The 143,266-nt window shown below is 38.0% G+C and overlaps 11 protein-coding genes and 2 long non-coding RNA genes across 19 annotated transcripts in view; 9 read left to right on the top strand and 4 right to left on the bottom strand.

Moving 5' to 3' along the window:
* The window catches only part of LOC144633819 (ADP-ribosylation factor-binding protein GGA1-like), a 105,855-nt gene extending 96,343 nt beyond the window's left edge, over positions 1–9,512 (top strand). The window contains exon 18 of the mRNA XM_078492702.1: positions 9,254–9,512. The gene's annotated coding sequence lies outside the window, so the exon portion shown is untranslated. The remainder of the gene's footprint in view (positions 1–9,253) is intronic.
* On the top strand, positions 2,257–5,718 carry LOC144632022 (uncharacterized). Its single transcript, XR_013566848.1, has 3 exons — positions 2,257–3,024; positions 3,788–3,908; positions 5,356–5,718. It is a non-coding gene; the product is annotated as an uncharacterized LOC144632022 (long non-coding RNA).
* A 1,363-nt stretch (positions 9,513–10,875) lies between the features above and the next one.
* On the top strand, positions 10,876–11,712 carry LOC144633595 (uncharacterized). The gene has a single exon (XM_078492439.1). The coding sequence runs from the start codon at positions 10,909–10,911 to the stop codon at positions 11,710–11,712; it is 804 nt and encodes a 267-aa protein (XP_078348565.1). The 5' UTR covers positions 10,876–10,908.
* Positions 11,713–12,428: 716 nt separating this feature from the next.
* LOC144633614 (uncharacterized) lies at positions 12,429–14,212 on the bottom strand. The gene has a single exon (XM_078492457.1). The coding sequence runs from the start codon at positions 14,114–14,116 to the stop codon at positions 12,917–12,919; it is 1,200 nt and encodes a 399-aa protein (XP_078348583.1). The 5' UTR covers positions 14,117–14,212; the 3' UTR covers positions 12,429–12,916.
* Positions 14,213–17,635: 3,423 nt separating this feature from the next.
* LOC144633515 (uncharacterized) lies at positions 17,636–22,779 on the top strand. Its single transcript, XM_078492366.1, has 5 exons — positions 17,636–17,644; positions 18,154–18,471; positions 20,431–20,545; positions 20,878–21,030; positions 22,223–22,779. The coding sequence occupies exons 1-5, from the start codon at positions 17,636–17,638 to the stop codon at positions 22,777–22,779; spliced, it is 1,152 nt and encodes a 383-aa protein (XP_078348492.1).
* A 16,556-nt stretch (positions 22,780–39,335) lies between these two features.
* LOC144633818 (uncharacterized) lies at positions 39,336–68,779 on the bottom strand. The gene is made up of 10 exons (XM_078492700.1): positions 67,968–68,779; positions 66,048–66,191; positions 63,477–63,680; positions 61,956–62,108; positions 60,605–60,757; positions 59,108–59,545; positions 41,266–41,516; positions 40,855–40,969; positions 40,494–40,646; positions 39,336–40,394 (listed from the first exon to the last, which is right to left on the bottom strand). The coding sequence occupies exons 1-10, from the start codon at positions 68,032–68,034 to the stop codon at positions 39,847–39,849; spliced, it is 2,226 nt and encodes a 741-aa protein (XP_078348826.1). The 5' UTR covers positions 68,035–68,779; the 3' UTR covers positions 39,336–39,846.
* On the bottom strand, positions 41,538–47,556 carry LOC144633837 (uncharacterized). Its single transcript, XM_078492721.1, has 5 exons — positions 47,405–47,556; positions 46,368–46,618; positions 44,858–44,972; positions 44,426–44,578; positions 41,538–44,322 (listed from the first exon to the last, which is right to left on the bottom strand). Exons 1-5 carry the CDS (start codon positions 47,496–47,498, stop codon positions 43,775–43,777), a joined length of 1,161 nt encoding a protein of 386 aa, XP_078348847.1. The 5' UTR covers positions 47,499–47,556; the 3' UTR covers positions 41,538–43,774.
* A 165-nt stretch (positions 68,780–68,944) lies between the features above and the next one.
* On the bottom strand, positions 68,945–74,321 carry LOC144633850 (enoyl-CoA hydratase, mitochondrial-like). The gene is made up of 8 exons (XM_078492737.1): positions 74,211–74,321; positions 73,093–73,293; positions 72,165–72,292; positions 71,589–71,688; positions 71,090–71,194; positions 70,348–70,467; positions 69,623–69,690; positions 68,945–69,214 (listed from the first exon to the last, which is right to left on the bottom strand). Exons 1-8 carry the CDS (start codon positions 74,308–74,310, stop codon positions 69,149–69,151), a joined length of 888 nt encoding a protein of 295 aa, XP_078348863.1. The 5' UTR covers positions 74,311–74,321; the 3' UTR covers positions 68,945–69,148.
* Positions 74,322–74,588: 267 nt separating this feature from the next.
* Positions 74,589–77,541, top strand: LOC144632350 (nitric oxide synthase-interacting protein-like). 2 transcript variants are annotated; one of them, XM_078490978.1, is made up of 2 exons: positions 74,589–75,125; positions 76,428–77,541. In XM_078490978.1, the coding sequence occupies exons 1-2, from the start codon at positions 74,666–74,668 to the stop codon at positions 76,880–76,882; spliced, it is 915 nt and encodes a 304-aa protein (XP_078347104.1). In that variant the 5' UTR covers positions 74,589–74,665; the 3' UTR covers positions 76,883–77,541. The 2 variants fall into 2 exon arrangements, with proteins under 2 accessions (XP_078347104.1, XP_078347103.1); XM_078490977.1 differs by having other exon boundaries at positions 76,422–77,539.
* A 1,964-nt stretch (positions 77,542–79,505) lies between these two features.
* LOC144633817 (transient receptor potential cation channel subfamily A member 1-like) lies at positions 79,506–117,193 on the top strand. 4 transcript variants are annotated; one of them, XM_078492697.1, is made up of 31 exons: positions 79,506–79,646; positions 82,630–82,849; positions 86,310–86,466; positions 87,353–87,537; positions 88,090–88,197; positions 88,409–88,517; positions 88,723–88,820; positions 89,543–89,587; positions 90,085–90,212; positions 98,044–98,092; positions 99,232–99,429; positions 99,948–100,031; positions 100,172–100,254; positions 100,487–100,648; positions 101,022–101,133; positions 101,675–101,844; positions 102,635–102,719; positions 103,006–103,065; positions 103,379–103,459; positions 103,701–103,771; positions 104,620–104,758; positions 108,635–108,733; positions 109,449–109,618; positions 110,015–110,075; positions 110,619–110,693; positions 111,169–111,207; positions 112,711–112,881; positions 113,936–114,004; positions 114,280–114,396; positions 115,363–115,481; positions 116,360–117,193. In XM_078492697.1, exons 2-31 carry the CDS (start codon positions 82,634–82,636, stop codon positions 116,487–116,489), a joined length of 3,390 nt encoding a protein of 1,129 aa, XP_078348823.1. In that variant the 5' UTR covers positions 79,506–79,646; positions 82,630–82,633; the 3' UTR covers positions 116,490–117,193. The 4 variants fall into 4 exon arrangements, with proteins under 4 accessions (XP_078348823.1, XP_078348825.1, XP_078348824.1 ...); XM_078492699.1 differs by lacking the exon at positions 79,506–79,646 and adding an exon at positions 81,339–81,358; XM_078492698.1 differs by lacking the exon at positions 79,506–79,646 and adding an exon at positions 82,378–82,397.
* Positions 117,194–120,446: 3,253 nt separating this feature from the next.
* On the top strand, positions 120,447–130,429 carry LOC144633865 (uncharacterized). Of its 3 annotated transcripts, XM_078492764.1 has the most exons (3): positions 120,447–120,558; positions 121,544–121,636; positions 129,962–130,429. In XM_078492764.1, exon 3 carries the CDS (start codon positions 129,969–129,971, stop codon positions 130,374–130,376), a length of 408 nt encoding a protein of 135 aa, XP_078348890.1. In that variant the 5' UTR covers positions 120,447–120,558; positions 121,544–121,636; positions 129,962–129,968; the 3' UTR covers positions 130,377–130,429. The 3 variants fall into 3 exon arrangements, with proteins under 3 accessions (XP_078348890.1, XP_078348892.1, XP_078348891.1); XM_078492766.1 differs by lacking the exon at positions 120,447–120,558 and having other exon boundaries at positions 121,320–121,636; positions 129,969–130,429; XM_078492765.1 differs by lacking the exon at positions 120,447–120,558 and having other exon boundaries at positions 121,370–121,636.
* Positions 123,243–125,109, top strand: LOC144632549 (uncharacterized). Its single transcript, XR_013566917.1, has 3 exons — positions 123,243–123,352; positions 123,687–123,812; positions 125,036–125,109. It is a non-coding gene; the product is annotated as an uncharacterized LOC144632549 (long non-coding RNA).
* A 1,265-nt stretch (positions 130,430–131,694) lies between the features above and the next one.
* LOC144631982 (hemagglutinin/amebocyte aggregation factor-like) lies at positions 131,695–136,387 on the top strand. Its single transcript, XM_078490570.1, has 5 exons — positions 131,695–131,853; positions 133,754–133,978; positions 134,581–134,763; positions 135,178–135,373; positions 136,065–136,387. The coding sequence occupies exons 2-5, from the start codon at positions 133,768–133,770 to the stop codon at positions 136,111–136,113; spliced, it is 639 nt and encodes a 212-aa protein (XP_078346696.1). The 5' UTR covers positions 131,695–131,853; positions 133,754–133,767; the 3' UTR covers positions 136,114–136,387.
* The last annotated feature ends 6,879 nt before the right edge of the window (positions 136,388–143,266 follow it).

The following is a 143,266-nucleotide window of genomic DNA, read 5'->3' as shown; positions in this document are numbered from 1 at the left end:
TAACGAGAAATGAATCTAATGGATAAAATTCTGATTATAATTCACCTTACATGGTTTTGAAAAGAAAAACTTTGTGATATATATATATTACTTTCATTTCTTTTTACTATAAAAACTAGCGAAGTTAGACCACGAGGAGTTAAGACGAATTCGAAGCGTCGTAGCCTAATTTCGCTCGAAGTGTTTTCTTATATGTTTCTTTTATTTGTTAAAATCGTAACAGTACTAGACGACTTGAACGACTTGAATTATTCACGACTTCAGGCCAGGCAGTTGTATCCGGCATTAATAATAAATGAACAGATATTGAAACTCATACGGAGCAAAAAGCAGGCTGTTGCTTTTTCAGTTTCAGGTTTTGTACAAATTTACTGTTCCCGATATGAGGTTTTACAGCATCATTGGTTTTTTGCTTTACCTTCTTGCCTTGGGAAGCTGTTCACAAAATAACGGTAAGATTTTGGCTTAATGTATTGCCGCAACTTAAGTTTAACCTCCATATCAATAAAACAAATCAAATGCCCTGTACCAGATCGGTATTGTAATAGTTTTTTTTTTGTCTCATACTGACAAACGGGGAAAAGATCGGCATAAACAAAAACCAAACGAGGACACATTGGCCTCTACGCTGTGTGTATCTGAACTGTGACCAGCCAGTACGGCCGGGATTGGTTTACAGTTCCGTTTAGACCAAACAAAATAACACAAATATTTTTCGTCCCCATCCGCATTATTTTTGGGACCGCCTCTCTCTTTGTATTATTTGTTGTTTGAAAAGAGGGGACGAACAAAAACCAACATGATTTACCATTACTTTTGTACGTAGTTTAAAATTCTCTAACACATGACTTTTTCCCGCGTTTAATATAATACGACATCAGTTCAAAATTTTTAGGTTCGTACTGGATAGGTCAATAACCTTGCAGGATTTATTTTGCAAGTTCACTTGTGGAGGATTTGACGATGCGGGAAAAACATCGATATTGAAACACATGGAAGGAATGCAACAAAATAATAATTATTTTTACTTGGCCTTAGAAACACGCTAGGGTATAATTGAAACTTCGAAAACGAAATTCGAAACCACGACTAATACCCGAAATATACCATCTAAAAAGACCGTAAAAGTAACGTCAACATTTTCTCCAACAGCCGCGCGCAGCGCTAATGGAAAACAAATACATCTTGGTTTCATGGTAATTTGATTCCACGGGTGACAAACCCCTTACTGAAGCAATAAAAATGATCACACGACAGGGTCAGGGGTGATAATTTCACATTGAAGGACAAGCAAAATTACCTGATCGCGTTATACCAAGTCTGTTTAGGTGGGTCACGAGAAAGAATAACAAAGATATTTAAAGATGAAATTCATGTAGATGCCAGCATTGCATATTTATTATTACGCTAAACGGCATTTTATTTGTCTTAGCCTCCGTTTTTGTTTTCATATCGTCGGTATCATGAAAACACTTAGCACCTTCACTTCCAAGAATGGTTAATTTTTAATTTCGCATTGTAATATCAAGCGATATCAAGCAGGCCTCGAAAAAAAAAAAACACAAACTAAGGGATATTAGTATTTTATTCTCAGATTTCAAATTAACTTTAAAAGACATCTACATAAAAATTGCAATCAGGGATTTTTGTACTAAAACTGGCAATAATAAACGTTAAGATTAGCGTCGAGATTAGCCAATCGTGTGTGATTAACGTTATGTAATATATAGATTTAGGCACGCCTAAAAGCGGAGCTCCCCATTTATTTAATTTTCACTGGAGCTTACAATGTTTTCATTCTAGTGAATAAGCGGCCAAAGTACTAATGTTTATGGCGGTTTATAGGTTCAAGACAAATTTAAATAGCTCACGGTTAAACCGAATGTCAGCAGTACGACAAAAATAATAATCTTAAAGCGGGGCAAAATCATTACTCATGGCACGAAAAATTACTTTAGAGTACAGTAAATTATCTGCTTTCTAGCAATAGAAAATAGTTTCGCGATCCTGTTATAGTTTCGCAGCAGTTTAGTAGACTCCACAATATCTATTACATTGATAGCGGAGCTCCTCAGCGCGCGCCAGCGCGCGGAGCGGAGCACCATGGGTAATGCGGGTACGAGAGAATTTTTGTAAACCCAGGAGGCCGAAAAAATTTGGTGCGTACGCCCGATCGACCGCGCGCGCGTACAGACTCTCGGGGAGGGGGAGGGGAGTCCCAAGGCAACCCAAGCAGAGGGGGGAGGGGGAGACAATCTTCTGCCTCCTTCGTTAACCAGAAATGAGTGAGGTAATCGACTAAGATCTTTGATATTGGACATCCATTTTATGGTCAATTGACAGCTGTCAAAACAACGTATCCGCTGACCAGTATCACATGACCATATCGCGGGCTCAGGTTTAGAACTAGTCAAGGACGCGTGTTTTTTTGAAGTTGACCGCTGACCAAGTGATAGCATTGCTATTGGTCCGCGGGCGCAAGTACTTTTCCATGGTCAGTCCATTTAGATTTACATGAAGGACAAAGTGAACAACCCGGTCAGTTTGAAAGCTGAACGAAGCACAAGGAGAAACCGAGCAGGAAAAAGAAATGTCTACGTAAATATTTCTCGGTCTACCCCGTCTAAAGGCTTTACACATCATGGAAGTTATGGCAAACGATAAGGGCTTACGGGGAGATCCGAAAAAATGGCACAGGTGGAGAGCGAGCGAGTTTCTACCGTTTCGGCGGCTGACCAGCTCTAGTAATTGAGCTAAACGCAATTAACTGAAGTGAAGGAAAAAAGAAGTGTCAATAGCTACACGGATGGAAAAGGCTGAAATAGACCTTCGCAGATAATTCAAAGGTCGGTGGTGCTGGAGTAAGTTATAATTTATAGCTTACACATATCATGTACTACGCGGTTGGATAATAATACGAAAAACTGCGGCCGCTTCGCCTCCGATTAATTCATGAGCTGGTTGAAAGCTTTGCCCTGCTGAATTGCTGTGAATTGACAAGCATTCTCCGACTTCAAATATGAGGTAACAAACTTTGACTTTACTGAATACACTAAGTCCATGTTTTTTGTGAAAATCTGTAATTATATGCTTACACATGTACTACGCGGTTGGATAATACGAAAAACTGCGGCCGCTTCGCCTCCGATTAATTCATGAGCTGTTAATGACTTAATGTTTTTATTTAAACTCCCAGCTAAACTTAGTGTTTTAGTTTTTTTAATTCATCTATTTATTCTTATTTACTCGCTGTTGGAATTCGTTTGAACGAACTATTTTAGGGTCGTGGACGAATACGCTAAGAGATCGTTACGTTGCGAATTTCTTGCGTTGACACGTTTTTACCACACCTTAGCAGAAACAAAAAAAAAACTCAGTTTATTTCCACATAAAACTATCTTAGTTAATTATTTTGAGTAATTTTATAAAACACAATTGTTCGCTCTACTTGTAATTTATGCCATTTTAGACACTGTATGCAGCTGTGTATGCAAACTTACATTGACTATCACCATGACAGTGTTGAATGTGTATCTTTGCAATGGCAATGTTTTTTCTATACAAGTAAGTTAACAAGAAATCTCCAAGTAGAAAAGCTAAATATCCCATTGTAGGAAGGAAGGGTCACTACACTGAGTGTATAAACGAAAGAGGCTAATATTATTATATTTGATGAGATCCATTAAATAAGACAGAATTTTTTTATAAATTCTTTTTATAAACAGGGCCATTAATTAGAGCTAGTGTGGTGGTTTTTAATAGATTATTATGTCAATCCTTCTTTTAGGTAGTGTTATATTCTGCCATTAAGCCACAATGAATGAACAATACCTACTGGCTACAGTCAAGTTTTGTTGAACTTGGTATAGAATGCTCTGTGCAAAGTGGACAACAGCAAAGTAAATCAGGTATCTAGTTTATATTAGTTATAATTGAAATATGTTTTTATTCAGTTTCGTTCTTTTTTTACCCAGCTGCTTTAATCTGCATTTGGTTGCTGCTGATCTTCTTACTTTGTGAAATATTTGCATTCATTATTCAACTCCTCAATGGAGGTTGCCTATTCACCGAGTTAGGATTTCAAATTGGATTTCGAGTAAGGATTTTGAGTTGGATTTACAAGTTCGATTTTCCAGTTGGATTTCTAGTTGGATTTCGAGTTAAGATTTCGAGTTGGATTTCAAGTTAGGATTTCGAGTTGGATTTTCGAGTTGGATTTTGGAGTTGGATTTCGAGTTAGATTTCGAGTTGGGATTTCGAGTTGGATTTTCAAGTTGCTTACCGTACTAAGCACTCCGGTTAGCCTACTATACACGCCAGTTAGCTTACTATGCACTCCGGTTAGCCTACTACACACTCCTGTTAGCCTACTATTCACTTTGGTTAGCCTACTATGCACTCCAGTTAGCCTGTTTATGGTTAGCTTTCAATAATTGTAATGGGTTTTGCTTTGTCAAAAAAAATCCAACTCGAAATCCTAACTCGAAAATCCAACTCGAAATCCTAACTTGAAAATCCAACTCGAAAATCCAACTCGAAATCCTTACTCGAAATCCAACTCGAAAATCCAACTAGTAATCCTAACTCAAAAATCCAACTCGAAAATCCAACTCGAAAATCCAACTTATAATCCTAACTCGAAATCCTAACTCGGGAGTTAGTTTGTCTCTCTTCAATGACATTCAAAACAACTACAATGTATTAGTAGACAATTTAAATAATTAATATTTCACTAAAAGTATGTTTTCATGAAATGCCTAGATCTTGTACCAGAAAATATCTATACCCTATCCTCACTGTGGAAGGTTAAATGGTTTGAATGTCACCTCCCCTCACAAACTCCTCACAAATTCCAATGTGTGGTTATGGCAGAAATCCATGGCCAGCTCATCCTCAGTGTATGAACCAGTGAAACAAGGCATCAAAGAGCCTCAAAACAACATGGAGCAGGAAAACAATAGCTTCAAAACAGACATTTTTCACAGGTTCTTATACCAAGGAAAACCCAAATATTCAGATCCATCCCATGTAAGGTCAATGGAAGTTCCAAAAGGGCTAGCGGGAGGGGGAGGGGGGTTGATTAAAGGCCAAACCTTTTAATTACCGGTAAGAGGGGGTGTTAGGGTTTGCAGTGATGCTTTGAGTTTATTAAAATATTTAGTTGACTTTGCAGTTATCAGTAAAAAAAATAGTCTGTGCTGATCCATCTCTGTTAAATATCTAATGGATCCTTTTGCATCCAGTGGTTTGGCTTCAGTTAAACAAGCTCAAGTTAAGTGTTTTGTTTTATAAATTATTGATATTGATGACAATTAATCAATTTTAATTTAATATGTGGCATTTGACTTTTTTCAGGGTTAGCATGAGTTGCAGAGTTTGCAGTGCCACAGACACAAAAACAGACAAGGACAAGGACATAAATAGAAAACAGGAAAGATTAAATCCAGCTCGATGTTTGGGTGTCGTCATGATGCTATTTTTAAGAGACTAGTAAATTACATGTAAATTAAAATCAAGAAAAGCTGCAAATAAGCAAAATTTAGATTTTAAATGTTAACCTATTTACAGTGTACTTCAGAAAACGACTTCTTGATTGACCTGTCACTTTCACATCTTGTTAGATGTAACAAGGGCATTATGAAGTGATCTTTTCAAAAATATGCAGCGAAAACAGTAACAGCAGAAATGGTGGTAGTTTAAAATTGCTATTTTCAATGTTTTGACTAGTAAGAAACCACATGTGACCAAGCTAAAATCTGTTTGGCAAGTTAACATGACCTGCAAGTGTCCAAATGTTTTGAGCCCTCAACTACACAGGACTTACATGTAGTTGTCTAATTATATGATAAGATCTTTGGTTGACTTTGGGGGAGGTAGTGGAGTTACAAAGCAATGTAATTATTTGAATTTGGATTAGTTATGCTGAAACTGGTGGTACTGTAATTCTAAAGTATAGGTGAGTTTAAAACCGTTATTGCAAGCAATATACATTACCAATTTCATTCTTATGTATTGTATGCTGTGTACAATTTATAAGAACAGCTATATTTTTAAAATAAGTGAAATATTCTAAAGCCAGATAAAATTTGCAGTATCCATAAGGTACCATGTAGCAACCAAATTGTGACTCACTTGCTTACTTTGTGAACTCCATGACAAATGGGCAACATGACTCCATAAAGATGTGGACAATAATACAAACAAATTTTTAAAAGAGTAGTCAAAGTATTGATGTTATATTTTTTCTTGCATAGTTTTATACACAAGCAGACATGATTCTATTTTTTTTCTGGGTAATCAAATAACAAAACTGAGTTTGAGACTCACAAACAATATTCTAGCTTCCCAGAATTTTTGCTTTTTTTCTGTAAGTGAAGTGAAACCCCTTAAGAGGAAGGGGAGTCAAAAGACATGTAAAAGTGAACAAGGTGCTATCTTCTTCTTTTCTTTTCTTTTTTTTTTTTTTTGGGGGGGGGGGGGGTTGGGGATGGGGTGACCCTGTTCGGTGGAATGACAGAATGTCACTTCTTTGTTTCCGGAGTTAGGTTCACCCCTGTTTGCTCGCAGTTAGCTTTATTCATCTGGTTTGCTTGCGGTTAGCTTTCACTCTAGTTTGCTTGTGGTTAGCTTTCACTCCGGTTTGCTTGGAGTTAGCTTGGTTTGGGCAACATGCTGTAAACCATTAGCTATAACCTCTGCCATTTCCATTCAAAATTAAAATATAGGCAAATAGTGAAAATGAAAATGAATAAATGAGTGAATGAAAAAAATTAAAATCAACCTTATTATAAATGTAGATGTTTGTTATTTCCTTTATACTCTAAATGTAAAGTGATTTTTTCTTTCTTTTAAAGCTGGTAAAGCAACAACAAAAATGCCTAATTTGCCATGTGATATGCCTATCTACCCCGACATGCAGCCCTACTCCTCCCTCCTTTTTTCTACATGAAGGTAACATAATTGCCCGTTTTGCAACATAATTTCCCATCCAGACTTCTTTATGATAATGCTTTCGGTGGAATTATAACATTTTGATTGATTTTGTTTGTTCTCTTATTTGGTGTTGCTGTACACGGTACCCGGAGGGGGGGATGGTACTCCCATATAAGAGCTATACGGGTATGTGCCGCTCAACATGGTATGCTTTTTGTCTCTCTGACTCTGAAACAGGGTATACAAATCACCCTTTTGACTCTGGAACAGGGTTGATTGTTTTCCCAGAATCCTGATTAAACACTATCAAGTATATAGCTATGAAACTCCGCTTCTTTCATCGCTTTATCTCCAAGCCACAGACGAAGTCAAGTGAGAGCTTTGTGATGTACGGTAGTGTTTTTATATCTATCTTCATATATTTCCATTGTGGATATTGCTGGAACAGGGTACCTACTTTGCAGTGTTTGTCTGGAACAGGGTCGCAAATTGAACCTTTTGTCTCTGGAACAGGTCCAGAGTCTCAGCAACGCAACGGCACACCCCCATAGTAAATTTTAGGGAGTACCCCCCCCCCCCCACCCCGGACACGGTAAAAAAGAAATAACTGAAAAATATTAATTACCGTATTTTCTCGATTAAACGCCCCCGGCGTTTATTTCAAACTTGGCCCGATAGGGCCGGCGTTTATTTGAATTTAGGAGTTTTGTTAAGCCCTATGTTTCTAAGAAATGATTTTTATTCATTCTTTTTGACAGCTATATAATTAGACATTATTTTTAAAGCATATTAAACCGTTAATAATTGTGTAAGGGGTTTATTTTCAAATACAACTTGGAGACCCGGCGTTTATTCGGGGCCCGGCGTTTAATCGAGAAAATACGGTATTATTTATTAAAAAAATAAAACGAATATAAAATTCTTAGCCTTAAAGTTTTACAATGGCCAGAATTCAGAGTTCAATAAAGTGCAAAATAATTAACTGGGGAGCTCCGCTTTTAGGCTTGCCTAAATTTATATATTATAGGATATATAGGTGCCAGTCTGCGAATCGGAAGGTCGTGAGTTCAAATCCCAGAGGGTCAAGTTTTTTTTTTCTTTATTTTTTCCTTTTTTTTTTACCCCGTAGCAATAAAATGGTTTGTTTACAATATGAACCCGATTTAGCTTTCGAATGCTCCTTCATGTACGATGCTGGCTTTACAGATAGACACGAAAGTCATCGATCGATTATGGCTCTCAATGTCCACTTTTTTGGCGGTCGATTACTTTCTACACGTAATTTTCAGCCACATTTTGTTTCATTGCTTCTTGTTTTTCTTTTCAAACCTCTTTAAATTTTAAAGGCCGCCTTTATACGGCCGCCTTTATAGCGGAGCTCCCACGGCGCCGAAAGCGCCGTGTGCGGAGCCCCATAGGCAGGCAAATGGTATCCTATCGAACCGAGAAATTTTGGTTGTCGCGTACGTCCGTCCGTCCGTCCGTACGCACGGATTAGGCCTGGGTACGAGCTAGGCTCCGGTGGCAACCCGCGTCTTTTGGCGGGAAAAATCACTACTAAGTTTTAAAACGATTTCTACTCAGCTTTATAGTAGGAATTTTTAAACGCGAGGAAAAAAATTCATTCTTAGCTCTTGTTGATAATGCCGACAAACGAGAGCGTTGTAAATTCTACTTCGAGGAGACAGGGCTTATGCGAACTACGACAGGAAAGAGAGCGTGAACGAGCCCGAGGCGAAGGAGTAGCCAAGAGCAGCGCCAAAAAGAGCATCAAAGAGCCCGTTAAAACAGACAGAAAAGCAGCGAAGAACAGCGAGAAACACAGCGAGAGAGGGCCCGGCAAAACCGCCAGAGAAGAAGCGAAGAGCAACTCGAAAAAGGGCGGGAGAGCAAAAGAGGCAACGAAGTAACGAGGAGCAACGCGAGAGAGAAAAACAAAGAGAGTTCAGAAACAAAACGAACGACGTTTTGGAGAATGTAAGTATTAAAAGTTAAGTTATAAAATAATAGGCTTATTCATTTCGGGAAAATTTGACGTTCTTACTTCGGACTGAGAATTTTCAAAGTTAATGATTAATCAGCGCCATATGCTAGCATTTTTCAACTGACCAGTAGGCATTCGCTTCTCAAATGTCGAGGATTTTGCCTGGTTACTTTCCCTTAGCTTACTGAACTGTGAAGTTTGTAGTTTGGTAAGAGTAAATTATCGAGAAACAGGTCTCTTCTCCAATTTGGTGTTTCCGGAAAGCGCTACTAGAGGCCCAGATTACCTACTCCAGACAAGAGAGTTTGTTGGAAGTAGAAATACAGTATTACTCGTAGCCTGCGAGCAGGCTCACGTAGGGGCACGCGCGAATATACCTTGGGGCACACGTGAGTGGCGAGCGTAGCGTGATAACTGCGGGGAGTGGCGCCAATAAAGTGAGCCTGCTTTGATCTCTGTATATTTTTCATTTCTGCTTTGCCTGAGCAAAGTGAAATACCATTGGCCGAAAGGCGAGAAAGGTGAGAAAACTGTCAATCTGTTTTGTTTGATGAGGTGCGATCAGATCCCCATGGAGTCGTTCAGTTTGCCGCGGGTTGTCTAGCCTGTTCCAGGCGCATTTTTTTGCTCGCCGTTTCTTGCGCCGCTTCCCAACTAACCGAACGCCTGGAACAGGCTACGGGTTGTCGCAAATCAGTCGTCAACAATCAGTAATATTATAGAGAGAGAGTCGAGTGCGTGTATTTCTAATGTTTCAGCGAAGTTCTAGTCTGTTTCTGCTATTCTAAAAAAGGAACAGCATACGCTGTTGAAAGTTTGTTGATGAACCGAGATGTACTCGCCGTTTTGCTTGAATCGGTCTTCGCTTTCTTCGCATTCGATTTCCCTTTCCGCAGCGCTTTAGCTACAAACGAATTCAGCTCGTGCATATTTCTTATTTTCCGTGTACAAGACTGGCAAACTCTATCGGACTTATTCGCGGAGGCTATCACTTGTAAACCAACATATTAGCACAGTTAAGCAAGGATAACACCGACGAAACCTTTCTGCTTTGACGCTTGAAAGAAATTTTCTGTTGCGATCACACAAGCCGACTCTCCATATTGGACTTTTAACGAACACGCACACAGTCGGCAGAAATCTCTAACCGAAGGAAGAAGAGGTTTTTTTCAACGCTTGCTTTATTTCTTCGGTGTAAAATTCACAACCGACATTATGAAAAGTTTGCATTGAAAATTTTCCCGATAGATCTGAAACTATCGGGCTTATTCTCTGTCAACGTTCCTGTCAAACTTCTATTTCCGGTGAAACTTAATTGACTTATCAGTGTTCCTGCGGTTTCCGGGGTGGAAGTGAAAAATTAGCAGAGATCGATGCAGGCTCACTCGCGGCTGACGCCGCTCGCTGTCGCGGCTTCGCCGCTCTTCTGTAGCTCTCATGTGTGCCCCAAGGTGAGCCTGCTCGCAGGCTATATTACTCGTCGATATGCTGTCCATTTAAAGAGCTCGTGATCGGTTACATTAAAAATGTGGTAACCGGTGCCCCGGTGGAGAATGATGAATCATCTTCCAAGCTAAATATTTGGAGAAGTAAAACCATTTTTACGAATGTGCTAATATTCGACGCTCTTCAACAAAAGAGGTAGATTGATTTGCGTTTCAAAATGTAAATAGTTAACTTAGGCCTAGTTCAGACATCGTGCTACTGCCGTGCCGAACTAAATTCAGGAATTAAGTTCGACAAAAGCACGGCAGAAGCACGGTGTCTGAATCAAACTTTTCAATTGAGTTCGGCAAAGCAATTTAGTTCGACACGGCATGTCGTGCCGCACGACTCTGGCACGGCAGCGGTTCAAACATCGTGCTTTTGCCGCACCAAACCAAATTCATAAATTATATTAATATATTTTGGCGCGATTACGTTCCCGCGAGGAGTAACGAGGACACGCGAGGAAAATTCCAGCTTGTTCCCAGGGTCTACTCGCTTTTAAGATGGCGGCTGGACAAGCCGCCATTTTGAAAACTCGTCGCCGAGAAGACCCTGGGGAGAGTTTGTCAGAAATCTTCTTTGCGGAGTATGCGCGTAGAATGTTGTTATTGCAAGAATACAACATGGCGGCCTGGCGTCGAAGTAATGCAAACGTACTTGTCTCCACTGAAGAGCATGGCGAAGATAGCTCATTAAACGAAGATGACAGGGAGTTGGTCGAGGAAGACATTAGCGACGCGGAATTTGAAACTAGCCCGGCAAAGAAGAAGAAAGTGGGAAGAAAATCGTTTTGGCAAGAGGAAGAGGTTACCGATATGGTCGATATCGTTTGCAATTCTGATTATTATAAGAGGAAGATTATCTTTACGAATTCAAAAAATTCCAAAAACATCGATGTCTACAAGAAGTTGTTAGAAGAAATGCAGGAAAGGTTTGAAGCCCGTGGTCATGATGTTGTGTTTACCGCCGAACAAGTACGAAACAAGTTCAAGAAGCTGATAGGCGAATGCAAAAAAGTGGCTCTAACCGTGAAAACCGCCACAGGTGTTGATCGCTTCCAAGAGAAAAAGAATTATGGCCCGTGGTTCCCCAGGCTATTTGCTCTCGTCAAAACTCGTGATTCCTGTCAGCCTGAAAGAGCAGTGGAACCAACTTGTGGCAGCAATGAAGATGTAAACGAACAGTCAAGAGCAAGTCCAGCAAGTGTAGAGGCCAGTGATGAAGGTGTGAGCAACGGATCACCAGAGGATAGGAAGCTTTTTGTACCAGTCAAAAAGCGAGGGAAAAAAAGAAAAGACGTTGCCTGAAGTGTTGTTGAATGCATGGAGAAGTTGTTAGAAAGAGACCCAACCAAAGATCTCCTTGAGTTTTATCGCGAAGAGAACGAGAAGGCCAGAAGACACGAGCTTCAACTCATGCAGATGATTATGTCAGCTCAACCACCAGCTCATCCTGTTCAGCGTTCGAGTCAAGGAAGCTTCCAGCCTTATGGTTACATGTCTGTCCCTCCACAGCATGCTTATGGATATATGGAGAGGGAGGGTATGCATCAGGTACAAGGTGGAACTGCATCCAGTGTGGCAAATAATTCACAAACTTTCTTCGAGCTATGAATTTAATTGTTGACTGAACAGTTTTTTTTTTTTCCGGAACATTGGCATGTTGTATTCAGAAAACATTTCCACTAAAAATTGTGTTCTTTAAATCCTGAGGGGGTGGGGGGGGGGGGGGGGGGGGAAATAAACATGGTATGCTTTCCCAGAAATAACAAGTGGAGAAAATTTAATATATAATTGGTATTTTGTGGGTTGGCCTAAGTTCTGAGCCACTTTACCTTACTTTATATGCATTTACATGCATTGAACAAATATGAAGAGAGCCGTAAAAGGATGCTTTATCCTATTGTAATAGCCATTGATTTCATGAGGGTCTTTTGTCAAGATATCCATTGACAGTGATTATGTACACAGTAAACAAACAATTTCAGTTTAATAGAAAATCATGTTCACATATTTAGCAGGAAATAACCTCCTCATGGAGGATAAAGATACAATAGTTTTTCAGTTTTCAAACTATTTGCAATAAAAAACTTGCTGTTGAGATACAGAAATCTGTTTCATTTGTTTTGCATTATTAATAACCACTTCAATAAGCACATACATGTACAATAGAATCATTTTTATTCCTAACAAGCCCACCAATAGTCTCTGTCTTGAATGTTTTGCCTTTTTGCTTCTGTGAAACACATTTATGATTTGCAATTTATATTTTTAATCACTTCTGACTAAACCCTTTCACTCCTAATTCAAGATGTAAATGTTACTTCTCCTTACTGACTGCCATACATTTCATGAAATGTCAGTTTTGAGAATTTGGCCCTAAAGACAAGATTTGATAGGTGATTTATTTCTTCATTCTCATCACCTGTCTGCTTAACAGTGCAGTGATCTAGTAAGGAGAAAATAAATATCAATCACTCTGGAGTGAAAGTGTTAAATATGGATTGAGTCTTCACAAAACACCAAGTTCTTCTTTTTCTCTCCACAACTCCTGTGTGAGCACATCTCTGATCCTACTTGCTTGGCGACAGTTATCCCGTATTGGATGACAGTTGGTCATTTTCAAGAGACGCCTGATAACGTCTCTGGGCCTTCTCTGGTTTGTTGCTGGGTCGATAGCTGGATCCAGCTGTCTGCACAAAGTCTCACCCCGTTCGATGCAAATATTATGTAAGACAATACATGCAAGTGTATTGTCTCGGACCTCTTCCTGAGCGCTCTCGCATTTCCTGAGAAGGACTCGCCACCTGCCTTTGAGACCACCATAGGCATCCTCACTGATCATTCTTGCTCTGCTGAGTCGGTAATTAAAGTATTGTTGTGACGGGGTCAAAACAGCACTAGAATGGGGCTTCATGAGCCAGCTTTGAAAAGGGAAGGCAGAGTCACCCAAAATTAGAGGGGGTACCCTTATACCTTCAACGTCTTTACCAATATCAGGTATAGTTTGTCCAGCTGTTATTTTACTCCAAATGTTGGTTGATTGCAAAATAATTGAATCATGGGAATTCCCAGGAAATCCACAGCTCGCCCAAATAAATCTACGCTTAGCATCTACCATGGCCATAAGGATGATGGAATAAAAGTTTTTAAAGTTATGGTATTCTTTGTTTGCTTGTAATCCGCCTGCAGGACATTTTAATGGGATGTGACATCCGTCAACGGCAGCCCAACTGCATGGGAATTGCCATACCTCCTCCATATCTAAAATTTTGTCTCGGAATTCCTGTTCGTTCTTCGGAAAGTGTTTGCAAACCTGTTCATTCCACAGGTTGTTGATAATTGCCTTTGTAACGTCACTTACTATCTCACAAACTGTTGAGGTACCAAGGCCAGTCATCTCTGCAATGGTGTAAAAGTAGTCTCCTCTTGCTAAGCGGTAAAGGCACACTGCCAACCTAAATGCTGGTGAAATTGGATGTTCTGCGACAGTGTCGCGTTGCAAGTCGTGTTCAATATGGCTGAGAATAAAATTGAAGGTTGCCTTGGACACGCGAAATGTCTTCTTGAACCTAGCATCACTGTATGTACTCCACAGATGTTCGAACCATCCCCGATTGTGTCGTGGAAGACGACGACAGGTTCGAACAGCTGTGGAGTTCTCGGAAGTGAGCAGAAGGGTAGCCAGGATACAAGCTTGTAAGATTAACATTCGTCGTGCTTGCAATAAGTAAAGTATGTTTTGTTGAGTTTGTTTGCGTCTTTCTCTTGAGGCTTGCAGTGATTTGAGTAAGAGGTTTCGCTGAAATTTCGAAAACGGCGCCATTTTTGTTGGATCACCGCTGATAAATTACCTTTTTGGATCACATAATATAGCAAATAATACACAACAGACAAGTTTATATTTACTCTACATTACAAAACCAGGTAAAAACGCATGTTGAAAATGCAATGCTTATTTTCGTGAAATTGTGCATTTGTACTGAAGCTTACTGAAGCTTATGAAGTAATTCAAGCTGATGTCAAGGGTTAGATTGCCATGGTTAAATACTGAAAGCGGCAGGAGTATTAGTATTGTTTCTCGACCAATCAGAAGAAATACCAGAATTCGGTTTTTTTACATACGATCCGACAAGTAAATGTATCATGCCCTCCTTCCCCGGAGTGACAATTAGGGAGGAAGGGCATGATCTCAGGTTATGTTTTCAGGAGAAAAATTACATGCACCATATGTGTTTATTTGGTGCGATTAGCCAACAGGTGTAATGTTTATATGAGTTGAAAGGGAGGCGAAAGGGGGGGGGGGGGGGGAGGGGGGCGTAATAGTATATTAAGGCTTTTTTTTATCCTTGCAATTTTTTTAAAAACTCATACAATTTGCACAATAGCCTGTGGCATGGCTCGGATGTACCATTATGATAGCTACATGCTGTCGTTTTAAATAATGTAATGTATTGTATTGTGACTTTTTTAGATATAAAACATGACTTTATTTGTTGACAACAAGCTACTTAAAATAAACTACATACATTATGCTACTTAGAACAGAAGAAGAGAATTACATTTCCTTTATAAGAATAAGTTAACAGTAAAAATTATTGTTTCCTTGAAATTCTGCCCCTATTGAGGAATTTAGTACACAATTTACATGTAAAAGCAAATGTAAATATACTGTTACCATTGCTCAAGAAAAGAAGGGGAAGGGGAGAGGTTTGAGGGCAAAAACCCAACAAGATCTGCTACCTGACCCGACAAATTACCGGTACCGGAATACTTGTAATGATTTTGTGGAAGAAGTGCAAATGGACCTGTTTATCTTGCTGTGGTATTAGGAAAATGTAGAAAGAAAACTTGAATTTAGCTGAAATTTCACATAAAAGCATAGACTTTCTAAAGTTTTAGAGAAGACAGCTGGGCTTGTTGATGTGCCGGCGTAGTGTCTTATAGCTACATCCCTGATAAAAGTTTTGGGGAGAATATGCAAGCCTTTATGAAGTTAACCAGACAGTGCTTTCAGCAGCACCTGTCAGAGAGTAACATAAGAGTCTTAAGATACCTCATTTTGTAGGAAACTCATGAATTTGAGCCAGTGGCTCACCCCAAAACACTCACCAAAGCTCTGGCATGTGCCGGGTCTTATTAATAGCACTAATAATGTTTTCAGTAGGTTGAAAACAGTTATGCTGATATACTCACTGTGAAAAGATTTGTTTGGGTTCTGAACATATCCCTTCAACACAGTCCCTAGCCCAGCCAAAAATTGGAAAAATATTTCCCTATACATTGTATCTGTAGATCAGTGTTTTGAATAACTTTGGAATTATCAATATTAATGCCAATGATAATGAACAAAATTTTATCTGTCTTTTTTTTGACTTTTTCAGGGTTAACACAAGTACCAGGATTTCCTCAGAGAGCTGCAGGCACAGGGAGAGATGAATGAAAAATCAGATTATTATATTATCTCTTTATTGCATGTACATACAACTAATACTTATTGTACTTATATGGACAGGTGTAATTTTAAAGTTAATGAAAAAAAGCCAGTTGTGGTACAATCATGTACATATTTCTTAAAGGATCTCTGATAGCACAACACAAAATTTATCCTTACATGTAATTATCAGTGCTCACACTGTGAAGAACAGTAATAAATGAGAAACACAGTTCATCAATCTCAAAATTCAGTAACATCGTATGTTGCAATACAGTAATTAACTGATGAAGTATTTGTTGTTCCTAGGCAAATTTTGACTTAACCAAAACCAAACTAAGTCTTCAAATGATACAACATTGAACACAGCTATAGATTGTATTACGTGTAAATAAGTGAAAGGACGTGAGAAAGGAACTCATAATTATAAAGGGAAAAAGGTACTATGGTTTTGGGGGACCCTACATGTATTTGTCAGAATAACAGAATGTCACTATTTTGGCTTGCAGCTAGCTTTTACTCTGGTGTGCTAGCAGAAAGCTGTTATTTTTGGTACTGGGCAATAATTAACAATTATTCACCAAAGTGGAGTTGAATATTGGTGGATATTTACCGAGCCGCGAAGCGTTAAGGTAAATATCCACCACATTCACCAACGCAGAGGTAAATAATTGTTTTAATATGTACCACACAAGTTGAATAATTAGCGGACTAAAACATCACTCTTGGTAAACAACGCGATGCGCGAAGGCAGTTTGTTTCTCTTTAGCTACAATGAGGTGAAAAGTACTTTGCTAATCACCTCCGAGTTAACCAATCAGCGTGCGCGAAAAGCACTACATTGTATTCACTTGTGTGGTATATACTTATAATATTGTCACCGTTCTATAACATAGGGTGCCCATTTGGGGGGGGGAGGGAAGCTGCGTGTAAAACTTTCCAGTTGTATGCTATGTGTACAGCTGTAACATACCAGCCAGAACTAGAACAACACTTTCTTTGTTCTATCTCCTCTTTGCGAGTTAAACCTCGGACGTACATGGGGGTGGGGGGGGGGGAGTGGATCCACCTCCCTCCAAACTTTTTTTCAAAATTTTGAAACAAGGATTTAACGTATTTATTCGATTAAACGCGCAGGCAAGGCCGGCTCTTATATGAGGGTGGCGTTTATTTCATATTCCATTTTATTCTTGCTAACAATAGTATGGTAACTGAACATTTGAATTTTAAAAACAGAAAAATGTTTTTTGTGCTCGTCTGAAAAGGCATTAATCAAGGAAAATATTTCTTTTGAGGCTTGGTTCAGACTTGATTACTACTGCATCTGCTTTTTTACTCTATTATTGGAAAAATCGTATCTATAACAAAATTGATTGGTTCTGCGTGCGCCTATTTGTCGCGTAAATGGCGCGCGATCACGTGGGTGTCCAATTACAGGTATCCAATTACACCTTCTTGTAATTGGATACCTGTAATTGGACACCTACGCCATTCGCGCGTCAATCAGCGCATATAAATGGGTTCTTTTTTGCTGTTTTCCCACTGTTTGCACAACCAGTTGAATTTACCTGTGACTTTTACACTAAAAAAGATTCTCAATGGCTTTCTAACCTCGAATTTTGTTATTGATACGATTAGTAATTGGACCTCTTGTCGTACAATTCAGAGAGTAATCGTGCTCGTAATTTCAAATCGTCCTCGCATTGCGCACTCGGCCGATTTTGAAATTACTCGCCCGATTACTCCCTGAATTGTACTCCACTCAGTCCAATTACTATTACTAAACACCACATCATAATGCAGCGTGTATTTGAGGGCGGCGTTTATTAACATTTGTGCCCTTATCTGCAGCGTTTATTCGAGGGAGGCGTTTAATCGAAGAAATATGGTACTCTACAATGCTGAATTTTTCCTTAATAGGAGGAAAACTCTAAGGAGGGTTACCGAACGTTCGATTGGATACGCCGGGAATTGTACATCCTATGGTTAAGAAAAGTTACTGCTAATTGATAATCCTTTTTTGATTGATCAATAATATTGTTTTTGCTCTTATTTGGTGCTGTTGTTCATGGTGAAAAATGATGCATATAATATATAAAGATAATAACATGAATAAAAAAATCGGTCTAAAAAAAGTATAAAAGGCAAATAACCGGGGAGCTCCGCTTTTAGGCTTGCCTAAATCTATATATTACGCTTCACTCTTTCTACCATCAAACTATATGGCCGCCATGTTGCGCGACTCCGTACGCCGTACGTACGCGCCCGCGAACCATGCCGCTATCCATGTTGACCATGACAACTCATTTCGATAGTGTTCCTTCTTTCATGGTTATGGTGCTACGCTTAGGAGCTCCGCTAATATCAAACAAATTATCATAGGTGACTGCCGTACATTGGAGTTCAGAACAACAGTTGAAGGCCGTGCTCTGATTGGTCACTTGGTCACAAGTTACCTGTTAAACTCGCAAGATGATTGTGAGTTGAAATGCTACATGGAGGACGATTGCATGTCAATCAACTTTGGGCCTGGGGATAGCGGAGCATATTTATGTGAACTGAGTGATTCAGATCATGATTTACATCCTGACGATCTCAGACAACGAGATGGGTTTATTTACAAACCAACTAAGGTAAGACGCAATAGTAGAGCCTATCTTCCATAAGATTGTTTATTCTTCTGAGAGAAACTCGAAATGAGGTCTGGGGTTAAGACCCAATACACTCTCAGCGATCGTTGCACCATATTAATGGTGCCTGTACTGAAATTAACTTAAGTCGGTAATTCTAGCTGCTCGATCTTCGGTAGAGATGCTTGTATGACGTCTTCGTGACTTAAGGCGATCTTGTGCAGGAGACGATTGGCGGTGGCTACTGTCGTTTGGGTGAGGCTAAACAGATTGGCGGCATTTTCAGGCCAGGAGCAGAATGCAGTTTGGTATTCACGTGGAAATAGTTTTTGAGAAAGGCTCTTACACCTGAGATCAAGAGCTCGGTCTCTCCCGCCTTGGCTGTCCGTGTTGGTTGTGGTTTGTAGGCCATGGCAACGGGGTGTTCCCGAAGATATGAACTTTCATCATGTACATCTTTATTTCTTCGTCTTGTATGTTGCTGTTGTACCATAGGAATCTCAAGAAATCTGGTATAAATGTCATATAAGGGTTTCTCACGCGCAAAAGAAAATATATTAACCTTATCCAGACCGGAAGGGGATGGAATGCGCGCGCTGACTTTAAACGCTTTTAACGTTTTCAAGATTCAACCAAACGCTGTCAAACTCCGCGAGTTTATCTTAATTATATCTGGAAATAATTTGTTAGGATAGGTTGTTGTGTCAGAAACTTGACGTTACCATGGCAACGACATTTTGACAAGCATGTTTTCCCAAACTTGTAACTTTCGTGTTTCTATTAATTAGCAACAATTATTTTCACCTTTTTACGGTTTTTAAAGGGACCGTGTCACGGATTTTAGCCAAAATTAGGCACAGGAAATGACCATCAATTTTGTTTAAATTTATAAAATAACCCTTAAAATAGTGAAGGAATATTTAAATAACACACCAAATTCAAAATAAGGTGCGGATGGCCAAATGTGTCGAAGATTGAAAAGGATTGCGATGTGGGCTTTTGAAATATGGTCCGGCGGAACAGTTTTCAAAGTTAATCTTGTCTGCTTGTAACTTTAATTTATGACGCCCGGGAGACACATTTGGCTGTCATGAAGCTATGGTTTTGTTATTTAGTATCAAAGAATTAATCTCTTTGCAAACATTTAGTTTCATACCGAATATTTGGCAAAATTTAATAACATAAGATTAACTTAGCCGTGACACAGCCCTTTAAAACACAGTTTAAATGATTTTAAGTGCCTTGGAATGATGTAATTGTCACGTGATGTGACACCATCCCACATGACATATACCAAAAGATAGATTTTTGGATATTCTATATATCCTCTAAGTTTCATTGTGTTTGCTTAAATTTTCTGGAAGTAACGGCAGGGGGGCAGAATCGCCTCCCCCCCCCCCCCCCGGTCTGAAAAAGATCCAAAAACGCCCGGTCTGCATAGGGTTGAATAAATTTGAAGTTCATGTTTAAATCCATTGGGGCAAGTGTTCCGAGCCTGAAAGTCAGCCGTCTTTCCTCGCGCTGTCTTCTTGTCGTGTCGCCGTTAATCTGGCTCGCCACAGACACTCGCATATACTGATCTTGTTGTGATCCGGGAAGTTAAAGTGTTCAGCGACGGGAAATCCGCCTCCTTGGTAGCGGGGCTTGCTTGCAGTTGTCCCACTTCTTACATCTTTGCCTACCTTGATTCAGTCATGGCCGCTCTTGTAAAACAACTTCCGACTTAAGTCAAAGACACAAGCAATGTACTTCAAATGCTGGACTCGCAATCGCAATGCGCATAACCGTTTATCGACATTGTTTCAGATTTTACTTGGTCAATTTGACTGTTTCTTTTCGCCGTGCTCATGAGGGTACCAGTTATTAACAACCCAAATAATAAAGAAACGCAGAGTGAATTGAAGTAGTTGTAGTCAAAAAACGGCATCATACAAGTGTGTTTTTGCTTTATTTTCTGAACAGAACTTTTGTGTCATCGATCCGTGTTCATTAAACGGCCGCTGTCAAACAGGATTCACTGACAAAGGTTACCGTTGTGTGTGTTCTGCAGGATTTACAGGAGAGAATTGTTCGATAGGTAACAAATGCATGCATGCTTTAGCAATAATAGTTACATGTCTTCAACTAAAAACTTCCACTTACCTACCCACCTCCTTCCTTCCTTCCTTCCTTCCTTCTTTCCTCGATTCTATTCTATTTGTTGTGCCGGTAAACCTAAGCTGAACACAATTTTCTCGCGCAGAGTATCTCACTATTCAAGTGGGTTACCGGCAAATACATGGGCAGTCTGATGCACGTTTCTAGGTGGAGGTAGTAAATCTGTTACATTCGGTATGACGTTTTTATTAACTCGGGTCCTCCTCCCGTTTGATGAGACTTCATAACAGTTTCATCATTGTTACATTTTAGACATTTCGTTGGGTCACGATCAAGTGAAGCCAGGAGATTCTTGCAAACATATTTTGGAAAGTGGGTCATCTACAGGAGATGGGGGGTACTGGATCGACCCTGGACGCAAAGGAAACCCTTTGAAAGTTTACTGTGACATGACAACCGATGGAGGTAAACAAAAATATTGTAGCTGACATGATCACCTCTTTTTTTGTATTCAGTCCCTTTTTAGCTTCAACGATCAGTTACAGTCACCTGAAGTAAGAAAAATTCCAAATTGTACTAAACCCACATGAAAGTCCACTTAAGAAATAGTTAAGATCTGACAGGCATGTCTCAAAACTTTTATTTTAGTTTAACATGTAATGTCACACAATGGCGTTTCATTTATTGACATGGAAGCTAGAATCAGCTATTCCGAAGTTCCCCACAGTCCCGTCATACTGAAGAAATTTTCAAGTGAGCCACCTAATTTGCAATTGCAAAGGATTTTCATGGCCTTGATTTCCATGATTCTCTCCGTAGCTCAAATGGATAGGACGCTCGCGCCGTGTTTGAGAGGCCACTGGTTCGATTCCCATCTGGAACTTAAAATTTTTGTTTGAACCACGCTCATGACGTCATGATGAACATTACATTTTTCTCAATTTACTACCGAGTTCATAATTTACCACAAATTTGCCTTCATTTATCATAATAGACAACCAGAAACCCATAAGGGTTGAAACGTGTAACGCGCGCGCACAGAGTTTGAATAATGATATTTGGAAACACGAAGAATTTGTACGCGAATGCTTTATACACGTAATGACACACGCAACATAATTTTTGGTTTTGCAGTAAGTTGCTTGAATTTCGACCTAAACGCCGTAAATTTCTTACAGAAACTAAAGAAATACATTAAGTGTATCGAAGCGAAGTTCTCCAGACTACTTCAAGAAGATGAAACAGGAGAATTTAACCAAATTTTACTTTATTCAACCAAGCTTTTTTAAAAACAAGATTACCCCCATCGAGCGTTAGCTAGCGCGCGCTGTGAATTTAATTCAAATATAGTAATTTTGATTGGTTAAATGGTTCTCGTAATTTTCCAAATATGGTGCTTAGTGTAAACGAATGTGCAAACGCTTTGTACAATGCGAATCATAGGGAGTTACACGTTTCAACCCTTATGGGTTTCTGAGACAACTTAATGAAAGCTTTTGCCTTATAGCTGTCATAAAATGGTCACAGTATGGGTTTATTACCCAATCGCTTTCTAAGGTTTCAGTCATAGACAACCCCGAGGTACATGCCAGCAACCACCCTACGAAACTAGTAGGTTATGTTCGACATTTAGCATTCGTTTTATTTTCGATTTCAGGGGGCTGGGTACTTGTGGCCAAAGTTGTAACAAACAGCTCGACTCCTCCCTCTGATTGGATCGAAAGGACCGATGCATCCAATTCATACCGCGCAATCAGCAACTATAGTCAGAACGTAATGCGCATCTTGAAAAAAGCCATGAATCAGCTGAGAGCAGACTTGCCTTTCACTCAACTGAGATTTCACTGCAGTAAACAGCAGGGACGTACGTTCCACGTGACCACAGCCTTCAACCCCGCTGGTGAAGCTGTGGTACAGTACTTCAGCGGTCAGACGGACATACTTCCCTTTTCCTGCAATTCGTTTCAGAGAATGGACGATGATAACTCTCGCTTAGCCTTACAGTGTGATAAGTGGGGGGAAGACGGGTTGCAACAGGACGGAAAGTGGGGATCAGCCGGCGTTTCAGGAGGATACAGATTGTACAACCTAGCTGCATTTATTGCTGACAAATATTATTGGGTTATCAATAAGAAAAGCTGGCTGTGCGATGATAAAGCTAGAGACGAATTCCATTTATCAAAGGGAGACTTCTGGAAAGTTTATGTGCGCTAAATCGACAGCTTTATGTAAGCGTGGCTCTGCTGTTATGTGCACAGTAAAGACTTTGAATTATTTAACCAAGCTTGATGGGTGCAAAATGTTAATAGTGTGTACTGATGTCTTACGTTAGAAGTAGCTTTACAAAATGAAGTAAGGTTAAATTAATTATATCATGTATACTTAACATTAATTATTCCATGAGCGCGCGTTGGATCGATATGTGATGCGCGAGTTAAATGATTGTTTTATTAAGAGCACCCAAACAACTCCTTGAGTTTCTCGGTTGCACGTTCTCGCCAACGCGTACACCTACCATATTTGTGGTCCATGGTTCCATGGCTCATATGCAATGGTCTGTCAACCAATTAAAAGTAAATTAAACTCACAAATTGCAATATACCATGGCTAGCTTTTAACAAAAGTATATCTAACATTCACATACTTGGTGATCAACAAAACCGAATTTTTTTTTTTTAAGGCTGTTGGATAATCTTTTTATACCACCTTTTTGAGTTCGACGACGTGCTTTTCATTTTATTAAAGTCACGCTAATAGAGTCAGAAGTGCCGCTTCCATTATTTATCATTCTAATAGATAACCCATACAGTTGCCATTCATGCCAAGAGAATTCTACTGATTGTTGATCACGATAAAGCCGCACGCAAAATTTAATTACGAGTTCAGTTTAGGTTGTACTAGACAATTTTTCTTCCACGCCGCAACAAACGCTCCATTAAATAATAATAATCAACTTTTTTATAGAGGGTGAACACATAACAGTAAAAAACTGAAGAACCAGTGGCCCTCTAATATAAAATACAATCAAGAACTAAAAAAAATGCTAAAATCTAAAAATCTAAAAATTACAAAATTTAGTTAAAAATACGCCAGGTAAAAATTACTCTAAAATGACGAAATTGATATAAAATAATTAACTAAAAGGTAAAATGATCTTAATGTTTGTATGTATCTTTAAAAAATTCAAACGTAGCCTTCTTAAAACTTACTAAACTGGTCTTGTTCCTAATGATGCTGGGTATAGTATTCCAGAGGCGTGTAGTCGATACTGTGAAAGACCTTCCGCCCTCTGACTCCCGTTTGAATCGGGGGCAGACAAGGTTTAGTAGTCCATGTCTGCTCGATCTTTCATTGATGTCGGCGTTTCTTATCAGCATCTGTGACAAATAATATGGACAGTCCCCTGACAGTCTTTTGTATACCATTGATAACCTATTTACATTTGCCTCATGATAAAATGGAACCCAATCCAATTCTCTAAACAGTTGTACGCTGTTCGCTTTAGTATCGGCATTTAGTATTACACGTGCTGCGCTTTTGTGAAGTTTAAATACTCTTTGTAGATTCTCAGCAGAGCATGATGTCCACACCGTTGATGTATATAGCATTGTCTGCTTGATCATAGCATTATAATAGAGTTTCCTTTGATCAAGAGGCAGAGAGCGTCTTATTTTTCGTAACACGGCGATTCTCTGCGATAACTTCGTGCATAGATTTTCGACATGTTGGTTAAAGGTAAGCAGGCTGTCAATCGTGACCCCTAATAGTTTATGCGAGCTCACTTGTTCAAGTTCAGTAGAATTTACGTGTAACTGCAGAGTGGACTGTTCCAGTTTCTTTCCTAACCGATTCCAGTAACAAGCATGGATTTTGTTTTGGATTCGTTTAGTATCATTTTGTTGTCTGCTGACCAGTTCATAATTTCATCAATATCCGTCTGAAGGCCGTGTTTGAGATGTCGTTGGGTGCCGTCATAATTATAATGGGTGGTGTAGCTAATAGTTGTGTCGTCGGCATAAATATCAGCCGCGGAGTGCTGCAATGCTGCAGGTAGATCATTAATAAATTAATACAAGGAATAAGCTAAGTTTGGACCTAAGATGCTGCCCTGTGGTACACCCAGTGTTAAGGCCCTCTGGGTAGAATGGTATCCGTCTATGTTCACAAACTAGCGTCTACCACTCAAAAAGTCACGGAACATGGGTAGACTCCTTTCGCCTACTCCAAGAGCCTTTAATTTTGACAAAAGCAGTTTATGGTCAATCAGATCAAATGCCTTTTTGTAATCAATAAAAACAAGTCCAGTGACTTTATCATTGTTGAGGTTGAACAATAACTGGTCTACCAATCGGATAAGCGCAGTTTCAGTGGAGTGAGATTTTCTAAACCCCGACTGAAGGGGGTGGAACAAGTCTTTCTCTTTCAGGAAGTTACACAAGTGTTCACAATTATGTGTTTCTCCAGCACTTTCGAGAGAATGGGGAGCACAGAAATAGTTGTTCTTGTCGTTTCTGCTGCCGTTACCTTTAAAAACAGGGGTAACTTTTGCGATCTTCCAGGTATTTGGAAACGTCTGTGTAGACAAGCAGTGGTTCATCAACTTCGTCAGCGATGGTGCAATTGCTGGAGCAGCAATTCTGAGTATTTTGGCGCTGATGCCGTCGTCTCCGGTGGCCTTATGGGTTGGAATTGATAATAGTAACTCTACAACCCTCTTCTGTGTTATATTCGGGAGGTCAGATGCACTGATGCCCAGTCTGGCAGGGGTCACCGTTGAGGGTTCAGTCAGCGAGCTAAGCCCAAGTGCGGCAACTAAGTTTTTCGGTTGATCAACAAAGAACCAGTTAGGTATCTCGGCAATGCTTCGCTTATCCGTGATAATAGTCTCGTTTTCTACAATTTCCTTTATTACACTTTCAGCTTCTTTGTCGTCATTCGATAGACACTTGATTAGATTCCAAAGTTTTCTAGAGTTGTTCTTGTTTTCGGTGACTTTATCCTTGGAGTAAGGTTGTTTTGTTCTCCTGATAAGTTGAGTCACTGTGTTTTTCGCTCGATTAAACGCATTCCAATCTCTTTCCGTTTGGCTTTTTCTAGCTTTGTTGAGAAGCTTGTCCCGAGCCTTTATCCCTTTCAGGATTTCAGTGTTGAACCATTTTGGCTGAACTTTGCGCTTTACTCTCTTTTGTTTCAGAGGGAGGTGTACTCCATGACTACTCCGGATGACTACTCCAAATGTGGTCAAGGCAGGTTTTTGACACGGGCCTGGTAATTTTATGCACAAGTTGAGACATTGTTTTAAAAAGCGAGTGTTTCTGGACTTTCTTTGCACATAAGAAATCAATATTAAAGTCGCCTAAAATAATGATTTCTCGATTCAGTAGATGTGCGTTTTCGATGTTCTTTCCAAGTCTCTTATCGTCTGCCGCTTTATATGAAGGAGGACGATAGACGCCGGCGCTTCGACTTGAAAGGGCAGGTTTCAAGCCACAAACACTCTAGATCGGTTGCTTCGAGGTCTTCGCGCCGTTTAACCTACAGAGAACTGTTTCCAAAGGCAAGAATCCCGCCACCAGATCTCCCGATTCTATCTTTACGATGTAGATGGAATCCTGGGGTAGAATAAAATGAGTTAGGCACTTTCGCTAAGCAGAAAGTTTCAGTTAAGGTAGCTCGATCGGATTTTTGAGTGACGATACCTTTCAACGTTGAGGAACTTGTACGCCACCGTAAACAAACCGACTGAAAATCGATCAGTACAGCTGTACTAAAAAAAAATGAAAGTTTCGAATGAGATAAGTTTCATCGAAATCGGAGTAACCATAGCAACATAATAACGTCACTACCCATTTTACATGAGACCGATTTTCTTGTAATAGAGGGATAATTTTGAAACAAGGCTTCTAGATCTTGGACTTGACATAGTTTTCTCAACGTCTGCGAGATTTGAAGAATTTCTATGAGAGCGTTTTCAAAAAAATTTTGGATGAAGTTTTTAGGTGCTAAAATACAACAAAAACAAAGTAGTCTTAAAACATTATTGAAAAAACGTTCACAAGGCCCGATCAAGTAACATTTTGGCCTTCAGTGAATCTTGTACTATCTAATTACCTTGGGAGAAAATCTGAGAGAAATCGTTTCATTTGATTTCTTGAAACATCGGCTTGAATATGAACTGGTATGAAGTGTTATTTCGCTCTTTTATCGAAAAAGGGCCTTCGCTTACTAAAATGATCGCAAAATAAAAAGCGCTCGATAGAATTTTTTTAAACTTGGCAGTCAAAAAGAAGAATAAGTATATAATGAAATGTCCGATTTTAAAAATAATTGAAACATTCTAAGGCAGTTTATTTAAAGCCTTAACTCAGGTAAACATTGCGCTGTTTTTCACCCTACATCGGATCGCTGCCTCATTATAAGTCTCTATTGTGTCGTACCCCGTGCATTTGTAAATTTCAGCACATCTTGAATCTATTATGTATAACAGCCGCTTTTTTCCGAAAACTCTACACCGAAACAAGCTAATTTAACAAGCCAAAATACAATAACAACGAGGAATAGGCTAATAAAGCACTTGTATCATCTTCAGTCTCCTAACAGTTTCAAGGCCAAGGCAGAATTGTCCCAAAAATCTCCAGTAATAAATAATTAGTGATTCATGATCTACTGAAATTCGCAAATGCACGCGGCTTGAGACAATGGAAACAGATAATGAGGCAGCGATCCGATGTAGGGTGAAAAACAGCGCAATGTTTACCCAAATTAAGGCTTTAAATTTACTGCCTTAAAATGTTTCAATTATTTTAAAAATCAGACATTTCATTACATACTTATTCTTCTTTTTGACTGCCAAGTTTAAAAAAATTCTATCGAGCGCTTTTTATTTTGCGATCATTTTAGTAAGCGAAGGCCCTTTTTCGATAAAAGAGCGACATAACACTTCATACCAGTTCATATTCAAGCCGATGTTTCAAGAAATCAAATGAAACGATTTCTCTCAGATTTTCTCCCAAGGTAATTAGATAGTACAAGATTCACTGAAGGCCAAAATGTTACTTGATCGGACCTTGTGAACGTTTTTTCAATAATGTTTTAAGACTGCTTTGTTTTTGTTGTATTTTGGCACCTAAAAACTTCATCCAAAATTTTCTCGAAAACGCTCTCATAGAAATTCTTCAAATTTCGCAGACGTTGAGTAAACTATGTCAAGTCCAAGATCTAGAAGCCTTGTTTCAAAATTATCCCTCTATTACAAGAAAATCGGTCTCATGTAAAATGGGTAGTGCGTCATTATTTGCTTGGTTACTCCGATTTCGATGAAACTTATCTCATTCGAAACTTTCATCTTTCTTTAGTATAACTGTACTGATCGATTTTCATTCGGATTGTTTACGGTGGCGTACAAGTTGCTCAAAGTTGAAAGGTATCGTCACTCAAAAATCCGATCGAGCCACCTTAAGATCAGAATATCAGGCTTATCTTCTGCGTTGTTTGGGTTTGTCAACTTGACCCTGATCTCCTCCAGCTTGCTATCAGTAAGATGTTGAATATTCCAATGGCAAACATTCAAGCCAACACCGCGGCTAGCCGCGCCAGGTCCCGGGTTTTGAGCAATATCTTCAGTCAAATAAAATAAGAACATTCACGAACAGAAGGTCTCTGGTAAAGCGTAGAATAGCACTTGCCTTTAGATAATTACCAACCGTAATAATGGCGGACCGCTTCGTCGATTGATTTCGCGTAGAAACGACACTTGATAGCTCCCTTCCACAAGATAATTCGGCTGCTTGTCCATGAACACCAAAATTGAAGTCAGAGTTACCAACCTGGTAAGAGAAGAGAAGGCTAAGCAAAAATACAATCTGGACGATTTTTAATGGAACGCGTGAAAGTCGTGTCATCGTGACTTTAACGATTGATAATTTCATGATCATTGAAAAAGCACCAAGTCCATTGAAAGTTTCAAAACCCTTTCGAGCGCAACATCCCATTTGTGCACATTCATTGGAACAAGATGTTGCGGAGTGAGATTCAAGAATAGTAAAACTATATTCTACTGTTAGCAACCTTAATCGCATAAATTTGTTGCCGGAGGGTTTAAGACGGTAATTTCCAGGAAGTTCGTTGCAAGGTGTGAACAATGCAATAGCTTTTAGTCTCCATTGCAGCAATGCAAGTCGCAGGAAACATTGTCTCATATGACATGGTTTAGTGTCAGCCAATTTCTGGGCAGTGTGAAGACCTTGGTTTGTGAAACATGATTCGCCCATAATCACGTGAGAGATTACAATTACCCAAAGCTTCTTGATAAAACTAAAGAAAATTTATTGAGGTAAGAGTTACCTTACAATCTGTAAGTTCAAAGCGAAGTATCTACCTGTACATACATGTATTTGCGATGCTAATTTCAATATAAGGATAAGTTGCTATTAAGAATAGTTTATATTTTAATTCTAGGTTTATCTTAGTATATCTTTTTATGCTTTTATTGTAAATAGTCGTGCGTTTATGACGTGTGCCCCTGGCTCGGGAGATTGGGAAACCAAACCCAACGTCAACGAGTTTGTAAATAAATACCATATCATATTATCTCGGTTCCTGTAACTGCTTGAAACCAGTCTTAATACTCGTCCATATGTAGTTCCGGCTTACTTCTTATCAGCTCCTCAGAATTCTCTATCTGTTCGAATGTTTCATTAGAAATGTTTGTGGAACAAAGCCTTACGTTTGCTCTACATGGCATAGCATAAAGCAAAAATCACTTCGAATTCACAGGCTTTACGCACAGGTACCGAATGGACAAGATTCTCTGCCTTCCACATCTTCTATTCCGGCTTACCTCTCCACGCTCCCTGTACAACTTGTAATTTTTGAGACAAAGCCAGTACTCGTAAAACGATTCCTGGCTGTTTCTTTTAGAGCAGTTTTCAATTGAGTGTCCTAAAACCAAAACCAAAGTTATTACTCTGGCCAATCACAAAGGACACAGACAATCCAGTGAACCAATCAAAACTCGAAGCAAGTACATGTAGATGACACGAAGCACGGAAAAACGTGCGTGCGCGCGTCATGATTGGTTTTGGTTTTACTTCTGATTGGCTGAGAAAGTGGCGCGAGATTTGTGAGCCAATCACTAAGCGTAGCAATGCAAAACCAAAGCAAACGCAATTTACTTTCGACACTCAAGTGAAAACCGCTCTATAGAACTGCCGTAACAAAGTTGGCGATAAATCAGTTGCCATCTTAATTAAGGTATTCGTGCAACGCTTTCATCGTTGTCATTAAGCTTGGCAACCTTGCGGTCGTATCATGTTTCAAAAAACCCAGGTCTACTAACACTGCACTGAAATCGGCTGTAAGGTCCATCAGTTTATCCCATACCTTCAGAAGCATATCTTCTCCATTATCATTCTATGCCACTATGTGGATCATTTGCAGTCTGATTAATCTTGAAAAAAAAAATGTCAAGATAGAATTCTCGCCAAATACAGGTCAAATTCCAGGGAAATCATTTGTACTTTATTTGTTCCTGCTGTGTCATGCATTGCGGCAAAATGATAACTGTCTTACAGGGAAAGTGAACAAAACTGTTTCTGCCGGCAGCAATTTTGCCCAAATCCCATTTCCCAGTCTACTGTTTTCCCAATTCCTTTTTTTCAGTTCCCTTTTTTGTTTGATTCCCAGCCCCAGTGACCAAAATCCATTTCCCAGTGAAAATTTGACTAAATCTCAGGCCCCTCAGATAACTTATTATCCGAGCCTGTTCAAATGTTGACTGACAGTTTAGTACGTAGCTACCAGGCCGGTCAAAGTTCAATGCCTTAACATTAAAGCACCACTGGGACAACAAAGACAAGACCAGACCAGACCAGACCAAACAAAACTACACCACACCACACCACACGACACCACACTGCACCACGCCGCACCGCACCGCACCGCGCCACGCTGTACCGCACCGCACCGCACCACACCGCACCACACCACACCACACTACACCACACCACACCACACCACACCACACCACACCACACCACACCACACCACACCACACCACACCACACCACACCACACCACACCACACCACACCACATCACACCACACCGCACTACACTACAATACACTACACTACACTACACTACATTAAATCACATTAGATGAAATTAGACGAGATCTGATAAGATTAGATTAGATCAGATTAGATTAGACTAGATACGACGGTATGAGACCAAAAAGATAAGATCATGAGATAAGATGAGATCACATCAGATAATATGAGATAAGATAACTTTATTTAATTACGGTACACATTTTTCAGGCTATTTACACTGTTACATTTAACACTAACTACAAGTTAATCTAGTACTAAACAGGCAAGCTACAACTTTAAAAGAGTAAAATAAAAGCGATATTTAAACAAAGTGCTTTTCGAGGAAGCCCTGTATAGTCCACTCAAAAACCGTGGGGACGTGGTTTCGTTTTAAGATCGCAGTCTTTAGAATCTGTTAAAAATGCTACTAGCTATAGTCGCAAATGCGATGGTAACACAACTCGGCTTGATTGTACCAAAGGTTTCCTAAATATTCAGTGCGAAGCTGTGGAAGCGTCACTTCCTTTCAGTATTCCTTAATCACGTATTGTCGTCGTGCAACACAAAACTAGTCCCTAGGTGTTCTAGAGCCACTACATGTTAAAAGACTGGCGTGATGATAAAATGGTAATTACACCTGTTAGTGATAACCGGAGATAAGCTTATGTACATGTGCTTGGCTATAGTGCCTCGGGCAGCTTGTCTTTACAATGTAACAGGGTATTTTTATTTCCGTCTCAATTTTCTGGCCTGTAATTGACAGCGCTGCAATCCATTGGTTTGCTCACGTACGCAAGAAAGCATCATATCTTTTTTTTGAATTAGTGATTATCTTTTATCTTTTGCCGTTTGCACAGTTCAGTTAAACAACATTTTACTGTGCACTATATCATCGAGTTATTCAGTGTAAAAGAGAGCTTCTTTAAGGCAAATAAATTTGTTTGAAAATACTTACAAATCTCTGAGTCAGTTTGTATTCACAACTCGCGCTTGAGTTAAATTAACTTTGGTCGTCGTTGAGCACTTCGAAAAAACTTCAAGTAAATATACTATACGAATTTCAATCTTTAGCGAGACAATTTACGGCTTAGAGTTCGAATAAGCTCACAGCAAAAGGAAATAAACTCATTTGACAGGTTCATCGCGGCATGGGATCAGAAAAAAAAGAAGAAAATTAACACAGCAATTAATAGTCAGTAAACCCATAGGAAAACCAGGGTACCTTAGGGCACCTAAACTCTCCGATGTTTTGCTTTGTAGTGGCGCTGAGTAAACTTACCCGTTGTCTGTATGCTGTCTTACCCTGCGAGCTTTATTTACAGTTTGTTTTTTCCTTTACATTTCTTTAGACACGGACACGCTTGTGCCCAGGCCTAACTCCTGCGTACGGGCGTGTGAACGTGCGTGCGCGACACTTAAAAATTTCTCAGGTCGATGGATTTACCAGTTTTGCTTAATTATGGATGCTCCGCTCGCGCGCGAAAAAACCTTTTAGTTCATTAACTATTCACTTATTGGAGTCTTCATCTAAGCGGTTTAACGAAAGATAGCCCACCACAACCATAATAGTGGTGTATTCTCAACCAAAAAGTACCTCCATGCTTAATTATGCATTTTACGTTAGTTCTCATTATTGTAACTATTGTTCCTGAAACGCCCCGTTGGGGAGGAGACAAGAAAAGATGTATTTTTTTTTTTTTTTTTGGGTTTTACGGGGTTTTTTTCTCCCCCAAGCCTATATCAGAGACTGCCTGGGTTGTTTCTGTCCTCTCATTGTGTGTGGAGTGTCCCCCTTTCCAAATACTGCCGCCGTGACATTTCCCCACCGTAATTGAGGCTAACAGAGGTACGCATCCATTTTCTTGAACGAGTTGCAAAATCGGGCATCTCATCCGTCTGACCACTAAAGTACTGGACTACAGCTTCACCAGGGGTGTTAGCGACCGTGGTCACGTGGAACGTACGTCGCTTTTGTTTGCTGCAGTGGAATCTTAGTTCCGTAAAATTTAACTGCGTTCTCAGCTCATTCATGGCGCTTTTTGTGATGCCAGTTCTGTTGTTGTGATGGTTACTGATCCCGCGGTATGATGTCTCGGCGATCAAGTCAGGGAGATAAGAAAGGCTGTTTATCACAAAGTTAGCGACAAGAAGCCAACCACCTATAAATGGAAAAAAAAATACATGACTTGGATTTTACCTTTACATATTGTAACCCCAAACATCGAAGGGCTTCATGCACGTAAACATGTTTTTGACAACCCACCACCATAGAACCTATCACTCGTATAAGCTAGCTATACATGAACCAACCACTTGAAAAGTCGTAAAGGTTGGAGTTTCCATTTACATCCAAAGGTTCATTAGCATTGTTGTTAAATAATAATTTGCCCAGAATAAAATACAAAAAATAACCTCCATCGGTTGTCATGTCACAATAAACTTTCAAAGGATTTCCTCTGCGTCCAGGGTCGATCCAGTACTCCCCATCTCCTGCAGATGACCCACTGTCCAATATATGTTTGCAAGAATCTCCAGGCTTTGCTTGAACTTGACCCAGCAGAGTATCTAAAAATAATGTAATAATAATAAATTATTATTTAGTTCTATAAAACGAGCATACAACTCGAATTAATAAGAGTTTTGCCTCTTCCAGCTGAAAACATCGGTTGGGTTGTCCCAATTCAACTATTTGCAAGTAACCACACTACAGCCAAAGAATGTACCATAATTACTGATACTGCAAAAGAGTGCAACTTTACGATGTTAAGTTTTTTACCTATCGAGCAGTGCTTTCCTGTAAATCCTGCAGAACACACACAACGGTATCCTTTGTCAGTGAATCCAGTTTGACAGCGGCCGTTCAATGAACATGGATTGTTGACACAAAAGTTCTGTTGAAGAGAAGCAATTCAACAAATGTCTAGACAACGTTTTTAAAAAGAATATTTTGTTCTCTTGTACATTTGCAGCAAGGTGCAGCAGTGAAAAGCCATGAAAACAGGACTGCGAAAACGAAGAAACAAAACAGGATGAAAAGCTTATACAACGTCTCCTTGCAATGGTGTAGACATCCCCGTTTTTGGCAAAAAAGGAAAAACTTTTAAAACAGATTTGTGTTGGTTTTACCATAGTTAATAGAGGGAAATGGTTTGGAGCCCGGCAAACATCAAAGGAGCAAAGGGCCAAGATTTAGTTGGGGGACCTGCACTCTTTTGTTTTCACTCATACACTATCATGAATTACGTATCGCAGTGTTTTTTTTTAGTTGCTGACACAGTAACCACCTATTGTATTTTGTCGGTTTTTGCAGGGTCATCCCCCAAAATAGCGAACAAAAACATACAACAAAGACTTTTCCGGCTTCCTAACCATTTCCCTCTATTAACTATGGTTTTACGAATGTACAAATTGAGGTCACTGAGATTTTAAAATTCAATTTTGAATTTTAAAAGGCACATAACTTAAAAACTATTCGGTGAAAGTCTTTGCCCTGATTAATTTTTATTTTACCGACAAAGCAAACCTTTTTTGTTGGTAGGTTTCAGTGTCACCTTATACTGATGAAAAACTAACGCTCGGTAGTTCGGTTTCCTGTCTACACATTTTTAAAATAAATTTCCAAAAATGTTTCTTTTGTCAATCAGACAAAGATACATCAAAAACTAGAACTTTCATCGATTATTCTTTAAGTTATTAGCCTGTAAAGGAAAAAAATAGGGTATCTTTTACCTCTTTTGCGGTTGCCATGGCAAAAAAGTTTGACGTCACAGCGACTTTAATTTGTTCATTGGTAAAACATTATTGGTTGAGGGGGCATGTCTAAACAATTATTTTAATACAGTTTATTACACGACTAAGGCGGTCCGAGGGCCAATAACTAAATCAGCCAATCAGATTACTTTATTTCCGCTCCCGCGAGGGCCGATATTTTCCAAGTATCGGACCGGGTTTTGTCCCGAATGATCCCGCGCTAATTCCCGCGCGATTTAGCGCAAGATTTTTGTCTATCAAATCAAAGATGGCGGAAAGTACGGACGATATTTTCCGTAAAAATCACTGCAAAACTCCTGAATGGATAAGAGAACCAGAAATGCCCTCCTTCGACCTTCAAATTCAAGAATTTCTTGAGTTTTCTACTAACGGTGAACAAGCAGAAATGACGGAATGCTCACCTACAAGCGAAACTTTGCAACGAAATGATAACAACAGCCATCACAGTGAAATTGAATGCGAAGTCATTAATGATAGCCAAGAGCTAGAAGATTTTATTTCTGCGCAAAGGTCAAGCAATACAGTCAAGAAAACGAAGTCCGATATGAGAGCCCTTCAGCGTTTTTGTTCCAGTATTAACGAAACGAGAGAGCTGGAAAAAATGACATCGTCTGAACTTGACAAATTACTGTCAAAATTCTTCAAGGATGTAAGAAAAGAAAATGGCGCAGAGTACGAGCCAAGCTCGCTGACCTCTTTTCAACGAAGCTTCCAACGCAATTTTACAGAGAAAAAGTTACCTTTCAACATATTTGAAGATGAAACGTTTTCCCGTTGCCGTCAGGTCCTTGCTGCTAAACGAAAGAGCCTTGTCCACACTGCCGGAGCTTATCCCGGTTTCCGTAGCATTAAGCGGCTAGGAATATCTCTACTCCCCCCTGAATGGGATGCTAGTCCATTGCAGGGTTCCCCCCCCCCCCAGCATTATGTCGCCGGTACCCATTTATACACCTGGGTGGAGAGAGGCACTATGAGAGTAAAGTGTCTTGCCCAAGAGCACAACACAAGTGACCCCGGCCGGGGCTCGAACTCGGACCGCTCGATCCGGAGTCCGACGTTCTAACCATTAGGCCACCGCGCCTCCCTATTTTTCCTACAGTGCGTTCCTATAATACCTTTACTTTTACCTTAGTTTGCCTGTAAATGAACCCATTTCGTTGTTTGAGATCTTCAGGATGTAACTCATGGTCTGAATCGCTCAGTTCACATAAATATGCTCCGCTATCCCCAGGCCCAAAGTTGATGGACACGCAATCGTCCTCCCTGTAACATTTTAACTCGCAAACATCTTGCGATACTGTTAGATAAGTCTTGATCACGTGATCAAACAAAGCGTGGCCGTCAATCAAGGGCTTAAACTCCAATATGCGACAATTGTCTGCATCAATAAAAATGACAACAAGAGAGAAATCATGAATGGACTGAAACTTTGAATTAGCTAAACAATTACCATATCGTTGAGCTCTCGGGTCTTCGACAAAATATTTGAACAATATAAAACGTATACAAAGATTTCAATAATCGTCCTGAAGTGTTTTGATTTTTACCAAATAAATGTAATATGAACTATTTTTCGAGTGCAAAATGACCGGCCAAAACAATTCAAAATACTAGCTCATCTTTAATTAAGGTGTATTTTATTTGGTATTTTCTTTTGCGACCTGTTTTTTATATAATAATATAACACGTCCCAGCATTATACCCAAGAAATTGCAAAGAACATTTGTTATACTTTATTATAGAAAATACGGATGTCAGTTTAATGATTTAAGTTGAAAGAGATTTTAAGTACAAAACGATCGTTGTCCTAAATAGGTGGGTAAAAACCCGATCATGATCAGTTAAGGTAAACATGGTTTTACAAATATTAAAGGAAAACAAATTAGAAACTAAACTTACAGATTCCTTGAATAATTCCAGCCAACATCAGTACATTGACAAAAAATAATCTAGAAAAACTCTTGAGCTGACAGAAAGCGTTTCCCAAAGCCATAGTTCAACGGCAGCCAGGTGAAGCCAGTGTTGCGCCACAAATGTAAATGACTTCGTTTGACACTGGTCAGTACTAACGACAAAGCTATAATCATTTGTTAACATATTCAGGAGACCTGATTACTAAAACATTTCAAGCCTCTTAATTTGAAATAAAAGAAACATCTGCACTCTGATAGTGAGAGTTAGTCAAAACAGTAGTGCTATCTGTAATGGATCGGCACGACATACATATTAAGATGGTTTCCGCCGAACGTTCGAGCAGTACGGCCGACAAAAATAAAGTTACTACAGAGATCTCATAGCATGGTAACAGTTTGATTACAGCTAACAAAAACCTGCCAAAACTTTAGCTCTAAAGCTGACCCCGCGAGAGAAAAATGTATTTGAAATTATTTACATTTCAGTTAAAAACAAAATGGCGCGCGTTTAAAACATATTTATGAAGTTTGACTTTAATTTTCTCGTGAATGCTTTAGAGTTTAATTACTGGGTCACTAAAACAAATTAATTTCAGTGAGATGTTTCAAAAAGTATATAAAATGTTATCGTAAGATGAGTAGGTTTTTGGAACTTAATATTTCCACTCATTGCTCGAACTTTCAGCGGAATCCGTCTTAATTTGTTTGTTCTGAGCCTATACCAGCGATTTCTCGTATACTTTCAAAGCTTCAAGCTAAGGATGCATACCCTTCACGTATAAAATTCTCCTTTTGGGTTTTAAATATGATGGATATATAAATTTTTCAGCTTGAAACCTGACTTGATTTAAGACTGCACCGGCGCCACTAGAATACATGCTTCATCCGCTCACTCCGAATGTTGCTGGGCACTAATTAAGTCTTTTTTCGTTTGTCAAAAGCTGTGTGTATTTCGTGACGTTTCGGAGTTTTAAAAAACACTAAATCGATGAAAATAGTCAAACTTTAAAAGGGAACAAGGATGGCTATTATGACAGATTGACATTTTTTTATTATTTATTCATGGCCATGGTTATTCACGTGATTCTAATTTTTTCTTGCTAAAAATTTTTATAAAAGGTTGCGACGCAAATTAGAATTAATTGAAAAAAGATTTTCTCACTACAGCAACATACAATATATAGCTTATAAGAATATAAACGGGTCTTTTAATGGTGTATCCGTTCTACGAAGACGTATACAGTTATAATGTTTTATTAGCGAAAGATGACAGCTCTTATTAAAAATCTTTAAGATTCCAACTTATGTCGAGGCGTCCAATGCCTTTACACGAAGATAATTGGACTTCTGATCCAGACATACTAATACGACTTATAATATCAACATAGTTAAAGTCGCCTCCGTGCCAATCCAATAAAGCCCGTAATCTGTATGCACCCTTGATAATTGATACCCTGTGGCAACGTTCTGTTAATTAGTATAGACGCCGGCACACACGCTAGCTATTGAGTTTAGAAGATCTTTCATTACACTCAACTTGCTTATAACTAACATACAGGAATGGTGTATTTAGTGCTTTAAGCATTGCAAACATATCATTTATAGTTAGAAGTGGAATAAAACATTTAATATGTACTCTTTGTTCACTTTATATTAATGTTGCATTAATGTGAATTTCTAAACGTTTTTAATATGCAAAAAAGTAAGTAGGGCGATTTACTGTTAAATATTTTAATAGTTTTGACTAGGAAATTTTAATTTTTTTTAAGCAATGACATTTTTTTCGCAACCAGAACTGCTTTATTCAATGATGATTCATCTACATAGCAGTTACAATATTTACTGAGTGAAATTAAAAAACGTCGCTAGGCGCTTTAAAATCATCATCCGTGCCGAATACATGTTGCAAAAATTATAATTCTGATTAAACAGGCTCTTCAATTATCTGGTGTGTGCATGTCATGAGTCGATAAGATATTGATATACCTTTTAAAATTTTTCTTTACATTTGAGTGCGGCGAAAAATATTTCGGACAAAGTCTTTTCCCGTCCTGCAATGCACAACTTTGCTCCCCAGGGATAAGCTCACATCCTTCGTGTATGTTATAGTTTGTAATATAGTTTTACACGTCAAGAGTAACCCTCTGCAGATGTGTTACGAGCAAAGCACTTTGCCTCTTAAATAGTACCAGAAGGAGATTATAAAGTTGTCGGAAACAGGTATAATATTCGTGGTATACAAATACATGTGACGTAGATTGATTTATTATATATAAATAGCGAGAATTGTAAGCAATAAACCTTGCAAATAGACTTCTATATTTGCTATATTTCACAAAGCGATACGTCCAATCAGCTTCGCGTATAGCTTTCTTCACATGTGAAAAATATAACCAATCAGCATCTAGAGTTGAACGACTCAATCAATCACAGCGGGAGATTTCAAATGGTTTCTAACGAGGTTGAGAAAGCGAGCTGCTCTCGGCGGCAGTTTATGTTTTGAAAACATGGCTGCACGTTTTCTTCTTTCACAAAAGTTTGCCTTTTATGAACTTAATGGAAATGCAAGCCAACAGAAACACGCTAAGCAAAACCTAGAGAATACAGCAGTGATAAAAATCATTCTTCAAAGGCGAAGTGAAGACAGGCGAAGGCGAAATGTCGATAAGTGAAAGCGAAGACAAGTCTTTCATCGGAACCTACAACACATCCGCGGACTTTCTAAGAATATTCAGGCACTTTTGGGATCGTCTTGGTTAAGTTAATTGCAATTTTAATCTGGATTTACGTCGTAATTATTGTTTAATTAACCGACTCCTTGCGTTGTCACAATTTGTTCACAATTCGCCAGTTGATTCGCCAGTAGTTTATTAGCTTGTGGCGAAGTTTCCACGATGCGATACGAAGTTTTTAACGTAAATGTAACGCAGTGTGTTTATTTTAATAAAGTTTTTGTCTAGGAGAGTTTGTCGCCAGTAATTTCTCTTTTTTACATGTATATTATTGAAATAGCGAATTCGCTTGTAAAGCTATGTGCATTTGCAGCTTTGTTTTTTTCGCGCCGTTAACTGCAGCTGTTGTATGTCAAAGGTATAAACTGGAAAAATCGGCGTAAAGTGTCCAATGGTTGAATTCTCGTTATATATATAATAAACAAATTACAGCATAGAAAGTGCTTTGTACGGATTTTTATTCACTCGTTGCAAAACTTTGGAAAACTCACTCGTTTGCTACGCTCACTCGTTCGTTTTCCAAAGTTTTGCAACTCGTGATCTGAATATAAATCCGTACAAAGCGCTTTCTATGAAGTAATCTATATATACTCCACGTTTTACGCAGTGTCAATACATGTGCAGGGCAATTTTAAATGATGAACTAATTATTCAGCTAGTGAAGTTTACACCTTGGCGATTTAATGAACAGAAGCCCACCAAACCATAACAATAGTAAATTCTGAACTCAAAAGAAACTCCCTGCTTAATTATAAATTTTACTTAGTTCTACATCTTAGCGCACATAGATTTTCCAAAAATCTCCCGGCGATATCGCTAAGAGATTGTTTTTCACATCATCGCACATCCAGTTACCATTAACGATCAGCCACTGATGCTCGTATGCAATAAATGCTGCGTGGTTGTATATCTTGTGCTGTCCTTGTAATTCGTAGTGTCCCCACTTTCCAACATACTGTGAGCCGTTGACATTTCCCCATCTATCGCACCGCATTGCTAACTGAGAGTCATCATCATCCATTTTCTTAAACGAGTTACACGAATCGGGTATCTGGTCCGTCTGACCGCAGAAGTACTGGACTACAGCTTCACCAGTGATGTTAGCGACCGTGATCACGTGGAACGTACGTCCCTGTTTTTTACTGCAATGAAATCTTAGCTGAGTGAAAGACAAGTGTGCTTTTAGTTCGTTCATGGCGCTTTTTCTGATGCCCATTCTGTTGTTGTGATAGTTGCTGATCCAACGATACGACGAATCACTGACCCAGCTAGAAGGTGGAGAAGAGCTGTCCATCACAAAGTTGGCGACAAGAAGCCAGCCTCCTGGAAAATTATAAACAAATGGTAAACAAGCCCGTGTAAAGGTTACTTGTCAGGAATTTTTGTTTAAAAAGCAAACTGCACAAAATATGTCAATTTTACCTCCATCGGTTGTCATGTCACAGTAAACTTTCAAAGGGTTTCCTCTGCGTCCAGGGTCGATCCAGTACTCCCCATCTCCTGCAGATGACCCACTTTCCAATATATGTTTGCAAGAATCTCCAGGCTTTGTTGCAGCGTAACCCAGTGGAATTTCTGATAAAGTGTAATAATAATAAAGTATTATTAAGTTAATTAAAATGAGCGCATAACTTGAGTTTACGTCATCGTATCTTTCAAATCTAAGAGTTTGCTACTTCCAGCTGGAAAAATTTGATTGTTCAAACTTTGTTAGTTATTCACTTCAATTGAAAATTAATAAAATGTAGGTATTATTACAAAATGTGCAGTAGATTGTTTTTACCTATCGAGCAGTCCTCTCCTGTAAATCCTGCAAAACAGATACAACGGTATCCTTTGTCAGTAAATCCTGTCTGACAGCTGCTGTTCTTTGAGCATGGATTGTTGACACAAAAGTTCTGTTGATTGAGGAAAACAATTGAACGAAAGTTATTAATGTCGTTTTTTGGGGGGGAATCCAGCTTGATTTTGTATTCAATTACAACACTGTGCAGCACAGTTAAAATAAAATACCATGAAAGGTGCACAACGAAAACGAAAAAGCAAAAGAAAAAAACTGTACAAAGTCTCCTTGTCTTTTGAATTATTACAACGTGCTTCAGTTTCCGAGTGTATAATACGATGTACATTTGAATTTTTGTATTTCCCAAATTATTTTTCATACTAAGAGTTACCATACTACCCTGAAACTTACCTTAGTCGGTCTGTAAATGAAGCCTTCTCGTTGTTTGAGATCTTCAGGATGTAAACCATGATCTGAATCACTCAGTTCACATAGATATGCCCCACTGGCCCCTGGTCCAAAGTTGATCGACATGCACTCGTTGTCCATGTAACATTTAAACTCGCAATCATTTTGCGATACTGTTAGATAAGTCTTGATCACGTGATCAAACAGAGAGTGGCCGTCGATCGAAGGCTTAAACTCCAGTATGCGACAATCGTCTGCATCAATAAAAATGACAACAAAAGAGAAATCATGAAATGACTGAAACTATGTACTAACTAGCTAGATAATTACCATATTGCCATTGCGGAACAGTGTAGCCATACTATCGGTCATCTGAAGGTAATCATTACCTAGTATGCTACCCAGAACCTCGTAAAAATGAAATTGAGTTATGGATACTTTTTTTAAAAAAAAACTAGATTTTAAAAATATGTTTATGTCTCAAAAGATTTTAATCTGACTGAAAAACAATTTTCCAATTAGGACGCATAAATTCGAAGAAATCGGTGAAGTTTCTGCCAAAAAGCGCGACTCAAAAATGTAACCATCAAGTAAATAAATAGGTTCGGCAAACATGGTTTGTCAGGTTTTACAAATATTGGAGGAAAACAAATTAGAAACTTTGCTTACCGAGTCCTTGAATAATTCCAACCAACATCAGTACGTTGATAAGAATAAATCTGAAAAATCCTTTAAGCTGACAGAAAGCGTTTTCCACAGCCATTGTTCAACGGCGGCCAGGTGAAGGCAAAGTTGCGCCACGAATAATGTTAATCGGTTCGATTGACTGTGCTCAGTACTAATGGAAAAGCTATAATCATTTGTAAATATTAACAGGGGTCCTTATTACTAAAACATTTCTAGCCTACAGTTCGTCAAAACAGTAGTGCTAACTGTTATGGATCGGCGTGGCATATATATTAATTATTTTCTCCGAGCCTATACCATTTGATTTGATTTGATAAAATCACAACTTGTATTATACGTTATACGTTCAAAGTTTCAAGAAGGACAAATAAATTTTCGAAACATTATCCCTCTAAGTATGATAGTTATGTATATATATTTACAAAACACTTAAAGCAAACAATGAAACGACGCCATAACACATGCTTCAACCGCTCACTCCGAAAGTTGCTAGGCACTATAATTAAGTCTTCTTAATGAAGGAATTGAAATTAAGGACATTCTCGTTGAAGGACACTTCGAAGATTTATTGCTGCAAAAATGTAAACAATAATATATAGATTTAGGCAAGCATAAAAACGGATCTCGGAGCTCCCTTATTTATTTTCACTGGAGTTTATATTGTTCTCATTATGATAAATAAGCGGCCAAAGCACTTTTAATGTATACTGTGGCCCTAGGGTGCTAGATAAATTGAAACCGCCAACGGCGTCGCGCAACAAAATGGTCACAGCAAAACAAGTTATATTGGGGCAGTTGAGGCAGAGAAAAATAAACTCATGGCGCTTTAATGAGACTAGTAATAGTTCTCACTAAGCTGCTCCCGCCTTTTAATATGTTTTTTTTTACAGCAATGATCTAAGATGTGCTTAAGCCTTCATCAGTTAAAACACTGAAGCTGTTTCACACGAATTAAAAAAAGGTTATATGTTAAGAGCTGATAACGTGTAAAGTTTCAGAAAGAACGTGGCGCGAGACTCATGCGAGTGCCAAAGATTTGTAGACCCCCGGAGTCGGGATTGCAATGTGGTCGTTTCCAGAGTGCGGATTCTAATGGACAACCAGGCTTCCAAAAAGAGTCGCTCGTGAAAATTGGGCTGGTGTCCATTCACGTAGACAGTATTTTTAATCCATCTGATGATTGTTTTTAAAGAAGTGACAGGAGACCTTACAGTCATGGTCGAACATAGAAGCGGTCCACAGTTTGTGTTTCGCAATCCAGGTTTTTAATGCTTGCTCCGTTTGACCATAGTACACAAAATAAAAGCTGGTGCAACCGATTCTGTACTTACGCCAGATTTTGGACCCAAAGTTTCTTTCTGAAACTTTAAACGTTATTTTTGCAGCGCGCGTTCTTATAAAGAATATATAAATATGTCTTCAGTAATGGTGTAAGGTCCTGTTCTGTGGAAGACGTATTACGAGAGAAGTGTTCGATTTAAAATGCACGCTTACCAATTCCACATTTCCCCTGTATAGACTGCCCAGAGCAGCAACAATTACTAATAAAGACCAACATCGACATAGTTCTCTTACTATATGTCTCTGTCTCCGATTAGAAAGTTAAGCCGAAAGATCATTCAAGATTATTTTAAAAAATTTCACATAAATCATCAAAGAGAACATTGAGAACATTAATCAATTAATTAATTAATTAATTAATTAATCAGTTTATTAAATCTACACCTCAGCGGTTTAACCAAAACTTGCCCACCTTACCAGCAAAGTGGTAAATTCTGAACTTAAACCTCTATGCTTAAGTATGCATTTTTTTTACTTCTACATCTCAGCGCACGTAGATTTTCCAAAAATCTCCCGGAGATATCGCTAAGAGACTGTTGCCCACATCATCGCACAGCCAGTCACCATTATAGACAACCCAGTGATAATTCTGAGCAACAAATGCTGCGTGGTTGTACAACATGTGCTGTCCTTGTTTTTGGTAGTGTCCCCACTTTCCAACATGGTGCTCGCCGTTGACATTTCCCCACTTATCACACTGCATGGCTAACTGAGAGTCATCATCTTCCATTTTCTTAAACGAGTTGCACGAATCGGGCATCTCATCCGTCTGACCGCTGAAGTACTGCACCACAGCTTCACCAGTGATGTTAGCGACCGTGATGATGTGAAACGTACGTCGCTGTTGTTTACTGCAGTGGAATCTCAGCTGTGTGAAAAGCAAGTGTGTTCTCAGCTCATTCATGGCGCTTTTTGTGATGGCCATTTTGTTGTTGTGATATTTGCTGATCCCGCGGTATGATGACTCGGGAGTCCAGTTAGGAGGTGGAGAAGAGCTGTCCATCACAAAGTTGGCGACGAGAAGCCAGCCTCCTGGAAATTTATAAACAAAGGGTTAACGAGCTTTTTTGTGTAATGGTTAGCTGTCAGGGATTTTTGTTTAAAAAGCAAACTGCACAAAATATGTCAATTTTACCTCCATCGGTTGTCATGTCACAGTAAACTTTTAAAGGGTTTCCACTGAGTTCAGGGTCGATCCAGTACTCCCCATCTCCTGCAGATGACCCACTTTCCAATATATGTTTGCAGGAATCTCCAGGCTTTGCTGGAACTTGACCCACCCTAATATCTTAAATGTAATAATAATAAATTATTATTAAGTTTTATTAAATGAGCGCATAACTCGAGTTAACGTTAGCGTCTCAGTCAAACCTAATTATAAAAGTGTTTTGCCACTTCCAGCTGGAAACGTTTATTAAGTTGCCCGAACTGTTTGTCAATAACCCACTTGGAAAGAGAGAGAGACTGTGAAAGCTAGGGAAGTGCCTTCAGCTGAAGAATTCACCATGTACCACTGTCATGTAAGTAATATTGCAAAAGAGTGCAGTATATTGTGTTGTTTTTTTACCTATCGAACAATCGTCTCCTATAAATCCTGCTGAACACACACAACGGTATCCTTTGTCAGTGAATCCTGTTTGACAGCGGCCGTTCAATGAACACGGATTGTTGACACAAAAGTTCTGTTGAGGAAAAGCAAGAAAATGAATGTCAAAAAACGTTCTTTGGGGGGAATATTTTTTCTTTTCTTTTGCAATTGCAGCACCGTGCAGCAGTTAAAAGGCATGGAAACAGCACTACAAAAACTGGGAAGCGAAGGAGAAAAAACCAACACAAAGACTCCTTGATTACAACGTAGCACTGCCTTTTACAATTATTCCATGAGCTCTATATACTATAATTATCTATTATTCAACAAGCGCAAGTGGAATAATTGTATAATTAAAAACACCCAAAAATTGCGATATTTGAGCTCCCCAGCTATTCTCTCTGATGCGTGCACCTAAAACACTTGTGGTCCATGAGATATATGAGCTCATATACCATGGCCTGTAAAGCGATCAAAATTCAAGAATTGCAATATGCCATTTTATAATATAGATAGGAGTCTACGCGCGCTCTGATTGGCTAAAAACCTATGTTTTATCAGAGTATAAAACATAGAAAAATCATGTTTTATTGTTTTTCGTCAGCTTTCCTCGAGTGCTTCGCGCGTCGTTGACTGTTCGTTGGCTATAACCACTCGTATCCAACAAGGGCGAATGGAATAATTGTTTTATTAAATTCCTTTTAAGTATAAATCCACTGGACATTTCATTTTGATGTAAACGAAGTGAGGCGGCAAAAAATGGGGCGCGGTGTCCACTGCTTGAGTTGAATAAAACTCGCAAGGAAAGCGAGCGAGAGAGTTTTCTTTCGAATATTTTCTTCGACAATCTCCTCTTAAATCGTCTATTCATGCTGGAACTTGATTGTGACAACAATTAAGGTTTACGGGAATATCCGAAGCAATAGCTTTTCTGGAAATTATACGCCTTGTTCAAGTCGAACGAAGCAAGGGACGGATGTCATCGAGACTACTATATTATGCTGAGACGAAATTGCACTCGGTGCAGTCGGTGAAGTTTATCGAAGTTCAAAAAGACAAGATCAAGATTAAAAGGTAACAAACTTACCTGAAATGCTTAGCCTTATTTTACGTCGAATACTGAATGAAATTGTGTCAGTTTTCTGGTCTTCCCGTAAACTATTTTCTGCTTTTCATCTTTGTTTACTCGCTCTTGTTGTACATATTTTTAATTAAACTTTTCACTCGCGGTGTCTAACATCTATATCATAAAGCAAAGAAAGAAGCCTAAGCCATGTTTTATACTGTCATAAAACACTCCGGGCATTTGAGAACACTCGAGAAATGTAGAAAACATTCGCCTGCGGCTCATGTTTTCTACATTTCCCTCGTGTTCTCAAATGCCCGTCGTGTTTTATGACAGTATAAAACATGGCTTAGGCTTCTTTATTTGTTAAATAAAATGTTAAACATTTGAATGTTTGTATTGCCCATATCATTTTTCACTTACCTCAGTCGGTCTGTAAATGAACCCATCTCGTTGTTGGAGATCGTCAGGATGTAAATCATGATCTGAATCGCTCAGTTCACATAAGTATGCCCCGCTGGCCCCTGGTCCAAAGTTGATGGACATGCACTCGTTGTCCATGTAACATTTTAACTCGCAATCATTTTGCGATACTGTTAGATACGTCTCGATTACGTGATTGAACAGAGATTGGCCGTCGATCGAAGGCTCAAACTCCAGTATGCGACAATCGTCTTCATCAATATAACAGGAAAAGAAAAGAGGATCATGAATAAGCCGAAACTGACTATGTACAGCCTAGAAAATTAGCACATATTGTTACAGGACCCTAGTCAGCCATGCCTTTGCACTTGTTTACATACCAGAATTTCGGTACTTACATTTTTTGCGGAGCTTGTCTAAAGGAAAAAAGAACACTTCGAAAATATCGAAGACTTATTAGGGTCCTTTAAGTTCAACTGATAAATTGCACTCCAAACATAAGTAAAAAAATTAGCACCGATAGTTTTGAAAAGCATTTGTCGCAGTCTAAGACCTTAGTAAAGCAAACGCACTAGGATGGACGAGGATTTCTTTTTGACATGCGAAATATCCGAATTTAGATGGCAGAGAAAATGGCGGAGGCTGACTAGGATCCTTTAAGCTCGGGAAAAATTCGGTGTCTCCATTCAAAATATTTGATAAAAAAAATTCGCCCTGCCAGCTGCCTTCCTATACAAAGGTCTCCATTATTGTAAGTAAAATTGTTTATTTTAGTTTTTACCAAATGTAATATGAACTATTTATTTTTCCAGTGGAAAAATAAACGGCCAAAGCGACTCAAAATACCTATTTATCGACGCAATTTTATACTCAATAAAATGATCATATAGATGTCGGTTTAGTAACTCAGGTTGAAGGAATATAAATATATAAATTGTATCAAAGGTACGTGGAAAGTGGATCGTGATGAGCTAAGGTAAACATGGTTTGCGGGGTTTTACGAATATTAAAGACAAACAAATTAGTAATAATCTTACCGATTCCTTGAACCATTCCAACCGATATCAGTACGCTTATGAGAATTAATCTGAAAAATACCTTGAGCTGACAAAAAACATTTTTTAAAGCCATTGTGCAACAGAGGCCAGGTGAAGGCAAAGTTGTGCCACTGACTAGAAAAGCACTTCGTTTAACAGTGCTCAGAGGTAATGACAAGGCTATAATGATTTGTTAACATAAACAGGGAACCTCATTACTAAAACATTTCTTCCAGCCTTTTAAGTTGAAATTAAACAAGCCGAGCATCTGCCATCGTCAAAGAATCCGCATGCCAATACGTATTTATTAGTTTTGTTCCAAACCTATACCGGCGATTTCTGGAATATTTTCAAAGTTTCAAGAAGGACACATAACCTTTGCGTAAAACATTCTCTCTCTAGATTTTAGAATGATAGATATATTAACCAGAATTACCTTATTTAAACAATGCAACGACACCTTAATATATGCATAATTAATAGAAAGAGAAAGTGGTTTAACATCATTAAAAATTGATGTTATTGGCGCTGTCCGAATGTTGCTGAAGTGGCACTAAATCTCCTTATCTTTAGTCAAAATTTGTATATTTCCGTAGCTTTATTTCTGAAAAAAATGAAAAGAATAAAAAACATGATAATGATAACGATAACAATCGGAGTTAAAAAGGGAAAAAGAATGGCTTTGATTATGAAAGATGGAAATTATTTTATTCATTATTCATGGCCATTGGTTATTCACGTGTCGAAAGCCTTCTGTAATTTATTTATTTCTACCAAGGTTATTCACGTAATTAAGGTTTTTTGTATGTTAAAATATTTGTGTTGTTTTGTTTTTATTAGGTTTACTCGCAGCTCATACTAAAGGTCTTAGTGAGAAACGTCCATTGCCTTTACACGATGATTAGTGCACCTATAATCATTGGCTACCAATATAGTCAAATTCACCTTCGTGCCAGTATTTAATGCACTATTAATAATTAACTCCCTGCGGTAGACGTTCTGTTAAATTGACGCCTGCACACAAACTAGATAGAGTTTAGGTGATCTGCCATTTTATAAACATAATTTCACTTTATTTAGAATTGATCTAAAACGCTTATTGCAAACGAATTATTTATCATTATAATTGGAATAAAAAACGTAATATATATCTTATCTTTTTTTCAATATATATTAACGTTGCGTTAATGTGAAGTTCTAAACTTGTTAAATATGCGAAATGAGTACTTTATACTAATTAATATTTCAAAAGTTTTGACAAGCAAATTACAATTTTTTTTCCTGAGGCAGTAATATTAATTCCTTTGCATCCAGAAATGCTTATTGGTGTTAACCATTCAGCAATAATTTTTCTCAATCGCAGTCACAATATTTTGAAAGTAAAAATGTCACCAGGAGCTCAAAAAACATAATCAACTCTAATTAAACATGTCCTTGAATTAACAGACGCCCGAAGTCGATAAATTATTGCTTTCTCCATAGAGGATTTTTCGGTATACTTTGGGGTTGAGAAGGAAACAATTTTTTTTGTGTTACATCTTTTCCCATCATGCAATGCACATCTCTGAGTCATCTCTGACATCTAAGTTTTGCGCTCTCTCTAAATACGTTCTGATTAGCAGGGTCAATAAATAAAATCCTTTCTATCAGAGAGGGGTTAATATAAAACAATAACTCGAAGTTCTTAATTTTAATGGGTGATGTTTGGACATGCGGCGTTTAACACAGTCCAACAGTTGATGATTATAGCTACCGTACATCTTCAAATAAACACAGGTCTCCCATCGACTGTTTCTGGAAATAGTGCTACATTAATATATAAATTCTTATTATATTATATTTGCCTATCACTTTAGCAAAAGTTTGAACTAAGAGTCAACCTCTACTCCTTTTTACCGAATGGTAATGAGGTGTAGTGATCATTCTTGAAGTGGCGTGTTTCCCTTACTCGACCACTCACCCACTAGATCACTCCATTCTGATATTAAATCGCAATTAATTCATGCATTTAACGGTGAACGTTAGGCATGAATAGATTGTGCTAGTAAATTCAGGAAAAGTTGCTTCACAATATACCCAAAAGTTGCTCTAAAGTTGCTCAAATATCAAAAAGTTGCCACCAAAATTTAGAAAAGTTGCTTGCTTTCTAGAGTCGTTTTGTCTTAGATAAATACTCAAAACGCTTGCGGGTTTACTAAGAGTTGCCCCAGCGTCTATAACAACCTCAATGGGGTCAATGTCTGAATTATTTCCATTTTCCTCGTTTGAAATTTCATCTGATTGCGATGTCATAAGTATCTCGCACTTCAGCAAATACCAAGATGGCCGGCGGCAGGCTCTATGTTGCAGCGAATAACCGCTGGATTTAGGCGCCCGTTAGATACAGTAGATAGCCGCTGTCATTTTATTGCATATCCTTAGTTTTAATAGAATCAGTTTTGACAAAGCCAGTTTTAGTAAAATCCTTCGAAATGAAACGACCTTTTGTGGCTTGGATCGGTTTTATATCAATTTGTTGCTCAAAAGTTGCCAAGGAAGGCAAAAGTTGCCCCAGGTTGCTGGTACTACAAAAAGTTGCTCAAAACGCTAAAAGTTGCTCAAAAGTTGCCGAGCACAATCTATTTATGCCTAGTGAACGTGCTGACAGAAAGGTTCTTTAAAACGCCATTCAGCACATATCCAAACAAATTATTCTCCAACCTCGTTCCCAGGGTCTCTCTCTTTCAGGGAACTAAATTGAATTTTCACAAAACAAATGAAAAGAGGATCAGTTACACTTATCCTGTGGTGATAAAAGAGAATAGATATCGCTCTACGAAGCCTCAGAGCATAGGCTATCAATGACTCATTCACGTCAGGAAACATTTACGCTTGCCATGTGACGCGTTTTAGTAAACACAACTTTCATGCACGTTTTTGTTTCGCGTCACATCATCTTCGTGTCACGTCATCCGTTCTTCATCTTTTTGAGTCGTGCAGAAACGCACATTTTTCTCTCAAATTTTATTCGCTGCTCAAAATAACGCTATACGTGCTGGCAGAAAAGTAAACATATTCACAAAACAATTTTTTTTAATACTAAAAAGGATCAAAGGTTACACTTAAATATTTTTGTGATTAAATAGAATTCGCGCTATGAAGCCTGAGAGCACGAACCATCAATGACGCAATTCCCATTGAAAAATATAACATTCACAGGGAAATAAAGTAAGATTGTGTTACATTATTGAACGCTTATTTGAAGAACAAAAAACTATCAACGAACAATTCACGCAAGAAAACATTCAAAGGCACATTAAGTGAGATTGTGACATTACTGATAGCAGCTATGTACTACATATAGTTACGCTTAAATTGTTAAACAATATTATTACGCTCGCCATGTGACGTGTTTTAGTTAACACCACATCCACGGCACGTTTTTATTTCGCATCACGTCACCTCATGTCACGTCATCCGTTTTTCATCTCATCGCCCAGAATGCCGCGACACATCCGGGACTTTAGAAGCCCTTCTCGCGCGAAAATTCAAAAGCTCATTAGACAAAGTACACGTAATAACAAAGAAAGTCGGCCAAAATGGTCACCACTGCTCGGGAATTCTACTTTTACAAGAAAACGGTTTAGTTTACTCGTTACCATTCATATGGCTTTTGTAAAAATGAGGTGAATAAAGACAATCCGGCTACTTTTACGTCTGTTAATGTTTGGGAAGTATTATCTTTTTCGGCCTCAAATGCAGCTTTTTTGCAGCTCTGCATGTATGAGATCGACACTTTGAGGTTGAAAATCTCGAGAAAAAAGAACTAAGCAGGAAAGCATTCATATGGCTTTTTATAAGTAGCATTTCAAGAGTTACTTGCCGCTTTTTCGCGCAAATCCGACGGTTGGAAGCATTATCTTTTTTAACTTGTCTTTTGAGTCAAGCAGAAACACGAAGTGCTTGGGCGTATCTTTTCTTTCAAATTTTATCCGCTGCTCAACGCTATACGTGCTGACAGAAAAGTTAACATATTCACAAAACAAATTTACCTAATGCTTAAAAGGATCAAAGGTAATACACTAACCGGTAAATATTTTTGGTTGTGAAAACTGAATAGCGCTACGACGCCTGAGAGCACGAGTCATCAATGACGCAACTCACGCGGAAAGAATAAAGCAAAGTGAGATTGCTTTACTTTATTGGACACTTATTTAGAAAAAAATGCGGAGGTCGGCTTTTCATTCATCGAATTACCATGAGGTTGCTCGAAGAGCCTTTGATTTTTCCAAGTGAGTACTAGAAAACAGCGGCGTGTTGTCGGTAATTCAGAATCCAGCTCGAACTGCTCTTGACTGTAATTATTATCAATAATGATGATAATATCAAAGGTGACAAATTACTCCTTAATTTTGGCGCGAAATTTTAACGTTAATTTATAATTTCACATGTGAAATTAAAGTAAATGGTTTGAACCCAGGAGTAAACGTCAGTCACCAACAACAGTTCTTCTCAGAACTACTCTCACCCGGACGATCACACAATACGAACTACACGTGAAATTATAAAATTGCCATGGCAACGAGTTAGCGGCAAGATAACGTCCGTAATGAAAGATGTTTTAAACTTAAACTTTGCACATTTTCGCTTGCATTTCATCTAAAGGTGGATTTCCACTGACGCGTAAATTTTTACGTGCGTAAAAAATTTAGAGACATTGTATGAACGACTTGCGTACACGTTAACGCAAGTCGTTCATACATTGTCTCTAAATTTTTTTACGCACGTAAAAAATTACGCGTCAGTGGAAATCCACCTTAAGCCAGCTTGCCTTGGCCATATAATAAAACTTTTGATGATATTTTATATTTTAAAACGTCAAAACGACTTCAAGGCTTAAGCCAATTACATAAATGGCATCGAGCGGATTTTTTAGCATTTTACACGAGCACCATTTTCGGTTAATTCAAGACAAACTTCAGTCATAATGTAAGAAATAATTGACAGTTGATTCATCTTTGAAACATTTTGCCAACAGCAAAACGGAACCTCTAAAAGGTTTTCTTCAAAGACTAAAAACTTACGAACTTGAGCAGAATGTATGCTTTCAACTTTTCAAAGCTCGGAGTTCGTGATACAATCTAACAGTAAAGAACCTACGATTGCAAGCGTAATTTGTCACCTATGGTATTAAAATGTAATCAAATGGTATCGGCTCGTGAAATTAGGAAATAATTTCACTTGCATTTTGTCAAAATGCTAATAATTTCCCTCGCCTTTCACTCGTCACCATTTGATTACCAATACTAACCAATAAAAATTTTTGGTTTGTATCTGATCTTAAAATCGGTTTAAAAAGTTGGTAAAACACACATAAAACTGAATTTTCGGTAACTCTCTGTTACCTTTATCAGAGTTAAAATTGGTTCAGTTTTTTCATAATAACTTCTTATACAACGCCGGTCTCTAGGAATGTTGCCAACTTAAATAAACTTGTGGGAAATGCACATGCTCATTCGCACAGTTAATGTCCTGGATAGAATGTAGCGCTTCTAGGAATAGGCGTTGTTGCCTATTGTTGACATTCCTTTCTAAAATTTCTACATAATCCGGATGAATGTCATTGTCTGTTGTTTCCGTGTGAAATCTTATTGCGCTTTCGTTATTAGATCTTGTGCCAGGCTTGTGCTCTGCGCCGCGCGAATTCCATGATCTTTTGCTCTCTCCCACATAGGCAAAATCACATGTTTTGCATTTGACTTTGTACACAACTCCCTTGATCTGATTTGTGGCGGGGCGGTCTTTTGGTTTCTTAAAGATACTGCCCAATGTTTCAACATTGAATTCAAGTCCTGAGCAAGCATGGTTAATAAGAGGTTTATTGCACGACTTTATCATTAAAATAGAGCTGAAGAAACTTACCCAGTCCAAAATGGAGAAAATATTTAGCGGGTAATAAAGTGCTCTGATTAGTTGATTTTTTTCGATTGACCTTCCCAACTGTCTTTCGTATAATAATAGGAAATGGTATAGCCTCGACACAAGTGACCCATACTTGCCGGAGCTTATCCCGGTTTCTGTAGCATTTAGCGGTTAGAAGTATTTCTACTCCCCTCGGAATACTAGTCTATCGCAGGGTTACCTTCAGTATTATTTCGCCGGTACCCATTCATACACCATTCAGTCCCGAGCAAGCATGGTAATAAGAGGTGTATTACACGACTTTATCATTGAAAAAGAGCCTGGGAGACTTACCCGGTCCAAACTTGAGAAAATATTGAGCGGGTTATAAAGTGCTCTGATTAGTTAATTTTAGTTATTATCCTTCCCAACTGTCTTTCGTATAATAATACGAAATGGTAAAGCCTCGACACAAGTGACCCATACTTGCCGGAGCTTATCCCGGTTTCTGTAGCATTTAGCGGTTAGAAGTATTTCTACTCCCCCCGGAATTCTAGTCTATCGCAGGGTTACCTTCAGTATTATTTCGCCGGTACCCATTCATACACCTTTGGATGGAGAAAGGAACTATATGAGAGGGTCTTGCCCAAGGACACAACACAATGACCCTGCCAGGGTTCAAACCTGGGACCGCTCGACCTGGAGTCCAGCGCGCTAAGCGAATTTATACCATGCCATAGAAAATACAGCCAATCAGAATACAGGAAAGCCGTTGTATATTCGACGGTATTCAATTCAACCTTCCCATCGTGCGCTGCGATCTTATTCTCGATGAAATTTAGTGAGCGTATTTTCTATGGCATGGTATAAAATAGTTACACAACACTTTCTCGCTGTATACTATGGAATATCCCACTTGTCACTTGTATTTTCTTCGTATACACACTCGCCTAAAGGCTCGTGTGTATACCGAGAAAATACAAGTGACTCGTTGGATATTCCATAGTATACCATTCGAAAGCGTTGCATAACTAGTATATACGAAATACGAATACGCGCTATATACTTGCGTTAGGGTGCTAGCTATTAAACGCATGTACAGGTTGCAAACTCGAATTAGGTTTTATATTTAATTGATACAAGGCAAATGTTTATTTACAACGTCTTCAAATATACTTATCAAGTTACAACAAGTGACACTGAAAACTTGAATTTGTAATTTCCCAAAAGAAGAAGAACTCATGATGTAGCACTAATTTTTAAGAAGAGAAGCCTGTTGGTTATAGTTGTTACTTTGCTACCAGTGGAACAATTTACAACAGTGCTACAAAGAACACTTATCTCAAATATGTACAAGATATAAACAGACTTAAACATGCGGAAAACTTTAACTTAAGCTTGAACTTACGGAAAAGAAAATATTATGCGATAATATTCTTAAAAACAAAGACTTCTAATTTATAGGAAAGAAGTTATAAGGTTCAACTGGTAATCAAAGACACTGCTTAAGCCTACCGCACACTAGAGCATCTAGCTGAGCTAACCCCCTCGCGTGCCGTTTGCTCAGCAGATTTGTCTCGTGTGCGGACCGTTTTTCGTGAGAATTTTGCCTCGCGAGGCCTTGAGGAAAATATCTATCGTGTTTGATATTTTTTGCCTCGCGAGGCAGGATCCTCAATGTGTGCGGGCGACATGAGAAACTTGCTCAGCCAGATATATCAACTGACCAATAAACACACGCAGAATGCTCACGTGCTTCAACATGGCGGCTTCCGAATCAAACTTGCTGAGCACTTTCCTCACTGTCTGCGGCAAAATGTGCAGTGAATAAATGGCTGAGCAAACAGGCACGTGAGGTGAATAGCTCAGCTAGTTGCTCTAGTGTGCGGCTGGCTTTAGCTACCAGTGCAGTTATTTACAAACTTTTTTCACTAAACGTTTTAAGTGAATCCCTTGAGTCAGTAATCTTAGAGCGGTTTCCATTTGTCAGAACTGGCCGGTCAGACCAGTAAGTTCGAGCACAGAAATCCATTGTTAGTCAGACTTGTTCTGTGAAATCAGTCAATGCACAAAATACTACAACAACAAACAACAACAACAACAAAAGTTTATTTGAACTGTAAAATTACAAAAAGAAATGTTTAAACAATAAATAAATTAAAAATACATACAGTTGCTGGTCACCCAAAATAACTAAAAAGCTAAACTAGTTGGGTGACCACCGTTTATTAATTTAAAATACATATATCGTCAGAAAAGAGGCATTTTACATTTTACAATTTTACACAATTAATTAAGGTGGTAGGTTACAGAACAAATAATTCTTAAACACGTATGTACAACAACAACAGCAAAAAGATAATAGTAAAAAGAAAAAGGAAAGAAAAAAAATGAAAAATGGCAGAAATACCAAAATTAAATTATTAGTAGAAAAACTTAATAGAAGTTAATGAAATGCAATGATAATTCTCTTTTAAATGAATAAGGAGATAGAATCTTAAATCTCTCATCAATTTCATTCCATAATATAGGTCCGTTGTATCTTATATTGAATTTGCCATAGTTAGTTCGAATTTTTGGAACATAAAAAGTTGACCTAGATGCAAAGCGTGTGTTAACATTATGTTTATCAGAAGTTTTAATAAAAAAGTAGTCAAAAACCTTAGGTAATACTACAAAATACTGTGCTGGTTTTGGGGTGAAAATCTCGTGGAAAAGGCTCATTTTACATTTAAAAGTACCGGACCGGCCGGCCAGTTCTGGGAAATGAAATTAGCGCCCTTAATATCAATTAGATGTGTCAAATATACTATAGAAAAGTTTAATTGTTTGAATAAGGGATCTCGAAAGTATACTCGACTGTTGCCCTCCACTGACACACCGAAATGGTAAACTTTTCCTTATTTTTCTTAACAGTTGTTATAAATGCTATAACAACGGTTTACACGAGTTTGTGTCGTCCTATTGAGTATCTCATCCTATTTGGTAAGGAACACTCTAGTCCAATTTTGATTGGCATGGCTTCGATCCTTGAAGTGACCGATGATGTACCTTATTATAAGAAATTAACAATACATATGGGTTATTGACCAAGCGTGAGGTCACTGAGATGGCAGGATATTGGCCTCGTTCTTTTCTGGCGTGCCTTCTTGACCGAACAAGCTTGGTCAATAAAGGATTTATTATATGACTTTTTTCGAGTACTGAAAAGGAAGCCAGTTGCATGCACATTCAATGGCGCACGCTACAATCATTTCATTGGCTGTTTAAAAGTTTAACGATTGACTGTCAAATTCTTGAATGAATCGAGACGAAGTCTCGAGTTTTCTTAGTATTTAACAGAAAATTTCGATGAAAAGTTAAAATTTAGCTTTGGTACATCTTCACGTTTTGTTATTATTTACTTGCAATATAAATGTACTTCTTGCTAAAAATGGTGAAAAATTAATAAGCGCCCACTCTCCAAAAATTTAATAAGCGCCCAGGGCGTTTAATCGAATAAATACTGTAATGCAGGTTTAGTACGGCTTCGGCATTTATTTCTATTCTATTTATTTTTTTCTGTGGTTTTCCATTAGAACTTTAGGCTGTTGTGTTAACAAGTTTTCGGGAAATGATCACGTGCATGAATCAACCATTGGGGAAACAACACCCTGGAAAGATACATTTGCAGCGAAAATAATTGCAATCCATCGCGGGACATACCCAAGCTTTCTATGTATGGTTGAATCCCGATAGCTCGAACCCTCGATAACTCAGAGGTTTTTTTTATTCCTTTTCGGGTAATTTTCTTACCCATTCTCGATAACTTATATCCTCCGAGATTCTCCTCACAGTTTCGAGTTATCGGGATTGAACTGTACTACTGTCATTTAGAATAGGTATTTATATCTTACAGAATTGTGAAATAAGTGAATCGGCAAAATACATTTCATTATAGATCAACCTCTCTTGTTAGCTGCTATTTAGGGTGATCTTTGTTAAAGCAGTCTTTGATTTTCTAGTCACAATTAAAGCATACTGGAGAATGTAAAGAAACGAATCTTGACCACGACTGTGCCATTCTATATACATTGTATCTACATCACAGTTATATCTCTATATCTCTCCATGCCAAAAGGCACGACTGTGTCATTCTATATCCCTTTATCTCTCCATGACATTAGGCACATAAGGCTTTGACATTCTCTTTCCATCCACTGCGATTTGCTGCAAGGGCTCTGACATTCGCCCATGACTGCCACCCAGCTGTTTGCCTTTCATCTCACCCGTGGTAAATAAAGGACCGAAAAGCAAGTTTGCAACTGACCGGGATGTTTTTTGTTTTTGAAAAATGTCACATTTAAAGAAATCTGTATGACTGTATCATAGTTGCCTAACAGTCATGAACAGGAATATAGGCCTATGTTTCCATAGTTTCAGAGCATGCACAGTAACAGGATATTAACCAGATCTCATCTTGCTTTTCCTGTTTTGAGTTCTGTTGTTTCTAAAGGCGGTAGACAATGACGTCAGCAAAGATCGCCTACCCTAAAAGCTCTTTTTTTTTTTTTTTTTTTTTTTCCCCGCGCGGGGGGGCGGGGGGGGGGAGGGGAAGGGGGGTTTTTTGGGGGGGGGGAAACCGGGGACCCGGGAAAAACCAGAAAACAAAAAAAAAAAACCCAGGGACGGGGCGGACGACCCGGGCCCCATGGGGGGGGGGGGGGGCTCTCCCCCCCGCCCCATCCCCGCTCCCCCAAATGTTTTATTTAGTTCTCTGCCAAGCCCCGGGAAGCTTATTTCTTTCAATTTGAGGTGGGGTGACGGGGGACTTAATAAAAAGGGGGAGGGGGCGTATTTAAAATCATATATCAGCTACAGTAGGGGATATACCAAAAAAATATGTGGACTATGGATAACTTAAAAAGCGTTAAGTTGCCCCGTCTTGTCCATAACATTTCTTTCACTACCGGGGTAAACGTAAGGGGGGGGGGGGTTAATAGGGAGGTGGGGTGATGGGAGGGGGAGTTATTACAAAAATTAAACTACCAAGGAGGGTTGTTAGAGAGGGGGCATTAAAAGAGAAGGTAGAGAAACAGAGCTTTTACGCGATATTTGTAACACTGAAAATAACAAACTAAATTCACAGTAAAACAGCTAGCTGATGTTTAACTACATGCATTGCAATATGTACACACCTCTATATAACAGACCTGGTGGAAGCCAGTGTTTTTTTTTGTTGCTATATTGAAGTACTCACCCTGGTGAAATTAAGACAACCCTAGCCCTCGCGTAATCTTCAAAACTTTCTTTCTTGTTACGGACGAACATATTTTTGTCTCATTCAAGGTCATTTTGGCGATTTCTGCGGAATTGCTTAAACTGAGGTAGTTTTTCTTTTTGGTCGTCATTGATCAAGAAAACCCCTGCTGGTGGAGTTCTGTTCACCTTGATCTGTTTACGCGACTTTAATTTTGTCTAATCGCTGGAAAAATGCAGGTCTGTTACAGAGGCATGCATGAAGGGGGTGGTTAAGGGTATTTTTGTGATTCGTGATCGGCCCTTTTTTCCGGTAAAATGTGAAATGGCTAATTTTTTTAATCGTGAATCGTGATTTCCATAGTAGCCGTGACCCGTGATTTTGCAATCGTGAATTGCGAAAGGGCCGTTTTATTTTCCATGAAACGTGATCTATACCCCCTCCCCCCTCCCCCTTTGTGCCACTAGGTAAGCAAATGACTCAGCGGACATATATTTTCCAAAAATTTCCAGGTAACAATGTGAGAGACATTCCCCCATCATCGCAAAACCATTTCTCAGCTTCCATTCTCCAGTGAGAAACACTCTTTACAAATGCGGGCAAAATTGCCATCCTTTTATTGCCCATGACTTTTTGGAACCCCCACTTTCCGACATGGTATAATCCGTTATCATATCCCCACTGATCACACTGTACAGCTAACATAGAGTTGTCGTCATCCATTCTATGAAAAGAGTTGCAGGCAAGAGGAAGCTCGTCCGTCTGACCGCTGAAGTACTGGACCACTGCCTCGCCACTGCTGTTTGCGACAGTCATCACGTGGAACGTCCGGGCCTGTTGTTTGCTGCAGTGGAATCTCAGTTGAGTGAAAGACAAGTGTGCTCTCAGCTCATTCATGGCGCTCGTTGTTATGGCCATTCTGTTGTTGTGATAGTTGCTGATCCAGCGGTATGACGAATCAGACACCAAGCTTAAAGAAGAGCTGTCCGGCAACACAACGTTGGTGACGAGAAGCCAGCCTCCTAGAAATAAGTATATTTTTTAAAATAGATATTTTTAGGTTAAGCTATGATAATGAAATTGTCAAAATGAGAAAAAGGCTGCCACTGTCGGTCCGCCAGGCTTCATGTGCATGTTTCCTGCAAGAACTAATTCATTTGTTTGTTGCTGTCGATTTTTTTTTTGTTGACTTTTTTTTTGTAGTCTGCCATCATGGGGATTGTATCCTCCTTTGCTTACCGTCCTTATGGCACCTTTCGTAATTGTATTGTATTGTATTGTATTTTATACCATGCCATAGAAAATACAGCCAATCAGAATACAGGAAAGCCGTTGTATACTCGACGGTATTCAACCCAACCTTCCCATCGTGCGCTGCGATTGTATTCTCGACGAAATTTAGAAGGCGTATTTTCTATGGCATGGTATAAAATAGTTATACAACACTTTCTCGTGGTATACTATGGAATATCCCACTTGTCACTTGTATTTTCTTGGTATACACACTCGCCTAAAGGCTCTTGTGTATACCGAGAAAATACAAGTGACTCGTGGGATATTCCATAGTATACCACTCGAAAGCGTTGCATAACTAGTATGTATTTTATATGGGCCATTTAATAAATAAATAAATAAATTAATTAATTAATAAAAAAAAGATATTGTTTAAAATGTGGAATCTGTGCAACACCACAGTTGTCAGACCCACCGTTAACTCAATAGAACAAAAAGTGTTGAATATAAATTGGAGACGTGTAAGAGCTCACAAATCACAAAAATCTGGCCTAATTTGTTCAAAGGGTGGATAACTAGTGGATAAGTGTTAACTACGCTATCCACGGGATAGTGATTTATCCGGTGGATACCGTTTCCATCCTTTGAACAATTGGGGCCTGGTAGATTTCGTTTAGAAAATAAACCGGAAATAATGGATCCAGTCGAGAAAGTTTACAGGGAAATCAATGGTGATCTGAACATTTCTATGCACCGCTTCCCGGGAAGTTGAATATCCATTTTGTCGTCGAAATTTCGAACAAATACTACTTTTCCGCCATGTTTGTTACCGCGATTTTAGTTATTACCTCCATCAGTTGTCATGTCACAGAAGACTTTGAGAGGGTTTCCATCGTTTTCCGGGTCGATCCAGTACTCCCCGTCGCCTTTGGAGTTTTCAGTGTCCCGGATGTGTTTACAAGAACGTGCAGGGTGAGAGGAATACCAGCCGAGACCTATTTCTATATTTTCAATCAGAAACAAAGAAGCTGCATTAATTAAAAACAAGTGTGAGCGATTCACGATCGGTTTTGGCTTTACTATTTTTATTTTATTTTTATTGCAACAAAAAGAACACTACTTACAATTCAATACTTATACTACACTACTTACTGTAACAATACTTCTATAGACTACAGTTTTTTCTCTACTTTTATACAGTTTTTTTGTGCATTATTTACCTTATAATACAAGCTTACACACTAGTAACAAATTACAAATTTTCCGCCTAATTTTCAATTAACCTACACTACTACAATACTCTTGAATATGCTTCATATATACAGTACGGATTGAGACTGTTATAAAAGAAGTATTACAAAAGGGAAGCCCACGTACGCTGGAATTTGTATAAGCATTTACTTGCGATTGCACTCTCTCTAAGTATTTGCAATTTGTCGCGAAGTCGAAGAAGAAAAGTTCGAAAACACAGACCATGGTATAAATATAAATAGTAATATAAAACAATTAGACTACTCGCCCTCGTTTTCTACGAACGATAGTCAAATCGGCTACGACTCGTTGACTATTTGCTCATAGAAAACTCTGGCTCGTAGTCTAATTTTAAATTTAAATACCTAAAATCGTTAATCATGCAAAGTTTGGCTCGCTTCAGGTTGCTTTAGCTCCTTAAGTCAGATTTACTTATTCTCCTAACTCATATAGCGCTTAGTTAAAATGTATAATGAACTTGTATTAACTATTATACCATAACCGAGAGAATTCTCGCGCGCTGATTGGTCAAAAGTTATGGTTGATGAGGGTATAGACCATGAAAGTGACGTCAGATCACGCCACGCACACGCGCGGGCTACGAATTAGGAGGAAAAGGTAATTAAAATTGTTATTCTTTGAATTCTTGTTCATCTTCTTTTGTATCATTGTCGTTTTTACGTGTCAGGCCGGAATCTTTACGTCCCACTGGGAAAGTTACTTCACGGTCAGGCATCGCTTTTGATAAATACTTGTTCGAGTTTGTTATGGTATAAAACAAATCGACCGCCTTTTTCCATGGTCTACACTCTTATAGACCATAGAAATGACGCCATAACATGTCCACAACTTTGCAGTGAAACCACTCGCCTAACGGCTCGTGGTTCCACTTGTCTTGAACATTTTGTTAACTAAACATGCTAAAAGCAGCGTAAACATTTTAGATACCTCCATCAGTTGTCATGTCACAGAAGACTTTGAGAGGGTTTCCATCGTTTTCCGGGTCGATCCAGTACTCCCCGTCGCCTTTGGAGTTTTCAGTGTCCCGGATGTGTTTACAAGAACGTGCAGGGTGAGAGGAATACCAGCCGAGACCTATTTCTATAGTTTAAATCAGAAACAAAGAAGCTTTATTAGTCAATTTACAGAAAGGCATTTCAAATCTTTGTTGCTGAAACTCTGTTTTGGCGCAGTGGCCTATATCGGAATTTCTACTTCTTTCTTATTATATTACATCTCATTTTTAAGTACTCTTCGCTCAACGGTCTAGAGCCTGATATTGAATACATGTTACTACAGACAGCAGTTTGCTTTCACTTCGTGTAGTGTTAACGAAAAGTCTTTTTTGCCACCAGTCCCCAGGTTTTCGCAACATCAATCTAAGAACGCCTGGTAGTTTGGTACGATGTGTACTCGTGGCGTTGACGAAATTTCAAGATAAATTTGCACGTTAATGGCAAAGTAAACAGCTCCAACAGCCAAAATAAGTTTCAAATATGTTGTTTCAAATATGTTGAACTGACATGTATTTGGTCGAATTTCTAGCGAATTTCGCGGTATTTCACATGTTTTTGTCAATTTCGCGGGATTTCGCGGATATACCTGAATTTCGCGGCTCCGCGACCGCGCGAAATTTCAGAAGCCCTGCATGTAGCAGACCTCAAGCGCGGGAAAACATGTATGAGCGAGTCACGATTGGTTTTGGTTTTACTTATGATTGCACAAGAAAACAGAGCAAGTTTTTTAAACCAATCACCAAGCATAGTAATTAATGCAAAACCAAAGCAAACGCGAATCAAAAGAATCTCTTGTGTGTAATTTCGACACTTACAGGGTCCCTTTTGTTAATGTGATTTTTTTGTTTTGCATTTATTGTTACTGTTTTCCCCTTTCTTTATTATGCTAAAATTATGCTCAGAATTTTCTTATCACGCCAACAATGAATCATATTTGTTGGCGCAAGCAGAAAATAAAAGCAGAAAATAAATTATATCTGCATTGTTAATTTAACCTTATTGAGCTGTCAAATCACTGACACTCCAGGGGTGAGAAAAAGGTGTAAGATAACTCATCCCAGTTCAAAATTCTGAAATACACTCTAATCATCTGGTTGTTGTTGTTTTTCTTTTTTTTTTTTTTTGTATCACTGTATTATTTTTATTTTCAAATTTTCACTCAATTATTAATATGAACATATATTGGACACAAATTGGGAAAACATACGCTATCAAATCCCCACTGATATTGTTTAAATGTTCTATTTTACAGCAAGTAAACTTGGCAACAGTCATTAGGTGGAGACTACGAGCCGTCCATGATTTTTCCATCATTATTAACAATTAACTTCTTCTAAAGCTTACTATTAATGGAAGCGAATAATGCAAGGAAAAATGCTGAGCCCATGCTAGCATGGATTTTGTGTCTTCTAAGGATTTTGAAAAAGTTAAAAACATCGTTTTCTATATTTACCATAGTAAGTAGACTCTGCACTCTGAATCAAGCTTTGTGGACTTGATTGTCTTGAGTGGTCACTTATTTGGCATGTCCAGTTCCCATGGTTACCATCGACGAGGCTGTTATAGGATCGGCACTTTTCATTTCTAACACATTGTAATCCACAACCAACTTCATCAATATTCAGCGTTTCTATGATGTGTCCAACAAGTTTTAAACCTAACAAAGCATAAGTGTAGAAAAATCGTTTTAGTACTTTAACCATTTACTAGATGTCAAACAAAAGTCAGTGGCGGATATGACAGAGCTTTTTCCTTGGAAAAAAGAAATATTAAAGGGGCTATATCACGCAATTTTAGGCAATTTCGGCACTGACCAACTATTCATAGAATTAACTGAATTACCACAATAACGGCCAAAAACTGTAGAATAACTCATTAAACACAAAAAGGTTAAAAGGGGGCATGGATGGGCAAAAATCGAGAGGATTGAAACGGATTGCATTCGAAAAACGTGGGCCCGACTTTTTTTCAGTTTATCTTATTTGAATTGAAGTGTCATTTACAATGCTCGGAAATCATCCTTGTTTGTTATGTGGCCGTGATTTTGCCAATTATAGACTTTTGCTCTGCTAATTTAAAGGTGAGGGCTCTTAAGGACGTTCGCGCGAAAATTTTCTACTCGATAGATTTCTTTAATTTTTTTGCTGCGGTCAGTGTGAGTTACTTGTGTCGTGAGAGTGGGGTCACCGACTTCGTTTCATAGAAAGCGTGTGGAAAACTACCCTGATTTCGATTGGCGCACGTAATTCAGCATGGTTACGGGTTATAGTTATATCGAGCGAGTGATCGGGGATAACGATATTAGTCACATTTGTAGATGGTCTGTTCTCTAGTTTCATCTTTTTTGGAACTTCCCTGGTAACATTTGAACTGTCGGGGCAAGGAAAGCTCAAAAGTGGAATTCACGTCAGTTGACAATCGAACTTCCACTCGATAGATTTTTTTTCATTTTCTCGCAAAACGTGATATTAATTAACAAAAGTGATCCGTTAAGAAAAATGTGGGGTCCCGACCATTTAAGAGAGCAAATTGCAAGCGAAGCTAGCGGAACAGCAACTCAATTAACTTAGAATTTTTCTCCGCGCGCGCTCAAAGTATGGCGTGGCATGCGGGCATGGCGTTGCGCAGTAGGGATGCGCATGAACAATTAGCGCGAACGTCCTTAAATAACGAAAATAAATACCTTAAATCCGTGACCTAGCCCCTTTAATTTAAAGACGACATATCCCATTTACTTTTCAAGCCGTCATTTTTTTAGACTGACTGATTTAAGAGAACTACTTAATGACTTTCATTTTCAAAAAAATTCATCAAAACTTCCGCAAAATTTGCCGAATCAAATTCTCGGGAAATATTTTGTCACAATATGAGATGATGCAAGCGGTAACACCGGTGATACTAAACTTCAAGTTTTTACTATACAGAGAAATGTTCGCTCTTTTTATTTTCGCGGATCTTTCAATATGAAGTTTGAATTCTCGTGCACTTGATTATTTTTCCTCTCTTTTGTTCATGATCAAACTTCACAAACTTATAGTGATATTTTTGCTCAATCATCCAGTGGACGGAATTCGCTCAAAATGATTGATTATTACAAAATTGCAGCAGCATTGTTTTCTCTCCGTTAATACAGAATAAAAATTTAATTTGACGTTTATGGATGAAAATATCGCTATATTTATATGTCATCTACCAATTGTAATCGAAAAATTTGGAGGAAGAAAAATATTATTCAAAATAACGTGCCACAGTAATTAACCATACGTCTGCACCTGGTTCCTCTTCCGTAACTGCCCTTGTCACTGCTCTTAATTTTTTCTGACTAATATCATTTGCATCTTGTTTTAAATCTATTTGTAATTGATTAGATTTATTGTAATATTGTATTAAATTTTCAGATTTTTATCACAATTTTTACTAGTTTTTAGGGTTGCGCCTCACATTGGTAACTTTTCCCATTCGCGCAGTTCCTATTTGGTCCTTTTTTTAATATCACTATTAACTTATTATATTTTATATGTATTTTAATTTAAGACCAATAAAGTTGATAGATTTTTAAAAAATCCTCAAGTCAGAGAATTACAACACGAAATTCCCCTCACAATGGTAAATACATTTTTATACATATGGGAGACAATTATAAAAAGAAAATTATTGGCAATATGGAATATTGAAATACATTTTCAAATTATTTAAATCAACCTACAAATACTTAAATATCTGTAAAAATAATTAAACTTCAAACGTCATAAACGAGTCTGAAAAGGCATATTTCCGGGGGAAAATAATCTAAATAAGCTAATCCCATAGAACTAATCCTCACAGATAACTGTATATTTGTCGCATTTGAGCCAAGTTGAAGAGTCAAAAATTACCGATGTTTAGGCAACGCGCGTCCGTCAGACTCACTTCTGAGGTTTCCGCGAATCTTTCGTTGGCAAGGTTAAATAACGCCTTCCTTGTAGTTCTACCAAGCATCTATATGTTCTACATCTCTCACTCTAGATTTATAAAATGCTCGTACCTTCAAGTCTTTGAAAAACCATTTCCTTGTTCAAGCTTGAAAAAGATGCCGTTGTAAATACCAAGTTGGCAGTAAACACAAAAACAGGGACAAAGAACATCTTCTTGGTCATCTTGCAAAATCCTGAAAATAATCCCATGGCAGCTGCAGATTGACAAAATGAAATTGTACTTTAATGTTATGTTTGTGATAACAATCATTCCTGAACTGGGCTTCTACGCTTTAAATGAATGATTTAGCTGATTTTTTTCCCCTCTTTAGTGGAAAAGTGACATCAAAGAAAGGTACATCGTTGAACATCCCAGAATCTTTGTCGGACATGTATCTTTTGGGGCTGATGCCATATTTGGGCTCCTTATGCAAAACTTGACATTTATACAGTTGCATAATGATATGAACACATAAATTAGAATCATCGCAACGTATTAGCGTGTTGCTCAATATACAAACCTGAACGAGAGTTATTGTGGATATATAGGTTCTTAACTCGTTTTCCTTTAAGGCCACATTCCTTAAAACGTTATTCAATCCTTAAAATCTCTATGCACCTTGTCTGATGGCACAACGCCGGAGCTTCTGATGATCAAATATCAAAACATTTCATTTTTCTTTATTCACAAACAAAAACATCGTTAAGCACGAGGTCCTCTGATTTGACGAGACGTTGCCATCTCATATGAGAAAGCCCCATACGAAGCATTTTGTTTTGCATGTAAAAGAAGTGACGATCTAAGTGTAAACTAACTGACATGCTTTACAATTGAACATAATAAAATTAAATTACTTTAGGAGGACTCACCCGCTGACTAGAACTAGGAGTCCTCATAAGTCTCCCGCATCAAAAAATCTGAAGAAGCTACTAGATTTGACTTTTAATATCCTTTATTTTGGGACTTAAAAAATGATACTAAAGTAGGAGTTTTTAGCTTAATAAACTAATCAAAGGTGGGAAAATTTGTGCCAACTGGAGTCTTTTTCAAATTTGATGTCATGCAATTATAATTAAGCAATGTTTCCTAGGTTATGACAAATCAAACAGGAGTATTTTTGTCGAAAAATGTAAAACTGAAATGAAACTTGATAAAAATTAAATCCACGCCTTTTTCGATCAAAATATCTGAATAGCAAATTCTATTTGAATATTGTAACAACACTACCCATGAACGGTATTCATGGAAATTATTTGAGTACTGCAAAATTATTTAAAATAACAATTCTTTTAGCATGAAAAAAGTGTTACGCTTCAAGTTATTTGATGATGAGACTATATTTTGGGAACTTTGTTAGAAGAAACATATGGTGAGGTTTGTTTTGCATTTTGTTTATCAATGACTGCAGAGATTTTAATTATTTGACTCAGATATTTATTACTGGCGAAAAAAATTACAATTTTTTTAACCTTGAAAAATGCTGTTTCGTCATATACGACATCCTGGATCATTTCAACAACGATTTTTGCTATATCAACGGCAAGTTTTTTTTTTTTCCTTTTATAAGAAATTAAATTTCTCAAAGTAACGTTGTATGGATGTCAAGATTATAAATAATATAATAATGGGAACATATCAAAAAGGACATATGGTAAGCTTTGTTTTATACCAATGTCTAGAATTGGACATAATATCGTCATTCTTTCTATTTAACAATAACTATATACCAAAAGAATTATCTAACTCAAATATTAACCACTGGCGATGCATGCGCAGCGTAACATAGAAATTTCAATAAACCTTTCCAACATTTAACAAAATTATATCACTCGCTATGTTTGATCTCGGTTACAATTGTAACAAAGAAATTTTTTCTGCAGTTACTGTTTTTTTCTGCAGAAACCTTATTTCAGTAATGAGTTTTCCTTTTTAGATGGAACGGTTACTTCCTCAGTGTAGCTTAACTATATAGCTCAGTTATTTTTATTACCTTGTAAAGATGCCGTGTCCGTAACCCGAGTTGTGTTATTGTTCCAAACAAAGTCAAACTCTACCATACTCTCTCAACGTATAGTGTTTCTGGGTGAGGGTAGCAAGAATATAACCCACCCCCTGTTCCCGGCCATCCCCTCCAATGGGGGGAACCCTTTAGTGTGGCATATACGGATATAGATGATATAAGGGACGTTTTCGATGACAGAGCTCTTCTATTCTGTGTACGACCGACAGGCATGCAGAAGCCTGTAACAGAGTCTGCTGTAATTGGTTTACAGTTGAATAATTGGTCAATTCGTTATGCGCTAAAAATAGAACACTGAAGAGTTGGCGATTAGTGGAAAAGAAAAATAGCTCTGCTGCGGTCGACTTGTAAATAATGACGGCTTTGAAGTCTTGTGATGTTGCGGCGTCTGCTTTCTATTTTACAGGCGGCCATTTATAAACAACTGACATTTCAAACTCGCTGTGTAAAACCAGTAGCACGTCCCTTTTGAAGCAAAGTACCGGCTTCTGTTAATGCTCAAATTTAAGCAAGATTCATTGCCCTTGCCAGCTTTAGCTAAAACAGTCTATAGCTTTCATTTAGCCCCGCCCTTTTTATTTTCGGAGTGTGAAGCAAGGGCTGTGAAGCCAACACACAAAGATTTTGACCATGTGTACACCGAGATTCTCAAAACGTTTGCGTCTCTCGCAGTAAAGAAGCAATATGGTCGGGGGACGAAAATGAGTACTAACCACACAACATAATGTAGAAAGAGCCATTTAAATATCCAAAACACTTTCGTCCGCAACTTGACCAGTGATGTCCAAGTTGCCTTTTTACGGAATAACGACTGTTTCGACTCAAAAGGTAACAATCCCCCCAGAAAAAAGCCCAAATAAAGAAATAAAAAGTACATTAAAGAACAAATTACCAGAATTGCACCCACAGCAACAACGTGCTACCCTACAACGAAGCAAACAAAATACTGAGACTTATTTGCCTTTTGATGCAAATTAATTTATTAACGGAAACTACAGGGCGGCAGATTTTAATGCGCTTTGCATATCACGTCACATCAGTTTTCTAAGCTAAAAACCCTCAGTATTTTCTCCTCTTCTGTTCAACTGTTTCACTCCGGACCTTTAGTTCCACGTCAGGCACTGTGTGCAGACGTACAGAGCAGCACGACACTAGCTGTCAGTGAATTTGGCTTTGCGTTTCTCAACGAAAGCTGTCATTCCCTCTTTGCGATCGTTCTAGGAAATAAAAGAAAGCAAAGAAAATCACAAAACCAAAATTTGTGGCATATTTAGTTGCAGTTTGAGAGTCATGCTAAAAAACTATAGTTTCTTGACAGCCCTTTAAACAGGTGCAACAGTTTAAATAACGAGTGGAGTCTAAGACGCCTCTCTCGTGGCGGATGATTAAACAAGGGACAAAAAGAGAGCTTGTCGCCCAACCTTGTTCCCAGGGCTTTTCCCCAAATTACCAAAGGAAAAGCCCTGAGAACGAGGTTGCTCGTGGCCATCGAGATACGTCATATTGCTAAGCAAAATGTTTGCCGAAACCGCGGGCTCAGTAAAATTCTTGGAGATAGGAAACCGATCAAGTTCCATTAGTCAGCGGTCGCTGTACAGCAGATAGAAGTCAATCATGCCACTTACCGTAGCAAACGTCGAGTGAAACACTCTTTTCTCAAAGTGAAGACCCTCTTCCAATGACGTTTCGTAGCCTTTACAAATAAACAAGGGTAAAAGTATTATTAACAGTGAAGTGCCATCTATGATGGGCTCACTCGTCGACAGAGGTAAAGATGATTTACATGTTTGACCCTTACTCTACTGTACAGTACGAAATTTTAGTCAAGAATAAGCATCTGCCCAGCCGAGAGGCAAAATAGTGTGACCGCCACGAAACTGGAAAATTCGTATTGTGGGTTCAGAGCCACCTTAAAACTTCGAAAATTTAAGGTGGCTCTGAACTCACAAAACATATTTTTTTAAAACTTTGCCAAAATTAATACATGTATCTTGGCATGCTGATCATTATTCTATCATAGAAAATGGGCCGGATCACCAAACTTGTTCTTGAGTTATAAGCACTTGAAGCAAAAATTAAGGGTGTTTTTAACATATTAAACTGTTGCTATGGTTACCGGTGACGAAATGAAAATGACCACAACTTGTTCAGCAATGATTGGACATTTGTTTGATATTGTAATTGCCGCAGCAACTGATGAATATTTGTAGTACTAACCCATCAAAGTATAAGAGCTGAAAAGTGCTGGAAAACGTTATGAGCCTCCTTAACTACACAAAATTAAATTTCGACTGAGCAAACTTCGTTTTCAATAATTTTGATACTTCATCATGATTGTTACTATCAGTACCTGTATTAACAGCTTCCTTGGCGATTTGAACAACGATCTTGGATAGAGAAGATATTTTTTCAGCAGTCTTGATGGCTTCATTCACGAGCTCTTCTGCGGGAAAGACTTTGCTAACAAGACCTACAGTTCAAGACAAAATAACTCAATTGTACTCTAAAAATCTACAACGAACTAATAATTACAATTAAAACGAAATTACAACAAATAATATTTTATACAGTCAAGCACATTGGCTTTGAAATGTTTAAGTGCGTGCTTATGGACTTAAAAGCAGGCGGGAAGTTTAGAACATAAAAGTCACCGACGATGTAAAAACGGACATAATATCTAAACGACACATATATAATGTTGACAGGAAAAACTCTTTTTATTCAAATCTAAGTCACAAAATAAAAATTTCTCTCATGCTGTGATGTCCGCAACACTGAATGCCTGATTACGGATTGATTCTTAAATCCTTTTCTGTGCATTACTTATCATCTCTGCCAACATTCTATAAGTAAAGTCGTCTACAAACTACCTTACAGCTTGTATTTGAGGCTAACTGCAAGGCTACTGTTACTGGGGTCACCAAGACATTTTAGTTAACCAATCACAAAGCGGAACAGGAACAATAGATTTCAAAACTGTTTACTTCAGCCAATGACATGTTGAGTACAGATCAATGAAATCGCTGTAAATTCACTACTTATACATTCACCATCAAATAAAACAAAATGTTTACATTAAAAATAACATGAACCTGATTTTTGCGCATCTTCTGCTGAAATATGGTCTCCAGTTAAAATCATTTCCATAGCAAGGGATTTTCCCACAGCTCTTGGAAGACGTTGAGTTCCACCAGCACCTAAAAAATACCTAGGAAGCTAAGTGGTCAATTTATCATATTCTGACTGAGGGTGCGTTTGACGGAGAAACTGGATTTGAACCTTCAAATCCGAATTTCAGATTTCCCAATAAAACACGAAATCAGGATTTTGGTGCACTGAATTCCTTCTCAGAGATGAATTTCAATTAGCAAATCCAACCTTGGATTTCACTGATTTGTTATTTGTTATTTTCTTTCTTTCTGGTGGAGGGAGTGGGGACGAGTGTGTGATGAACCCAAAAAATTGTTAGCAGGGGGAGTTCTAAAAAAACTTCCTTTTACTAAAACTTGGGTGTCCAGGCCCCCTTGACCCTCCCCAAGATTCACCACTGATTATTATAATTATTTTTTTAAAATCATTTGTGGGTCAAACCTGGAATAGTTCCAAGCAGAATCTCTGGTTGACCAAATTTAGCTTTATTTCCAGCATAGATAATGTCACACATCATGGCCAACTCACATCCTCCTCCAAGCTGCAAAACAAATTGTCATTTAAACATTGTATAAGAACAAAAACTTATTATTCCATTGCAAAATGTCTGTAACCAATATATTTAATAATAACTAGTAAATACATAAGTACCCTAGCCTCCTTTGCAGATGTTCTTTGGGCTCATACATTCTTTGGGCTCGTCACACATTGTGTGGTTCCAGAAAATGTCCATACTCCCCCCACAGAAGGGATTGGAAATTCCTGGGGGTGGGAGGGGTCTGAAAGGCCAAAAACTTTAAAGAAATGTATGAAGCTTAATTGGAATTTCCAGAGGGGTGGGGGGTCTTAGGTAAAAACCCTTCCGTGGGGGAGGTATGAATATTTGATGGAACTACACACTACGAGCTCAAGGAACATCTGCGAAGGAGGATATAAGTACCCTTAAAACTCTTAAAAAAAAAATTAAAATAAAAAATTATACTTAAAAAATATAGAAGTTCTAATTTTCAATCTCACAGCAAATCCATTGACTGCAGCGATGACAGGCTTCTTGCATCGAGTCACTCGGGTCCAGTGACTAAGGAAATCTCCCATCAGGCACTGCTGAAATGTTAAATTCTCCATCTCTTTGATGTCAGCTCCAGCTACAAGACAATAAAATTAGATATTACCCTTTAATATGTTACAATATAACTACATGGTAAAAACAAGTAGACTTCGGAACACTGATTACAGTGTAACTGTAAAAATTGACTTTTGTTTATTCCCTTTTCACTCAGGCATTAATCTCACATCTCAGCATCACTTTTAGAAGAAATCTATGTTCAGAATAAAACCATTATTGAGAGCATTTATAAGATTCTTAGATTATTACAAATGATTGTATAATAATTTTATTTAGTCTGTAGGTCTACACATCTTTTCATAGGGGGATATATGTACATGTATGTATGTATTCATGCCTGTTTAATATTTTAATTAAATTGAAGTAGCTCATTAAATAAAGTAAGGTAAAGACCCAAAAATTTAAGCAGGGGAAGTTACCCTGCAATGGACTAGCATCTCATCCAGGCGGTGAAATTAAGAGGAGAGTAGAAATACTCCTAGTCCCTTAATGCTACAGAAACCAGGATAAGCTCCAGCTTGATTGGTGTGTGACATTTGAAGACTACAGACTGCAGAGTTGCCGACTTTTCACTCCGGTTAGCGGACTACACACTCTGGTTAGCCTACTATTCACTCTAATTCGCCTGAATAGCACTTGGGTTAGCCTGTTTATGGTAGTTTTCAATAATGGTAATGGTAACACAACATATTCTCTTAGTTTGCAGTCTGCTGTCTGCAGTCTGCATATGTCCGACAGTCTGCGGATAGATGGGCCACAAGGTTAGATGCAGACTTAACCTTTTTTACCAGTGGTAGTTTTACTGTCAGTGTTACTTACCAGCAAAAGCTTTCTCACTTCCTGTGATAACAATGGCACCCACAGTCTTATCAGTTTCAAAGTCATCAAGGGCATCCTTTAGCTCAGACATCAGCTGATCACACAGTGCATTCAGGGCCTTGGGTCGGTTGAGCTGAATGAAGCCAACATTTTGTTTCTCTCCCTTCTTTTCAGCCTTGATCATCTCAAAACTTCTTGATGCTAAGAACCAATTACAAAGAGCTTTGTATCAAATGTATATTTATTGGTCATCTTTCAGAGACATCAAGACAGTGACCACTGAAGAAAATGCTGGTCACCAAAATGAAAACTTTACCTAGATATATCTACATTGTGGTGTGGGAGACATGGTTGCAGCATAACGTAAAATACATCAGTCTCTGAATCTAGCAGTGGTCCTCTCTAAATACAGAATTCCAGCCGGCAAATTGCCTGAGCAAACAGACAAAGTGCAGGGCAGAGGGGGAACCTTTGATGAACTAGCATTCTATTAATTTTAGAAGGTGTAACAATACTTTTGTAGCTGTTTTATACTACAGCAACTGGCACTGATAATGGTACCGATGAGCACTATAGCTGCACAGCCCTGGCCTAGTCCCCCCCCCCCCTCCCCGCGCGACCCCCTTTACCCAATTGAGGAGGCAAGTCAAAGTTTTTCTCTGAGGAAAAAAAATAATTAAAAGCCAATTTTTTCCCCTAACTTCTTCAGAAATATTCAAAACATTATATTTAAAGAATGTCGACGGTGCTACCCCATCAGAAATGACTTTCAAAGCCCCTTTTAAAAAAATCTCGTCAACAGGGGGGCGGGGGAGGCTGTGGATATAAAATGAAATGGCCCTTTGGGAGTCCTGGGTCGAACAAATAATTTTGGAACTGTGGAACACCCTTCAAAAATATATTAACTTGTTTATGGGTTTGGGTGTCAAATACTGTGAATTAAAAGGCAAATCAGTGAACATTTCACTGAGGGTGGGACAGCACATACAACCTTCGTGCTCTTGCGAAATATGATTCCTTTCTTCTGCGAGTTGTACTTTTCGCTCTGGGGTCAAACATCGGTAGATTTTGCAAAAAAGTAGGACAAGATCCCCAAAGAACAGAAACTTTCAACATACCTGAGCAGTATGCTCGAACAAGATTGGATGTACGAGTTAACTGCGCTGTTCGCAGGCCACATAATCCACGTGCAACATGAAACAACCTTCTGGAAGCCATTTTGAAGTCGTGAGCGTTTGCACTGAACGCACGGGTGGGGTGGGGGTGAATCTAATCGACTATCGAATCTTTCTCAGAATTCGATAGGAAAAAAAATCCCAGAACAGCTTTAAATTATAGGTGGGTTTATTTAATGGCAATTTTTATTCTAAAAATGTTTACAAAAACATGCAAATAAACGTTTTCTGATTGGAAATTTCCCTACCCCTCCCTTGAACTTTTTGAGAAAAGCTTAGCATCCCGGCCGTAATCTGTGTTGTATAGCTTAGCAGCCTGGCCAACAGAAATATTTCGCCATCTTTGTGTTGCTCGTGAAGAAGTTAGTGGTAGATTCGTGCTTCAAAACGCCAGAACTATGACCAGACACGGCAAAAACTGCACTGCAGGAACAGTTTACACCTATCACGAACGAAAGAAGGATACTCAAAATTCCGGTTATGGCAGTAAAGCCGTACGTTTGGGCAAAGATTCTGTGAAGAACTTCGATTGTTGTTCTTTGACGCTTCAGCCTTGCCGCGAGCCTGTTGTGACACCGGACGGGTTCTTATACGACAGAGAAGCCATTTTAGAATGCTTGTTGCATCAGAAAACCGAGGCTGCGAGGAAAATAAAAGCGTTTGAAAAGCAAAAGAAGAAGCAAGAAGCTGAAGAAGCTGGAAAAGTGGAAGAAGTAGAGCGATCCAAGGTGGAATCGTTTGTGAGTATGGAGAAACGAATCACCACAAAACCAACAAGTGCGTTCACTGTCACAAAGAATAAGAGTGTTGCTGGACCATCTACTGTCACCGATGAACAACAGCCGTCCACGTCAAGTGGTAAGTAATAATAAACATTCAACAAGAACATGAGATGCCAAGTGTGCGAGTGTTTGTGTCATGTATGCCTTATTGAAATGTAACCAGTTTGGTGCGTAGCTTTCCTGGTTTCTTAGGACCTCTTTAGCTTTCCTTGATTCCTTCATTCCCTTGAGAAGTACATAAGCATAGAGGCATGCTATAGATTATTTAACAGAACCAGTGCCTCTTATGTTATGCATTTATCCTCAAATTTCACTGGCGTCCAACACAATGGGTTTTTTCATTAACCCAAATTTTGGGAACTTGCAGTGGGAAGTCAATTGAAAAAGTCTTTTTGGCTCAGTCCAACCTGAGCTGGTGGAGATTGAATTTTACCATTGCATTTGACAAACTGTCTGGTTAGACTGTCTGGTCAGTTCAGCGAGGCATTCTGCTTGGTTGGCCTGGTTCAATCAGAAGGTTTGACCAGCCGGTCTGTTTAAATGGAAAGCACCCAAAAGCTGTCATAGTCCAGGTCCTGCCAGGGTAAATTTCGACAAGGGACATGGCACAAAAAGTAGCGACGGCACATAAAATAAAATCGTGACAAACCTCAACCCTTAGAAAAAAAACTAAATTCCGACAAGGACAAGCAATTTTCCTTAAATTTAATTACCGACAGTGACACAAAGAGCGATAAAACAGCGACCAAGACATTTTTTAATTTAGACAAGTGACATGCCCCCACCCCCCTCTGGCAGGGCCTCATAGTTGGATTTACACTTGGATCCCCCCTCCCTCCCCACCTTTACCTTGGGACCCTTTTAGAGTAATTACCCAAACCACCTTTCCCTACTATTTCTTAACACCATAATTATTGTCCCAATCTTAAGGTCAACCCACAGTGAAGTTGATGTTACACAATATGTAGTTCTTCATGTATCTACATGTAGGGGCATAATTTTAGGTGCTTATGTTTTATTTTATGCCCTAATTGTGTTTGGTTGTTACATGTACTTAATCCTGTGAAATACATGTACGTGTACATGTATGGGACTCTAACCAAATTAGGTGATAATTGTTTTTGTTTTTGAAGTGCTCCAAACCTTTGAAACATGTTACCTTTTGTTATAAGAAGTAGCCCCTCTGTTGCAAATTTTAAATAAAGACATTTTATTCCAGAAAGCCTTAATTATGTAAGTTCATTTTTTTAAGTGCTCATTAAAATTTGTGTATCCAATAATGACATTGGTGCTTGATAAGTGAATTACTATCATCAACATCATCATTAAAATCATTATTTTACGAAATAGAAACCTATTTATTTCTTTTAAGCTGCAGGTCACTCTGATGACAAAGATAAAAACCTTGCAAGCTTTTGGGTACCATCCTTGACACCGCAAGCAAAACCCACACTCCTAAAGAAGCCAGATACCAAGACATACTGTCCAATGAGTAGTAAGCCACTAAGAATCAAAGATCTGATTCCAGTAAAACTAACACCAATTGATGACGGAGATGGTCGACCAATGGTAGCAAAGTCAGAAAGGTATAAATGCGCAGTCACGCACGATGCCCTTGGCAACTCTGTCCCATGTGCTGTTTTAAAGAACACTGGTCATGTAGTGACCATGGACTGCATAGAGAAGTTGATCAAAAAAGACATGCTATGCCCCTTTACTGGTGCGAAGTTGAAAGAGAGCGATATCATCCCACTACAGCGTGGAGGTACAGGGTTTGCTGGGTCAGGTGTACAACTGGAGGCAAAGAAGGCAGGGCCAGTCTTGCAGGCCTGAACTGAAAACAACGAAGACTTGTCATCGTACGTCTCTGAGATTTGATATTAGTAGCTACCACATCAGCCCTACATTGCATACCATCCTTTCCCAACCCAATATTTATGTTGAGGGAAGAAGGCGTGGAGACACATGCAAAGGGAAATGTTAAGTGAGTTATACTGAGTTTAGGAAATTCGAAAAATGCAATGTCTGGTGCCACAACAGCTGACATTCGTTTGTACGAGTGCAGGTCTCTCAAAACGTTCTAACAGTCTGTAAATTTATGTAAAATTTCATTTGATGAGCTTTCGTTCCAGTCAAGACAAGAAACATGTACATGTATAAACCAATAGCAGAGAAATAAAAAAGGAAACGTAAATGCCGCACAATAACTGTAGTCCCTGACTAAGAAATCTCATTTGGTAGTTTTAGTTTACAGTATCGCTCAATACATTTTTAGTTGTTTTTTTTTTGTTCGTTTCTTTTGTTCGTCTTTTCTTTTAATAGTGCAACTCGTGTGCGAACGATGCTACACAGTAAACCTTGCAATAAAATACAAAAGCTGCAAACATTGCTAGAGAAATTTTGAATGATAGAACTGCATTTATACATAATAATTAATAAAGATGCTTCTAAAAACCTTCATGTGCACTGTTTGTGTCGCCAGAATAAACTTGTACCTTATAATGCGTTGTACTTCATACGTACCTCATGCGACAGCTTTTTAGTGGCTCACAAAATACGATTTTGTAGTTAAATATTTTATTTGGTTTGATTCTTGTGCTATTATTTGCTTTTGTTTGTTTGTTTATGTGCAGACGCTTTTAAGTCAATAAGAGTGCCGTGTACATTTGCAGATGATCAATAGCCTGGTCCATGCTCTTAGACTATAGTGCCAGGGCGGAACCCCCCCCCCCCCCCTCTCTCTCTGTTATTCTATCCTTTTCGTCCCCGCCTTTTTTCGCTCATTCCTTCACAGGCTGAGAACCTGAAGCAAGTTTATAGATGGCCAAAAGATAGTCTGGCGTACATTAAGTTGTTGTTTGCCAAAAATTCTGCCACTGAAGAAATAAAAATGTAGGAGGAAAGTTAAAAATTTTAAATTTTTTTGCCGGTTTAGGCACACAGATAGGCCGTAAGGAGAACGATGCTTAACTTTTCAAGTAGCATGCATAATAGCCTGACCGTTGGGATTTGAATGGTTTTTATTCCAGCCAAACAACGGCTTATTCTTGTTCAGGTACCTACATGTACCGTTCTTCATTATTGTAAATTCTTCTTTTTACGTCTTTTGGCCTATTTTAGACTCTGCCTCGGTAGTTGGCTTATTGCATAAGTTTGGATCAGATGCCGTTTTGCATGCACTGACGAGCAGTTTTTACACGCCAGTGCTCCAAACATTGCTGTTTACCCTGCACAATTAAGGCAAGGAAGATTGTGGCCTTCGGCAAATGGTTACATAGTGTTGTTAAAAATAGACTTTATCAGGAGACCCTAACTACAGTTTTAATTTTTTTCATCAGTGATCTTAGGTGATTTTGCAATTGTTCAGCAATGTAGTTGGCAGGTTAGAGTTGTATACCCCTACAGGTTAGACTAGTTATTCGTAGCCTACTCCGTTTTCACGGGCTAGGAAAATTGACGTCTGTTGTGGCGCGCTCACTTCCATGGCAGCAAACGAAAGGCCCTGTTAGGGTAAATTTTTGACGGGTGACGGCTTTGAAACGGCGACATGAAGGAGCTGAAATGACGACGAACGACGAGATGCTCCCGTGAAATAACGACAGCGACAAAGAAAAAAGCAAAATCGACAGCGACATTGGCGCTTTTTAAGCGGCTTGTTGGCAACTTGAAAATAGCCTTGCATATACATTTACCCTTTTATGTTCCCATCTCGTACTTTGTAAAGACCATTCTCATGCATTGAGCGAATGCAATCATACGCTCTTACAGTTCATTTTTTGATAGAAAATTTCTTCTCTAATTAAGTAACAAGGTACATAATGATCCATCCGTTCGAAAAATAATTCACTCCATGTTCTCTCTGTAACCGCTCAGAAAAAAGGAAAACACGTCTTAGCTTTTTCGACATTTTCTGGGGAAGCATGCCCCCAGATCCCCCTAGAAAGGTGTCTCCTTCGGCGTCACAAAGAACCCCGACGCTGTCCTAAAGCAGAGTCGAAAGCTCACTCTTTGCCAACAAAATTAATCAAGTTGAGGGATCCAAGAATAGGCACTCTGGACCCGAACATATCCTTCATTATCAGTGGTTATGGACGAATTGACATTCCGACAGCAACATGCGAAGCTTTTAAAATTGCGACGTGAAAAAGTTTGAAATTCAGACGGGGGACAAAAAGGCACCCCCCCCCCCCCCTTTACAGGGCCTGAAACGAAGTCAGTCGGCTCTCTGTTCCCGTTTTCAAAGGCGCCGACCACAAAAATAGGATAGCGAGTATTTCCCAGCCATGCCATAGCACTGTATTAAACTGAAAGCATAATATATTCCAGACAGCCCCACAGAACAAGCGTACGTGGACTGGCTGATTATTAATAATTAAAGCCACTGTACAATCGGCTTGTGTGAACCGCTGTGTCACTTCAGACTTCAGATATTGTCCTCAACTGACGTGCCACATGCTGTTCTATGTCACGGATGTTTACCCTGCTATTACAATTTGCATTCATTAATTTATCCGTACCGCCGTGACGGCATAACTCACTCAGCCAGAAAGTAACAAGAAAGCGTTGCTGTGAATGAAGGAATAAACTACAAAGCGAGGTATAGTGCTTTAATTTAATATGTGAAGACATATGGACATTTAGTTAACTACTTGCCAATTAGATTACAGAAACAGATCAATTAAAATGTCATTTGACTAGTTTGCCAAGGAACGCCGAATAGAACCGAAATTGTTCAGTGGATCGATGAACGAGTTTCATTCACAGTTGATATAATTATACACACTAAATATCACTTTTGTAGGACTCGAATTGTCAGCAACGTGCTTTCTGAAGAGAATAGTGTACTTCATGTACGAATGTACTTCATGTGCAATATTGGAACATTGACATGACTAATCATTTAAATTGTTAGTTAGCTGTTTTATTTTCTATTCATTGACATGACTAATCATTTAAATTGTTAGTTAGCTGTTTTATTTTCTATTCATGTGTCGCAAGAGACAATAATGTTAATCTCTTACAAAGTAATTCTGCCGATGCATGTCCTATCACGAAAGATATTTCCTTCTATTCTCGTGATGCAATGACCACCTTCAGTCACGTTATAAAGAAAATAATCTTATCTCAGCGTTACGGAAGTGATATCAGATGCTAATCGGATTCTTGTATTTATATTTGTTTAAACATGTACACTCGATCCCTCTCTAAAATGGAAAGGGTTTTTCGTCCCGATCGTGCAACCATCCATACACTTTATTGCCTAAAACGACTACCAGCTCTCTGCAAAGACCAATTCAGCCCCAGGCCGGTAGCTGTTGTCAAAGTGGCTCTTTGAGTTTCCAAAGTGTGCTTTGAAAAGCGTGACATCTCCGGTTTGACAACACTTCTGCACGTGCACTGAGCCACTGACGCGTACCGCCTTGTCACTGCGGAAGCTGAGTTAAATTGATGACTTATTTCATCACGCGAGAAAGTAAAAGAAAGATCTGTATTCCAGTCCATCTAGGCCAGTTCTGGTCCAAAAATTGGCCACAGGCCCATCTAACTGAAAATAAGTTCTACTGCATGCTGAACTGCACAAATACATAAAAAATGCATGTCAGCATCGTTATAGGAACATTAGATAACCCCAAAGCATTTCTGGAACAACCAATATAAATACCCTTAATTACAATTCTATCCACGTTCTTCTGTGATCTTTTGAACTCCAAAAAGGCTGGTACGTTAACTTTAAAGATGATGATTTCTTCTTAGAGTGAATACCAAAAAGCCTTCACTCTTACTTGTATTTAATAACAAAAGAAAACTTAAAGCAAATTCTTTTAACAATTAAATGTAGTTAATAAACAAAGTAGTAACCCTTTAGGACACTTCAGGTCATTTCAGGCTAGGGCAATTCATGAAGACACACTGATGTCACTGACTTAAAATCAACACTTTTTCTCAGTGTTGACAGCGCATAATTCATGATAATCTGATCAGCTTCGTCCCTATTTCGTTGCACTAAAATATATTTGTAAGAAAACAGAATTTAAACATTTGTTCAGTTATAAATGGCGACAGATCGGTCAGGACTGTACTCTGACAGGATAATGCCAGATACTGGCATTTGAAGGATCGGAAAGCTTATGTAATTATGCACAAGTCACTGTCATTTGGAGCAAACATCATAAAATTAATTTATCTTTCGATAAAAAGACTCTAAAAAGTCTTCTAAATCTAAACAGCGGCAAAATGCTAGAGGATTGGAACTGCAATTGCTCATGAAGAAATACAGATGGTTTAGTAAGGCTGATGCTCAACTGAAAGGTACAAACTTCAATTCAAATGTACAGTATGTTACAAATTATTTGTAAAAACTGAAACCATTAATTTTTATTACCTCTATATCATTCTCTCACACTAAGACTAAAATTACTTCAAGTCGCATGAGTTCAACCGCTTCCCCTTCATAAATTGTGGCTATTTCATTCTCACGATTGTTATTTTTTACTTATTTTCCCTTCGATCTAAAAATATTTATTTGATATGTTGTGAAATAACCCGCGTGGACATTTTATAGGTATTTTTAATATTGTGAGACCTGTTATTAAAGATGGCCTCATCATAAAAATAAATAATAAAATAATTATATTGCGATAGTGATTGCTTCATTTTACAGGTAAATGTATCTCGTTTTTTTGGTCCAACTGTAAGACCCATCGGGATGAATCCTAGTTTCTTTTTTTGCCCACTTATAGCTACTAATGTAAGACCTATACGCGCTTTCAATCGTGCTTGGGTTTTTAATCAACGGGAAAAGGACTTGGTCGTTATTTTACTAGAGTACGGACTTCAAACTCGATTAATAAATTAGTAGAATAACTAACAGTTATATTTTACGTCTGCCAAGTTATCTGTTATCTGTACTCAAACATACGTTAGAAGACATTTCTGAGAATTCGCGATCCATTAAATGCCCGGGAGATAATTTTATTTTATTTAATTTCTTGGAATCTGAACGCAGTTTAATTGTCTTTCCGTTTGCACTTCCTCTGTGGGCGATTAATTTTGGGTGAAAAGTGACTCCTATTTACTTTTCATAACAAAAGAACTCTTCAGTTTAAAAGCTTTTTGTAAATGTTCCAAGACTAAAATTAAAACTTTCACGATGATGTCACTGACGCCGTTTGTTTGGCGACAGTCTTTGCGAACATCTAATGACCTTAGATCTTTTCAAAATGATGCATCGATTTTCCAGCTGCGCTTTGGTGTTGATGATTCTATTAAAGAATATGTAAATAAAGTTTCCTTTTGTCAGTATAAATTGCTGACAAACATCGATATAAAGAGAATACGATTATTTCAGGTATGTGCCAAGGCCACTTCTTATATATATAGGTACAGCGCACAATTATGTCATCGTATTATGAGGATTCTTATTTTGACATGAGGCGCTCTCGAAGGTGAGTGCGTATATGTGAGTCCAGTTAAAAAATAATATTGAAGTGCACAAGTAGCCTATAAAACTGTGATAAACAGCTCAAGAATATTTTACTTTGATTTTAATAATTTTTCTTTACCTTTTTTTTTTTTTTCAGGGTAATGGACGCAGGGAGCTCTTTGCGTTTAATGGATGATTTAGATCATATTACGCTCGGGGACAATGAAGCAACAGATTTTTCCATGCGAGCTTTGCATGTTCCTACTGAGAGCAAGAAAGCGGATCTCAGACTGGCATCTGTGTCCTACGGACTTAAAAGAAGTATTTCTAATGCTGTCGAAAGAAATCTGAACCCAGAAGCAATGGATTTATTTGAGGTGAGATAGATTTTATATCGGGGAAACCAAGGAAAAGATTTCCTTAAATATTTGCTAATGCTAGACATGGGTCGTCAGTCCTCGATTTTTTGCAGAGTTCCCTGCTTTGCATATACTAATAAAAAAGCAATTTAAAATTTTCTTAGAGTATGGCGACAATCAATTAAAATTTCGTTAACAACATTGCTCAAAGGCCGCCTACCAAGTATATATTGTAATTGTAAAACGCGAAACTTTACAGTAACATGCATAATCAATAGTCCATGGGCTAAAATATAAGGGGTGCTTTCGAAAGTCCTTAAAACGATTCAGAAATATTAAGCTATTCTTTTATTTATTGCGTCCCTGAGAAATGGTTTTGTTTGGTTACAGAAGTGATTACTTTCAGTTAAAATGCTTATATTGCCATATAATAGGGTGCCCTTGCACATCAAATTTAACTACACCAGCAAGATCATTTTTTTAATTAGCACTCTTGATCCGTATTTATGCCTCAATCGAGTATGCATTACATGCGAAACGCCGTTTAATTTCACGTTCTTACAAAAGCCGGAGCTCAAAAGATTCGTACGTGCGAAAAAAGAGTCTGGATTTATTCATCAAACAGATCTGATCAAAGCAATTTAAGTAGCGTCTTCAAACGACCTTAATATTACTGCATAATAATAAGACTACAAATTACGAACTTGCCGTTGTAAGTGCTAATGTTGTCGTATTTTAGCATGCGTAGTACTGTACTTCGCTTTATACAAATAAGTGTTTGCGAAAAGCTTTTGAAATTGCAATCAGTTAACAATCGGAAAGACCAATCGTTTAAACTTAGTAAACTGCCTTCGGGTACAATGTTCTGCAAAGATGCTAGTCTCGACTGGTCGATTAAAAAAAAATCATGCATTTATAAAGATAACAGTTGAAAGGATCACTGATTTTACAATGTCTATGTACTGATTTGCATTGGGATAAAGATAGACACAAAAAGTAGTGTTTCTGGTAGGTATATATAATAGAAAGAGGTGTTTTTATCGTCCTTATCTTAGTATTATGTCTGAATATATTAGCATATGATCATACACTAATAATAGATAAAGGTATAGATATAATTATGTTTACCCAGCTCAAGAAAAATGGTTTTGATCTATTTAAACAGACGCCTTGGAAATATTCCTCTAAAGCAAAAAGTTGGCATGAATTAAACTTGTGGGGAGGTAGGTAAACCAGAGAATTAGGAATTGTCATTGCAATCGGTCTAGTGATGTTCAATAATTTTTTACGAAACCAGCATTCTAAAGGAAGTAATCGACGTGAAGTCCTCAACGACGATTTTTAATGTAAGTTAGGTGAAAAAAACAATCGCTACTTACCTATAAAACTGAAGGTCTTAGCTTTAAATTAAAACATACCCTCAAAAGTTGAACTTGCAACAATTGACAAAAAAGCTGCATAATAACCCTTTCAGCGTGCCATGTTAAACGATATCACTTTTAACGCCAAATTGTGCCTTTAGAAAATCGTCGTTTAAAATATTAAAAGCTGTTAAATTTAATACGTGTGTGCGCGTGGAAATTAAAATTGTCAACAATGAACGCAGATCATCATCAAAACACACAGTCATGACACACTGCCTCCCAGCTGGTGGACGACGGAAATTGAATCACGTTTAAATTTGGACTTTTGTAGTTTAAAATAAAAATCATTAAAAAAAATGCAAGCATGAACTCTTTTTTAAGATAACATAACCGTTTTCTTCTTTCTTTTTTCGCATCATGATTTGTGATTATATACCGACTCTTTATTATTTCTATCAACAGAGGCTCCAGCTCTTTGTCTCTGTTTTAACACTGTAATGATGTTTTGATTCGCAGTAGACGTCGTATAACTGATTTAGAATACAAAAACATATCTGAATCGTACTTGTTCCGGTCCTAAACGAAATATTGCTTCGCAGATCAAAATTCCCGGTATTTTTCTCTTCTTACGCAATTATAACTAACATTAATATTTGCTCAGTTCATTGGGCAGTAAGTAAGGTATCGCATCGCCATTCATTTATAACAGAACACGTCTTAGACATCTTTTCGTTTAAAAATGAGACAATTTTTGTCTAGGTCTTAAAAGATTGTTTTGATTTACACCCCTTGGCGTACATTTTACATTACAAAGGCATTTTTCTTGCGCGATATTACTGAGAGAGCCATAAACAACAATAATACTATTTTTGAATAAAAGGAAAGGAAATTAAACATATATTAAGATGGCGTAGATAATTAACGCCGATTCAACTTTTATTATTATGAATATAAGATTGCTGCCAGAATTTTTTAAAAAATAAAACTGCCCCAAAAGTATATTTCTTTCTTTAACGTGAGATTCTACATTAAGCATTTTTCGTGCACATGATTTACCTGTGAGCAGTCTAAACATTATGCTTATAATGTTTAGAGTCTCCCATCCATGTCAGAGGCATTCTCGGCCCCAAAGCTCTCCCGCTTTTGCACATAATTGAATGGAGCTTGAAAAGAGCTCTGGGGAAGTCTGTGACAGAGTCTATTATATATATATAATTATCATTGGTTTTTGGTTGAAGCTAAGAAAACGAATCGTATTGGTGAAGTTGTATTAAATCTTGTAACCAGGAGTTATGGTGTTTAGAATGTATTGTCAATAACTAAGACTTTAACTTACGGAAGCAGGAAGTCGACACTGAGGACAACGTCGATTATAAAAACGAATTTATATTTTACTTAAGAAGCTAGCAACGTTAACTATCTAAATCTATTCATTGTCTATGTATTTCAGGACTAACCTTAATCTGACTATATAAATCGATTGTTCAGTTCAAACAAGAAACATAAAAAAAAATCGCTGTCTGGGTTTGCGTTCGCCAGAATACGCAGAATTTAGTTATTTCACGTTGTTAGTTTTGCACAGGATGGCTAAGAAGTGTACCGAGATAGCTGACTAAGGCGTGTCGTGCAAAGCTATTGTGCCACTTTTTAAAACTTGCTTGACGACGTCCTCGTTGCCATTGCCTTCGCGGTTTGCGCAAATTTCCTTCTTCCCACCAAAATTTACCTTGTGCTCCCATGTTCTCTAAAGTTATTCCTTCGATTTTGGTGTTCATGTTTTTCCATAAAATATGCTTTTTCTTCCATGTTCCCTTTTTTTCTTTTTTTCCCTTTTTTTTTTAAAATTTATTCCCCCATTTTAAATAAATTAAAATTACCCCCAAAAAAAAAAACCCGGGGCGGGGCCCCGGGGGCTAAAAAAAAAGTTTTTGGGGTTTTTTCCCCGGGGCCCCGTTGTGATGTCTATTTTTATAGGCTGAATTTTAAAAAATCGAAAATGGGCTATTGACCCTTGTTCCTTGAAACCCCTGGGGAGCCTCAGTAGTTAAAAGAGAATTGAGTTACTGAAAGTCTCATATTTTTGAAGTTTAAATTCGTTCTTTTTGTTGACCCAGGCTTGCCGCGAGGGAGATCTTGCTGTACTGCATTCACTTCTAGAGAACAACATGAACGATCTAAATAAAGTAAGCGAGAACGGGCTAACACCACTTCATTACGCCGCACGAAATGATCACGGAGAAGCTGTTCAACTTCTTATCGACCACGGGGCGGGTAAGAACATAAAAAAACAATGAAGAAAGCACTTATTCGGTAATTAACTGTCACATTACACTAAAGGGACACTATTATAATTTCACTGGGAGCACAGAATTTAAATTTGACCTTTATGTCGTTTGATCTACTGTGTTTGTTCATAGTTAGTAGAGTCTCCTCTACTAACTATGGTTTGTTGTCTAAGTTTCTCGACCCAAAGAGCCTTAACTGTAGTCTGCTGTTGCAATAATCTGGTATAATAATCTGGCATGGGAAGGTGGTGTGGCGCCCCAAGATCAAAGAATTTGAAGTTTTCTCGTTGTTTGTGCAAAGAACATGGCACCCGCTGGGAGCGAAAAACTGAAGCCGCATCAACAGAGATGGAGCAATGAGATGTGATAATTTTAGGAAACATGCCATGCCTACATAATAAGAATCAAGCAAAAACGGCTTTAGTTGTGGAAAGGTACTCGGCAAATGACATGCGCTTAGCGGCGGTAAAGAATTATTAAGTGATACTTGCTGGTGTGCTGGTACTGAGTTATGAACTTTTTTCCATATACTGTTTACACCGTGGCTTTTAAAAATTAAACCGCGGCGTTTTCTGCTCTTCGGGATTTTTCGTAGTTAAAAATTGGTTTTGAATCGACGTTTCAGACCATTTCACTGCTCTTTTTCAAAGTTGATATAAAATTAAAAAGTCAATATGGCAAGCCTAAAAAAGACTAGTGAAACTGGTCAATAACGTCGATTGAAAACCAATTTTTAACCGCGCAAAAAACCCGAAGAACAGACAACTTTTAAGAGGGTTTAAGTTTAAGAACTATGAGAGGTAAAATTTTTAGAGACGACTGTTGCACTTTGTTTATCTTTTCGTTTGTTTGTTTGCTTGTTTTTTCAATAGACCCTAACGTGAAAGCTTCAATGGAAAACAAATTGCTGTCTCCATTGCATTTCGCGTGCTGGTTCAACGCTGCAGAAGCAGTCGCTACTTTAATTGACAACAGAGCAAATGTGGAGAGCTGCGCCGCATTTGGGCAGAAACCACTTCATTATGCTGTTCAGCGTGCTAGTATAGAACTCGTGAAGGTAAGGATTGCTTTTCGTTTCTGTATTTCATGTTAAGTTGTTGCCCAGCTGTTGTTAAATTCATGTTTATGATTGAAAGAACCCGACTGTGTTTCTTGGCCAAAAATGCTATCCATCCACCCATCCATCCATACATTCATACATACATTCATCTATCCATCCCTTCCTTCCTCCCTTCCTTCTCTTCCCTCTGTTCATTCACTCATTCGTCAGTCCTTCCGTCGGCGTCGTCGTCAGTCGTCAGTCAGTCATCAGTCTCAGTCATCATCGGTCGGTCGGCGGTCGGTCGGTCGGTCGGTCGGTCGGTCAGTCAGTCAGTTAGTCAGTCAGTTAGTTAATCAGCCAGTCTGTCTGTCTGTTTATCGGTTTGTATCAGTGGTTCAGACTGCCATTGAGTTAAAGATTTATTTTTCGATGTGTTGTTAAGTCCATTTTGTCCGTTAGATGTAGTCAGCTACCTTGTCATGGTAAGTACGGTAAGTCTGTTAGTCTTTTTACTTTAAAAAAAGTGAAACGTGTGTTAATCACTCAGTCTATCATTTCTCTTCTTAGACATTGCTCACAAGAGGAAAGGCAAATCCTAATGGACTAGACAATCAAGGTTTTTCTCCTCTGCACCTGGCAGCGCAAAGAGGAAGACTGGATATCATCAAATTGCTTGTACGTTCCCAACGGGCAAAAAATAACGATTTTCATCTTTGTTGTTTATTTGTTTGTTTGAAAAAAAAACACACAAAAAAAATAAATAAAATTTGTTTGCTGACTTACCCAACCCCCCCCATCCCTTGTTTTCCGGGCAACTAACAACAGTAGCTTTTTTAGAATAAGTCAATCGAAAACCCTAATGTCATGTGCTTTTGGTGACACCCAGTTTGCACATGGTGCCAACCTTGGCGCGCAAAACGACGAAGGTGAAACAGCGGTCCACGTTGCAGCAAGAGAAGGCTGGGACGAAGTACTGAGACATTTTCTTCAAAGAGGTATTTTTATAAATACTAATCTACACAAAAACAAGAATTCCATCCTTCTCCTCCTCATCCTCCTCCTCCTTCTTCTTCTTCTTCTTCTTCTTCTTCTTCTTCTTCTTCTTCTTCTTCTTCTTCTTCTTCTTGTTCTTATTCTTCTGCTTCAGTTCTTCTTCTTCAGTCTTCTAAATTGACTCGATTATCATTGTTTTTCTCTCAGCATCAATGACCGGTATATCGTGCAAGGATCTTGTCAACAGTGGAAATTACGAGGCAAAGAGCTGTCTGCAGTTGGCTGTTGATGGTGGACATGTTGAGGTTGGTGTGAATTGCTTGTATAATAACTCAGACTTACTCTTGAAGAGATAACGACGACTGAAAATGTCTCATTTACAAACAATCTGATTCAAAAAAGTCAGCGTCTTTTTCAGGGGAAAGTCACTGATTCTCTATATCATGCTAGAGGAAGTGTGAGAATCGCCTTTTGTCCCTTCCCCCAACAATATAATTTAAAAACCCCGGTTCACACTGTCCGACCGATATAACGGCAAAAAATGTGGCAAAGTCAGGCAAATCAGCGCCTGGTAAATGAAAACATTAACACACGCACGCTTTGTTTTATCTGTTTATGTCACCATTGTGAGCAACAGGACAGGCCAACATAGTTATTAAGGAGCATAATGACAGAAAAGTAAAAAAAAATATTTATTTTTTTTTTATATTAAAAAAAAAAATTTTTCTTTTCTCCTTCCCAAAAAAAAAGGAAAACCAATAAAATAATTTCCTTTATTTTAAAAACTGAAGCCAGTTTTAAGTCCGTGTTTTTTTGTCGTTAGTGTGAAGTGTGGACATTGAATGTCGTTCTAGGGCTTATTAAAGTTTCGAAGTTTATTTGCTATGGTCGCTTGTAGATCTTGGTTGTACGGGTAATTAATTTATAATATATTTATATAGCATTTAATTACGAAAATGTAATTACTATTCTAGCCGAAATGAACAAAGTAATGTATTCTTTTCGTTTCTTCCACTTCAACTGACAGACAGCTACGATTTGCATTGAATATGGAGCCGACGTCCGTCCTGTGGTAGGCCAACCTATTTTGTAAAGACTTTTGGAATTATATCAAAGTTCTCGTCTGTTAAAATGTTATTAATCCTACAACACCTTGCGTCGATCTCACCCGCACTGCCTAAACTTTCAGTTGAATAACACTAGTTTAGGAAAAAATTTAAAAAAGCAACATTTAGCTAGGTGTTTTCGTCTAAACCTCAGTACAACTGCATGGACAAAAGGTATATAGTTGGAACGCTTTTCATAGTGCGACACGAATACAGATTCTTTACACTTACGTTTATTTTTATCAATATCAATAAAAAAAGGTGGTCCCCGGCCATTGTATGTTATCCCTAGAAATTAAGATTTGGCCTTACAATTCGCATTCGGTATTTCATTTATATTCTTGAGTAAAGAGAAGCACTGCGAGAGTTAAATGTCTCAATCAACGAAAGTTCATTGCTTGGTTAAGTTCTATCGATTGATCAAGCGAACGACTTCAAAGCTGATTGTTATTTTTGTTTTTAGACCAAACGAAATATGCCACTACACGTGGCAAGTTCCATCGGAGACTTGACGATGGTGAAATTTCTTCTGTCGAAAGATTTCATCCACGTAGACGAGGAAGACTCCGAAGGCATGACACCAATACTCAGGTACAGACAAAACGTTCTCCATTGTATCTAGTTAAAAAATTTGGAGCCAGTCGAAACCGGCAACAAAAGTAACATGCAGACTAAGTACTGTTTATATAACCCAAGTATAATATATATATTAAATACCTCTATGACTGAAGTAAACGAAAATATAAAAACAAAAAAAATACTAAAAATGCGGTCAGGAGTTGACATAACAAATTCTTGAAAAAATTCTGACACTGACTTCGATGAACGTAAAACGACGTTCCTAATAAACTTGCTACAAGACGTTTCAATTGAAAACCATCGGCCTTCTTCGGTTTAAACATGGCCGAAAAAAAGCAATCGTTAAAAAACGCCGTTGCTTTTTTCTGCCATGTTTAAACCGAAAAAGGCCGATGGTTCTCGGTCGAAACATCTTGTAGTACTAAAGTTTTTTATGAAACGGTGGGAGAAAAGGAAAAAAAGGGGGGGGGAAAAACCAAAAAAAGGGGTGGGAAGAGAAACAAAAGCAGGATGGAGAGATATAGGTATAGGTATAGGTAGTTGTTTAACGTTCATCAAAGTCAGTGTTCGAATTTTTAACAAATTTTTTTTTCAAAAATTTGTGAAAAGAAAATAGTTTCCACAGATGTTTATCGACTGGCATGACAAATGTGTAGCTAAATGCTTGCGGATTACGATCAAAGGCACTATATAGGTTCTGAACTAATTAAACTTGAAATTTGTCAAGAATTTCGCCTTTCTGACATTGTTTGGCTTTTGAGACAATGATTCTCAACAGCAAGGTTTCGACTTGACCCACTGTATGCTAAATTATATAAATATGTGAACAGTCTTGTTCTTCACTCGAATGTTCTGCGACTGCTGCCGATCTCAGCCTTCGCGTTTCTGTAAAATGAAAAATCTCACATATGAAGAAAAAAAGGGAGGATATTTATTTGAAATTAAGTGAATCATCCGATTACTTAGCGTTAAAGTTGCAAAGAAAGCGTAAAAGATGCTCAAGTCTCACTTCGAGGCTTAACGAAAAACGTCATAATTGCCCCGCTGCTCATGCGCAATTGAGTATGTAGAGTGTTCCCGAGCGTCTGCCGTTACGTCGCCACCCGCCTCTATTCTCGTTAATAGAAGACCCAAGTCAATTCTCTCGCACGTGTAGTTACAATTCAGCTCCTAAAGGCTATAGAGAATAATATGTCACAGAAAGAAAAAAATTTCTGCTGAAAAAATAGTAGACTTCTCGATCTTGTTTTCATGACATTCAACTCGCTTATGTCCATTGTTTATTTTGCTCGTAGGAAACGCAAACCCGTAGTTAGTTAACGCATGCACTACCCTAATTCAATTCTAATTTCAAAATATGAAAAGAAAAACACTGGATTTAAAATCTTTGTGGTAATAGTTGGTAATTACCTTGTCTTGTTCTTATGTATTTTTTCAACTGAACTTTGCATTCGAAATTCGTGATTTAATATTAGCAAAGTGGCTTCCATTCTAAACAATCTAATCTTTAAGCAAGATAATCAAACTCTGATACCCCGTTATCTTAAGAACAATGTTTATGTTATATATGCTGCTGCTTATCATCTCTAATCTGATGATTGCATTTAATTAATCCACATTTTATATCCCTATCTTGGCTTGTCCTAATTATTATCAACTGGAAAATGATAAGTATTGTTTTATGTTTCTTCCAAAAAATAATGCTGATGCCGAGCGTTTTTATCAGCTTTCATTGAGTTGTGCTTTGGAAAACACTGGTAGAAATAATCGATCCAGTTCTATCAGTGTTTTAAATGAGAATCTCAAGTTTGTTGAAAAGATTTTATGTCTTCGTGATTAATTATTCAGCATCTGTATTCATGAAGCATTCAATCTTCACAGCTTTAGCATCTTAATTATTAATTTTGCGTTTTCGAGTCCATTCTAATTAATTAGCACTATTTTCATTTCTTACTGCTAAAGAAATTGTTATCGATAAAGATCGTGGTCTAGAGAAATTATTTTTTACTGAGATTTATACAAAATATCTCGGAACTTAACAATGACGTTTTATCAGAATCGTGGGCAGGATACTACGTTTTTTTGCAGGAGGAAAACCGTATTGAAGCTCGTTGTTTTTCTCTGCATTCTCATAGGGTGGTGCTTTGTGAGACAAAACTATACAAACTTTAAACGCTTCTCGACCACTGAATTACAAGATTCAAGCAAAGACGACTGGTTTGATGGAAATATAACAGAATTTCAAAACAAAGCCAACATCTACAACTATGTTGTCCTTCGTAAAACCACAATTGAGGCTCATGGCGATTTTTCATGCTCCAGTTCAATAAAGCCCAAAATGTGCGTGTATAAAGTCGAGTCGCTCGCCCAGGCGGTGCAGAAATGTAATGTCTATGGCGATGTCTGCGCTGCATTTGTTCTTACAAGAGACATGAATGTTCGGCTGAAGCATCAAGTCAGACGACTGAATTATGATAACCAAGCGGTTACTCTTGTGAAGAGTGCGTTTGTATCACGCATCGGGAACGTTCCATCACCCAAATTATTCAGAGCCGCAAACAAATCAAGGCTTTTCAATTAATTTTGCATTCCAGCTCCATGCGCATGTCTTGGAGGCATAATATAACTTATAGTGCTACTTATAAGTGGCTACATCATGATGCTGTTGCTATACAGGGTAGCACTGACGCCTTGCTGTAGTCAGTTGATTCTTGCTCAGCTACAGAAACCTGTTAGAGATGCTAAAGCACCCAGCCACCTGTAGAATTCACTACGTTACAGAGGTGTAATGAAAAGAATTGCGGAACTTTCTTCACGAACGTAAACTTTGCATTTTGGATGTGTAATTATTGGAAGCAGCTCATGCCCAATGCGTATTTAGAAGGAAACGACAAACACCTTTTTGCACCGTTTTGTGTTTTTGGGTGCGTGCGCACCTTCTCTGCGATTTCTTAAAGGAGAAGTTCACTCCAGAATGGCAATTTATTTTCTTTACGCCAATAAAATGTTTATGCAAAGATATGTTATTCACCAAAATTTCAGCCTCCAACTTGGGCTATAACCCTACGAAATCTTTCCCAAAACTCGACAACTGAACGCCGCCATCTTGGAGCTGGTAATGTTGCGTGACGTCAAAAAGCTCAGCCTGAAGTTTGGCGGGAAAATTTAAATACTCGAAACTCCTTGTTCCTACGTAGTGGCTTTTGTTTGTCAAAATGCCTGTTTGTGCATCTTCATTTTGCTCAAACAGAGCTCCAAGAAATACAAAAAACAAAGAGTTTCGACTATTAAAATACTCCCGCCAAACTTCAGCCTGAGCTCTTTGACGTCACGCATACATTACCAGCTCCAAGATGGCGGCGTTCAGTTGTCGAGTTTTGGGAAAGATTTCGTAGGGTTAAAGCGAGCGTTGGAGGCTGAAATTTTGGAGAATAACATATCTTTGTGTAAACTATTTATTTGCGTAAAGAAAAGAAATGCCATTCTGGAGTGAACTTCTCTTTTAAGTGATTCTATTGGCTTTATTGTATCAACATGTTTTGAAATTATTTCAGGAATATTTATCTATCTATTTAATTATCGATTTTTTTTTTCAAAATTGTTAAGCTCTCTAAATAGGCAAATTTTCTTGCATTCGTAAACTTAACTTGTGAATTAAGTCAAACAACTATCTGTAGTTACGTTACTCTCGTTTAAGAAATTAAAATTCTGTACATGTCTTTAAGGTGAATTCAGCTGGCATGCTTCCTGAAAAATGATTTTCATGCAGCAAGCAGTTCACCATTGCCCCAACCGGAAAATTTTGTTCTTCCAGATCCATGATATTTTGTCGATTTTTAGTTGAACTGAAGCAAACTTTTCCTTCTGGATTTTGTAGAACGATCGTACCTTGTTGTTTTGTTCATGTAACACAATGGAGATCATTCGCTTGTATTTGGGGTTCGAACAAAAATAATGGAAATATTGTCTCCTCAAAGCAAAGAAATCGTGGCAACAGACTATAACTGTACTTGAACGGTTCTACGTGCACAGTTTCACGTCTTGAATAACGTTTTGCTGTCGAACAGAATGAAATAAAAATTAAAGAAGTTCAGTTCATTTTGTTGAAAGTTGAATGTTGTTTTGAGATAAGCCATCGAGTCATAATGAATAAAAAAATTATAAAATTAAGTGCATCATTTGTATAGAATTTTTAAAGGCGTATAGTGTAGCGTAAAATAATATTGTGCTGGCATAACTGCGCTTATACACCGGAAATCTCGCTGTAAGTTATCATTAAATGAAGCTTTTTACATCGCATGAAAATATCCGTTAAAATTGCACGTTGTTTGATATTCATAGAAACAATCCTCTGTGAATAATCTTCATTCACCATAGATCGAACCCGGGAACGTCTTGAAAATTGCAGCCCCTTGGAACTGCTCCTTTTTAACATATTGCCAATTTAGTGTTAGCAAAATATATGTACTTGGATCCTGCTTCTGGTCAGACCTCAAAAGTGTGCAAACTCGCTTGAGTACCTCCACTTCCCATGCCCCATAACCTCTCCTTCCACACCCCTTACAATCCTTTTGCAGTCTATCTAGGCCCGCACTTTCTAACCTGTGGTTACCACTAGTATATCCCTATTTTCTTGTGTTAATTATTATCAACTCGAAAATTATTAGTATTGTTTTTTCTTCCAAACATTAATGTTGATGCCCGAGTGTTTTACCGGCTTTCATTGAGCTATGCTTTGGCATAAAAGAGGGTCTGAATGGGAGTACCTCGATAACACTAAACACTTAATTTTGTGGCTCTGTAACATGAAACATCAAAATTTTAGGCATTTGAACACTAACAGTAAAAAATTCACTGTAACAGTAAATTTTATCCAGAAAGAAACAAAATCGACTCCAAAAAGGCCAATATTATGCTGTTAAGTATATTTCAAAGTTTTCGGCCATTTTCCGACGATGTCTGATCAATCCGGAAGATTTCCGAAGATTACCGAAGATATCCGGAGACTATCGAAGATGTCCGGTACCAAAGATTTCCGAGGAGAAATTCGAAAAAATTTTGCTGAGCTCATGAGTGATTTTATCCCTTTCAAAGGGCAGATGAGAATTTACAATGCTAAAGGACTATGAGTTTTTCACGAAAAACTCTCCAAACACTTAACAGCATTTTCTCCGGAAACAGTAAACATTAAAAAAAATTGATCCAGCTCAATCAGTGTTTTAAATGAAAAACTCAATTGATAGTTTGTTGAAAAGATTTTGTGTCTTCTTCAATTATTCAGCATCTCTATTCATGATGCATTCGATCTTCACAGCTTTTAATTAGCATCTTAAGGCCCGGCCAAACGCACGCAACATTTCAACACAACATATCCCAACATTGTTGCGCACAGCATGTTGCAATCGTTTGGTAATAAAGCGTGTGTTGTTGTTTGTTGTTGTTGTTGCCACCCTGTTGCAATATGTTGGATGATGTTGGGTTAAGTTTGAAAATGGTCAAATTTTTCTCCCAACATTTTTGGCCGGGCCTTCAATTATTAATTTAGCGTTTTCGAGTCCACTTTAATTAACTAATTACCACTGCTAAAGGAACTGTTGTCGATAAAGATCGTGGTCTAGAGAGATTATTTTCAGTTTTAAACAAAATATCTCAGAACTTCACAATGACGTCTTATCAGAATCGTGGGCAGGATAATACGTTTTTTTGCAGGAGGAAAATCATATTGAAAGTCGTTGTTTTTCTATGCGTTCTCGTAGGGTGGTGCTTTGTGAGACAAAACTATACAAACTGTGAACGCTCCTCGACCACTGAATTACAAGATTCAAGCAAAGAAGACTGGTTTGATGGAAATATAACAGAATTTCAAAACAAAGCCAACATCTACAACTATGTTGTCCTTCGTAAAACCACAATTGAGATTCACGGCGATTTTTCATGCTCCAGTTCAATAAAGCCCAAAATGTGCGTGTACAAAGTCCAGACGCTCGTCCAGGCAGTGCAGATATGCAATGCCTACGTCCACCGATGTCTGCGCTGCATTTGTTCTGACAAGAGACATGAATGTTCGGTTGAAGCATCAAGTCAGACGACTGAATTATGATAACCAAGCGGTCACTCTCGCGAAGAGTGCGTTTGTATCACGCTTCGGGAACGTTCCATCAGCCAAATTATTCAAAGCCGCAAACAAATCAAGGCTTTTGAATTAGTTCTGTATAACGGCTCCATGCGCACGCATGGAGGCATGACTGATATAACTTATGATCTTACTAATTGGTGGCTTTATCGCGATGCTGTTGCTATACAGAGTGGCGATACGCCTTGCCATAGTCATGTAGTTGTTTCAGCCACAGAAACCTGTTGGAAATGGTAAAGCATCCAACGACCTGTAGATACCACCAGGTTACAATTGTGTAAAAGAAATGCGGAACTTCCTTCACGAAATTTAACTTTGCAACAAACAATGACCACGACATTTATTATAATAACACCTTATCCTACAGTAATGTAATTTTTGGAAGCAGCTCATAACCAATACGTTTTACCTAAAGGAAACATATGACAAACAATGTTTTTCTCGTTGTCTATTTAGGTGCGCACACTTTCTCTTGAGTGCTTCTATTGGCTTTATTGTATTAGCACATTTTGAGATTATTTCAGGAATATTTATCCATCCCTTTAGTAATCGATTTTTCAAAATGGTCAAGCTCTCGGAAAATAGGCATATTTCCTTGAACTCGTAAGTTAACTTGTAAATTTAGTCAAACAACTATCTGTGTTTGCGATATTTCAGTTTATGCAAGTAGGAATACTGTCTTAGAAGTCAATTCTGCTGACGTGCTTCATGACAGATAATTTTCATACAGCGAACAGTTTACTTTAAGCCAGCTTGAGCTCACACTTTGCGATGCAAAAATCTTGTTGACTTCTATATTTGTTCTTGTTCCAAGAACTTAAAGCTAAAAATCAAACTCTTCGTCGAATTATACATGCTTTAATTCCTTTCAAAAGAAACTTCAGAAAAAAACTTTTATTCAGTTTCATTTAGTTTCCGAATACTTTACTTTCTAAACATTCCTTAGGAGTTATTTCTTAAAAGACGACTTTTTGCACAAGTACAAAAATCGGACTTGATTTTATATATTTTCTTGTTGTTGCCGGTCCTAAAAGCTGAAAACACTTATTTAATCCATAAAAAAATGTTTTATTCAGCCACATAATTGAAATAATGGCTTGCTAGCATAAATGTATTTCTTCTTTTAGTTGTTAATTAACATGTGTTGTAATGATTCTCTGTAATCAGCCCCTTTTGCTTCGATTTAATAATAATCAAAGAATTGCGAAAGCTACTTGTTGTTGTTGTTGTTGCCGTTGTTGTTGTAGAGAAGCACAGAGGTCGTTTGGGCTCGACAGACGTCGTGATAAAATTTTAAAATCATTTTCGTAGATTTTTCACAATTTTTCCCCTGAAACAAAGGAAAAATATTGAGGGGTGAAAAGATGACATCAGACCAGCGATTTTAAATCTCTCTTTTCTATCACTTACCCGCAGATCGAGTGGCAAATCGGCCTTACTTCTCATGTTCAAAACATGTTTGTGCGGGGTCTAAGGTAGATCAAGGAAAAAGGAAGCAAAGATTTATACCAACAGAAACATCAGTGGTCAGTGTTTGAGTTAACCTTATTAAAGGTCCTTTTCATTTAATATTATAAAACTAGTGAACTTTTAATGTTGGACCTATTAAGCTTAGTTTAAAACTGACTGAGACTAAAAATTAATAAAAATCTAATTCTGTAACGTTTCCCACACTTTACTCTTTATGTATTTCTCGTTTCTAACTCTCAGAGCTTCTTTGTCTGGTCATGTGGAAATCATTGAACAACTTCTAGATAAGGTAAGGGTGTTTAAGATCAATGCACGCAATCTCAGGCTACCATTTATAAGCTGAGGAAAGTAATGAAGTTAATTAATTAATAACAGAAACTGTTAATCATCAGGGTGACTCTTTTTTGATGGTTTCGTTTCACACAAGCTCTCCAGAAAACAAACAGGAAACTAAATCAAACCAGTGAAAACACCGTCCAAACTATAGACCGATTTTTTCTTGAGTGTAGAAAGTAATTCGCGTTTGAATTGCTTTGGTTTTGCTTTACTATGCTTAGTGATTGGTTTAAAACTCTCGCGCCACTTTCTCAACCAATCAGAAGTGAAACCAAAACCAATCGTAGCTCAATCCTGTATGTTTTCCCGTGCTTCACACCAACTACATGCATTTGCTTGGAGTTTTGATTGGTTCAATGGAATATCTGTGTCTTTTGTGATTGACCAGAGTGATTACTTTTGTTTTGGTTTTACGACACTCACATGAAAACCGCTTTATCAACTACTTTGAAATTATACTGTCATACAAGAACAGTTGGACAAAGCTGTATCGACTCGAATGAAAAAATTGGGCAGACAGACATAAAGTTTAAGTTTATTACTACAAGGACGTCGTCTTTGTCTTAAAGGAGCTTTGTCACGAGGAGTTCGCGGATTTTTCTGAACCCTTCTGAAATTAGTGGTAGGCAAATACCCACGAAAAACATTATCTTTGAACATCTAAAAGTAGAAATGAGCCGTAAAATTGTTAACAAAAATCAATCTTTGGCCGTAAATTTCGATAGTTTGAAGTCGCAAGGAAACAACATTGAAATGTTTAGCCTTAATTTTTCAAAATGTAATCCATTTACATCCTTGCCATCTGCAGCCAAAGACGCTTCTTTACAATTTCAGTGCCCTAATATAGCAATGTTTTATAAAATAGAAGCTTTATTTTATGGTTTTCAACGAAACATTTGCAAAACTCTGTGACAAAGCCCCTTTAGTGTTGCTTTAAAAATTTCCCCCGTAGAGCATAACCAGTTTTTGATTGGGTTGGTTCATTTAAGATAAGTTCATATTTGTCATTGGTTGTATTTAATTTTCCCATTATTCAGTTCGTCAATAACTCTTCTACTGTTTCCATTTTTCATGTAATTTGCCCTTCCCAAGGGAGCATCCATCTGCCCGTTACCAGGCTCCACAGCTCCATCTCCTCTGATGTGTGCAGTCAAACGGGGACATCACAGAGCCATCTTGTTTCTTCTTCAACGCGGATCTCCAATAGACCTGAGGGACTCGCATCAAAGAACGTGTCTTCATGTGGCCGCGTACAGTGCTAATGTAGAAACTGTTGACATTATTCTCAAGGTATGTCAGTCTAGCTGTGTTAGCAGTGTCTGAAGCTTAGCCCAGACGAAGAAGATTTTTGGAAATTTGGTAGAAGTGTGCTGTCTTATTTCCCAAATAAACCTGGTGGTTTCCTGGAGGTCTCCTCGCCCTACCTACTGTAGCTATTGTTGTTATATTTTGTTTTAAAAGTGGCTAATAAATGATGATGATGATGATGATGATAATGATGAAATTCTGACCTATTCAGGAGTTTACAGAGCAAAATACGGCATTTTCATACCCATATCATTAGCTATCGTTATAAGACCTGATCTCTAAAATGGGTTAAAATCGATAACCATTTTCAAACTTATCCGTTTTATTTTTGGTTACCAATTTTTCCTTTTTCGCGATTGAAGATGAATAGCCCAGTGGAAAGGAAACAGATAAATACGTTAATGTTAATACGCCATTCAAAATACCAGATTCAAAATTTTCAGACCAAATAGTCAAACCATACCAAGTTATATAATTTATACAAATTTCTTGATTTTCAGAATGGCGGCAAGGAATTGATTGACAGCTTGGACAGAGACAGCAGGACACCCATTCATTACGCTGCTGCTAAAGGAAGTCGTGAGGTCCGAGCTGAGGAAGGCATTGTTACCGTCCATAGATGTGATATCTTAGACTGAATAGCGATATCATTTCGTTGTTCTTTCTTTAAATGCCAATCTTCAACCTACTAATACTTGCTTGTTCTTTATTCTCTTGCTTTTAGATTGTTCAAAAGCTACTTGATGCAGGAGCAAATGTAAATGTGAAAGATATAGAAGAAAAAGTTCCAATACACATGGCTACCGAGTAAGTCCATGTTTAAAATTGGCATTAACTCGTGTTGTTGTTGTTATTGTTGCTCAATTCGTTGTTGGTGTTTGGTTTAGTACAAGGCAACCAGGGGCCCATTACAAAGATCGAAAAAAAAAAAGGTTTTTCAAACTTTCCATGATATTGTGGGATATAAGTTATTTAGTAAAGGTAAAGGATCGATTAAAAAAAACAAATAGAAGATTTCAAAGTAAGTGCTATTTTTTAGGAGCGGTAGCTTGGCTTGTGTGAGAGCGCTGTTAGACGCAAATCTAAAGTCTCTTCATAGCGCGGAATACAGACTGAGAACTCCAATACATTACGCTGCATTTGAAGGTCACGTGCACTTAGTCAAGTTCTTATTGGATAAAGGAGCTAACCCGGATCAAAGGTACGTAATTGGTGCTGTCTTACGCTCGGATTTTCAGCAGACTCCTCTCCCTTAATAAAGTTTGAATTAACAAATTTTAAGTTTAACTTTCAAAATCAACTTCATTCCTGGTAAAGGCTCTTTACTCTCATCATACAGTTTATCTTACAAATGTGTGTGAGCTCTTCAAAGTGCCCCTAACAGAGAAGCAGTAAACGAGATACCCTATCGCCATTCTTCTCGCCTACATGCCTTTCTCTACTTTAAATTTGACAGAGAGGCTTAGTGACTATGCTTTTATGAATAGCTCAGCAACAAACAAAAGTGTAACGGCCGAACGGCCTCCACTTGCAGCATGCAGTCTTAAATCAATCCTGATGGCAATATCTTTCAGGGACGAAAATCATCTGACTCCTATTCTGTTGGCGGCCAGACTCGATCATTACCAGACAATAGTGATGTTGTTGGATCATGGAGCAAAAATTGGAACAGTCTCTAAAAATAAGGTAAAATAATCCCTTCTTCGCGCAGAGTCCCCGCACCTCCAAGTGTCAGAAACCTGACAAAATTGTACCAATTGAAAAAGAACAACAAAAATTGATTTTTGGTTTATGGGAAAAGATTAAGGTTAAGTCTGCGTTCCAGCACGGTAACCCATCAGGCCGGAGCTTGTCCCGGTTTCCGTAGCATAAAGCAACTACGAGTGGTTCTACTCTCCCTGGATGGGATGCTAGTCCATCGCAGGGTACCCCCAGCAGTAAATTCGCCGGTACCCATTTATACACCTGGGTGAAGAGAGGCATCATGAGAGTAAAGCGTCTTGCCCAAGAATACATCGCAGAGCCCCGGCCAGGGATCTAACTCGGGCCGCTCGATCCGGAGTCCAGCGCACTAATCATTAGGCCACCGCGCCTCCCGGTTTATGGAAATGCTAAAACAAATAAAACAATCATAGATGATTATGTTTTGAAAATCGTAACTGCTTAACATTTTATCCTCTCTGTTTTAAAATTTTAAAATATTTTAAATTTCGTTTGGTTTCTTTAGACAACAGCGATAGACATAGCTGCGTATTTCGGTAATCCTCGCACAGTTCGTCTGTTGTTGGACCGTGGTGCTGATGTAAAAAATAAGTCTGTATTTGGAAAGGGATGTTTGGACTCCGCCATAAAAGGATCAAGGGCAGAAACCTGCATGGAAATAGTCAAACACAAACGGTAAGCCATGGCTCAGGAGGGGGAGGGGGGTTCCCAGTTAAAACTGACGGGGTTGATGGTGGTACCTTTTAGGGGTATTTAAAAGTTGGTCAATAAAGCACCCTTTATAAAATAACCAATTCAGCCTGATAAACGAAACGTGTTTTTATATTGAAATGAACTAGGATGCCCGGATAAGAAAGCACTACAGTAACTCATATTAAAGTACTTTAAATGAAGTACTTATATTAGTAATAGTATTAACTTATTTGAAATTTATTTTTAGTGTAAATAATAAAACACTGTATATTCTAAAAACCGCTACTAATGTACAACGTATCTAGTATTTCTGAAACAAATTTGAAAAACTTTTTAAGAACATTTTCAGACTGAGTTTTTACCAAGCACCTGGTAAATAAGAACTTAATCAGCTGCCTCCTGAGCCCCGAGGTCAAGGTTCGTATTTGTGACTTAGTACCACTTAACGTGATTACGAAAAGAGGTTATATTGCAGGTCTTCAACTACTTCTTGTGTCAGGTCTAGAATTGGTAACTCTTAGGGTTGAAAATGAATTCAAGCTACGTCCACCCAAAATGAGGTTCTGGTACCGTTTAGAGATTCCTTTTAAATTTTCCGACGATTACCTCAAACACTTTTGTGAACCAGAATCATTCATTTTTGTAAATTACAATCACCCTTCCAATCGACGACTATGTAACCATCTTTTTTCTATCCAGTTGTTAAACAACACTAATATACTGCTATTTACCATTTCTTTATTGCTTGTTTCTTTTGATTTTATCAAATCAGCTGGAAAGAAGCTGTTGAAGTTAAGGACGATGAAGGATTTTGCATGATGAAACAACTTATTGAAAAATTTCCTGAAGTGGCTAAGGTATCCGAGAGACATGTTTATTTCAATAAACACATACACAACCATATAAAAATTTGTGGGGAGGTGTGAATGATTTTTTGGGGTAGAAAATTGGTATTTTTGAAGTGAGTCCTGTTATAGACTCACTTCAAAACAGAGTTTTTGGCATGGAGAGGCTATGGGTTCTTTTATTTAGGAGGATTATATTTATCGTTCTTCAGCGAGACTCCCAATACTTTTTTATTTCCTTGACACCTTTAAATACTCATTTGCTTTTTCCTTGTGCTTTATCTTAAATAACTCTCAGGTGGCAATGGACAAATGCATCGAGACTTCTGATCACGTGAAAACAGATAAAGATTACTCGGTGAGTTGTCTCTACAGAGCTTATTTTTCTTTAACTTTTTATTTTACGGGACATTTTAGTCGCTTAAATTGCGCTTATTTGAGCTGATTGCTGGCCTTTTATAAAAAAAAGCTTTTTAGTCGAATTTCATTTTACTATTACATATGTTAAACAACACCGAGAGTCTTGTGAGGTATTGATTTAAAATTGTAATAAGTCTATCATTTTAGGAGATTCATCATATAGATGATATTATATCAATTCTGATTGGCTAAAGTTAACTATAATAAACCACATGTCAAACCATGAAGGTGGTCAACTGCATCTTTTTCAGAAATCGTTCAACTTTGCGTTTCTGGATCCCATTCCTGGAGAGCAAACTAATGCAGAAGGCATACGCTACTTTGGCCCTAAGGTAAAGTATGTTATTAAAAAACTGGAGCATTGGGTAAAACATTTCCAGTGTTATGATTTGCCTAGTTTGTTTGTTTCTTTGTTTGTTTGTCGAGCTGAGATCGAACGTGGTACATTGAGTTCTCTTCTCAGGGCCCCCGATGATATCTTATATTCCTGTGTTCAATCCATTTTACCACGTTATCATACATTTATTCTTTTGATTCTAAATCAGCTTACTGTACACGTTTTGTTCATTACAGTCTATGTTGAAGCATGGTCACAGAGAACTAATTCTTCATCCCTTGACCCAGGAACTCATGAGAGTGAAAAGGTACAGAAAAAAATTAGCTATAGATCTCTAGACCAGGCATTTCTATAGTTACTTGACTTTATAAAGTACTTGAGATGTTGGTCTGGAAGGTCATGATTGTAAGCCAAAAGAGAGTTTTGTTAGCATTTTTTCAGGCATCCAGCTTGCTTTAGTTGTACCTATCAACAATAGAAATGTTCATATTATGTTTTATGGAACACCCAGACGTTCAAATTTGGTTAACCAAAAACAATAGCAGTCAACAGTTTCTTTATGGTCTTGTATATACTCGTACTCCCAAGTCTTTCTTACTTTGATCTTGAACGTCTTTTTCACCCTAGCAGTGTCTAGAATATAGTTTCTTGACAAAAAAGGACGTATCTAATGAGAAGTATGCTCTTCATGAAAGGCATTATTAAGTGTCCTCACTGATAAAAGTTCATTAAAACACACATAATACTGTTAAATACGAAGCTATATTAAACACTAGCCTCGGTATATTCCAATTCCTAAGTTCTGATTGGTTTACAGGCCATAGTTTATGAGCTCATATAACATTAATCACAAACATGGTAAATGTTCGCATCAACAAGAACAGCCGGGGAGCTCAAATATTGCAATTTGTTGGGTGTTTTTAATAAAATACTTGCCTCGTTGGCTTTCGACCATCCCGTATCCAACGCACGCTCATGGAATAATTGTTAAATAGGGAAAATGATAAAAAAAATCATTGAACAAGGACCTATTAAACAATAATTACCTTTTAGACCAGGGCATAAGTGTAAAGCATCAATACAAAGTCAAAGATTCAAGTTAATATAAGGAAAAAGGACTGATCACAGACCAAAAACCTTTTTTTTTTATTTCAGGAATGCTTTGAATCTAAAGTATTTTTTCATTGCGTTAGTCACATACGCATTGTTCACCGTAAACTTGACGTTCCTTGTGCTCTGTCTTAATTCGTGGTCCATAGATTCACAACGGAACTCGACCTCTGCCTTTTCTCAGGTAGGTCTCTTTAGTCAAAATGACTAATTCTAAAACAGCATAAAACATCAGACTGGTGTGCTGAAGGTCGTGCATTCCATTCCTGTCGGAGACTCAGATTTTTTATTTTTACCACTCTTTCGACAACGAAAATTACACCTTTCTCCGTTAGCATAAATTAAGCTTTCATTTTGATTTATTATATATGGATACTAATATCGACCCTTGTAAATGTTTTGCAAAATCGTTACGTTACCACGAGTTAAAAAGTGCAATCAAGCAGGAGTCTCGCCCGGTGAATGTGTAAACTTCATTGTTCCATTCAATAGTTTATTCCATTCTAGTCTAATCTAGTTTTGTTTTGGATGGGTGTGATGTAAATGTTTATCAGTAGCTGGCTCAGCTGGGCTGACCACCTGACTAGCTGACTCTCTTAAATGTATTAGTAAATGTTAAAACCTTTGTTGTAAACGGACCAATACCTCCCTTTGGAGAGTAAGGCGCAATAAAGATTACTATTACTATTACTATTACTATTACTATTACTATTACTATTACTATTACTATTACTATTACTATTACTATTACTATTACTATTACTATTACTATTACTATTACTATTACTATTACTATTACTATTACTATTACTATTACTATTACTATTACTATTACTATTACTATTACTATTACTATTACTATTACTGACTGACTGACTGACTGACTCGCTCACTCACTCGCTGACTGATTGACTAACTCACCGATCACTGACCGATATTTTGACCGACTGACTGACTGATTGATTAACAGTAACAGTAACAGTAAATCTTTATTGTGCCTTACACTCCAAAGGGAGGTATTGGTCTAGTTACAATAAAGGTGTTATAGCAACTATGCTAACAAATTACATAATAACAAACACTTGAATTACAATGCAAACGTTTACGATAATAATTGAACTATTAATTATACAACTATTTTTTGATATAACTTTCAATTTAAAATTTCTTTTCTTTTTTGAAACACGAGAAAGATATATTTAGCTATGATTCTAGAGGTAGCATAATTATCTAATTTAAGAAGGTACTTTATTTTTTCATGATCAGTTAAATCTACAAAGCGAGGATCAGTTTGGGACACGATGGAATGAAGCTCTTTTCTAACATCATTATACCCTTTGCAATACATTAAAAAATGCTGTTCGTCCTCTATGTTGTTTCCTTTACATACCAAGCACTTTCGTTCTTCAACTGGTATGGGTGCTCCTGCATTTTCATATTTTCCAGTTTGTATGCGTAGGGAATGTATCCCTAATCGTAGTTTAGTGATACTTATTCGATGCGCTGGATTTTTAATTGTAGTGAGATACCGTAGAATTCCGGTTATAAGCCCTGGGCTTATACAACTTCGTAAGGGGTTTCGGGTGGGCTTATAAGCGGAGGGGCTTATATCCGGGAGGGCTTATAAGCGGAATGAAAAAAACGTTTCAAAACGAGCCATGGGAGTGTTGATGGAAATACGTTTTTAAGTTAAAAACACATAATAAAGCAACATTTAGCTCTATTCAGTACTGTCATCTGGTAGAGGGGGGCTTATATCCGGGGGGGCTTATAACCGGATGTATTTTTTTTGTTTCCAGGATGATGGGCCTATAACCGGGGGGGCTTATAAGCGGGGGGGCTTATAACCGGAATTCTACGGTACTCTTCTAATTGGTAATCCTTTTTAACTTCTTTGTGCGTGAATTTTTCTCTAGAGCTAACTGACGCGCAATTTCGGACCTTCGACCAATTTTGGAAATATTTTTTTCTTAAGCTATGTTTAATTTTAGAACAAGAATTCGATTGACTGACTGACTGACTGACTGACTGACTGACTGACTGACTGACTGACTGACTCACTCACTCGATAGTGTATGGCAATCTGGAATGATACATAAATTACAAACATACGGAATACAAGGGAAATTCTTGAATGTTATTAAATCCATGTATTCGTCTGTTAGGAGTTGTGTTAAAATTAACCAAAACGCCCCCCCCACTTACTGAACTATTTTCATGTAACAAAGGGATAAGGCAAGGTGATGGTCTAAGTCCAGTTTTATTTTCTTTATTTATGAATGATCTACCGCAATATCTTAAACAGAGCAAATCTCCAGGTGTGATGTTAGGAAATCGAACTATAAACTGCTTAATGTATGCAGATGATTTGTTAATAATCAGTCCTTCTCCCGAAGGGTTGCAACAATCGCTTAATGTAATTCATGGACACGCTCAGCAATGGAAGCTCAAAGTTAATACCAAAAAGTCGAACATAATCATATTCAGCGGTAACGGACAAAACAAAAATAATATAAATTTTAAATACGACAATGAATCTTTGCAAATTGTCGACAAACAAACATATTTAGGTATAGAAATGACCTCATCCGGTCGTTACACTTATGCAAGGGAAATTCTCAGCAAAAAAGCCACTAAGGTCCTCTCGATAATTAAACGATCCTTTTCTAACACGGATTCAGCAGCTATTGCGATTAAGAACAAACTTTTCAATGCCCTTGTTAAGCCCGTGTTACTTTATGCGTGCGAAATTTGGGGACCAGAACTACTGTCATGTAAAACGCACTTCGATAAAAGCACAATTGAACAAGTCCACATCAAGTTCTGTAAACAAACGTTAAACGTCCCATGGTATACAGAAAACATTGCTTGCAGGGCAGAACTTGGGCGTTATCCTTTAATCATTGACATAAAAACGTCAATCTTCAGCTATTGGCAAAGACTGAAGTATTGTTGTAATAACGTTTTGTTAAGTGAGGCATTTCAATATGCAACAACATCTACATCATTTTTTGATGTTGCAACTAACGAAGAAATGCATCAAGAAACAGAACCGATAACCCGGCAACACATCAAGAACGGTCGATTAACCATGAGGAAAACCCTCAGAAATAAGTATTCACAAAACTGGCTGGGCACCCAGAATAGTTCATCGTCAACTTCAAGAGAAAAATTTACACACAAGGAAGTTAAAAAGAGCTATGAATTTGAGAATTACCTAACAACAGTTAAAAACCCAGCGCACAGAATAAGCCTGACAAAGCTTAGATTAGGATGTCATACATTACGAATACAGACTGGAAAATATGAAAATAAAGGAGCAGCAATCCCAGTAGAGCAAAGAACATGCTTGGTATGTAAACAAAATTGCGTAGAAGACGAAAAGCATTTTTTGATGTGTTGCCAGGGATTTACAACCATAAGACATGAATTATGTTCTCACATTTCTAAGGTTGATGTAAGGTACATATATTTAAGTGAGAACGAGAGGATTAAGTACCTACTTAGAGCTGACAATGAACATACATCAAAAGTAGTAGGTAAATATATACATTCAATGTTTCAAAAAAGGAAAGAGCTTCTTAACTTACAAGCACAATGAACATTATAATTTATTTAATTTTTACATATATTGACATTATGAATTGTATAAGAATCAAATTTTTGTTATTTCTTAAATGTATTAGTAAATGTGAAAACCTTTGTTGTAAACAGACCAATACCTCCCTTTGGAGAGTAAGGCGCAATAAAGATATACTATTACTATTACTATTACTCACTCACTCACTCACTGACTTTCTGACTGTCTTTCTTTATTAATTTCTAAATCTCATTTCTGTTCCAGACTTACTCTTTTACTCTCTTTGATTCCAGACTTACTCTCTCTTTAACTCTTTACTCTATTTAGATATGTATTTTTATTGATTAGATTTCATATGCCTAATGTTTTACAGTGTATTAATAAGTACATAAATAAATGCTATTACATTTTTTGAAAGATTTGAGGGATTTGGCAGAGTATCTTACTCAATTTCTGAATTTCATTTCTTGTTCCTGATAGGAATTCTGTCCCACATACGGTCTCAAAGCTTCCAGAGCAACATTGGCAATTATATCAGCGTTGTCTTTGCTGAGTCACATTTACAGAATATATGTTGAGGTAACCATAGCAACCCCGCAATTTAGTCAATATTTTGCACCAATTTGTTAAAAAAATCATCCTGCGAAATAATCACGACGAATATCTCCTGAACAGACGATATTTATACCTAATCGTACTTTTTTGGTACGCTTCGGCGGCATATCAGGCGAGTTTGGTCGAGCCATGGTGAAACCAAACGAGCCTGATATGCCAACGAAGCGTACCAAACAGGTACGATTAGGTATTTACCGTACCCAAATTCCGAATTTAGCGAACAATTTGGGAACGCCGACCTTACTGTTTCAGTCTCAGTACTCGTCGGCAAACATCGCGCAGTTGGCGGGCGGCTCAAGTTTAGTTTTGGCGGGAAAGTTTTTCTCCTTTTACGACCAGTAAACACCAGCTAAATTTAAATAACGAGGTTTTGTTTTGTTGGTAAAACCTCTTTTCAATTCATCGTACGGTAACAATACTTAACTTCAAAGTGACTATGATATGGTGGCATATCAAGTCAGTGACTTGATATCGCAGGATATCAGGACAGTAGATCGTGCTTCTGATTGGCTACTTGCGAATTTGGTTACGGTAATCCTTAAGATTTAACAGGATAACATAATTTTTTTTTTGTTTTTAGAACTAATCTTACTATAATACATACATAGCAGTTATTGATGTCTTATTATATCTTAAAATGTCTCGTTATAAGTTTTTAATATCAATTTTTATTTTTCAGAAATGGAGTTATTGGATGGATATATCCAATATCGTGGAGATATTTGCCTTAACAGCCGCCATTATCACGGTCGTTAGCAGGGAAATATATCACAATGAACGTTTTGAATTCTCTTTTGCAATTATTGCGGTTCTCCTAGCTTATCTTACACTTTTGGCATATTTACAAAGGTGAGATACGATGTCATTACGCATCGATATAAGGCAATCTCCTTTTTTCGTTTTTATAGCGTCAAAAACGTTTTCTGATTGGGTCAGTCAGAAAACGCCGAATTTTAACAGAAAAAAATGGGGTGGTCTTATTAACATGTTTTGTTTGAACCTTTTACTTTTAGTTAAACTTATGAAAACTGAAAAATTCGGTGAAATCTGGATTTTACCGAATTTAACCCCTCGATGTTAGCGATCTCGGGAAACAAAACCCAGTCATTAAGTACTTATTGCTGCAACTTGTTGCTATTTCTTTTTTGTTTGAGGTCACTTCTCAGTTTCGGGACGTCGACACTCCTGGAGGGTCCCTAGATTCGGTATTGCTAACAACCGTTATTTTTTTTTTATCCTTTGCAGTTTGTTAAAAGCTGGCATCTATGTAACAATGATGTTTGAAGTGCTTAGAACTCTTCTAGTGGTAAGGATTCTTTAGTAAATTAATAGTTACAGTGGACGTACAATACAATACAATACTTTATTTAATGATAGAGATATATAGAAAGTACCGCGCGGCACCCGTATAAATAGGAAGTAATGAATATTTATAAGTATTATGGTGTGCCGGTGGTAGGAAATACTGCCGATACTCCACAGAGGTTTTGGGAGGGTTTCCACGGGACCAACGCTCTAGAACGCCAGACGAACTAATCCGGAGGTCGTGGGTACAAATCCCACCAGGGTCAAGATTTTCTTGGTTCCGTGGAAACCCTCCCAAACTCCCCCAAATGTTAAAATCGGTTATTTGAGCCACAAAGCGGAAAAAGCCTACAGAATGCATGCTTCGGGTTTAATATGACGTCACGTAATGTACGTTACGTTATATTGGTATTTAAATAGGCTTCTCTAAAACGACACGCATCAGAGCGGAGTTGAATAAAAAACGTTTAAAATTGAACAGAAACTTAACCTGGAGATAGTAATACCGGTATTAAATAAATAACAGTAAACTTATTTCATTCAGGTCATCGCAGTTTTTTCTCTTCTTATATTTGCGTTCGCCTTGGTTTTCCATGCATTGCTGTCCAGACAAGCAAACGTAAGTTTCTTCTTACTGTTTATGGCTTAAAGGAGATATCTCGAATGGTGCACCTTTAAAATGCATTAAAAGGGCAGTATCACCAAGATCTGGTATGAATTTTAAATCCGCTCATAGTGGTCTGGCATTGCTTAAACGTACCTTACAAGCCCTGAAAATTGTTAAAACGTGGTTTGGGTACAGACTGGTAGGAAATAAGTGGCCTAAAACTTGAAAACGTCGGGCCGAAGTTTTCAAATTTGTCAGTTTAACTTGGAAGAAAATTTCTTTAAAACCGTTGATTGGGGAGTATTTCATGCCTTTCGTTTGTTAATCAAAGGCTATTTTGCTTAACAGTGAGTGTATCCTTGTAATTCTAGAATATTTCACACAAAAACTTAGAAAATTTCCCGTGACACTGTCCCCTGTTCGTTATCCGCCTCAGTTAGGTCCAGTTACACAACTTTTACTTTGAAATTACTTTTTTAATTTCCAGGCATCAAGAGCAGGTGTCAGACTTGAAAAGGATGAGGAGGTTGGTCAAGAAGTATTAATTTATATGGAAAACTGTGAATGGGAAACTTGATCACGTACAAAATACACAAAACATTGAACAAAATCAATTTTTCTTACCCCCTCCCCCATAATACGGACACTCGTCCCTTTGGTGTCCGTATTGAAGATGTTCGATTGTGCAGTTCGAAAACATGTCAGCCTTATTTGGTATCGTCGTGCAATGGGCACATTTGCTCGACTACTTCGTTAAAATACGAATCACAGCTCGATAAACTTGCATTGTATATGTCGCCTTTAGCCATGGTGGAACCTGGCCTGAGATGAACCTAATGCAAATGAACATAAACAAAAGGTTTTGCTCTTTTACATTAGGTTCCACCTATATGAAATTCCCCGAATGTATCGTTACGTATACAGCTATTTCAATTAACGTTGTCAGATCAAAGCTTAAAGGTTAAAGACAAGACCGAATGGAGGTCTGGGCATGCGCATTCACTGGAATTTTGCATATTGGTCTATAGGAAAGGTACAATTTTGTATTTTTGCACGTGAACAATACATTAATTTTTTCCTGTCAGGAGGCCTTTTGTAGAAGACCTAACTGTAATAACTGACCCTAAATGTAATAAACTCCTAAATGTAATAACATTTGACCTTAAATGTTATAAACTCCTAAGTGTGACAACATTCAAACTTATAACGTTATAAGAACGTCAATAATGACGTCACCATCACCTCATTAATTCTATCCAGACCGGGGAGGGGGGGGGGGGGGGTGGTACTAGCGGAAAGTGCCCACACTGACTTTGAACGCTTATAACTTTTTCAACATTCAACCAAACGCTGCCAAACGTTGCGAGTTTATCTAAAATTTATCTGGAAATAATTTGGTAGGGTAGGTTGCTGTGTCGGGAACTTGACGTTACCATGGCATTTTGACAGACATATTTCCCCAAATTTGTAATTTTTGTGTTCCTATTAATAAAAATTACCTTTATTGCAATTATATTATTTTCACCTTTTTAGGTTTTTTGCGCCGTTCTATTGAGATTGAGTACTTTTTAGTAATTTTGGGCCGTTTTCTGGTGTTTGGGAAAAATTTTGAAATACACGATGGCACATCAAATTTGGCGGCTGTTTTGACATCATGATGTAATTGTCACGTGATGTGACGTTATCATCCAACGTGACGTATTTCAAAAGATAGATTTTCGGACATACTGTATATCCTCTAATTTTCATTGTGATTGCTTGAATATTCTGGAAGTTACGTATCCAAGAAAAGCCCGGTTTTTAATACTTATAACGTGTTAAAACTCGTTAGAGGTGCTCTCTTCTTCTAGTCATGCTGCCTTTTGGTCTTGTCTTTAAGCTTTGGTCAGACAACGTTTACTGAAATAGCTGTATGAATTTGTACTCCACTGAGTTAATTACTATTACAAGTCATATCTTATTCGTGGCTACAGTGGCGAACTATAGTGGCGAACTGGAATCTTCGGTGATTTCATACTCTTTCTTTCAGGACCCCTTTGGCAGGTTAGACTTGTCAATATTAAAGGTCATGGATATGATGATTGGCGAGCTGGAATACAGCAATTTCTTTGTTGACAAGACGCTGTATCTTCCTGATCTGACGAGATTTATTTTTGCCGTATTTTGTGCTTTGATGCCAATAGTTTTTATGAATTTATTGGTAGGTACGAACCTTTACTCTATCTCATGCATTACAAAATATCATTATCATATATATATGAAGTTATAAAAAAATATTAAATATCAAGAACTTTAAAATAACAAACCGTAAAACATGGAAACAACAAAGTGCTCGCTTACTTATTTACATGCACTATGATTTTTGATCTTTATTATTTATCACCGAGCTCAAAATTTACTATCTTTATTATTTACTACACACTTGATGAATTAGGCATTGCTGATCCTAGCAGTATGCAGGACGCGTGTCACATATCAACCTAGTAAAATGGCCCAGCTCACAACGAGTCTCTCGTAGCTCTACTTACTTACTTATCCTCATCGAGCCCATGAGGACTCTTGAGGCCGGGCTCTCTCGTAGCTCAGTTGGTTATAATTAGAGCGCCCAACCGGTATCTGGGAGGCCATGGGTTCAATTCCCGTCGGGGACTCAGAATTTTTCTTTGTCCCATGCTCGTGTCATTGTTGAAAAAAGCAACTTGACGGATATGAAATGGTACGCGTTATTTTGTCTGACTGATAACCGTCGTCTGATTTTGTACCACGTGATGAGTTTTGTCCAATGGTGGCGGGTGACAATTAATTGGTGGGTTATAAAGCGTCATAAAACGAGCTTCTCGACCAATCAAAATGTCCGATTGTTGTATTCATCCCTGGAATTTATACCAAATGAGAATGAGAATGATCGTGACGTTTAGGAATCATTCTGATGCTACACAGTTCACGCTGAAAATGACTTAATTTTTGCATAAAATGTCAAATGTTAGGTCACACAGATATGTTATATTTGAAAAGACAACAATTTCAGAAATAACCTACCTGTATGCCCTAAAGCACTTTAAAAGTTAATTTAAAACTGGAAAAAGATATATAGGAGACAAAGTTTCCCTTTATATGTAATGTTTTTTTGATATACAAATGTTCCATTTTAGCTAGATGATAATTTTGAATTTACCATAAATTGCAATTGATTTGATATTTTTCATGGAATAGTGGCAAAGTTCTTTTTTAAAAGCAGTTTCATTTTCTTTCAGATTGGCTTGGCTGTAGGTGATATTGAATCAATTCAGAAAAATGCGGAATTGAAGCTAATAGCGATCCAGGTATATTACACTACTGAGATTAAACTATTGGCTTATACTTATCAGATAAATGAGATGTTACACTGTAAATCCTGGCCACTGAAAAAATTCGAACCCACGACCTTCGGGTTACATGTCCACTGTTCTACCCTTTCAACTACAGAGCCATGATGGGAACAACGCGTGTGTTTAAAATATTTCTCAGTGGCATGCAGGATTTACAGTGTATCATTTCATTTATTTGATATGGCTAATACTTTTACTTTTACTTTTTTCTTTACTTTTTGATATTTTAGATAGAGGACGTGTACACATTTGAAAGACGCCTACCAAACTGTTTTCTTCGCCGAATACACAAGCCAAGCATCACAAAATATCCAAACAAGTGTGGCTGGCAACAAAAAGGAATTATGGTAAAAATGATACAGTCAACTCTCTCTTAATTAGCAAACACTACTATGAGACGGACACCTGGTATTGATCCCGGAGCCAGTCACGACGGTGTCCGTCATAGAGAGATTTGACTGTACAATTTATTGCTGAATTGTACATTTAATTAGTTGAAACTCAGCAGCCGTGTTCTATTGAAATTCAGAGAATCTGACTGGTTCTCCTATTGTTTTCCATTTGGTTTTTTTTTATTTTAATTTTTTTTTTCCCCCCAAAAATTTTTTTTAAAAAAAAAAAAAAAAAAAAAAAAAAAAAAAGGTTTTTTTTTTGGGGGGAAAAAAAAAGGGGGGGGAAACGGGGTTTACGGGGGGGAATAAGGGTGAGTGCCCCCCCGGGGGGGGATAATGGCGTAACGTGTTAAATTTAAACAAATAAAAATCGGAGAAAATTTAGTGGTGAACTATAATCGCCGATAGAACACGATCGTGCGTGCGTTGCCCTGTAATGGGACAATTACTCGTGTTTTTTGGCTTAAAAGTACATAAAACTGTAGGTTTTAAACTGCAATCCTTTAGAGTATCTAATAAAACAATTAGACTACTCGCACTCGTTTTCCATGAGCGATAGTCAATTCGACTGCGCCAGTGGTTGACTACTCGCTCATATAGAAAACCGGGGCTCGTAGTCTAATTGTTAAACAGTTACATGGCACCCTTGAGGTTTGCCGGTATCGGCTGATAGCTGGCCAGGGGCGAAGCCCCGGGGCAACGATCAAAAGCATAACGTAGAGAGCAACCTCTTTAACAAAAAGTTCAGTGAAATGCACAAGGGTTTTTTGTAGTGATGGTTTGTGATCTGAGGTGGAGGGTTAAAAATAATTCGCGCAAAAGAAGCTTGGTGTTGAGCATATGACGTCATCATGCACAACGCCTATAAGTGAACAAGGTCTAACTAACCCTTGGTTGTTTGCTTTTTTTCTTGTGGCTAAGAATGTTCGTCGGATAATATCAGGAATGAAGGATAACTTGGCTCTTGAAGAGGCTAATGCTGACAGTTTTGAGGAAGCAACTGCCGCTGTCTACCACAGAATGGGTGCCTTGGAGCAAAAGTAAGATTTCTGTTACAGTCATGAATTGTTTGCAAAAATTTGTCAATTCATTTAAAATTCATTAAAGATTTTGATCAAAAGAATAGCGATAAAAATTCCTGACCAAAACACTAAAAAACTTAAGGGAAAAATCGAGATTAAACTGAAATTTCAAATTTTCGGTGATTATAGAGGAAATACAAAGGAAATCAGTCTACTATGGGTTATATAATAATGATTGGCTGTGAGAGTCTTTGGTCGATTTTGAGTGTTCAGGAACGTATAATTAGAGGATCCTTTTGGCCAGTAGGTATTGTATTAATGGAAATAGGTTATAGATGCAAAGGAATAGATAGTTCATGTCTTTATCACAACAACGCGAATTGGCTTTTTTATGCAACTTTCCCACTAAATTTAAACAATTAAAAGTAAAACGACAACACCTAGAAAACACTGTGGAATTTGTAGAAAAAGAAGTTCAAAACCTTAGATAAAGGTAAGGTAAAGCCTGCTTTCGAGCCAAGTGGCTCATCAGGTCGGAGCTTATGCCGGGTTCTGTAGCAGTAAGCGGCTAGGAGTATTTCTACTCCCCCATAGATGGGATGCTTGTTCATCGCAGGGTTACCCCCAAGCAATAAAATTCGCCGGTACCCATTTATACACCTGGGTGGAGAGAGGTACTATGAGATTGAAGTGTCTTGCCTAAGAACACAACGCAGTGACCCAACCAGGTCTCGAACCCTGGCCGCTCGACCTGGAGTCCGGCGCACTAACCATTAGGCCACCGCACCTCCCACGAAGTAGCTTAGAGTAGCTTTCCTTAATTAATTTTTTTTTACTCGTTTATGACTGTATTTAATGCTACGCTTTAATGCATTTTTGTTTTATTTTTGTTTAAGGGTGGACAAGCTAAGTACCAGCATTGAAAATCAAACGGAAATGTTGGAAAAGGTTTACAAGTTGCTCGCAGCAAAAGAGAATGTCGAAGTGCCACCCAGGAGTCACCCATCCCTTGACGTCAAGCTATGAGAGTGACTTGCAAACAAAAATGCAACCCCTCCTGCTAAAAGAATTAGTGTCCGAAAAAACAACATCAACATTAAAATATTTGAGATGATAGCTGAAAGACATGCATAAACAATACCACTTGTTGGTTTTAATATATTGTGAGGTCTACGTGTGACGTTGCTTACCCTTAGACCCAACTCGTCGAGGTTACACACTAAAAAATGGAACAAGCGAAATTGGCCAAGCTTTAAGTGCAGCAAGCTGATTGGAGTAACACTACTGAGTTACATGATGATAGTGGAGGTTTGGGGGTTTGGGGAGCGACAAACGCATTCTTCCACATTTTTGCCCCAAGTGCACTCGCTTCAGTTTGCCAGCTATACTGTTACATCACGCAAATCGCGCAGCTCTGAAACAAGAAAGTCTTCCCGATGGAATGGCTTGCGGTACATTTTATTATAATTCAATTTGAATTCTACCATCGTAAGGTGGAAACAATTCAGAAATAATATTTTGTGTAATTTATTTTTTGCTGGGAAAGATTATCGATCGGTTTCTCCGGAAAAAAAAACTGAAAAGTTTCCATGACGCTAGCTACAGCTGTGTAATTTATTCAAAAAATGCCCTTGTAGTCTGCATGGGGCCATAAATTATTAATAGAGATATACCTGTAATATAAATCTACGTATAGATAATATGACCAATAAAACGACAGCAAAGCCCTATGCATTTAAAAATATTTTATACATTTTAATTTCAAAGTAAAGGTAATTGCGCGGAATTGAATCAAACGGTTTGTTTAGCTTTGCGAATAAAGTCGTCAATACTGTTTGCTAAGAACGATTAAATTTATGAAGACAAAGCTTTCTGATTAAACAAAATGGTTTTTGAATGGAATTGTGGTTTGTTTCACTTGCCCCAGTCTGCTGTTAGTGATCTTGGCATCCCCTCAGGGGATGCGAAATTCACTAGGGATCTTGGGAAGGGGGTGCCTAAATTTGGGGGATGTCAAGATCACTGCAACAGCGGTAAGACGCACGCTTTCGCACTCGGAAACAAAATCCAACGTACTATAAACTTTACAGTGTTTTACGACTGTTTGTATCAGTCCAAGACCAAACCTTGACATTCTTTTTAAACCAATTGGTTGTAAATTCCACCAAGAGGACACTGGACAACAACAAGGGATTCAAATGAAGCTGTGGAATGGAGTATTTCTGCTTCTCGTTATCCATGGGCCGGTAGTCATTCAAAGCCAGCACGAAGGTAGGTGGGGAGACCAATTAATGTCCTCCTTCACTGGACGTGTTTTAAACGAAATAAAACTGAGATTTTTAGGAAAGAAATACATTGAGCCCCGAATCACAGAAATCATGCTGAGAGTTATCAATTTCCGATAGCACTTTTAAATAGCGGGAATAAAGTTAGTTGTTGATAGGTTTTCCTAGACTAGCTTCAGCTGGCTTCTAGGAAGGCACAACTCGCATCTACGAAACCACAACTCCTTCAGCAATTTTTAGCTCGTTTTTTTTTTTACGTCTATGTTACCCTGACACATTCTAAACACTAAACAAGTCTCAAAGGTTCGAAAGCGGAATTCCATTTTACTGTGCCTTTGAATGTATGGTTAAGGGAGTTTGTGAAATAAAAAAAAACTATGTCGCTAGAATTCATCTACGCTAATAAAAAAATGAGTGTGTGACTCTCATTACAAATCATGATTTTTTCTTTGTCCCATGCTCGTGTCATGTTGACTACTTCATCTTTGTTATTTATTACCGAGCTCAAAAAATTTACCATCTTTATTATTTACTACAAACTTAAGATCTCGTATATTTTTTTAGTTTTAATGATCTTATGTATTGTGCTAGTGGCTGTCACCTGGGTGGAGTGGCTTGAGGTTGTTGACGGGATAGACAGGGTGGAAAGGTTAAGGAGATGTGACGTTGATGCACTTTCCCAGGGGGTGGGGGTTGAATTTTACAGAATATACAAAACAACCTATGGGGGAATTGAGATCTAAGATTTACAGAATTTCAAATATATATTTTTTTAAAGTGGTCTCTGAATAGTTAGGAGAATCTGAACATACCATTAGAGATAATTATTGTCCTTAGATCTTCTGGACAGTATTTAAAATTCAGAATTGGGACGACTGCAAAATTCTGGTTATAAGCCCCAAGCCACGAGCACACGCTTATAAGCCCCCCTGGTTATAGGGGGCTTATAACCGGAATAAAGCGCCCCCCTTTGCTGGATGACAGGACTGGACAGGGCTAAATGTTGCTTTAGTATGGCTTTTTAACTTAAAACGAACTATGCTTATAAGCCCCCCCCCCCCCCCCCGATTTTAGCCCATCCATTACAATGCCCACCTAAACCCCTTACAAAGTTGTATAGGCCCAGGGCTTACCTTATTATAGGAATATAACGAAGCATTTTGACAACGCGAACAAAATTTACGCGACCAACAACCAACAACGTTAAAAATTTACCCTTGTTGAAAAGTTTCGCGTTAAGCTGTCATTGATCTTCCCAGTCTTCCCCCAGTCTTCTGATCTGAAATCACACAACTTGTAAACACTTTCTGTATTACTGAAGATGCACCTTTCCTGGAAAGAAAATTTAAAAATCGTTACTGCCTGTGTTTCTTATACCATTTCAAGGCTCTATACAGGGTATATTTTAATAAGGTACACAATAATCCTTTCAAATTCTACAAAGGACACCTTCGTATTTCTCATCATGAAATATTCCTCCTTTCAAATGTTCACAATACGGTCACGTGCCGCACCAATATACGATAGCAACCCGTCACGTGCGCGTTTACACGATTGCACTGACACAAACTTAATTTTACTCCAGTGTACGGAGTATTTACCAAGCGTTGCTGAATAACAAGTCAGGATTTCGCGCCAAAATCATGGCGGTCACACCACGCGCGCGCATTACAGCTGTTCACTCGTTCCTTAAGTGTTTGTATCAAGAAATCTTAAAGTATTCAATTTTTATACTTTAACACATTACATTTGAATCCTTTGATACCTCTGGTAAAATTCGCACTACGTTTTCCCACAATTATCACAGGTTACCCAAATGTACTACCATACCTTACTTATTGTCACCTAGTGTGGCACTTTTGCAGAGCTAGCGATGCACGCAAACTTGGACGACTGCAGGAAAGGGGCTTAAAGGCCGTTTATAAGAACAAGCATGCTAGTTATACTCAGCTACTGGAGAGAGCCAAGTTGCCAACTCTAGCGAACAGGCGTTTACAGGACATCTGTATTCTCGTGTATAATATTAAACATAGACTATGTCCTAATAGCATCTGTAACATTATTAACAAGCATACTTCCGCATATAACTTGAGACTATCAGATTTTTCTTCTCCTAGATACAACACTGTTACTTATGGAAAGCACTCTTTGCGTTATGTAGGACCCAAACTATGGGGCAAACTGACCAAACTGTACTACGGCTGACAGATCAGCCAAGACACTGCAAGCTTTTACAAACTGTATTCGCAAAAGGGATATAACTCGCTTAATGGACACCGGCTGTAAGGGCTGCATCCTATGCTGCACATAATGCCTTTCAAGTCATATTTTTTTAGTCATAATTTTACAATTAGTTAAAGATTTCAACATTTTTTATATCATAGATTATAATAACATTTCATATCACTTATATATATTTTTATTGTATTGATATTAGTATTAGTGTAGTTTTAGTTTTTAGCAGTGTCCCCTAATTAGTATGGTGTATTATTCCCAGGCTATAAGGATTTGACACTTTAATAAAGTTCTCACTCACTCACTCACTCACTGCACGCAAGCCGAGTTCTTGGGAGCCATGAACGTTATATGACACCATAAATATAACGGAAATGTAACGATCGTTTGAAGCAGTTCGAAAAATGGGAAAGAAATTCAATAATAACGACTCACTTCTCTTCTGCACGTTTGTTATCATTCTTGAGGAATGATATATGGAGAGGAAAACAGTGAAATTCAAACTCCCTGAAATCGCTTTGAAACGGCCGCCCCAAACCGCCACGGGAACACAAGTAACACACAGAAGAGAAGAAGTAAGTCGTTTTTACTAAATTTCTTTTCCATATTTCGAACCGCTATAAACGATCGTCACATTTCCATGCAAACTCTTATCTTTATGCTGTTACGCAATGTCTTATAATGTTCGCGCCTCCCAAGGAGCTTGGGTTACCTGTGGGATTTTAAATTGAAGTTTACCGGACCGTTTACTTGAATATGGTTTAAAATTCCGAAAATCCGTCTCGGGAACAAGAATATGAACTTTATTAGTACTAAACGGATACAGAGTCAATATTAAAAGTTTGTAAGGGTGTAGTTAGTGGTGTTCATCGTTTCGGCAGTTAATTTCCAAATTTATTATTAATGTTAATGCGAGCTTGGAGATTGGCGACCGGGGGCGGAAATTCAACAATTCAGGCTCGAGATTACTCGAGAAGCAGCTATTTACTAAGAGGATGCAGGTATAAGCAATTGATTATCCTTGTTCCTATTACTCAAATTGCTGCTTTAAGCGGATAAACGTTGTCCACTTAAAAAATATAACACTGTCCCTTGAAAAAATTAAAAGTAATCATTACCTTGAACGATTATGCTCTTTTGGTAATTAATGATATATTTTCCGACCTCGAGGGAATTAAGCCAGCTGTATTTACTGTTTCTTCGTGAATAACTTTTGAGACTCTATCGATATCACAACTGGATAAATATTCTTCGCTCTGCAAACCTCGCATTATTCAGGCAATATATCGGACATCATCTTATAGGAGTGTACAAAAGCCTCTTAGGAAGGTTTTAGATGTTATACAAAATTACATTCCTTATCCGCAAAAACTTATTATTAATATAGCGACATAGCAAGATTCTTTTACCTCGTGTATTTGTTAATCACGTGTTTTTATTATGACGCATAGTTTTCAATGTGATGTGAGAATTGTCAGCTGTGTTTAAAGTTTTTGTTTGAGTTATGTTGATTATGAGTTTTTTCTTTACGAAGGGTGTTCATTGTCGCTAATCTTTTAGCTCACAGAAGGCTTGTTACTGCACTAAGGGAGAGATCACTAAATCAAAGGAATCATTAAGTGCACAATCTTTGGATTTCAGTAGTAAGCCAAGGTGAGGGTACGAATCTTATGAAATTCAAACTTTCAAAATAATTTTTCAAGTACATATAGTTTTTTATTCGTAAGCTGACTTTCAATGCCATTTTTGAACTTCGTATTATTAGTTAATTTAAAGGTTTTGTGAATGCTTTTTGTGGAAAAGGAAAAACTATACCAGGGCCAGGTTGTTCGAAAACCGTTAACCACTAATCCCGGAATTAAAAGTTGATCGTGGGTTCAATTTCTAGGCTTGTATAAGTGTTTTTATTGCTCACGTTTTGTGTTTAAGATACACCAAATTGCAATAACGCCATCAATAAAAATGAAAAAAGCCAATTAAATAGGAGTTAATAAGCTTAATCATCATAGCTGATAGCATTTACACGACACTCACGAGTTTATATCTGTACACATTGTGTAAGAAGATAAATTGATTTAAGTGTATTTTAAAGCGTATTGAGGCTAATTCTAAAAGCGAATTTCAAATATTTCGTTTTAATGTCTAATTTATTACTATTTGTCTTTTTCCATTTTGCTTTTTTCCATGACAACGTTATTGCAATTAGGTGTAAGTCGACGGCAAATTAACTGGAAGTCGTAAAATATAAACAGAAAATTACAGTGAATAGTAAAAAAAAAAAATGAAATCAAAACTCACGCTAATCTGGGATTAGCTTAGTCGCGCTTTGAACAGCCCAGCCCAGGTTTTTATCGTAATGTGTGTCTGTTTTATTTTTTGTTTTACTTAGGAGTTTCGAAAATGCCTTTGGGAATTATTTTCTGCACTGCATGTTATAAACTAAAACAGTGACCTTGTCCATGTTCAAATTCTGTTCCTGTTATGGTGCGGCATTACAGTGCCTGATGCATAATCAATTTTGTTGAAATGTGAAATGTCGCCTCACCAAAATGGCAGGCAGTGTAAAGACATCTCTGTTTCCAACTAAAAGACTCTTTCAAGAACGAAAAATCCACTAAATTAAAGTCTCAATATTCCGGCTTTGGAAAAACGAAGCAGCGGAAATGTTGCTAGAGGGTCTGAAAGGGGTTTAGTGTTTAGTATTACTTGCCCATAATTTTTAGCGGAGCTCCTTAGCGGCCCGTAAGGGCCGCAGAGCGGAGCACCATACCCATAAAAAAAACACATGTAAAAAAAAAAAAAAAAACACATGAAATAAAATAGGAAACCTTGCATCCGAGTTTTCATGGTCATCATGGCTAGCGGCATGCCTCGCGGGCGCGTACGGCGTACGGTGTTGCGCACATCCGGGATCTTGAAAGGTCTTGACAACTCGCGCAGTACTGGCGCGAAATAATTTTGCAGTGTGAGGTCTCTTGGCAAAGAAATTTTCAAAATTACTACGTATTTTTAAATCCTATTCAGCTAGTCTGAAAGTTAGAACTTGAGAAAAACATATTTATTTTGGCTCCTTGTTATGCCGATGACTACAAACGAGAGCAGGGTAAACTTAACTTGGAGGAAACAGGGTTTAAGCGATTTGCGACGGGAAAGAGATCGCGAGAACTCGCGAGAGATCCAGAAAACCCGGACAGAAAGCCGGCGAAAAAGTATAGCAAAGCGCCTGTCGAACCTGGTAGCAAAGTAGCGAAGAAAAGCGACTAAAATAGCATGAGAGGTGCCGAGAAAACAGGCAAAGAAATAGCGGAGAACAAGGGAACGGAGATAAAACGAGCAGACGAGTGTACCTACTGCGGCCAACTGGTGAAGGTGAGTACAAAACTGCAGTGTTTCCGTCATTTAATATCTCTACGTTTTGTCTTAAGCTTACTTTATACGCAAAATAAGCTTATATTTACGGCACATTTTACTTGCTTTCGCCACTAAGCATTTGCTTGTGACATGAACAATGTTGAAAAATACTATTCGTTAGAATTCAGTTTTACCAGGTTTTACTGATCAAATAGGAGGATTTGATTATGTAAACAAATAATTGTTGGGCCTTAGAGGAACGAAATCACAAAGAGTATCACTTCAACACATCTCGAAGAAAATTAAGCTTACGATTTTTAAATGCTTGTGATATGATTATTTTGTTTTACAGTGCTGGAAGAGCAGCTGAGATGAGAATGAAAGTGATGTCAGTTTGCACGAAGCACCTGGAATTTCGTTAACTCCGAGTGAAATAGATCGATTCAGTGTATGCAGTTTATTGATATTCATGATGGAGGTAAAATTACTGTTCATTTAGTCAGAGTAAATAAACTTCAGCTTCATTACTTAGCTCTTTCGTTCCCAAATATATTAAATAATCCACTTGTCATGTTGTTCTGTTCACTATTGAGCGTTCATGTGGATTACATAACAATGTCAACAATTTTGAGATTTTTAGGTCTGTTTTGCTGGTTTCATTCAGAATGTCAACAGTAAATGCTATATTTGTCATAAAAAAATCACAATCTTGTTGTGGAATTTGGAAAATGCACACAACAAAGGTTAATGACTACTGGAAAACTGGAATCTTTGTGAGTAAATTCATGCCATTTTAGACACTGTATGCAGCTGTGCATGCAAACTTATTATTAATTAAATGTGTATCTTTAAAAATCTTAGTATTACTGTTAAGAGAAAAGCTTTTAAGATGTGGCAATGTTTTTCCTATGCATGTACATATATATATAGGGGTAGAGGGGAGGGGGAGTATTTAAAGGCCAAACCTTTTAATTAAGAGGGGGTGTAAGGGTTTGCAGTGATGCTTTGAGTTTATTAAAATATTTACAGTAGAACCCTGCTAACTCGAACTCTGAAGGGAAACGAAAATGAGTTCGAGTTAGCGGGGTTTTTCGAGTTAGCGGGGTAATTGATAGTTTACTGATTTTTAAGCACTTCAGTATACAGTACTGGGCAAATTGAACTTATCTTGCCAGAAACTCTAAAGCGACCACACATTCTTTTGTTAAGAGTGGAAAATGACTGTCAAATACATGATCTGTTCATTGCTATAATCAATGGGCAACCGTTGCGAGTTGCAAGTTCCGGAATTCGAGTTATCAGGGTAAAAAGTTTGACCCAAATTTTGTTCAAGGGAAACAAAATTTAGTTCGAGTTAGCGGTGTTTTCGAGTTATCCGAGTTCGAGTTAACCGAGTAAAAATGACTGAAAAGTGGGGTCAAATCCAAGGGAAATGGAAGTGAGTTCGAGTTAGCAAGGTTGTTCGAGTTATCCGAGTTTGAGTTACCGGGGTTTTTTTTCTGTAGTTGACTTCGCAGTTATCAGTAAAAAAAAATAGTCTGTGCTGATACATCTCTGTTAAATATATAAGGTATCCTTTCGCATCCAGTGGTTTTGCTTCACTTTATACAAGCTTGCATTAAGTGTTTTGTTTTATAAATTATTGATATTCATGCCAATTAATCAATTTTAATTTAATCTGTGGCATTTGACTTTTTTCAGGGTTAACATGAGTTTCAGAATTTGCAGAGCCACAGACACAAAAACAGAATGTGGACAAGGACATCAAAAGAAAACAGGAAGGATTAAGATTATCCAGCTTGATGTTTGGGTGTCTTCATGATGCCATTTTCAAGAGACTAGTAAATTACATGTAAATTGAAATCAAGAAAAGCTGCAAATGAGCAAAGTTTATATTTTAAATGTTAACGTATTTACAGTGTACTTCAGAAAACAACTTCTTGATTGACCTGTCTCTTTCACATCTTTTTAGATGTAACAAGGGCATTATGAAGTGATCTTTTTAAGAATATGCAGCCAAAACAGTAACAGCAGAAATGAATGGGAGTTTAAAATTGCTATTTTCAATGTTTTGGCTGGTAAGAAACCACATGTGACCAAGCTAAAATCTCTTTGGCCGGTTAACATGACTTGTAAGTGTCCAAATATTTTGAGCCCTCGACTACACAGGACTTACATGTAGTTGTCTAATTACTGTATATCATAAGATCTTTGGTTGACCTTGGGGGAGGTAGTGGAGTTAAAAAGCAATGTAATAATTTGAATTTGGATTGGTAATGCTGAAACTGGTGGTACTGTAATTCCAAAGTATAGACGTTAAAATCGTGATTGCAAGCAATATGCAATACCAATTTCATTCTTATTATATAAACATCAGTGAAATACCAGGAAATCTTTCGCGCGAAAAAATCATATCTTCACACGTGAAAATAACATGTTATCTTCACATGTGAAGATATCGATTTCGAAACACTTTCTGACAAGTTTGCCCTGTTTCAATGCTGAATGAGCCAAAGTAAGCCGATATTTAGTCGAAATATCTTCGAATCTTCCTCGGCAATCTTCGGCAATCTTCGGATATATTCGGAAATTTTCGGAAAAGTTCGGAAAATGTTCGGAAACATTCGTACGACCTTTAGACAACATTGTGTAAATGTTCGGAAATCTTCGGAAAATGGTCGGAAATCTTCGGAAAATCGTCAAAATCATCGTTATTAGTAGGTTTATATAATAAACAGAATATTACATGGTTGCTTGGAGATATGAAATTTATCTTCTCGTGTTCAAATCGATATCCCACTCGTTCGCTGCGCTCACTCGTGAGATATCGATTTGAACACTCGAAGATAAATTTCATATCTCCGCGCAACCATGTAATATCCTCTATTTATGTGTTGTATGCTGCGTACAATTTATAAGAACAGCTATAATGTTATTTCTGAGCGATTTTGCTTGTCGAAGCCAAGAAAGTATTACTAAACATCATCTTGATTTGGAAAAATCTAATTTACATTTACTTTCTACACACTAATTTACATATGCGATTTCTAAAACCGGTTTCGTCTACGACCTCGTCAGTTGTTCGCCATACAAAATTTGAATATAAACATACGTCATGTAATAACACGCGAAAAGTAACTACTCGACACCAGGTCCTTAACATTTGTTATAAAGACTCGGAAACAAATGTTTTTCAGTTCGCTATAGCGTGAAAGGAAAGGGATCTTGCCGCAGTACAGGGGTAACTTACGAGCTGGTGTGACAGGCTTGCTGTAACAAGTACATCGGAGAGACGTCACAAAGTGCTTTCACTCGCGGGAGAGAACATCTGAATGCTTTGGAACGGCGGGAGGAGAGCTCTGTGATGTGGAGGCATTCTTGTGACAGGCATGAGGGGAACGTTCCAAACTTCGTAATGAATGTAACGGGAACTTTTCGTGACGACGCTATGCTGAGACAGGTCACAGAGTCGGTTGACGAAAGGAAGCTAATTAACTCCAAAAATGAGTGGAATTATGTCCGTATCCCAAGAACTGTTATCACGCTATAGCGAACTGAAAAACTCTTGTTTCCGAGTCTTTATAACAAATGTTAAGGACCTGGTGTCGAGTAGTTACTTTTCGCGTGTTATTACATGACGTATGTTTATATTCAAATTTTGTATGGCGAACAACTGACGAGGTCGTAGACGAAACCGGTTTTAGAAATCGCATATGTAAATTAGTGTGTAGAAAGTAAATGTAAATTAGATTTTTCCAAATCAAGATGATGCTATAATGTTAAAATTAGTGAAATATTCTAAAGCCAGATAAAACTTGCAGTATCCATTAGGTACCATGAAGCAACCAAATTGTGACTCATTTGCTTACTTTGTGAACTCCATGACGAATGGGCAACATGACTCCACAAAAATGTGTACAATAAAGCATACAAATTTTTAAAAGAGCAGTCAAAGTATTGATGCTATATTTTTTTCTTGCATAGTTTTATACACAAGCAAACATGATTCTATTTTTTCTGCGTAATCAAAGAACAAAACTGAGTTTGAGACTCACAAACAATATTCTATCTTCCCAGAATTTTTGTTTTTTTTATTTCTGTAAGTGAAGTGAAACACCTTAAGAGGAAGGGGACTCAAAAAGACATGAAAAAGTAAAAAAGGTGCTATCATCCTTTTTTTTTTTTTTTTTGGGGGGGGGGGGGGTGGGATGGGGTTACAGAATGTCCCTTCTTTGCTTCCAGTTAGTTTCACTCCGGTTTGCTTGTAGTTAGGTTCACCCCTGTTTGCTCGCAGTTAGCTTTATTCATCCGGTGTGCTTGGGATTAGCTTTCACTCTAGTTTGCTTGTGGTTAGCTTTCACTTCGGTTTGCTTGGCATTAGCTTATGGCAATATGCTGTAAACCCTTTGCTACATGTATGACCTCTGCCATTTCCATTCAAAATTAAAATATAGGCAAATAGTGAAAATAAAAACGAATGAATGAAAAAAAGAAAATTAACCATATTCTTAATGTAGATGTATATTATTTCCTTTATACTCTAAATGTTAAGTGATTTGCTAATTTACCACGTGATATGCCTATCTACCCCAACATGCAGCCCTACTACCCCCTCCTTATCTACACGAAGGTTACATAATTACCAGTTTTGCAGCATAATTTCCCATCCAGACTTCTGGATCATAATGCTGTCGGTGGAATTAAAACGTTTTGATTGATTTTGTTTGTTCTCGGCTTATTTGGTGTTGCTGCATACGGTACTCCCATATAAGGGCTATACGGGTATGTGCTGCTCAACAGGGTATGCCTTTTGCCTCTCTGACTCTGAAACAGGGTATACAAATCACCCTTTTGACTGTGGAACACTATCAAGTTTAGCTATGAAACTCCGCTCTCATTGGTTTTTCTCCAAGCCACAGACAAAGTCAAGTGAGCGCTTTGTGATGTACGCTAGTGTTTTTATATCTATCTTCATATATTTTTCATTGTGGATATTGTCTGGAACAGGGTACCTATTTTGCACTGTTTGTCTGGAACAGGGTCGCAAATTGAGCCGTTTTTCTCCGGAACAGGTCCAGAGTCTCAGCGACTAAGTGGCACACCCCTTTAGTAAATTTTAGGGAGTACCTCTTCCCCCCCCCCCCCCCGGGACACGGTAAAAAAAAAAAGTAAGTAACAATATAAATATTTATAAAAATAAAAAAAAAACGAATATTATATTCTTAGCCTTAAAATTGTACAATGGCTTGAATTCAGATTTCAATAAAGTGCAAAATAATTAACTGGGGAGCTCCGCTTTTAGGCTTGCCTAAATCTTATTGTTTGCTGTTAAAATGGCCAATGTTTTAATTTTTGATAATAATATAATAATAATTTAATATTTCTAATGCGCAATTTACTGTTTTCGGAGAAAATACTGTTAAGTGTTTGGAGGTTTTTCTGAAAAACTCATAGATAGTCTTTTGACATTGTAAATTCTTATCTGCTCTTGGCAAACCAGTAATGTAATCACTCATGAACAACTTTGAGCCTGTGCTGTGCGTTCTCCTCGGAAATCTTCGGTAGTATTTGGTTATCTTCGGTAGTCTACGAAAATCTTCGGCAGTCTTCGGGAATCCTCGGCAGCATTCGGAAATCTTCCGAATTGATCGGGAATCGTCGAAAAATAGCCGAAAATTTCTTTCTTATACTAAACTAAATAATATTGGCATTTTTGGAGGAGGTTTTGTTTCTTTCTGGATAAAATTTGCTGATACAGTGAATTTTTTTTTTACTCTTAGTGTTAAAATGCCTAAAACTTACCTGTTTCATGTTACAGAGCCAAACGTCAAGTGTTTAGTGTTATCAAAGTTTCCCCATTCAGACCCACTTGCTAGTGCTCGATGTTTGGGCTTTGTCAAATGCTTCACAGAACTTCTTTTAAAATTGTGTTCTAATTATGTCTTCTTTTCTTTTGCGTTTTCAGTCTCCAACTAGACATTTTTAAATGCCAAGTAACGATAATCATAGACCATTTCCTCATACAGCAGGCGAATATCAGGAGCATATCTTGAGTAAAAGATACAATGCTCAATTGCTAAAATTCTGTTGTTTTTTTGTTTAAATGGGGAGAGCGAGTGCCATACGGTTCTGGTTTGCTTTACCGACTTTGAGTGAAAGCAATTGATTTCCTTATACAGTAAACACCAGCATATAAGAATACAGCTGTAAATGGATTACGAACACCAGGCTGAAATTTGGCCAATAAAGCCCCATTTTTATAAGGACAAGATCAGCCTAAAAAATTCAGCATGTTCTTATAAAATGGAAAAGGTGTCATAATTACATAAAAAACAAGTGATTTTATTCATCATTACCTATTATGAAGGACAGCCAGTCATCTCATCTATAGGCTCAACGATACAGTATTGATTGTGATTAAAATCAAAGAATAATTATTAATTTAAGCTAATTTTACATCTAGGGGCATTTTTGGGTAGTATTACTAATATAGAAATTTAAGAACACTTTGAGGCTGATTTGTCACTAAGCACCCATTAAATAAGAACCCGATCAGCCTGACCTCCGAAATCATGAGTTCTTATATGCGGGTGTTTACTGAATTCGTATTTGCGTTTTTTTTTTTAGAGTGAAGATGGCAAAGTTGGTGTCCGCTTTAATAGTTGTGGTGATTCTTGGAATGATGATAAGTTCGGCTGAAGGATGGACCGGCAGACGCCGGCGACGATGGGGAATCAGGATTCCACCCATTCCACCCATTCAACCACCACCGCCAGCCCCAACACCGGCTCCAGCGCCAGCCCCGACGACGACCCCAACGCCGGCCCCGACGACCCCAACGCCGGCGCCGACGACTCAGGCGCCGACGACTCAGGCGCCGACGACCCAGCCGCCGACAACACAGCCGCCGACGACGCAGCCCCCGACGACGCAGCCACGGACGACCCAGCCACCGACGACCCAGCCCCCGACGACTCAGCCACCGACGACGCAGAGTCCGGAAGAAATTGATGCTGACCTGCTTGAAATGTGTGAAGATTAATAAGAAATATTAGCCAAAAATATCCGCTTCAATAAATGAATGAAGTTACATGCTTTTGTTGGACTGTTTTCCTTGTAAGCTGTATCGTCCCCAGAACATTAAAGTAACGTTAATTATAATTTAACTCAAGCAATCTTCCTTGGCAATCATCTTTTGGTAAATTTTGTTTCTGTTACGTCGTTTGTATCCCTTCATTCCACCTGGCCGGGGTCATTATGTTGTGTTCTTGGGAAAGACACTTTACTCTTATAGTGCCTCTCTCCACCCAGGTGTATAAATGGGTACCGGCGACATAATGCTGGGGGGTACCCTGCAATGGACTAGCATCCCATTCAGGAGGGAGTAGAAATATTCCTAGCCGCTTAATGCTATCGAAATCGGGACAAGCTCCGGCAGTATGGGCCACTTGGCTCGAGGATTCCACCGAAGGATTTTCCTTTTCCACTGTTTTAACTCTGAGGCTAAATGTAATGTTTAGCAGATGAAAGCTGGTGAAGGCCTTTTAAACGCGAGGTGCGATCATGCACTGTCAAGTCGGTTAACATTAATCAAAGTTGTCGCTTTGAAATTTCTATTTAGCTCTTGTCCTACTTCATTGTCAGTTTCTCCTTCGTTAAAAACAGTAGTTGGCTTCATTGAATAGCATCATGCTGGTATAAAATTCAAGTTTGCGAGTTAGCGTTATACGATGGGAGAGAAGTATCAAAGAAATTTTAGATGAAGGTATCGAATTTCGTCGAAAACTGTCTTTTCTGTATATATCCCGATGAAAAACTGTTTCTCGTGTTTGATATATTACTTGAAAGGCCCTTATAATTATCTAAATTACAGCTTTCCCTACCCTCTTGCATACCCCAACTCGTGAAATCCCTTCCCTTTTATACCTAGAGCCTGAAAAGGTACTTCTTTCGTGCAGAGCACCCAACCCACTCCCCCCCCCCCCCAACCCTCCTTATAGCCCACCATAGGGAGTACTCCCGAGCTCCTTCTGTAGGTACTTGCGAATTGTTAGGGGAAACTGGCAAAATGCTAGGGAGTGGGGGGGGGGGGTAGGGGTGGGATGGTAAACTACGATTGACTAGCACCCTATGCACGCAAGAAACCGGATATTTAAGCTCTGTTGTCCGGGTGCAAGCCATTGTGGCACGAGTGCGTGCATACCTAGCGCCATCTTGTAAAGCTCTTTTTTTTAATTTGTCTTTGTTTTGAGGAAATAGTACACTAAAAATAAAACATTCCCAGGTCTCCTACGTTAAGCCCCTTTAATTTTACTCATTGTTGACAAAGTCAGTTGAAAGAGAAAATCTGACTGTACGATAAAATAAATATTTGAAGTTTCCACTCAATTTGAGGAGATTAAAATTCATTAGTAAAGGACAAGAAGTGTGAAGTGAAAAGCTTTAGCCGGTTTTTACAAGGCACTGATAAATCGAATATCATCTAATAAGGACGTGTAGCGAAAGAACGTTTTTAACAGGTGGGTTTAAGATGTGTTATGTACTCGAACTCCTTATCTACACGAACTAGTTAGCTAAATGTTTATTTGGTCTGCAGCACTGATTTTAATCAAGTTCGCCAGTACCTTTTTATTTCTAAACCTCTCAAGTCATATCGACGATGACCCTACGCAGAACCATAGTTTATGCGCTGGTTATTTCGTTCTTATACAACTGCAAACGATGCAAGCTTAGTTAAACATACAGTTGAATCCCGATAACTCGAACCCTCAATAACTCGAACCTCCCACTAACTCAAACCTTTTTCAATTCCCCTCCAGGTAATTTTCTTACTAATTTTACCCTCGACAACTCGAACTCCCGATAATTCGAACCTTTTTCGGTTTCCCTTGAAGGTTTGAGTTATCGGGATTCAACTGTATCTCTTTAAATTTAAAAGGTCTTTCTGCATCAAACTTTCTTTATTCCTAGAGTGAAACAGAGACCTCTTCACAACGTAAGGAAATTTATATAAAAGTACCAATTCATTTCCAAATGTCAAAGAATTATTTTCTTGGTCAGTTAAGATGGAATGTCAACTCCTTTTTACGCAGTTGAAACAAAAGTAAATGTTCTGACCTAGGATTTGATATTAAAAACTGCATGAATGACAACCTTGTCAGTTTCGTGTTCCATTCAGTAAATAAGAGTTACCGGGCAATTAACGTAGGATATTTAGCTCCGAACTAAAAAAAAACATTGTCCAACATCGGTATTCAAAGCTTGTTATTGCATTGCGAGTAATAAAAACAACCGTGTATAAACGTAGTCCTTAAAACTGATGTTAGAACGTTTTACCATTCAGAGACACTTAGTAAGAACATAAGTGCAGACCAAGAGACTGAAATAATTTCCTCTTGGTGCAGACGTAACATTCAACCGAAATTAACCTCTTGACGTCATCGTAGAAGGGTTGTCAACATGCATAAGTCTCCTGTCTACTTGTTTGTTAATTTCGCAAATAAATTTAGTTTCAGAGTTATTGCTTGAATTATTTAAAATTTAAAGACCACATTAAAGCAATCAAAACATTCCACCGTGATTAATTAACCATGACGATCATCTTGAGTACATTCCTATGGTGTTAAAGGAGCTACTTCACTGGGATTTCGCAGATTTGGTCTTAACTGTTCTGAAATTAGTGTAAGACAACTTAACCCATGAAAATCATCATCTTTGAACGTGTAAAGGAAGATACAACCTTAATTTGTGGATAGAAATCAAGCTACGGCTATAAATATCGATTTTTAAGACGCGCGGAAACAACTTGAAAAATCAAGTTGCAATCCATTTCCATCCGAGCCATCCGCAGCCAAAGATGCTCGTTAACAGCCGTTTCAGTGCTCTAATATAGCCATTTTTAATAAAAATGGACCATTAATTTTAGGTGTTCCGCGACACAAATACAAATATAAATTTTGGCTGTTCAAAAAATCTGTTAACATCTACATCTACATCTACATATAATTAGGTCGGTAAAAATCTTAAGATATCACACCAACCGTTAAAAACTAAAATGAATGTTAAAAATGTTAAAAACTAAATAAAACTAATACAATAAAATATTAAAAACTATTGACTTACTTAGATTTAAAACTATTTACAGACGTTATATTTACAATATCATCTGGAAGGGAGTTCCATTCACAGATTGTTCGTGGGGAAAAAGGAAAATTTAAAAACATCTTTCTTTGACCTAGGAACTAAAAATTTAAAATCGTGGCTCCCACGGGTTCTTCTTTCATAATTTGGTTTAAGATGGGCAGCTACTGAGAAATCGGTCAGGTTGTGGGAGAGTGAAGGGCATTGTCCGTGACAATGCCCTTCTGTCTTTCATAGATACAGCTAAGAATGTTTTTCCTCTTTTTCTTGTTGATACAGTGAGCGCAATCAACATGTCACGCGCTTGGGTATTCCTTTGGATTGTACTCTTTTGCGAGGGGCTGATATATATCCATGGTACCCAGACCCAAACTGACAAAAACAAGGAAACGTCGAGAGTATTAAAGAAACGCGGCTGGTGGTGGGGCTGCTCAGGAAGCAAGCCCGGTGGGCATGCGTGGAACAATAACTGGGATGGGCGTCTTTTCTTTCAGTGTCCACCAGGTTAGTTCATTTTATTCGACCGCTTCTGTAACAAAAAGCGCGTTCCGTAATTATTGTATCATCACTGAATGGGATGCCTACATGATTCATTCAAAGTTCACAGGTAATAGCGCTAAAAGTGGTAAGCCACGCTCTATTTTGCCCTTACATACTTTTAAAAAAACGTTTCCGTTTTGTATTTGGCTTTTTTTCGACAAGGTAAACAGATTGAACAGTTTTTAAAACTTTTGTACTTGGATTCACGAGCCACCTTGTTCTTTTTATTTATTTAAGAAGGCTCTGAACTTTATCAAACTAAGACACCAAAGGAAAAAAAAAGTTTATTTTTGGTCCATCAATAAAGCTAAAAAGTAGCACCATGAAAAGAAAAGAAAACGTTTGAACTCAGTTCGGGGAGAACTTAAAAACTCGGTGATTTCAGTATGCCGTCGCAGTTTTTCGGTGATGCGAGCTTCTTCTTTATTATTTTGAAAAAGCGCATTTTTTTTAATCACTTGAATTAAAATTTTCATTTTTACTAAAAAAGTGTATGTACCATACTTTTTATTGTCGATTCAAAGTGTAACATGCCAATAAACTACGTATACGTTGCTCTCTTGCAGCCCACTCCATTTCATCGGTCTACAGTATTTTCCGGGCCTGTAGAAAGGATCGCTTGTTTGAGTTTAAGTGCAAGTACACCTTTGCTGGTGGTTACTATGGAAATCACTGTCACTGGAGTGGCTACGTCAACAGCTTTGATCAGCCAATCAACTTCAGGTGTCCCAATGGGCAATTTTTGGCTGGTATGTAACTTGCAGCTACCGTGCAATGAGTTATTTTAAATTAAATATTTTCTTGATGAGTTATATGGGTACGCAGGTGTGAAAGTGCGCGATTGCTCGAATGCAAGTGCGCCAGTGCGCGATTTGTCTAGGCGTACACAGGACAGGAGAAGCCTTAGTCCAGTCCCTAAACTCTCTCATCCGCGCGCCCTTCATAGGCGTTGACCCAGGTGGATTCATCCCCTATAAAGGACGCACGAAAGTGAGAGTTCAGTGACTGGAATAAAGAAGCCTTCTCCCGTCCTGGTGAATGAGTGCGCGAGTGCGTGATCTCGTGCCCGCTTGAGAGTGTGAATTTTGATGAGTGCGTGAGCAAGCGAGTGTGCGAGTTGTTGTAAGTGCCTTGTGCTTAACGTCCTTCACTTATTTAAACAGGTGTCGATTCTTATCATCAAAACCATCAAGAAGATCGCAGGTTCAAATTCAAGTGTTGTGGGCATCCCTCCGGCTATCATGTCAGCTCTTGCTACAAGACTTCCTATGTGAACAACTGGAGACAAACGTTGAACTTCAAGGTTCAAGACTTTCATTATCTTGTTGGGGCTTACAGTTATCACTTGAACAGTCAAGAGTAAGTGGATTGACCTTTTAAGTTTTGTTACACTTACAAGTTAATCAAATTATTGAGAAAATATTATAAGAAATTATTGAGAAAATATTAAAAGAAGGTAGGAGCTAAGATGAAGTAATTCTCTCCCCACCCCCTTCCCCACAACTTATGTTTCGTCTTCCCGATGTCGCGTTTACTCTGTTACTTTAGGCCTTTTTCAATTCTGTTGATACAAAATGTTTCGCCGACTCCTTTATTAATCCTAATCTTCCTTTTATTGGCCTAATGGTCTCCCTTTGGTTCAGGTGTCTTGGAGAATGCTAAACGAGAAAACTATATTTTATAGCAAGACATTTTGCAGCAATATACGGAAAAACGATATTGAAAAATACACTGAGAGCCAAGCGATGTGTACAGTGTGATGGTAAGCATCCAAAAGGGGCGAGTGCAATGTAAAGCACGCTTAAGAACTATTTCATCCCAAAGTCGCTTGATCATGATTAGTTGGAAACGAAATACGCTCTATACCTCACACGCCTTAGCCTGGGAGCCACTGCCTTCAAGAATGCCTTGTCATAAAACGAGCGGAGCGCGACGGCTGAACACAGGTTACATAAAACCCATTGTGATGTTGTTATAATGGTTTCTTTTTACAGTAAATTACACTTTGATGCGCAGGTTTTTGTTAACACGTCACTTCTTTAACTTTCAGGGATCGCCGCTGGAGGTTTGAAGTGTGCAAGATCCCAGATGAACCATGAGATGCATACAGTCTCTCTCTCTCTTTTCATACAAATCCCTCATTCAGATATCAGTAGTGACAATTCCTTGCAAAGACTCGTGCACGTTAGCGAGTGGACAGAAAGTTCTGTAGAAGCATTAAGAAAAGAAAGTTCGTTTTATAGTTCATTTACAACTGATTAAATGTCTGTTACAACAAGCCTACATGTTTTACCATGTCTGCGCTCATCGTTAACTCCGGCATCTGTAGCATAAAGCGACAAGGAGTATTGTAAATGTAATTTTTTATCATTATTTTTTAGTGTTCATGCATCGTGATAGCTAGTTTGCAGGCATGCCACTGAAACAGAGGAAACATATTTCCCTGAATTGCATGCTTTTTAACGCACACTGCAGGGTCAATGCAAGTTGCAGCTCTCATGAATGGCTCGCTACATTCCAAAGAACAATTGAACAACCAACAGGAATATCGGAAAGATGAACGGTTATTCGTTTGCCTCACGATGGAATCCCATTGAGTTGTTGATTCCTGATCGTGAGACAAACAAATAACCGTTCATCTTTCCTATCATACACCACGACGAACAATAAACGCATCTTAAATGATGCAAAATCTGCCGCAACCGCAAATCTTTTTCTTAAAAGTTAGGATTTTACATACATACATACATACATACATACATACATACATACATACATACATACATACATACATACATACATACATACATACATACATACATACATACATACATACATACATACATACATACATACATACATACATACATACATACATACATACATACATACATACATACATACATACATACATACATACATACTTTATTGACTTTCCCCCTAGAGGCTTTTCAAAGACAATGAAATAAATACAATAATAATTTAAAACTACTTAAAACTCTAAGATGATATTCATACTTAAAATTAATTAACTAGGATTAAGAATCTATAAAATCTTTGATAAGTTTACGTTAACGTTTGATAAGTTTACGAGCTTTAATACAGAAAAACATTATTTTGCACATCGCCAATGCCTTTTTGGAACGTCAACAAGAAAAGGAAAAAAATCATCGTTTACTTGTGAAGAAATTGTTCAACATGACACGAGCGAGGGACAAAGAAAAAATCTGAATCCCCGACGGTTATCGAACCCATGACCTCCCAGATACCGGTTGGGCGCTCTAACTGAGCTACGAGAGACTCGTTGTGAGCTGGGCCATTTACTAGGTTGATATGTGACACGCGTCCTGCATACTGCCAGGATCAGCAATGTCGAAATCATCAAATGTTTAGTAAATAATAAAGATGGTAAATTTTAAGCTCGGTGATAAATAGTGAAGAAATTGTTCAACATGACAAGAGCGAGGGTCAAAGAAAAAATCTGAATCCCTGACGGGAATCGACTCTAACCAACGGAGCTACGAGTCTCTCGTAGCTCAGTTGGTTAGAGCGCCCAACCGGTATCTGGGAGGCCATGAGTTTGATTCCCGTCGGGGACTTCCGATTCCGATTCCTTACATGTACAGTACTTAGAATTCCATCATTATCTTAATAACACGTAAAAACCATTTAAGTTGCACAATTAGAATATAATCAAGATTATACTGTTTTTGAAGTAACGTAAATTTTAAACGAGTGTTTTGACGACAATAGAGCTTCATGCATAATAGTAATAATATCAAAGTTTGCAAACCGCTGTAATTTGCATTCCTTTGTTTTTTTCTTTTTTTCGAATTATATCAAAAGTGGGGGTGCTTTACGATTGTAAGCAAGAATGTTTTACAAAATGATAAAAAGCTAACGATGTTATCAATGTTATTTCTCCGGCAGTGCATTTTCGATGGCAGATTTTAGTACCAGAACTATACAGTGTGCCTCGGGCAAATTACACCAAAATAGTGACCAACTGATTACAGCCGGTTAAGTTGTTGTTCAGGCAGAGTTTAGTCTTTTAAGGATAGAAGATATTTGAATCTCGAAAATGCTATGCATATAGAAATTTGACTTGATGGATGTGCTAACAGCTGAGTCTGAGTTTGATTGCATACGCGAGGTTTAAATCGTTATAGAATATTCTCGTGGATAGCTTTTTCATACAAAGAGCTATTCTTCATCGGAGTACGAAGAATATATATGACGGCAGTACGTCTGAATTAACCTCGCTGCTTTGCATCGAGTGTAGTAATTTCATAAAATGAATAAAATCTTCATTTAATTTATGTGTCTTTATAATCTGATAAAAGAACATGGCCGCATTTTATTTCACTACCTCGAATGGTTGATAGAGCCCTCGCCTGAGGCTTGGGTTCTAACTACGCCCTACTGGATGTGGGGACTAGGCTATTATCTTTACTAGAGTATAAAGACATAGAAACAGAGTATAATCAGTCTATAAAAATGAATGACCAGCGTGATATACATTGACTAAAACTTCTGGTCTTTCCTAGAATCCATGGATGAAATCATCTACACAATAGTCTGTTCGTCGTTACGCTCAATTGCTAAGTGTGTTATGACTTTCAACTTGGCCTTGCCAAAACAGTGATAATTAACCAAGCTATTTATTGACTGTTTATCTCCTCGTTATCTTTTTGTCTAGAGGCGACACAAAGACAGCTAAGCGACAAAACGCTTTTAATCTTAAGTTCACGACCAAACTCTGAAAAAGGTATGTAGACTTTGGAAGCGCATGACTAAGTAATCAAATCTGCCGCAAAATCTGCCGCAACCGCAAATCTTTTTCTTAAAAGCTAGGATTTTAATACAGAAAAACATTATTTTGCACATTGCCAATGCCTTTTCGGAACGTCAACAAGAAAAGGAAAAAAATCATCGTTTACTTGTGAAGAAATTGTTCAACATGACACGAGCGAGGGACAAAGAAAAAATCTGAGTCCCCGACGGTTATCGAACCCATGACCTCCCAGATACCGGTTGGGCGCTCTAACTGAGCTACGAGAGACTCGTTGTGAGCAGGGCCATTTACTAGGTTGATATGTGACACGCGTCCTGCATACTGCCAGGATCAGCAATGTCGAAATCATCAAATGTTTAGTAAATAATAAAGATGGTAAATTTTAAGCTCGGTGATAAATAGTGAAGAAATTGTTCAACATGACAAGAGCGAGGAACAAAGAAAAAAATCTGAATCCCTGACGGGAATCGACTCTAACCAACGGAGCTACGAGTCTCTCGTAGCTCAGTTGGTTAGAGCGCCCAACCGGTATCTGGGAGGCCATGAGTTTGATTCCCGTCGGGGACTTCCGATTCCGATTCCTTACATGTACAGTACTTAGAATTCCATCATTATCTTAATAACACGTAAAAACTATTTAAGTTGCACAATTAGAATATAATCAATATTATACTGTTTTTGAAGTAACGTAAATTTTAAACGAGTGTTTTGACGACAATAGAGCTTCATGCATAATAGTAATAATATCAAAGTTTGCAAACCGCTGTAATTTGCATTCCTTTGTTTTTTTCTTTTTTTCGAATTATATCAAATTTGGGGGTGCTTTACGATTGTAAGCAAGAATGTTTCACAAAATGATAAAAAGCTAACGATGTTATCAATGTTATTTCTCCGGCAGTGCCTTTTCGATGGCAGATTTTAGTACCAGAACTATACAGTGTGCCTCGGGCAAATTACACCAAAATAGTGACCAACTGATTACAGCCGGTTAAGTTGTTGTTCAGGCAGAGTTTAGTCTTTTAAGGATAGAAGATATTTAAATCTAGAAAGAGCTATGCATATAGAAATTTGACTTGATGGATGTGCTAACAGCTGAGTCTGAGTTTGATTGCATACGCGAGGTTTAAATCGTTATAGAATATTCTCGTGGATAGCTTTTTCATACAAAGAGCTATTCTTCATCGGAGTACGAAGAATATATATGACGGCAGTACGTCTGAATTAACCTCGCTGCTTTGCATCGAGTGTAGTAATTTCATAAAATGAATAAAATCTTCATTTAATTTATGTGTCTTTATAATCTGATAAAAGAACATGGCCGCATTTTATTTCACTACCTCGAATGGTTGATAGAGCCCTCGCCTGAGGCTTGGGTTCTAACTACGCCCTACTGGATGTGGGGACTAGGCTATTATCTTTACTAGAGTATAAAGACATAGAAACAGATTATAATCAGTCTATAAAAATGAATGACCAGCGTGATATACATTGACTAAAGCTTCTGGTCTTTCCTAGAATCCATGGATGAAATCACCTACACAATAGTCTGTTCGTCGTTACGCTCAATTGCTAAGTGTGTTATGACTTTCAACTTGGCCTTGCCAAAACAGTGATAATTAACCAAGCTATTTATTGACTGTTTATCTCCTCGTTATCTTTTTGTCTAGAGGCGACACAAAGACAGCTAAGCGACAAAACGCTTTTAATCTTAAGTTCACGACCAAACTCTGAAAAAGGTATGTAGACTTTGGAAGCGCATGACTAAGTAATCAAATCTGCCGCAAAATCTGCCGCAACCGCAAATCTTTTTCTTAAAAGTTAGGATTTTAATACAGAAAAACATTATTTTGCACATCGCCAATGCCTTTTTGGAGCGTCAACAAGAAAAGGAAAAAAAATCATCGTTTACTAGTGAAGAAATTGTTCAACATGACACGAGCGAGGGACATGCAAAGAAAAAATCTGAATCCCCGACGGTTATCGAACCCATGACCTCCCAGATACCGGTTGGGCGCTCTAACCCTGAGCTACGAGAGACTCGTTGTGAGCTGGGCCATTTACTAGGTTGATATGTGACACGCGTCCTGCATACTGCTAGGATCAGCAATGTCGAAATCATCAAATGTTTAGTAAATAATAAAGATGGTAAATTTTAAGCTCGGTGATAAATAGTGAAGAAATTGTTCAACATGACAAGAGCGAGGGTCAAAGAAAAAATCTGAATCCCTGACGGGAATCGACTCTAACCAACGGAGCTACGAGTCTCTCGTAGCTCAGTTGGTTAGAGCGCCCAACCGGTATCTGTGAGGCCATGAGTTTGATTCCCGTCGGGGACTTCCGATTCCGATTCCTTACATGTACAGTACTTAGAATTCCATCATTATCTTAATAACACGTAAAAACCATTTAAGTTGCACAATTAGAATATAATCAATATTATACTGTTTTTGAAGTAACGTAAATTTTAAACGAGTGTTTTGACGACAATAGAGCTTCATGCATAATAGTAATAATATCAAAGTTTGCAAACCGCTGTAATTTGCATTCCTTTGTTTTTTTCTTTTTTTCGAATTATATCAAATTTGGGGGTGCTTTACGATTGTAAGCAAGAATGTTTTACAAAATGATAAAAAGCTAACGATGTAATCAATGTTATTTCTCCGGCAGTGCCTTTTCGATGGCAGATTTTAGTACCAAAACTATACAGTGTGCCTCGGGCAAATTACACCAAAATAGTGACCACCTGATTACAGCCGGTTCAGTTGTTGTTCAGGCAGAGTTTAGTCTTTTAAGGATAGAAGATATTTAAATCTAGAAAGAGCTATGAATATAGAAATTTGACTTGATGGATGTGCTAACAGCTGAGTCTGAGTTTGATTGCATAAGCGAGGTTTAAATCGTTATAGAATATTCTCGTGGATAGCTTTTTCATACAAAGAGCTATTCTTCATCGGAGTACGAAGAATATATATGACGGCAGTACGTCTGAATTAACCTCGCTGCTTTGCATCGAGTGTAGTAATTTCATAAAATGAATAAAATCTTCATTTAATTTACGTGTCTTTATAATCTGATAAAAGAACATGGCCGCATTTTATTTCACTACCTCGAATGGTTGATAGAGCCCTCGCCTGAGGCTTGGGTTCTAACTACGCCCTACTGGATGTGGGGACTTGGCTATTATCTTTACTAGAGTATAAAGACATAGAAACAGATTATAATCAGTCTATAAAAATGAATGACCAGCGTGATATACATTGACTAAAACTTCTGGTCTTTCCTAGAATCCATGGATGAAATCATCTACACAATAGTCTGTTCGTCGTTACGCTCAATTGCTAAGTGTGTTATGACTTTCAACTTGGCCTTGCCAAAACAGTGATAATTAACCAAGCTATTTATTGACTGTTTATCTCCTCGTTATCTTTTTGTCTAGAGGCGACACAAAGACAGCTAAGCGATAAAACGTTTTTGAACTTACGCCGTGCAAACAAAGAAATAGCTTTGTCATACCTCAGTATGATGAAAGAGCACTAAAGAAGTTTACAGCAAAATCAGCTGTCAACCGCGATCTTATCTGAAACGATACACCGCGTGCTCGCCCGGAAAAAACATTGATTCGCATTCGCCATGCCTTTTGAACGTCAAACTGGCTTTCAGCATGTCGTGAAGCGACTTCCCGATTTCCCGATAGAAAGGTTAAAAATCCCGCATCCCGTGCCTAAATATTCGGGGTTAATCGGCCACTGTTGAGGCCCGGAGAGCAGTCAAATCCCGAATCCTGACAAGATATCTTGCGTTTTCCCGAATCCCGCACATGTATTTTGGAACTCAAATCCCGGATCCACGAAAGATACCCGTTCCAGACCCTGAAATTACGACAGCGACAAGGATAATTTAAGCAAAGTAAACAGCGACATTGGCATTTTTTAAATTAGACATAAGTGATTGGTATTGTTATGCTCTAGAAAAAGCTAAATATTTTCAAATGTTTTCACACAGTATTACAGGTTTGTTTGCCTTTCAAAAAGCAATAATTTACGTTGCGAACTTGCTGCAACTGAGACACCATTATATATGTTTACTTACTTACTTACTGCCCTATACGCCATCGGCGCTAAGGGCAGCATTATAGATGTTTATCTTCTTTAAAAAAAACCCAATACATAGACCTCAAAGATTTATTTTATTATGCCCGCTGAGCTAATGCAAAAGGCGGAAACACTCGGCGTCAAGACTTCTCCCAGGTAGCAACCTCTTCACCTTCAATTGTATTTTTGCAGCAACTGTTTTAACTGTGCCTGGAGCAAGTTAAACAGCTCTTATGCGTAATTCAGAATGCTGCACAAATTGATTGTTTGGTTGTTTTAAGACGAAAAACGTTTAATTAAATAAGAATGATTTCATCAAAAAATGCATAAAATGGAATAAATTTTATCGAAAGGAACCCCTAACTA

This window comes from Oculina patagonica, chromosome 12, assembly GCF_052425735.1.
Source record: "Oculina patagonica isolate OP01 chromosome 12, crgOcupat, whole genome shotgun sequence".
Taxonomy (NCBI): domain Eukaryota; kingdom Metazoa; phylum Cnidaria; class Anthozoa; order Scleractinia; family Oculinidae; genus Oculina; species Oculina patagonica.
This window is presented reverse-complemented; position numbering and strand designations above follow the sequence as displayed.

Excerpts from the sequence above, each read along its gene's own strand:
- LOC144633595 (XM_078492439.1), top strand. The coding sequence starts at position 10,909 with ATGGCGGCTGGACAAGCCGCCATTTTGAAAACTCGTCGCCGAGAAGAC.
- LOC144633614 (XM_078492457.1), bottom strand. The coding sequence starts at position 14,116 with ATGTTAATCTTACAAGCTTGTATCCTGGCTACCCTTCTGCTCACTTCC.
- LOC144633515 (XM_078492366.1), top strand. Across the intron at positions 18,472-20,430 it reads TTATTTACAAACCAACTAAG|AACTTTTGTGTCATCGATCC; the intron begins GTAAGACGCAAT and ends TTTTCTGAACAG. Across the intron at positions 20,546-20,877 it reads AGGAGAGAATTGTTCGATAG|ACATTTCGTTGGGTCACGAT; the intron begins GTAACAAATGCA and ends GTTACATTTTAG.
- LOC144633837 (XM_078492721.1), bottom strand. The coding sequence starts at position 47,498 with ATGGCTTTAAAAAATGTTTTTTGTCAGCTCAAGGTATTTTTCAGATTA. Across the intron at positions 46,619-47,404 it reads TGGAATGGTTCAAGGAATCG|ACGATTGTCGCATACTGGAG; the intron begins GTAAGATTATTA and ends ATATTGATGAAG. Across the intron at positions 44,973-46,367 it reads TCATTTACAGACCGACTGAG|AACTTTTGTGTCAACAATCC; the intron begins GTAAGTGAAAAA and ends TTTCCTCAACAG.
- LOC144633818 (XM_078492700.1), bottom strand. The coding sequence starts at position 68,034 with ATGGTAGAGTTTGACTTTGTTTGGAACAATAACACAACTCGGGTTACG. Across the intron at positions 62,109-63,476 it reads TGCAGAGTCTACTTACTATG|AAATAGGTCTCGGCTGGTAT; the intron begins GTAAATATAGAA and ends TTTAAACTATAG. Across the intron at positions 40,647-40,854 it reads AGGAGAGGACTGCTCGATAG|AAATTCCACTGGGTTACGCT; the intron begins GTAAAAACAATC and ends ACACTTTATCAG.
- LOC144633850 (XM_078492737.1), bottom strand. The coding sequence starts at position 74,310 with ATGGCTTCCAGAAGGTTGTTTCATGTTGCACGTGGATTATGTGGCCTG. Across the intron at positions 71,195-71,588 it reads TCTGCTTGGAACTATTCCAG|GTGCTGGTGGAACTCAACGT; the intron begins GTTTGACCCACA and ends GGTATTTTTTAG. Across the intron at positions 70,468-71,089 it reads AGAAGATGCGCAAAAATCAG|GTCTTGTTAGCAAAGTCTTT; the intron begins GTTCATGTTATT and ends CTTGAACTGTAG.
- LOC144632350 (XM_078490977.1), top strand. The coding sequence starts at position 74,666 with ATGACCAGACACGGCAAAAACTGCACTGCAGGAACAGTTTACACCTAT. Across the intron at positions 75,126-76,421 it reads ACAGCCGTCCACGTCAAGTG|CTGCAGGTCACTCTGATGAC; the intron begins GTAAGTAATAAT and ends ATTTCTTTTAAG.
- LOC144633817 (XM_078492696.1), top strand. The coding sequence starts at position 82,445 with ATGTCATCGTATTATGAGGATTCTTATTTTGACATGAGGCGCTCTCGA. Across the intron at positions 100,649-101,021 it reads GGAGCTAACCCGGATCAAAG|GGACGAAAATCATCTGACTC; the intron begins GTACGTAATTGG and ends AATATCTTTCAG. Across the intron at positions 110,076-110,618 it reads TGCTTAGAACTCTTCTAGTG|GTCATCGCAGTTTTTTCTCT; the intron begins GTAAGGATTCTT and ends TATTTCATTCAG.
- LOC144633865 (XM_078492764.1), top strand. The coding sequence starts at position 129,969 with ATGGCAAAGTTGGTGTCCGCTTTAATAGTTGTGGTGATTCTTGGAATG.
- LOC144631982 (XM_078490570.1), top strand. The coding sequence starts at position 133,768 with ATGTCACGCGCTTGGGTATTCCTTTGGATTGTACTCTTTTGCGAGGGG. Across the intron at positions 133,979-134,580 it reads TTTCTTTCAGTGTCCACCAG|CCCACTCCATTTCATCGGTC; the intron begins GTTAGTTCATTT and ends GCTCTCTTGCAG. Across the intron at positions 134,764-135,177 it reads CAATGGGCAATTTTTGGCTG|GTGTCGATTCTTATCATCAA; the intron begins GTATGTAACTTG and ends TTATTTAAACAG.